This window comes from Spea bombifrons, chromosome 8 (genome assembly GCF_027358695.1).
Source record: "Spea bombifrons isolate aSpeBom1 chromosome 8, aSpeBom1.2.pri, whole genome shotgun sequence".
Lineage (NCBI taxonomy): Eukaryota > Metazoa > Chordata > Amphibia > Anura > Pelobatidae > Spea > Spea bombifrons.
In genome coordinates, this window is record NC_071094.1 from 45067084 (window position 1) to 45206619 (window position 139536).

At 49.9% G+C, this 139536-nt stretch overlaps 10 protein-coding genes across 13 annotated transcripts in view; 6 read left to right on the forward strand and 4 right to left on the reverse strand.

Moving 5' to 3' along the window:
- LOC128503944 (latent-transforming growth factor beta-binding protein 2-like) overlaps positions 1-5601 on the reverse strand; it is a 10409-nt gene extending 4808 nt beyond the window's left edge. The window contains exon 1 of the mRNA XM_053474139.1: positions 5342-5601. Within this exon, the coding sequence (XP_053330114.1) occupies positions 5342-5598 (257 nt within the window). The 5' untranslated portion in view covers positions 5599-5601. The remainder of the gene's footprint in view (positions 1-5341) is intronic.
- A 19350-nt stretch (positions 5602-24951) lies between these two features.
- On the reverse strand, positions 24952-31189 carry PLD3 (phospholipase D family member 3). Its single transcript, XM_053473176.1, has 12 exons — positions 31149-31189; positions 29162-29235; positions 28745-28813; positions 28214-28368; positions 27903-28086; positions 27622-27742; positions 27239-27366; positions 26558-26758; positions 26299-26438; positions 25926-26091; positions 25377-25476; positions 24952-25203 (listed from the first exon to the last, which is right to left on the reverse strand). The coding sequence occupies exons 2-12, from the start codon at positions 29186-29188 to the stop codon at positions 25001-25003; spliced, it is 1494 nt and encodes a 497-aa protein (XP_053329151.1). The 5' UTR covers positions 29189-29235; positions 31149-31189; the 3' UTR covers positions 24952-25000.
- A 1673-nt stretch (positions 31190-32862) lies between these two features.
- C8H19orf47 (chromosome 8 C19orf47 homolog) lies at positions 32863-38094 on the forward strand. Its single transcript, XM_053472952.1, has 9 exons — positions 32863-32989; positions 34183-34219; positions 34332-34419; positions 34768-34882; positions 35483-35558; positions 35835-35969; positions 36084-36230; positions 36318-36388; positions 37140-38094. Exons 2-9 carry the CDS (start codon positions 34201-34203, stop codon positions 37674-37676), a joined length of 1188 nt encoding a protein of 395 aa, XP_053328927.1. The 5' UTR covers positions 32863-32989; positions 34183-34200; the 3' UTR covers positions 37677-38094.
- Positions 38095-42046: 3952 nt separating this feature from the next.
- Positions 42047-56101, forward strand: LOC128503162 (estrogen-related receptor gamma-like). 3 transcript variants are annotated; one of them, XM_053473190.1, is made up of 7 exons: positions 42047-42321; positions 45576-45949; positions 48039-48155; positions 48638-48757; positions 48953-49114; positions 52204-52473; positions 55857-56101. In XM_053473190.1, the coding sequence occupies exons 1-7, from the start codon at positions 42122-42124 to the stop codon at positions 56099-56101; spliced, it is 1488 nt and encodes a 495-aa protein (XP_053329165.1). In that variant the 5' UTR covers positions 42047-42121. The 3 variants fall into 3 exon arrangements, with proteins under 3 accessions (XP_053329165.1, XP_053329166.1, XP_053329167.1); XM_053473191.1 differs by lacking the exon at positions 42047-42321 and having other exon boundaries at positions 45608-45949; positions 48638-48774; positions 48961-49114; XM_053473192.1 differs by lacking the exon at positions 42047-42321 and having other exon boundaries at positions 45608-45949; positions 48638-48698; positions 48906-49114.
- A 6099-nt stretch (positions 56102-62200) lies between these two features.
- Positions 62201-70263, reverse strand: SHKBP1 (SH3KBP1 binding protein 1). The gene is made up of 18 exons (XM_053473021.1): positions 70133-70263; positions 69685-69738; positions 69124-69169; positions 68773-68846; positions 68485-68543; positions 68324-68404; positions 67360-67533; positions 66533-66623; positions 65705-65895; positions 65370-65485; positions 65060-65147; positions 64669-64785; positions 64412-64582; positions 64149-64304; positions 63709-63805; positions 63428-63612; positions 63065-63197; positions 62201-62984 (listed from the first exon to the last, which is right to left on the reverse strand). The coding sequence occupies exons 1-18, from the start codon at positions 70189-70191 to the stop codon at positions 62426-62428; spliced, it is 2451 nt and encodes an 816-aa protein (XP_053328996.1). The 5' UTR covers positions 70192-70263; the 3' UTR covers positions 62201-62425.
- Positions 70264-71968: 1705 nt separating this feature from the next.
- Positions 71969-82465, forward strand: LOC128503431 (G-protein coupled receptor 4-like). Of its 2 annotated transcripts, none has more exons than XM_053473513.1 (2): positions 71969-72035; positions 81061-82465. In XM_053473513.1, the coding sequence occupies exon 2, from the start codon at positions 81094-81096 to the stop codon at positions 82129-82131; it is 1038 nt and encodes a 345-aa protein (XP_053329488.1). In that variant the 5' UTR covers positions 71969-72035; positions 81061-81093; the 3' UTR covers positions 82132-82465. The 2 variants fall into 2 exon arrangements, with proteins under 2 accessions (XP_053329488.1, XP_053329489.1); XM_053473514.1 differs by lacking the exon at positions 71969-72035 and adding an exon at positions 79764-79964.
- A 2689-nt stretch (positions 82466-85154) lies between these two features.
- LOC128503482 (G-protein coupled receptor 4-like) lies at positions 85155-86233 on the forward strand. Its single transcript, XM_053473579.1, has one exon. It carries the CDS (start codon positions 85155-85157, stop codon positions 86196-86198), a length of 1044 nt encoding a protein of 347 aa, XP_053329554.1. The 3' UTR covers positions 86199-86233.
- Positions 86234-88150: 1917 nt separating this feature from the next.
- On the reverse strand, positions 88151-114644 carry SPTBN4 (spectrin beta, non-erythrocytic 4). The gene is made up of 36 exons (XM_053473427.1): positions 114507-114644; positions 114036-114187; positions 113059-113232; positions 112561-112652; positions 112390-112470; positions 111911-112026; positions 111296-111408; positions 110610-110797; positions 110217-110334; positions 109715-109873; positions 109290-109592; positions 108898-109048; positions 108342-108655; positions 107504-108063; positions 106899-107036; positions 105138-105894; positions 104813-105015; positions 104338-104428; positions 100637-100783; positions 97728-97994; positions 95759-95983; positions 95332-95421; positions 94833-95111; positions 94465-94595; positions 93836-94040; positions 93336-93713; positions 92597-92841; positions 92369-92507; positions 91861-91945; positions 91183-91379; positions 90466-91103; positions 89878-89944; positions 89269-89546; positions 88980-89153; positions 88753-88795; positions 88151-88344 (listed from the first exon to the last, which is right to left on the reverse strand). Exons 1-36 carry the CDS (start codon positions 114622-114624, stop codon positions 88183-88185), a joined length of 7578 nt encoding a protein of 2525 aa, XP_053329402.1. The 5' UTR covers positions 114625-114644; the 3' UTR covers positions 88151-88182.
- A 2795-nt stretch (positions 114645-117439) lies between these two features.
- Positions 117440-124753, forward strand: BLVRB (biliverdin reductase B). Its single transcript, XM_053472848.1, has 5 exons — positions 117440-117586; positions 119596-119757; positions 123352-123441; positions 123659-123790; positions 124139-124753. The coding sequence occupies exons 1-5, from the start codon at positions 117508-117510 to the stop codon at positions 124291-124293; spliced, it is 618 nt and encodes a 205-aa protein (XP_053328823.1). The 5' UTR covers positions 117440-117507; the 3' UTR covers positions 124294-124753.
- Positions 124754-133222: 8469 nt separating this feature from the next.
- Positions 133223-136240, forward strand: LOC128503665 (SERTA domain-containing protein 2-like). The gene is made up of 2 exons (XM_053473835.1): positions 133223-133275; positions 135076-136240. The coding sequence occupies exon 2, from the start codon at positions 135082-135084 to the stop codon at positions 136162-136164; it is 1083 nt and encodes a 360-aa protein (XP_053329810.1). The 5' UTR covers positions 133223-133275; positions 135076-135081; the 3' UTR covers positions 136165-136240.
- Positions 136241-139536: the final 3296 nt, after the last annotated feature.

Genomic DNA, 139536 nt, shown 5'->3' on the forward strand with positions numbered 1-139536 from the left:
CGTAAAGTGACCTAATGGCAGCGACGTGTTTAATGGGTTAAAGAGACAGTCCCGTGTAAAGAGACCTAATGACAGCGACGTGTTTAATGGGTTAAAGAGACAGTCCCGTGTAAAGTGACCTAATGACAGCGACGTGTTTAATGGGTTAAAGAGACCGTCCTGTGTAAAGTGACCTAATGACAGCTACGTGTTTAATGGGTTAAAGAGACAGTCCCGTGTAAAGTGACCTAATGACAGCGACGTGTTTAATGGGTTAAAGAGACAGTCCCGTGTAAAGTGACCTAATGACAGCGACGTGTTTAATGGGTTAAAGAGACCGTCCTGTGTAAAGTGACCTAATGACAGCGAGGTGTTTAATGGGTTAAAGAGACAGTCCCGTGTAAAGTGACCTAATGACAGCGACGTGTTTAATGGGTTAAAGAGACAGTCCCGTGTAAAGTGACCTAATGACAGCGACGTGTTTAATGGGTTAAAGAGACAGTCCCGTGTAAGGTGACCTAATGACAGCGAGGTGTTTAATGGGTTAAAGAGACCGTCCCGTGTCGTCTGGCAGTGATATGATTGGAGGTTGGAATGGAAGACGCCTCGTTGAGAGCCGCGTGGTAAATCGATAAGGCGGACGGTAACTCCGGGGTTTGGCGAGTGCCGGCTCGTCCCTCCGCTGCCAGAACTCACTAATGAGCAAAAAAAAAACCCCCATTGTGCGCGATCTGCCCCCCTCCACCCCACGCGGCTCAGGTGCTTCCGCTTATACCCTCCCCGGGGGCCGCAGATGAGAAAAGCATACGGAGAATAAGGGGGGGGGCGTGGATCGCACCTCCTGCCGAAAGCCGTAATGAGTTCAGAGAGGGTTTAGCGCGGGAAGCAACGATCAAATTCTATTAACGCGGAAATCCAAGATTTTCCCAATAAAAAGGCAATAAAACAGGTTTTTTGCACCAGAGCCGAGAAGTTTTTGGGATTATTGGGTCGTCTCCTCCGCCAACGTTTGGGGAAAACCGGAGCAACTCTGTGCTAAAAATGTTACGTATTAAAAATATCTATTTAGGTGGAAATAGCAGCTTTACATTTTAATCTCAGATTATGAATTTTTGGGGTTTTTTTGTAAATAAAGGCGGCCCTGAATATTTCCCCTGCCGCCTCTGTCCGGGGGTCCTGCGGATTGACACAAAGTAACAGCATCGTCGTGAAACGAGAGGATCTCACAAAACCTTCACAATCGTCCACAACGTGAAAAAACGGTATAAAAAAACGGTATAAAAAATCCTTTCTTTTCATGATTGTAACAATTTGTGTTGCTTTTGTTGATTGTGGGGTTTGTGGCCCCAAAATCTGTGGGAATCCACGAAAGGTTCTCAGATCTACCAGAGTCCAACCAGGCGGCTTCATATAAAATAACCCCAGCGGGAAGCTGCAGCTTTTCTGCACGCTGTCTGGTAACGCGATTATCCTTCCCTTACCGGCAATCGTAAAACAGCGAGGATCCCGCGGGATTTATTACATCATCAGAGAAAATCCGGGATATAACGGAATATTTAGGAAAAACTTATCCTTAGAAATACTTCAATGACTGCAAAGACCCCAAAACTCTATATAACCCCTCCTATTACTCCATACACCCCTCTCTATAACCCCTCCTATTACTCCATACACCCCTCTCTATAACCCCTCCTATTACTCCATACACCCCTCTCTATAACCCCTCCTATTACTCCATACACCCCTCTCTATAACCCCTCCTATTACTCCATATACCCCTCCCTATCACCCCTCCTATTACTCCATATACCCCTCTCTATACCCCCTATTACTCCATATACCCCTCACTGCACCCCCCCATTACTCCATATACCCCTCTCTGTACCCCCCCTATTACTCCATATACCCCTCTCTATAACCCCTCCTATTACTCCATATACCCCTCCCTATCACCCCTCCTATTACTCCATATACCCCTCTCTATAACCCCTCCCATTACTCCATATACCACTCTATAACCCCTCCCATTATTACATATTCCCCTCCATATACCCCTCCTGTAACCCCTCCCATTACTCCATATTCCCCTCCCTATAACCCCTCCCATTACTCCATATAACCCCTCCTATCAGCTGCGTTATATATGATGATTATTAAGACAATCTCCCGTGATGTTTCATTTCTTGCCCAGACATCACTTGGGCTCCCCGAGGATTACTGCCCCGTGTGACGGCAGGGTATCACTGGCTGGGGGCCGCCCAGGGGCCGGGGTATTAAGCCGTGTTAATTAAACCGCGAGTCAACTTAACAAATCGCTCTGAAGACCCCTCAGTTCCTTCTGGCAGCTTCCGTGCGCATGTTACTGCTCCTCGCGTTTAACTGTTTGAGTGCTGGAGGGTTTCTACATAAGACATCGCAGGGGTCACCCGGTGGGGTTGGGGGGCAGACATTTGGGGTCTCCCCCCTTTTACCTGACCCTAGGGACAGGTAGATGATGTTGGCAGAGCATCTTGTATCGGCTCTGTGATGGAATCAGAATTAAATGCTGGAGTTTTTTAAGCTGCTGTTCCTCCTCCTCTGCGGAATCTGACATCAGAAACATCATTTTCAGTCCTTTCCCTGAAATACTTCTTTATTTGCGTAATTTTTGTGATCATTTTTGCCGAGCGCAGGTAATCGTCATGTGACGGACGCCGGCAGCGCCTCAAATAGCCGCGCTGTTTATAACGTGAAGAATAAGATGACGGCTGTGACAGGGAGTTTATTTTATTAACAGTGTGGAGAGTGCGGTGTATAAGTGGAACAGCAGCTTTAAACCCAGCAGGGCCCACCTACTGAACATGAAGTGTGTGGTGCGAGAGTGAGTGCTACAGTGAGTGTGTGCTACAGTGAGTGTTAGAGTTAATAGCTGTTAGAGTGAGTTGGTGTGTGTTAGAGTGAGTGTTACAGTGAGTGTGTGTTACAGTGAGTGTTACAGTGAGTGTTACAGTGAGTGTGTGTTACAGTGAGTGTGTGTTACAGTGAGTGTTAGAGTTAATAGCTGTTAGAGTGAGTTGGTGTGTGTTAGAGTGAGTGTTACAGTGAGTGTGTGTTACAGTGAGTGTGTGTTACAGTGAGTGTGTGTTACAGTGAGTGTTAGAGTTAATAGGTGTTAGAGTGAGTTGGTGTGTGTCTGAGTGTGTGTTAGAGTGAGTGTTACAGTGAGTGTGTGTTAGAGTGAGTTGGTGTAACTGGATGGCTTTATAGTACATTGTAGCGTGCATGTTTTAGTGTGTAGTGTTAGCATGTGCGTTCATGTTACTGTAGCATGTTAGTGTGTGGATGTGTATAATGATAGAGTGAGTGTGTGTATGTGTGTATGTGAGTGTGTGTATGTGAGTGCGTGTATGTGAGTGCGTGTATGTGAGTGCGTGTATGTGAGTGCGTGTATGTGAGTGCGTGTATGTGAGTGTGTGTATGTGAGTGCGTGTATGAGAGTGCGTGTATGTGAGTGCGTGTATGTGAGTGTGTGTATGTGAGTGCGTGTATGTGAGTGCGTGTATGTGAGTGTGTGTATGTGAGTGCGTGTATGTGAGTGCGTGTATGTGAGTGCGTGTATGTGAGTGTGTGTATGTGAGTGCGTGTATGTGAGTGTGTATGGTGTTAGAGTGTCCAAGAGTTAGCATATAGCATTAGCATGTGTGTGAGTATACGGTGTTAGAATACGTGTGAGATGTATGGTGTTAGCACGACACTCGTCCACCGTGTGTCAGGGCAGTTTTGTGGGGTAACAGAACCTGCCGGCAGATCGGCCCCATCCGGCCCCCGTCTAGTTGCCGTTTCTCCTGCTGTAACGACTCAAACCTTAATCAGTCGTTGGTGTCGTCTTAGATTCAGGAGCCGTATGTCTATCCCATGCATGTTTAATCCCCTCACTGTATTACCCTCTACCACCTCTGCTGGGAGGCTGCTCCACTTATCTACTACCTTCTCAGTAAAGTAAAACTCCCTTACATTAAAGCAGCCCAATCAGTCACTTTATGCTCCTTTCCACCTCAGCCGAGACATCTGGGTTTCCAGTTTCTAAATCGGTGCCCAAAATAGATTCCTCGTCCTGAGCGTTCATATAAACTGTTACCGCGATGGAGCGTTAGAGCGACGCTGCCTCTATAAACAGACACTCCGGAGCTGTATACAGAGTGCCTCTCACCCCTCCTAATACACAGACACCGGGACCCTCACCCCTCCTAATACACAGACACCGGGACCCTCACCCCTCCCAATACACAGACACCGGGACCCTCACCCTTCCTAATACACAGACACCGGGACCCTCACCCCTCCTAATACACAGACACCGGGACCCTCACCCTTCCTAATACACAGACACCGGGACCCTCACCCCTCCTAATACACAGACACCGGGACCCTCACCCCTCCTAATACACAGACCCCGGGACCCTCACCCCTCCTAATACACAGACACCGGGACCCTCACCCCTCCTAATACACAGACACCGGGAGCCTCACCCCTCCTAATACACAGACACCGGGAGCCTCACCCCTCCTAATACACAGACACCGGGACCCTCACCCCTCCTAATACACAGACACCGGGACCCTCACCCCTCCTAATACACAGACACCGGGACCCTCACCCTTCCTAATACACAGACACCGGGACCCTCACCCCTCCTAATACACAGACACCGGGACCCTCACCCCTCCTAATACACAGACACCGGGACCCTCACCCCTCCTAATACACAGACACCGGGAGCCTCACCCCTCCTAATACACAGACACCGGGAGCCTCACCCCTCCTAATACACAGACACCGGGACCCTCACCCCTCCTAATACACAGACACCGGGACCCTCACCCCTCCTAATACACAGACACCGGGACCCTCACCCTTCCTAATACACAGACACCGGGACCCTCACCCCTCCTAATACACAGACACCGGGACCCTCACCCCTCCTAATACACAGACACCGGGACCCTCACCCCTCCTAATACACAGACACCGGGACCCTCACCCTCCTAATACACAGACACCGGGACCCTCACCCCCTCCTAATACACAGACACCGGGACCCTCACCCCTCCTAATACACAGACACCGGGAGCCTCACCCCTCCTAATACACAGACACCGGGAGCCTCACCCCTCCTAATACACAGACACCGGGACCCTCACCCCTCCTAATACACAGACACCGGGACCCTCACCCCTCCTAATACACAGACACCGGGACCCTCACCCCTCCTAATACACAGACACCGGGAGCCTCACCCCTCCTAATACACAGACACCGGGAGCCTCACCCCTCCTAATACACAGACACCGGGACCCTCACCCCTAATTCACCTTAACTTACCTCATTTTATGTACTTTCCTTCCCTTCTCCAATTTTTTGGGTTGGATCTTCCGTTCCGGGGCTCGGGGGCTGTCCGCGGGGGCCTGTCTGATACCAGGGCTGCCAGTTTGCCAGTTTCTGGTTCTCTGCTGTACACCGGGGGCTGTGACCGGATTTTTTGCCCCCAGTTTGCCAGCTTCGCCGGGGGCCACGGGCTGAGACCCCCCCATATTCACAGCCCCAACGACACACAGCAGCAGACTGACGGGGACCAACATCACCGGGAGAGGCTGTGAAACTCAAGGGAGTGCGAGTGGGGTCAAAAACCGAGTCCAGTGGGGCAGATGTGAGGGTGAGTGGCCTCCAGCACTGGGATGAGAGAGAAGTGAGAGATTGTATCTGGTCTGCGAGTGTCTGCCTTCCTCTGCCCCGTCCACTCAGCCCTTCACTCGCCCACCAATAGCGGGACAGCCCCCCTCTCAGCTCTCTTCCCTTCCACCCCTGTCTGCCGGGTGGGGGAGCAGAATTACAGGTGCTTGAGGTGGGGAGTGGGGGCAGCAGGGGTATTTATGTTGAATAGAGTGGGGTCTGAGTGGATGTTTATCAGGATCATGCCCCACGACGGGGGATATCATTAAAAAGTCATCCCTCTGGCCGTGGTTCATGCTTAACGCCGTGTGGGCCAGAACGGGGCCGTTACAAATTTTGCCCACTGAAAGGGTTAAAGCACATGTTACACCCAGCGGGGGCTAGTGGTGGGTTTTTGGATACGAGCCCCCCCGGACGGCTTCGTTCCACACTTTGGGGGTCTTGTGTATTCTGGACTGCGTGGCATCCCCGACGGCTCATAAAACCGTTTAGTAGCCGGGGGCCTCTGGGAAATTCTTGTACCATCGCCATGCCAACGGTGCCGCTTTTACCCTTGGTACCCTGCCAGGCGGTGCCATGCCCGGGTTCGGGGGGGGGGCAATTATTTCAATGCTATTTAGAAGGCGGACGTGAAGGCAGACGATGGTTTTACCGGCAGAAGCCCACAAAGGGGTCGCTGGAATGAGAGCCCCCCCGAGTCTTTCAGCCGCGCCGCATTCAAACAAAAGGCTGAGAGAGGGGGCGAGCTGGGAGGGGGGGGAGCGGGCGGGAGGGGGGTAAAGGCCGGAATTTACCCCAAAACCTTAAAGCACGTCTTACCGAGAAGAAGCGAGGCGCCCCTCTGAGTCTCGGACAGATTCTCAGGGCTTTCACCCCCCTTTTGAGGGTCTCGGGGGGGGGTAAGTGGGCAGATTCTCAGGGTTTTTACCCCAGTCTCGGGGTAAATGGGCAGATTCTGGGGCCACGCTGTCCGGAGCCGGCTCCTTCGTGTTCTCCTCTGATGTAATTGGTTCTTTTCTCCCTGCTATATCAGAGCTGCAATCCCTGCTTGAATTCAGGTGACTACATCCAGACAAGTCCCAGTTTCAATAACGACCGTTATTAGAACCGTTTGGCTGACGCGAGTGGCTCCTATAGGGTGTAGGTGACAGGCTATCAAAGGGTTAATATTTAAAGAGTCATTTTTGATGATCGATACTGATGTTTTAATGATAAAAGTAATTAATTACTAATAATTGATGCCGTTCCCCTTCCATATCCTCGGAGGGGACCTCTTACGCCAGCGGGGGGCCCCAGCCGCTTCATCCGCTTGCATGATAGGGCCAGATCCGGCCCCAGCTGCCAGCAGGACTCTGCGATCATCCGCTTATTCCACGCGCTGCCACCCAGCAGAGGCCATGCGCTGCTCCGCGGTATATGGCGCTCTCACTCGGACAGGATTATTGAGTTAATGAGATTAATCACGCAGGAGGCTAATTGGATCCCGGCTGGGTTTAATGAATTAATTCCCCGATTTTTGGCAGCTCAGGATCTCCACCTACGGCCCTCGTGGGCCGACGTGAGGGATTAATAAACGTTCTCCGCGCGCCGCCGCTTTAAAGGTGACAAAGCCTTCGTTTCTTATAACTTATTTCATTATATATCGCCATCATATACCACAGCGCTGTGCGATGGGATAGCCTTACATTTAAATCTATAGAGGGATTTAACACAGGTGTCCTGCTAGGGACAGATAACCCGGACAACGGGTGTTCGCTGAGACAGCCGACAGCCAGGCTTACGGGACTGTCACAGAAAACTCGAGACTTTTGGCAGACCCCCCCCGGCATTAAAGCTGACAGACGAGGGGGTTAATATCTACAATACAGAGACCCCTAAGGGTGCAAAAGAGAAATACTGTATTATTATTATTATTATTATTAATATTATTATTAATATTATTACCATCATTACTGTTTATATAGCGCCGCCATATTCCACAGCGCTGTACTCATGTGAAGTAGAATGCATCGGCTGTCACTGTCAATAATATATTACATCAATGTGTTACATTATTTTTTAATCCATTTTATTTATTTTTCCACTTATTTTTCGGGGAGGACTAATCAATACTGACTACTGACATTAAAAAAAGATATCAGAACAAAATGTTTGGAAATTCTCTACACCCCCCCAATAAAATTATTATTATTATTATTGTTATTATTATTATTATTATTGTTATTATTATTATTGTTATTATTATTATTATTGTTGTTGTTGTTATTTTTATCTTTTATTTGTACTGTATATACGTATTTTCGGTGAAATTCTCCAGACAACGAGCAGAATGCCCAGCAGGGTAAGAAAAAAACGTAAAGCAGAGAATGATCCCAACATCAGACTGTATATTTAATGCATTCCATAGGTGAAAAAGCTGCATTATTCCTGCTCAGCCACCAGGGGGCAGAATTCTCCAGGTTTAGAGGGAAAACCAAACCAAACCAAACTCCTTTATTCTTTCAATTAGATTAAAAATATGTTTTCTGGAATATTTTACTGTTTTCTTTTTTTTTACCCCAGTTGTAGTTTTTGCCCCATAATATAATCTTTTCAGCCGTTTGTATGATTCTCGCTCTGTTATCTGATCCCCGATCTACTAAACCCCCCGACTCCTCATCATACTGCCTGTGGGGGGCAAAAGAATGGCTCGGTTGTTATTACTGTATACAGCGCTGGGGGGTTATATTACTGTATACAGCGCTGGGGGTTATATTACTGTATACAGTGCTGGGGGGTTATATTACTGTATACAGCGCTGGGGGGTTATATTACTGTATACAGCGCTGGGGGGTATATTACTGTATACAGTGCTGGGGGTTATATTACTGTATACAGCGCTGGGGGTTATATTACTGTATACAGCGCTGGGAGTTATATTACTGTATACAGCGCTGGGGGTTATATTACTGTATACAGCGCTGGGGGTTATATTACTGAATACAGCGCTGGTGGGTTATATTACTGTATACAGCACTGGGGGGGTTATATTACTGTATACAGCGCTGGGGGTTATATTACTGTATACAGTGCTGGGGGGTTATATTACTGTATACAGCGCTGGGGGTTATATTACTGTATACAGCGCTGGGGGTTATATTACTGTATACAGCGCTGGGGGTTATATTACTGTATACAACACTGGGGGTTATATTACTGTATACAGCGCTGGGGGTTATATTACTGTATACAGCGCTGGGGGGTTATATTACTGTATACAGTGCTGGGGGGTTATATTACTGTATACAGCGCTGGGGGGTTATATTACTGTATACAGTGCTGGGGGTTATATTACTGTATACAGTGCTGGGGGGTTATATTACTGTATACAGCGCTGGGGGTTATATTACTGTATACAGCGCTGGGGGTTATATTACTGTATACAGCGCTGGGGGGTTATATTACTGTATACAGCGCTGGGGGTTATATTACTGTATACAGTGCTGGGGGGTTATATTACTGTATACAGTGCTGGGGGTTATATTACTGTATACAGTGCTGGGGGTTATATTACTGTATACAGCGCTGGGGGGGTTATATTACTGTATACAGCGCTGGGGGTTATATTACTGTATACAGCGCTGGGGGTTATATTACTGTATACAGTGCTGGGGGGTTATATTACTGTATACAGCGCTGGGGGTTATATTACTGTATACAGCGCTGGGGGTTATATTACTGTATACAGCGGTGGGGGTTATATTACTGTATACAACACTGGGGGTTATATTACTGTATACAGCGCTGGGGGTTATATTACTGTATACAGTGCTGGGGGTTATATTACTGTATACAGCGCTGGGGGTTATATTACTGTATACAGCGCTGGGGGTTATATTACTGTATACAGTGCTGGGGGGTATATTACTGTATACAGCGCTGGGGGGTTATATTACTGTATACAGCACTGGGGGGTTATATTACTGTATACAGTGCTGGGGGTTATTAATGTATACAAACCTAAAGACAAGGCTCACGGTCTCACCCCATGCTCACAATGGGGTCACCAGAATCTAAAGCATACAATGGGCCCCTAGGCCCCCATGTCTTTAAAGGGACCACCAGGGTGCATCTGGGCCCCAAAGCCAAAGAGAAGTGGGAAGCAGGGGCCATTGAGGGGGATCATCACTGATGAGGGGGGCCCCTATAAATGGGTGCTGGTTGAGCCCCCCCTGCGCTGGGTAGTAAGACCCCCTCCTCCTCTTGGCTTTTCCAGTAAAAATCAATGTTTTCCGCTTTCTCCGAAGTAAAAAGCCCCCCCCCCCCGCTGGGATGTGACGGATCTGCGTGTCGGCTGTGAGTGATGGAGGGGATCGCAGCTCCGGCTCCATTCGCCTGATGTAAAGGGGTCGGAGCGCGTAACGCGGCGATGGATGACTGAGCTGCATCGATCACCTATCGCATTTATTATATTAACCCTTCCCACCCCTCTTCTATCCAACCGCATTACAAAACATCCCAATACAGCATAGAACCCGCCGGCAGGTCGGCCCCATCCGGCCCCCGTCTCAAACCTTAGTCAGTCTTTGGTCTCATCTTCGATTCAGGAGCCGTATGTCTATCCCATGCATGTTTAATCCCCTCACTGTATTACCCTCTACCACCTCTGCTGGGAGACTGTTCCACTTATCTATCACACTCTCAGTAAAGTCAAACTTCCCTCCGTTCCATCTCAGCCTCAGACTAGTGATTCGTCCGGAATCCTTCCGGGAAACCTGCGTCCCATTACTGAAACTTTCAACAAATCCACATTCTTATGCATAAAATTCATGGGAAATCCCATATGTTCCACGTGTCACGGATAAGCGTGTTCAGCGGCGTCCACGGCGTCCACGACTGCAGCGTTTAACGGGACTCCATCCGATTCTGTGAGCACGTTACAGCTGATGTATTCAGCACGATGTGTATATATATATATTATATATATATATATATAGCATTCAGTGTTATTATATATATTATCATTTATTGTTTTATATAGCGCCATCAAATTCTGTAGCGCTGTACAGACAATAGCATAATGTCTGTGTGCATATATACTGTATATATATATATATATATATATATGTGTGTGTGTATATAATAGATATATAATCTATGTATATAATCTATATAGTGTATATATATATATATATATATATATAAACATTCAGCATGATGTGTGTATATATGCTGTATATATATATATATATATGTGTGTGTATATATAATAGATATATAATCTATGTAAAGGTATATAATCTTTGTATATATTATATATATAGTATATGTGTGTATATATGCTGTATATACTGTGTATATATGTATATATATATATATAAAACACAAATATGTCGCATGTACTATTTTTCTGTTAATTTGGCGTTTTAGGATCCACATTTCAGCAAAGACTAAAACTTTTCATAAATAGTTTAGATTTTTAAACATTGAACCCCATACAATATTTTACCTCCTTACATTTTTTAAAAAAATATTTGTTTCTTGAGGGAATTTTATGCAGCAAAAAAGGGGGAAAAAAAGAAACGCATTTTAGGTATAAACCATGAAATTTCCAGTAGCGTTATATCGGAGCCTTTTGTGACTCGTGGCGGAGCAGCGTGTGGGGATTCCGCGGCGGAGCAGCTGGGAGGCGGAGCAGCTGGGAGGCGGAGCCTTCTGGAGGCAAAATGTCTGCCTGCGCGCGTGGATAAAAGGTCAGAAATAATTACGTTGACATTTATATAAAAAAAAACTGCCATAAAAGTGAGGTTTTAGTAAATTTACGGAGATCTACGGCATTTTAACATCTTGTTGGTTCCCTAATAATAATCACAGCGCCTGCTGCATGGCGCATTCATCCCAATGTTATCATTATTTATGTCCCTTAACATCTGTAGGAGCGCGCGTCACATCGGTCTCTAATTCACATGAAATAAAGCCCTGTTTAAGAGAACTTCTCCCCAGCTTCTCATCAAATAATCTTTTTATGGCTTTTTTCAATTTTTTTTTAAAAACATTTTCCTGAAATTCATGATTGTGATTTATTCTTCCGGGTCCTGATCATTCTATCTGTCCTGACGTCATGTCACATGGCTCTCATGCTGGCAGCTCATTGGACCGTAGCTCGCACTCAGAACTCAGCACTCCCATTTTATGATATTAAGATTTATATTATATTTGAAACTGCGTGGAACCCAGCACTATTAAGCTAATATACCGGTGCTTGCAGTGCAATCGCCATAGCAACCAAGAGGACATACCTGTAATAGGTAAAACCGGCACTGATTATCAGGACTGCTCGGACACCTACACGCTCACTCTAACACAACCGCACTCACACTAACACACACTCACACATACACATTCGTGCTAACACACACTCACACATACACACTCGTGCTAACACACATACGACACACATGCATAACTACTCCCATCATCTCACTTTCTTACCCCTCCACGTAAACGTTCATCACATCTGTATCAATGTCTTGGGGCGTCTTCACCAACCATAGATAAAAGTTTGGAGTCGGAGGCCGGCGACGAGAGGATCTAGAACGCTACTTGGTGAACGCGTCCCATTTTTTTTATTTTGTGGTAAATTTATAACAATATTTTATTATTAAAAGAAAAAAAAAAAAGAGAGCCGTTACCGGGCAGTTACCGGGCACGGGATTTATTCCACAAAATCGTCCTTAAAAAATCCTGCTTTGTAGATTCCGAGTAACCAGAAAATAAATTCCCAGCAAAGCGCTTTCTTTCCCCACTTTTAGAACTAAACGCGTGGAGCGGCCAATTCTCTGAATGGAGTCCTTTCACCGCCTCTGCGCAGGTTACCGATATAATATACTTTATGCTGCATCATCAGAACGCTGAAGGTGCCAGGGTATGACCTCATAGCCCACAATGTCATCTCTCCATTTCTTTTAGGTCCTGAATATAATATATTGTATTCTTCGTGGAATGTTTTAAGACCAAGGAACACTAACCTCCTTTCTTTAACAAGGACACCCTGAAAAGCAACCCCTTCCTACCACGTACCATCTGAGAACGCGCAGGTACGGCAGTGCCCGCTGACTTTCGCGGGGTTAATGTCGCAAGATAGAAAAACCGAGCTTAAGAAATAAGACGAGTATCGTCGGGCAGTTACGAGGGGTTAATGTCCTCCCTTTAGCGCTGGCAGTAATTTCCGCTGGTGAATGACCGGTATTCACAATAACCCCCCCAAAATGACACCGGGGTCCCTCTTACCCCTCCCTGGCCTGCAGCATCTCAAGCACTTTCTTGCTTTTGAGAATATACAGAGGGTAGAGTTTGGGGAGGAAAAACACAGACCGTCCGGGAAGAGCCGGTGCTCGGTCGGTTGGCCAGTTCCTACAGCCGAGTGTCGCCGGTTTATGCCAGGAGAACGTGTTGGCCGGCGGTGACGGTCGGACCCCGAGGTGATCCCCCAGAGCCATCATCACTCCCTGCCCTGCTTGTGCTTCATTACCTCATCGATACATCATAAGTCTCGCTCCAGCTTAAGAAACGTTTAGAAGTTCTCAGCGATATGATTAGGCGACGGGCCGCACGATTTCCACAAGCCACGCGACTTAAAAGTCCTAGCCATCCCAATCTGCCGGCGGGTTCGGCCATTTGTAGCTAATATCCGGAACCTTCCGCTTGTCCTAAGTCCGGAATGACCGGTATGGAAGCTCCAGGTCCTCATATAGTTGTGTAAATGTAGACAAAGATGATGACCAGAAGGTTCAAGACGGTCCCGATGATCCCTAGCATGGCCAGAATCCGTTCTTCTCGGTCTTCCTTGGACTCCACAGGGGGTCCGGCATCCATGCCTTCTCTCCGACCTCCCGGAATCATCTTTATGCCAATTCGCTATTCACGTAGCGTCGCGCGTACCTGCTGGGGGGCAATAAAGAAAAAAGGAGACAATGAAAATCCAAGTCATTACCTCCCGACGCGTAAATATTTCACGCGCTCCCTAAACACTAAACCGCGGTCGTAAATACAGGCGTGTGAATGAGGTTCATTCTTCTTCTATGCGAACGCGACGAGCAATCAATAGGTCACAAAGTCACGTGGAAAGATCAATCACCGTGGCGCAGGGCCCCTGACTCTGCCCCAAGGTGCCAGCGGGTAGACTTCACGTCCCAAGCAGGACCGGACTGGCCCTTTAAGGCCAGCAGCCGCCTGATGATGTAATGGCAGCCGACGGCTGGATACGCAAAGCCTCGCACTATGTTTTAATGCATTTCCTGGTGTGCCAGTCCGGGCCTGTCCCAGTTTAGATAGGCCAGTCCTCCTTTGGGCCCCAAACACCTGATGCCCCTCTCTCCTCCCCTGATGCCCCTCTTTTCTAGGATGTTTGCTGGGTATGAGGGCATCGCAAGGTTCTACAGCCCTAAAAACCCCCATTTTAATTTTACATGGCGTCCGTTACCTTCCACCCCGCAAGCATCCACCACCGGCAACTTCTATTCCTTTGGTTACCGACGACTTCCAGTTCCATAACGCTCAGCCAGTCATATTAAGTGAATGATTGTAAATTTGCCATCCTAGCTTAGAAAGGGTTAATATAATGGTGCCATTGCCATGGACAAGATTTGTTTAAAAAAAAAAAACCTGAACTTTGGGAGCATATATAATTAGATGAAATGTTTTACTTTACTGAGAGAGTGGTAGATACGTGGAATGGCTTCCCAGCAGAGGTGGTAGAGGGTAATACAGCGAGGGTATTAAACATGCATGGGATAGACATACGGCTCCTGAATCTAATAAGTGACCAACGACTGGTTAAGGTTTTACCATGGGAACAATGGGTAGAGTAGATGGGCCGAATGGGGCCGATCTCCCGGCAGGGTCTAGGTTTCTAAATGCACTGATTAATAGCCGTACGTTGGTCACGCGTAGCCATGGAGTCCTGGAGAACTGACAATGCCACCTACCAAATTCTGGGAAGAGATTCCATGGGAGCAGCTGGTCCCGTCTCCGGCATATCCCTCCCCACCTCTACTACTACTTTAATAAGATCTGCTCGGTGACACAGAATCCCTTAACTTCCCAAATCCTCTTTCTTTTGTTTCAAAACGTAATCCCCTGATACTAGGAAACATCTGGAGCGGACTGGACGCATTCAGGATCTGAAAATGGGGTCTCTTGAAATTACCACCCCCCCCTCCCCACCCCATCATCTACTGTCCAGGGATCTCTAGATGAAAAGAAAGTTCTATTGATGAGGAATTGATTCTGCGGACGCGCTCTTCCCCAGAGAAAAGTTAAGCGATCCCCCGATAGACCGGGCGCGAGACAGGAATGGTCACCGGAACGCAGGTGTCGGGGGCCCTGGATGTGAAGCTGAAGCAAGAATAGAATCCGATCGCAAAAAAAGTTTAAATGTATCGAGAAATCGGTGACAAAAAAGGACTCCTACCTTTTGGCTTTTGGAGAATAGACTTCTCTTCCCCGTGGAGCAGGAGCTCCAGAAGCTTCAAGAGGAGCGCAGCCCTTGTGTGGACATAAAGGAGAAGTGATGGAGAACCCGGCTTCTCCAAAGATTCGGGAAGAGGCGGAATTCCCAGAAACACTCAGATCCGGGCAGGAAAAGTCTCAGATTCCGAGAGACAAGTTATGGAATCCCAGAGCAGACCCCAGCCAGTGACCAGGGCCCCCCGGAACATGGAGATCAGGAGGACACATCCATGTGCATACAGAAATCAGGAGGCGGAATCATAGTGATCGCAGAAATCAGGAGGCGGAATCATAGTGATCGCAGAAATCAGGAGGCGGAATCATAGTGATCCCAGAAATCAGGGGGCGGAATCATAGTGATCGCAGAAATCCGGAGGCGGAATCATAGTGATCCCAGAAATCAGGAGGCGGAATCATAGTGATCGCAGAAATCAGAAGGTGGAATCATAGCGATCACAGAAATCAGGAGGCGGAATCATAGTGATCGCAGAAATCAGGAGGCGGAATCATAGTGATTGCAGAAATCAGGAGGCGGAATCATAGTGATTGCAGAAATCAGGAGGATGAATTAGAATATCCGCAGAAATCAGGAGGCTGGAATATAGTGTTCCTAGAAATCAGGGAGATCGGAAGGGCTGCTGGGCTTTGGTACAGGTGGTTGGAGGAATGGCAGCGACGTCGAGCTGTCGGTGAGTGCTGTCTCCTGCTGCATGGACGGAGCAGAGAAGCGGGGAGTCTTACCGGGGGGCTCCTCTCAATCAGCGACCCCGGTCTCTGCCTTCTCCCGCTTTCCTATCATTTCTCTTTTTATCCGTTTCTCTCTCTCTGCCCTCCACTCGCCTTCCTCGGTTCCCTCTCTCCCTTTATATCCTGTTTTTTTTGTTGCTTTCTAACCCCCCCAATACGTCTTCCTCCGCACTCTCACCCACTCTCTCTCCAGCTCTTTCCTTAAATGTCTCGTTTTCTCACATTCCACTCACCCCTCTCTCCCTTTCCCCAGATCTCTTCTTCCTCCTCCTCATCCTCTCCTTTTTTTCATCTATCTCTCGCTTTCGTTCCTTGCAACCTGTTCTTACCCCTCCTTTCCCAGTATCATCTCCCCTCTCCCCTCCTCCTCCTCTCTCCCATCCTCTCGTCTCGCCGCTCTCCTACCTTCTAATACTACAAATTATTTTTTGCCTTTAAAGATTTTTTTTCACCGATTTCTCCTATTAGATCCCCGACCTCCTTTCTCTCTCCAAAAGGAAAAAGACTCCTTTACCCTCCATCTTCCAGGAACCATTAACCTTTCCACTGCCGTGCGGCCCCAGGGAGCACAGATTTTAATAAGAAAAAAATATATCTTTTATTTTCCTGTTTTTGACCAACCCTTGTTTGATCGGATCCTGCAGTTCGTTCGTCCCGGGTAATTGCCGTAAAAATAGCCAAACGCGTCGGTATTTGTCACCATACCCTGGCATCCGGTACGGCGCGCCCGGTACCGGTCCTTAGTGTCGGAAGTCCCGCTGGAAAGGCGACATCAGCTGCAGAAATTAGTGTAATGTACGAAGGTTTTACTTTACTGAGAGGGTGGTGGAAAAGTGGAACCACCTCCCAGCAGAGGTGGTAGAGGGTAATACAGTGAGGGTACTAAACATGCATGGGATAGACATACGGCTCCTGAATCTAAGACGAGACCAATGACTCTCCCCGATCCCCGTCTCTCCAGTCGCGGGTTTTCCTCACCCCCTGTCATACATTTATAGCGGGTCAGAGGTTCGGCAAAGCTTTCCTCTCACCCCCACTCACATCACTCACAACAGGGACAGCCGCCCACCATAAAGCAACGGCAAGACCACAATAAATAAACCATAAAGAAGGGGTCTGGCTGAGGATGATGGGAGTAGCCATACAATATCAGCTAGAAGTTTCCTGAGGCCGTGTCAGAGAGCCAAAAACACGAAAACGGCCTCCAAAATGTGGCCAAAGGAGAGGAAATTATACGTTAGAATTCTGGAAGAAATAGGGGAACCCTCACAAAAATGTAACCCTGCGGAGGCGGCCATTTTGTAGAAGCGGTGGCTTTGCACCCCGGCCGTGTACGGGTTCGGAGCCGGCGCCAGCCCGTTCTTTCTAGGAATGGGGAAGGGGGAGAGCGGTTTTTGGGCAGACAAATTTATGAAGCTGCCGGAGCGTGGAGAATCCTGGGATTCCCTCCTGCTGCAGGATACCCCCCCCCCGACTCGCGCCCCCCCTCCCCACATCCATGTCAGTTTATGTGATGAGGGGACCTTGTTGCTAAGCAACCTCCTCCTGGGAACTATGGTCTGAATCTCAACTAGGCCTCAGCAAATGCATCCATCCACCAGCACACGCAAAAAGCTACATGCCGATTCCACACGCGTGTGGAGACGAGTTACGTGTGCAGTCACTTACAGATGCGAGACAAGAGTTTAAAGGGACAGCACAGATACTAGAGATGAGACCCATAAATGCCACATGTCCCTGTTAAGTTTGGGCAGTCCTTCTCCCAAACCACGGAAGCCACTTTCTGCCCCGGATGCCTCTATTTCCTCTCTTACTGTAATTCTTTCCTCCTCTTTTCTTTTTTTACTGTGCTTGATGCTCCTCTTTCCTCTCTGCTGCCCCTCTGTGTCCCCCTGATGCCCCTCTCTCCTTCCCCCCTGATGCCCCTCTCTCCCCCCCTGATGCCCCTCTTTTCTAGGAGGTCAGAATGTTTGCTGGGTATGAGGGGATCGCAGGGTTCTGCAGCCCTAAAAGCCCCGATAATGTGTATAGAAACAGCAGGAGACGGCTTTATTAATTACACAGGATAAATAAACCCCATTATTCTTCTTCTAAATGCCCCCCCTCAGTTACACAAATACCCCTGCCCCAGCCACGCCTCTAACCCCAGACCCTAAAACAAAAGCGCCCCTTAAAAGCAGCTGTGCCCCGTTCCCCATTTATAGACGACCGATAAATCTGCAGGACTTTCCTGTCCTGTCGGGGAATGAACGCCGCCGAGCGGACATATAATTAACCCTTTCTTTTCAAAGACATTGAAAAGCTTCACGGCAACAGACACGTCTTCGGCTGCAAGGGGTTAACAGCGAATGCAGAAATTCTCCCCGCTAATCCATCACACAATGTATCGATGAACGTTTCGGGCTGATAATCAATAACCTCTTGTTTTCTAACGAGATTGAGGAGAAATCAAGTGAAATATTCCATCTTTATGACCGGGGAATTTATGGATAAATAAATATCATCGCTAGAATTTACAGCCGTCCGGAAAGCGATGTACGGATCTCCAATCCGACGATAAAACAGAAATTGGCTCTGAATGATGGGAGATGAAGTCAAAGCGTGCCTATGCCGTGTCTATATTAACCCTTTAATAGCCCATCACACAGAACCTATCGCAGCGACTCGCTAATAAGGGTCCACGACTTCTCAGGATATATTTTGAACGGAGTCACCTGTATGCAAGCAGGGATTCCAGGAGAAAAGCACCAATCAGGACGTTCAGATATCATCAAATCAGAGGAGGAAATGAAGGTAGGCTCCGGGAACCAAAATTTGCCCCTTTAAATTTCGCGAAGACCCCTGAAATATTCCAGAGTTTCCTGCACACACACACCCCCCCCAGCCTTGGCACTCGAAGGGTTAAAAAGTCAGCACTTTACTCAATCTCCAGGAAAAAAAAAAAAACCTATCAATAATTTTCCCATTTCAGTGATAGGTTTGGAACACGTCGAGTTTAATAAATGATCCGTTTCCCAGAGACTTATTAGTGGCCGCGGCGCCTCGGGGGTCGCACGCGTAGCCGGCAGCCATCTTTATCCTTTTAGCTGAAATTGGGGTCAGGGCAGGGGCCCCAGGAGACTGCGAAGGAAGTAGTGAGCGATATATATGAAAACCCAAATATATATATCTGATAAGTGAGAATTTAAATTTTACCAAAATTTGCCAATTTATGTCAATTCATACAAATGTCCTACAAACAAGGAGGGGCCCCCAACCTGTTTATGGCGATACTGGCATAGTGATAAAGGTTTCTAATAAAATCTAAAAAAAAGTTACTGAAGTTAGGGAAATTTTAGAATACGGCTTTACACTTCCACAACCATACAAGCAATTCTGTGACCGATGGGGGAGGCGTGATGGGAGTGGGCAATCCTTCCATAGGTCACCATCCCCTATAGGATAACATGCAGAGAGTAGGCCCTCGTCCTATTGGTCACCCTACCCCTGGAGAGAGGAAGCAAATCTCCCACGGTCCAGCCTTATCCTCACCCCAAGGATGTGCCACAATCTTATTGGTTGTTTTTTTGTGTTGGCCCCTCTGTTTATTGGTTAATGCGTTCGGAAGCCTAATTTAAATCGTTATCCGTTGTTTAATCGACTCCCTGTTTTTCCGTTGCGTATAAAGTTCCTTCTTTTGCCCCTAATAAAGGTGCGTCTGTTCCTGTGAATTTGTTTTATTTCGTGGATTGTTTAAAGAATCCCCTTTGATTCATATCCAATGCCAGACTGCTGATTTGGTCAGGAGCGGCTGCCCCCTGGCTGGGTCCCCTGGGTCCCACAACAAGTACACTTATCCTGTTACAAAATTCCGGGGCAAAATACCTAGCTCATTTCATAAAATGCCTGTACTGCAGCTTTTTAGAGCACACGCTAGTCGAGCTCCATCCATTGCTCAGGTTCAACCCAAAACATTCTTCTTATCATAAACGGTAACAGCTAATTTTAGTCAATAGAATAAAAAACAGAGACAAAGAGAAATTTAATAAGAGTGCATTTTATTTAATATTAATTTTAATATAAAGGCTGGATAGTCCAACTAATTGTGCCTCAGAGCTGGTCATGTGATGGCTACCTCTGAACTCACGAAGAGTCACCCTTCAGCACTCAGGAGAGGAAAAACCCCCTTTGGGGGAAACCTCTGGGGAACCGTGGCTTGAAGGATTGTCCTTCCCTCTGGACTCTAAGAGGTTAACTCTGTATTTCTACCTGTAGAGAAGACAAACAAAAGCTGAACATGGTAACACAAAGCTTTGGTGCATGATTGCCCCCCACCCAAGCTGATTCCCTTGCCTTGTCTACCCTTTGTTTATTCCTTTCTTAATTTCTCTCTGTGTCGCCCTCTGTACTTCACACGCTGATCGTGAGGTAGAGAGTGAAACAGAGTTACAGAGCGTTACAGAGCGTTCCAGAGTGCGAATCTTAGTTTTATACTTTGTCATGCTTATTTTTAGTTAAAATTTGTTTTTTTTGGTGCTATTGCTTTGATTTCTCCGATGCTATTGCTTTGATTTCTCCGATGCTATTGCTTTGATTACGTTACACTGCTCGGATTTGTTTTTCTACTTTTGTGGATTTTTTTTATTGTATTAGTTATTGGGTAATTGGTTGGGATCAGTGGGTTAGTTTTAGGTCAGAAGTTATAAAGTTATAAGTTATAAATTATATAGTGTGTTAAAAATGCTGCGTTCATGTAGTATGGAGGGGGCTTACGCAATTCTGGTGTGCAGTTCAGACATCGAACCGATTATCGATTCCTCACAGACAGTTCAGGGGCTGTGCCAAATTTGGCCTTTTAACCCCCAAAACCTACTAATGGGTGGGATCCATGTCTGAGAACTTTCCGCGTCTCTGGAGACACTGCGGGGAAACTCCGTCACAGCAGCAAAGTTGCAGCGCGCCACACACCCCACCATTAATACTAAATTGCACATTATTTATATATTATATAATATATATATTATATATATAATATATATATAATATATATATATATAATGCAAAGAAAGCTCTAACTGTTATTTGAAAAACAAGTGAAAAATTACGTTTAAACAAACTGTCAATAAACGAAGTAATGGATAAAAAAAATTTGCATTTAAACAAACACATGGTTGCTGAACCAGAAAAATGCCTGGTCATGCGCTGATGTCTTATCACATACAGGGAAAATACATGTTTAAAGGCAACATTTTTAGATTTTTAGATTTAAAGAAGGTTTTTTTTTTTTTTTTTTTACCAAACGCTCCTCGAACTCGAGAAAAAGAAAAGATTTTACCCGTTTGTTGCCCAAATCTGGGTGTATGTAGCCCAAAGACGTTGTGGGTGAGGGTTCTCCAGACACGTGAAGCTCTTCCTTTGCATGTCTGCGTGTTCGAGGTGGCGTGTGCGATATTACAAGTGTGGAGAGCTACATGTATGTCGGACTCCATGTATGTCATCCGTGTAGAGGGTTGTGTGTTAGAGGGAGAGAGCTGTGTGTGCACTGAAGGCCTGGACAAGATTTTTGCTGAGACACTCTGTCAGCACTATGACATCATAAGACATCAGTGTTCGCTCTCAGAATAGGGGCAGTTAATGCTGCTGCTGTTTGTTTTTTTAACCCTTTTAACCCTTGCATTTGTTTTATACACCCAAGCTCAGGAAATGATGAATTGTTAATATGGCTCACCTGGGCGGCGGTTCCTGTGCTTCACATCAACAAAAACCAAAGGAATATGCGACCACCCTCCGCCTCGTCAATCACCAATTCCACCTGAAAAAGAGACCTCTGAGGTCTTGAAAGCTTATGTAACATGACATGTTTTTCTGTGTTGTCTCAATAAAGGCTATTGACTAAAGACTCTGCTTTCTCTATACGGTTCTATACGAGCGCGGTTATATGTCTGGGGGCCGGGTGCTGGCACAGGGGGGAGCCGTGATTTGGGGTGTACGACCCCAAATCACGGGGTCGTACACCCCAAATCACGGCTCCGGTTATCTCCGGGGGGCTGGGAAGATGAATTGCCTGTCGAGTCCACGTTATTAAACGGGATCTGCTGAGGCTTCTTCTTTCTTTTTATGGAGATCTCGGGAGAAATCTCAGGATGAGAATGGGGAGCGACAGGGGGGGGGGATTGGGGGGGAGTGGAGAGCAAGGAGGGACGGTGAATGGATTTAAATTCACGGCAGAGGAATGAGAAACTCACTGGTGGATTTGCCCCTTATACCGGTGGCATTGTCTCTATTGCCTCGTCATCAGATGCATAGCGTGTGTCTAATCTGTAATGGGGGCTTTTCAGGCATAAGGGCCCCCCACACGTCTCCTCCACACTGATCAGCCTCAGCCGTTCTCTGCGGCAGGATGAATCGGGTCGCGGCGTCCCATTAACTTCAAGGACTTTCCCACCTAGACGTTCAGAAACAGGAGGTTGAGCCCCCCCCCCAAACTTAATAAGACCCCCTAATGAGAAGACCCCGGGTGGGCCGGTGCAGGGTTGTCTGATTTGGACCCGGGCCGTCACGGCCTGCCCGATAGGACTGCAAGGCGACGGAGTCTTTAGTTGAAGAGGGATACATTGTATCGGACCAACATCAAAAAAAGGGTTTGAGGGCCTCGGCGGTCTCTTCAGAAAAGCCAATCACGCGTGAGCTGGATGAACGCCCGTGTTTTAGATTCCAATAGGACGGCAGCGGCTTCAGATACTCAGAGGGGGAAATAGAGAATGAAAGCGCCCAATACCAGGAAATGTTCCCAACATGCAAATATACTTCTCCATATGCAAATGAACGACAGATCAGCATTATAAGCGCAGAGTCACGGGGAACTCCGCAGCTTCTGCTTTACAAACACGCGTGCTGCACGCACTTAACCCTTTACGTGTACGCAGTGTCTGTAATATGCAGCTCTATACAGGGGTATATACGGGCACCTTCTCCCCCTTTACAATCCATATTTTCAGCCTCATTGCAGTTCTGCAGCAGCTTGGGGGTTAATTAACACAAACATGGATGGTTTAGCACAGGCTGTGGGGGTATCCTTCTTATTCCACTCTGACGGCTGAGGCTAATGCCCCCTTACCTGCTGGAGTCCCTGCCAGTAACTACAGTTTAGGGAAACGTTCGTACAGCGGCAGGTTGTGCCGGCAGAACGCACAGTATGCGGATTTGCCCCTTTTGGTGATGAGAGGCGGTCAGGCAGCCCCCTCTGCTGGCCCTAAAGCAAAATACTCCAACAATACATTCATTGGCCACAAGAAACTTTGTTACCTATGAATTTTCTCGTATTATCACCCCTCCTCAAAGAAAATTAAGCACAAAACACAATTATATCATCTTGTTTGTTTTTAAAGACTGTATCTATGCTGTAGACTGTAAGCTCATGAGCCGAGCCCTCGTTAGTAGCCCTAAAACTAATGGAGGGGTATCTTAGTCTGTCAGACTCTGAATGTAGGGGCTGCATAAATAAAAGATATTACACCCACCTGTACGTTTTAGTGCATAGGGGGCTGCCCCCCCCTCCCTGTAGCATTTTTCTAGGCTGTAAAACCATTTTTTTTAACCAATTATTACTTCAAACAATATCTGCTACTAAATTCCACTAATTACAGAGACTATAGAGATCCCCCCCCCCTCCCCATTCACAAAGAGGGACAGAGTGCTTTCTTTTATTTACTTTAATAGGGGGGGGGGTGAATCCAGCACCATTAGAAAAATGTCAGAAATCGTTATTCCCACAGAGTAAAACGTTTGACTCTTTAGAAAGCTGCTGGCCGAGTTACGCCGACCCCGGTCTCTCCTCCTGGCCTCGTTCTCCGGGGATCTTAGGATTCCAGTGGATCCCGAGGAGCGCGTCGTCATTTGGCGACCGCCGGCTCTCCAGCCCTTATATATAAAGCGCTTTAGAAAGAGGAAGACCAACGCCTGCGATGCCCATTCACGCCGTAAGCCGTAGAGTAGAAAGCAGTTTGTGGTGGGTTCGTGAACGGCGTCCACAGGGAAAACAGAGTCGCGTTAGCTTTGGAGACCTCAGAGGTATCGCCACCTACATGAGAAAGAGACCACCGGGACCTTGAATGATTTTGTGACTCCAAACACGATCTCGTACAAAAAGCATCTCAGACGTCTCCTTTCCCGTTTCGCGCCACTCATTAGAAATCAGAGTTCTTGCAGAGAGCGGCCACACCATCCGGTTTCATGAGGTCGGAAGGAGTCATAAGGAAGTCCTGCCTGCGCTTTGTGCCGCGATCACACAGCAGGGAGATTTATCGCTGTAATACGGGTAACATTAATGCTTTAAATGTTTGGAAAGTTTGGGAAAATCAAGTCTGCGTAACCTTCGTTGCACAAATCACAGAGAACCAGATCTGGGGAATTCTTGATGTTTCATAGCAGGCCACGGCTGAAATCGAGTATTCGGTTATGATGCCAAATCACAGACCGCTTAGCGGCAGAAACAGGAAGTTCTACTTACCGAGAGCTTCTTTTCCCTGCCAATCCCTGGTGACACGGAGGAGTCTATCCTGAGTGTCACCTGGGATGGCAGGGAAAATATATTTTTTAATAGGATGTGGAGAAAGATGGATTTGTTTCTTCCTTAGGATGCTTTTGAAGTCGTGTCTGCTCAGCATCCAGGACCGTACAGGAAGCTGTTTGGAGGGGCATTTAGAAGGCCCAGGCGAGAGACCATTCTGCGCGCCAGAAAAATCACTGAGCGAAGGCTGGTTTTTGTTTGAAACAAAAAGTAACAATTTTCAGGGGTACGGGAATTTCAGCCGCAGGAGAGAGCGAAGCAGAGGGAGAAGCGAAGAGGTTTGCCCGCAGAAAGCGAAGAAAGTCGTACCAAGAAGATTCCCCCAAGGCCTGCGGGCCGCTCCATGCTGTGGATTAGTCCCTTTCAGTGGTCATCTAACTGTCACAAGCAAGAGAAGCTCTTTAACCTCCAGCGAGAGGCAAGTCTTTGACCTTCAGTAAAGTGCATTGGGGTTTTATGACCGCGAGCGGCCGTCGCCTGCCCGGGAAGCTTCGCGCTCCAAACGCTTGGCCGTTTCCGGGATTTCTCTAGAAGTTGCATTTATCGCTCCATGAGCTCGTGGACTCCAAGCCGCGGAGAGGATGGCTGTAATTGGAATTCCAGTCCCGCTCGAACACGTCTAGTAGCCGCTCTTGGACGGTGTTGGTGGCGTTGGCAGAGATCGTTTGGTTTACGATCAGCGCGGAGCCTGCCGTGCGCATGAAATAATCCCCGGACCAGTTAGACGTTCCTGGGAAAAAAGGAAACAAAAAAAAGCCACATTGTTTACTTCTACGGTTATTATAGAAAGTCAGCCGGAACAGACCAGATCTAAAACCCAGCGACTTGAGAGTTTATTGCCTCTCACACGTACATACACACATATATATATATTCGCCTTAAACAGGTATATCTCTCTCTTACCTATATAAGCCACGCGGTCGGTCACCATATACTTGTTGTGGTTCACCCTGGCATAAGGAATCTTTTTCTGTTCCGGAGTTGCTGGGACTACAAAGATTTTCTTAAATGGGGAGAAGCCAAGAAAAAAAAAAAAAAAAAAAAAAAAAAAGGTAAATATAAATAATGGAACATCCAGCTACTACTATAATGATATAATGGTAAGTGAGTTTTATGTTTGTAGAACAGCCTCCCAGCAGAGGTGGTAGAGGGTAATACAGCGAGGGTATTAATCATGCATGGGATAGACATCCGGCTCCTGAATCTAAGACGAGACCAACAACTGATTAAGGTTTGAGTCTTTATGCTAGAGTCATATAGAGCCCTGCTGTAAACAGGATAACTTTACAAGACTCCGCGTCTTCTCAGTAGTGAAGGTCCTGGAGGTCTTAATGATTATGCCCCTCATGACTGAGTATCCTGCAAACATGGGGATTGGGGTCCCTGAAAATCCTCAGCATTTAAGGGGTTGGTGTCACTCTGGAACTACTCCGGTTGAGGCGGCCGACGTACCACTTGAATGTCAAAGTGGGATTTGTTGCTGTGCAGCGCAGCCAGGGACTCCAAGAACGGGAACATGTACGGCTTGGAGTTCTTCCAGCAGCTGATCAGCAGGCGCACCGACACTCGCCTCTCGTACACGGCTTCCCGCAGACGACTGTCAATCGCCGGCCAGTATCTAGAACAGCAGCGAAAGCGTAAAGATATTTAAACAACGGATTCAATTTAACAATAAAGTCATTGCGTAGAAATATATCAGTTATCGCAATCATTTTCAGACGGCCACCGAGTCTCTGCGCAGGTTTGTTTTATGAAAAAGCTACAGGACCGAGCAGCCCATTTACCAAAAGAACGCGTAACGAGTTGCGCATGAGGGTAAAGTCACCTCTTTGGGTAGGCGAACTCCTGCGTGGGGGTATAATCCATGACAGAGATGTACACAAACTTCTTGGCATCGTCTATCACGCTCAGGAGGGCCTGGATGTCGTCTGTTCTGCCTTTCGCAGATAGAGGGGGTGGAGAGCTCTGGAGAGATGGACGAACACATTTAGGCTGAGCTTTCTGTTCCCATACCCTACAGCCTTTGTACAGCACTGCAGAATATGATGGCGCTACATAAATCAACGAGGAATAATAACACTTACAGACAGGTAGACGTGGGACGGGGTGTCGTTCAGAGCCACTTCCAGAGGAGTGCGCAGGTTGTAGGCAGTGGAATAGTTATCTGGCCACGGGGAAGGGATGGTGGAATTAGGCAGGCCCAGGGCCCAATAAACTTGGAAGATCTTCTCCAGGTCTTGGGCCAGGCAGCTGCAGTTGTAGACGGAGGATCCAAGCTCCTTTACCTGTCATCGAAAGGTTAATACAGCACCGTATACACTAATGTCAGTCTGCATTGACAAAAAACCCTGCTTTTATCTCATTTTATCCTAATAAAGTCCCGTTATCTGCAGATGCTTTATGGCAATGCTAATGAAGTCCGTTCCTCCATAGACTTTCGTTAGTCAGAGAGTCCAGCTGGGTGACTATGACCGAGCCATTCTATTCTCTCCCACAGGCGGTATGATAAGGAGTCGGGGGGGGGGGGGTTAGTAGATTGGGGCTAAGATAACAGAGGGAGAATCATACAAATGGCTGAAAACGTATTATGGGGCAATAACTACAACAGACTTAAAAGGGGAAACCGAGCAATATTTTGAAAAACTTAGATACTAAGAATAAATAAATAAAATAAGTGGTGGAAAAGCCCCTTTAAGCAGAGGCCATAGGTCATGTGCCCAGTCTGCAGGGACGTGGGCACATTGCTTTGGTTAAGATCGCATTACCTGTGTGAGGGCCCGCCAGTCCATGTTGGCGCTGCCGATGTACATGTGCTTATTATCAACAACCCAGAACTTCGTGTGCAGAACCCCATCTGTGAGTCGCGGCAGATCCACCACACGCACCTCAGCTCCTTAAATGATGGGGGAAATTTAAAGGGGGGTCAGAACACATACCCGCTACGCGAACCAAGGGGCAATCATCATTAATCCGGGGACGAAGACAAATATATAAAAACATCATACATTGGGCCAAATAGAACAGACTTGGTGGAATATGTAAAAAACGTTACTGAGAGGGTAGTAGATAAGGGGAACAGCCCGCCAGCAGCAGTGAATACAGTAACTATGGCTACTGTTCTATAAAGCTGCGCATGTCACTGCCTTACCACTGTCCTTCAGAGCATTAATGTCCTTGTCCTTGGTGGGAGAGTTAGTGGGGCTAACAGCGACCCGAAGAGTTACCCCCCTCTGTTTCAGTTTCACGAGTTCTTGAAGGATTAATTCTCCCTGAAATTAGAAAAAAAAGATATTTATATTAACAGACATTTCCAAGCAGCAACTTCCCTACCAACGAGCGGCCAAAGCGAGTATTCTGGTCAAGGGCAGCAGAAGCCCGGTGAAGAGAAAACATGGAGGGGAATATTGCCCGACAATCCGCCCCCTTTACCTCATTGGCTGAAGGCTGCTGTGTATGAGTGTCTTCGTTGGTCATCGACCAATAAAAGGATGCAATGTCCACGCTGGTTTGCGCCTCCGCGAGGAGGTTCATCCACGACTGGAACGTCGAGGGGTTGCTTGTAGCGTTGGAGTCGTAGACCAGCCCTTCGGGGATACTCTCCACCAGCACAAACCTAGCAGGACAGACACACGGACAGGTTGTCGGGTCTAGAACCAGAACATTTGCCCTACGAACGTCACAAAGACATACAAGACGTCTCCCCATTAAAGGTGTTAAAGCCACTTTGGTCTCCATCTTACTTGCACGGATCGTCGCAGCTGTTGTCCTGGTTCAGGAGGACCGTCTCTGTCTTCACTTGAGATGTCGAGAAGCAGAAAGGAAAGAACATCTGAGAAGCCAGGATGCAGAACAGCACGGTAACGGCAACGGCAGCGGTGACGGCACACAGGTACAGCTGCGCGGAGAGAAAGAGCGCGTCGGAGGTAACAAAAAGCCTTAACGCGATGTAACGATCCCCAAAATCTACATTCCACAGCCCTGGAACCCGTACGACCCGGTTTACAACATATTTATAACGGCCCCCCACCCTACACACCCTTTATATGTATACTATGGGAGCAGCCATCACAACTCCATGGTCTCATGATCTGCATGATTATTCCTCCCCATGACGTTATTTCTCCCTTATGTGTAAATTGATGATTCTTGCTGATTTGTCAAGGGTGGGGAGAGAACGGGAAATGGATTACATAATGCTAGTCGTGCCATAAGTTCCAGCTTCTCTGGGGTAAGTAAATCCCTGCTCTGCGGGCATCACGGGCCGGACTTACCCTGCGGGCCGTCTCATCCCGATGGCCGAACCGGATACCGGCAACCCCTTGTTCCTCCTGCGTCCCTATCTGGTATGAAGAAGCATTCAGTGAAGACCCTTTTTATTACGCTGTAATTATTAATTTTATTAAAAAGATATATTTTTAAAATTAAGTATAAGACAAAACCAGGGCCACGTAATGAGCATTAACAATATCGTTACACATTTTAACTTCACATCTGGCACCTGAGGAGTTGCTTAAAACCCACTATAACTTTATGATCAATAGACACCCACACAAACATATGATGAGTTGTGGATGCACGGAACAGTTTTCCGGCATAGGTGGTAGGATGGATGGGGTAAAGATAGAAAAAATAAATACTTTCTACAAATGAATAAGTTCGGTAGACCTAATACATAAAAATACACGCACCTTTTTGTACAATACAGGGGGCTTCATTGCGTTGGCCAATCAGCTTCACCTAGTAAGACGGCCGCGCAGGGACTCTGAAACGCAGAGCGGAGAGCAGGATTACGGCTCGTGGGGCAGGAACTGGTTTATGATAAACTGGATTTGTGCGATTCCAGCAAGTTTCACCAGTTAAAAAAAACTGAACTGGAAGATCATGTGACCCATCGCTCTACTTCTAAAGAACAAAGACATTTTTAACCAAGAAAACCAAGACTAGCAGATCCCGGGTTTAATTCCCCAGGAAACGTCTAACATCCAATTCATTTTACACGGAAGAATCTGTAACGAGATGCAGGGCATGGATGTAAAATCTCGCCGCGCCGACATGAAATTATTTATTTAACAGTTCGTTCTACTTCCCGGGAGACGGAAAAAAATGCACAGATTCCTGCTGCGGGCGAAACCCGTCTACCTGATAATAAATGCGGATTAGGTTTGGATTCGGCATAAATTAATAACCGGTTCCGTGGGTCTGTGGGGCGGCCCCGGCACATCGTATCATTATAATTATAACGTTTTATTTATAGAACGACGAGGAAGAAACCAAAAGTAACAATATTCCAGTAAAACACACAAAACGCAGCAGCTCTCTGATCACCGCGTCGGACGCCGCAGTTACGTTTATTCACATAGCGCAAGCAGATACCGTAGCGCTGCATCAGAAACTAATACACAGGAGTAAAAAGTCAGTGGTTTATACATACCCGTCACCTGCCCCGGAGTTATAGGTACAGTCCTGAGTTTAGAATCTATTATACAATAAGCCACTTGCCCTATACTCTGAAAGATTAACGGGCTGCGATCTTCCCAACGGGAGACGCGGCGGGGCAGATCCCAGGAGCCGCGGGTTCCCACGTTCCACGGCTGAGGAAATTTGTATCGGCACCGTCATATTCCAGGGCGCTGTACAAAAGGACACAGCCGGCAGCGCATCACATAACTTGGACTACCTCTATACGGTTAGAGCCATTACTACCTTGCTTCCTTTTGATTAGCTAGTCTTTTGGGGTGTTTGCCACCACCGCTGGAAGGCTATTCCTTGAGTCAACCCCACTGCACACAGAGCCATAACATAACAGAGCCAGTCATAGTGGGAATTCTTCATGTCCAGAGACTGGCCTCATTTTCTCAGAAAGAAGACAATTACTTCCTTTAAGAAAAGAACATAAAAAACCCCAACAACTTTACATTTTTAAGACAGCCCTCTCGGTGGACGGCGACGCGTGACGCGGATCACAGACGGTAAGCACCGGGGAAGGTTACCGGTAATTTTGGATCTTGAGGAAGTTGATCGAGAGGAATAGCTGAAGATAAAAGATTCACGTGCCATTAACAGCAGATTGGGGCCAATTCCAGGGCCACATCTCCAGCAAGAAGTTTTGGAGGTCCTCCTTCACCGCTGTGCTCCGTACTATACCCCCCCCCGATCGCTTACGCAGGGGAGCGAGTTTACCCTCAGGGGTAATAACTACTCCACTTGGGGTCATGTGAAATTAACCCTTTTAAAAGGTTAATAGAATATAAACAGCCGTGGAACAAAAACGCCCACAGAGGGCGAGCGACGAGAAGTAAACCCGGGAACTTTCTTAACTAGACTCTTAAAATATTAACCCCGTCAAGACTCCAATACCCGTCATCATGGAAACCTTGTCTTGTCATTTAAAGATACATGTAATGGAGTCACCTGCATTCAAGCAGGGATCTCAATCATAACATACTGGGGGCAAAAGCACCAACTGGGACTCATATAATCCCAGCGGAAATCCAGATTGTGTGACCCCCAGAATCTGCCCCGTCCCCCTGAGACTGGGGCAAAAACCCTGAGCCTCAGGGGGCAAAACCTCAAAGTTCCCAGGAATACCGAGATATAGATATAGATATATAGATAGATATATAAAGCCGTGTCTGTGCGTCCTACTTAATCTTCCCCCAGATCTTGTGCACAAACCTTTCCGTGGAGCAGAGATGTTTGGGGTAAAGAAGTTGCATGCAAGCAGCCAGCGGACAACAAGCGTCTCCGGGTAAGTGCCGTGTACACCCGGGGAGGGAGTTAATAAAAGCCCCTGCTAGGGGAGGGGTAATAGTTTGTCCGGCCAGCCCTATAGATCAGTCTTTAACATACATGTAAAGTCACGTGTGTGATAACAAATACAGTCACATGATTCTCTGGTACTCACAGCATCAGAGCGGGACAGGAAGCGGTGCAGCCAATGAAATGAGCCCATCGTTTAACGCTTTCAGAGCCGGATTAACCAGCAACCATGGCAACCGTGTCGGCCATTCTTCCAGTCCATGTATACAAAGCAGGGGCCACGCAGCATGTGGGGTGTATAACTGCATACCTGCAAAGTGGCCCCCTTTGGCTTCTCCCTCTTGGCCCCAAGCCCCTGATGCCCCTCTCTCCCCCCGATGCCCCTCTCTCCTCCCCTGATGCCGCTCTTTTCTAGGAGGTGAGAATGTTTGCTGGGTATGAGGGGATCGCAGGGTTCTACGGCCCTAAAAGCCCCGATAATGTGTATAGAAACAGCAGGGAACGGCTTTATAAATTAAACGGGGTAAATAAACCCCATTATTCTTCTTCTAAATGCCCCCCTCAGTTGCAAAGTGACCTAAAAAACCCCACCCAGGGTGTAGAAACACAGGGGGCCACAAACAGCGGACTCTCTGAAGTCTCTAAGGGACAAGAGACCGGAATCTACCGCCAGAGGGTCAGACACTGAGATGGAATGGAAGGAGGTTTAACTTCACTGAAAAGGTGGTAGATAAGTGGAACAGCCTCCCAGCAGATGTGGTAGAGGGTAATACAGTGAGGGGATTTAAACATGCACAGGACAGACATACGGCTCCACAAGACCAAGTTGGAAAAACAAACAGGCAGACTAGATGGACTGAATGGGGCTAATCTGGCAGTAAAACATGAAACACTTCTGCTGGGAGGCTGTTCCACTTATCTCCTACCCTCACAGTGAGGTGAAAGATCCTAACATTACATCTAAGCCTCTGACCCTCTAGTTTTAGATTACGGCCCGTTTGATTATAATTTATGCATTTTTTCTGAACAAAACGTTAATAAAGTTATTTATTCAGTGATTACTCGGCGCTGCATGCAATAGCAACACAGCCTTTTAGGCTGCACATCTGCCATGTATACAGCATCATTGTTTATTGATTAATATAGCACCATCGTGCTCCAGAGCGTCGTACAACGGGCTAGAATTACTGAACTGAGGTAGGGATCCGGTGTTTAAAAACGCCAATATAATCACTAAAGTAGGAAACTTGAAAATAATATTTACTGCGTCCGAACTTACAATAACTAACCCGCCTCAGCTGCTGTCTGACAGAAAAGCAAAATGGCCACCTCCGCAGCGTTCAACATTTAATCACAGGCTACAGCTCGCCGTCAGCTGATAGTGTTTATAAACAGGTAGCAGGACCCGCCCCCCGGTGGGAGGGGTCAAGATCTGCGCGGGCACCTAATGAAAATGGCGCCGCAACACAAAGCAGTTTTTCCTCATGCTGGGATGACGTCAGCACGTAAACACAAATCCTGTAGACGGGTTATACTACAGTTCCCGGCGTCCCTCGCGGGCCTTACAGGATCTGGCCGCCAATCGCCTGCTCGAATACCAAAAGCTGTAGCAGCTGGTTGGTCGGCTGGCGAGGCCGGTGAGGGGCGATAGGAAGTGGATAGAGCGAGTTGAGAAGCAAGCAAAGGGGGTGAGGTCGGCGAGCGGCGAGAGGTGAGACCGTGGACCGGGGCTGATTACGGCTGTATTTTTCTCACGGGTGGGTGCGTGGGGTACTTTTTTCCACTTTTTCCCCCCACAGGCGCGTTCCGGAATGGCGGCCGCCCGCTGTATATCCGGGACACGACGCATATTTCACTGAGTGGGCCGCCGGTAATGGTTGTAAATGTAATGTAACACGGGGCAGCAAGCAAACTGTACCGGGTGATATAGTACCATAGAACATGTACCCGGTGCATATAGATCGTGTGTGTGAGGTATAATATACAGTCTAGGGTATGCATAGTGCTTATAGATAATCTCATACATACTGAGCAATATGATTCTGTATCTAATCACTATATATATACATATATATACATATATATATATATACACATATAACGTACAGGGTGCCTATATTATATACATGTATTTGTTATTCCCTTCTCTTTAGTGCTTTTCTCGGTTTCTGCTATAATTTAGTGTTGCCGTATTGGGTTGTTCTGAGACAATAATATTTGAGATCATTGAGAGTGTCATACAGAGTGTAAGCTCTTTGGGGCAGGGCCACCCCCCCTAATGTAATCATAAGTATCGTTCCCTGTTCAAAATGGCTGCTATACTTACTCAACTGTGATGAGTACTTCGTACGTAATACCAATGCCGGGGTAACACCAATGCCGGGGGACGCTGGGGTAACACCAATGCCGGGGGACGCTGGGGTAACACCAATGCCGGGGGACGCTGGGGTAACACCAATGCCGAGGTCAAACCCTTTGCATGTTAATTATTCTTCAGTCGGGGGGAATAGAAATAATTGTGTATAAAGAGAACTATCGCGCCCCGCGCATTACTTTACATCGGCATGTACCCCCCGTGTTATATACATGTTATATACGTGTAATGTATATATGTATAGTAAATCTGTGTGAGGGGGGTGCTGGCGGGGCGCTTGCCTCCACTCCTTGCCATAAATAGCCGGCCTCCCGGGGCAGATCGGCCTCCATCAGAGGCTATTTTGGGAGCCGGCAGCTGTCGTGTCGCTGATTGCCTTTCCACGACATTTGTTGCCTGATAAACACAGAGGTTTCCTCTGCCGCCGAGTAATAATGATAAAGCGCGACACCTGGCTGAAGGTGTTGGGAGTTGCTGGCAAACAGCTGCTGGGTCGGTGAAGTGTTTGGGGGGGGGGTCATCAATCTATTGAAAGATCCCAACGAATATTCTAACCCCGCCGTTCTTTGGTTTCAGCGGCGCGAGGTTCCCGTCATGGCGTCGGTCACTTTAGGTAAGACATTTTCTTCTCATTGCCTTTCTGTGTAATTTTACCCAACCCGCGTTAAATAACACCGCCCCCCCCGGACCAGATGTGAATCTTGGATTTCTTTTTACTTTTCTAGCCACCTCGGAATGGATTAGTTTCTTCAAGGAAGCCGGAATCCCCACCGGGCCGGCTGTTAACTATGCGGTGACGTTTGTGGATAACAGGTGAGGGCATGCGGCGTCCCTCCGAGACTAAACACCGGGCTCGGGGCGAGCGGGATCCTCGTAGGGGTTCCTGAACCGAAGTCATTGTGAATGTCGTGTGTTCTGTTTATATAATGTACACGTGCTACATATATATATATATTCATAATATAATATATACGTATATGTATAATATATAAAAATCTACGGCCATGTTTTAAGAGGCACCGGAGCAGAAGCTGTACCGGAGTATACTTCATGTAAGAATCGTTTAAGCCAAATAAGTAAAAGTAGATAATTTTCGCTCGGCTTTACGTTTGGGATTTAGCTCTTTTTGTGTTTTTGGGACTCGATCCGCTGTTTCCGCAGGATCCAGAAGAACATGCTGATGGATCTGACCAAGGAAATCATTAACGAGTTGGGGATAACGGCCGTGGGCGACGTCATTGCCATCCTGAAACACGCCAAGATCGTCCACAGACAGGTACGGGAGCGCGCGGCGTCCGGCCCCAAACGCAGACTCGGGAGCAAGGTGTGTGTGTGTCCCAAAGCCAACAACCCCTCCGCCCCCCCCCCCCCGGTTCCAAATCCGGCAACGTCCCTGATTTTCTCCGTTTTACTTAATTCCCCTAAAATTTCCCCTCACTAACACAATCTGTTCATTTATTAGATTAGCTGGTACAGTGTTATTATGCAAATAAACACAATAAACATGCTCAGGCCCTTAATGTACGTATTATAGATCGTAGAACCGCCGGCAGATCGGCCCCATCCGGCCCCCGTCTATTCTGCCTGTTTCTCCTCCTGTAAAGACTCAAACCTTAATCAGTCGTTGGTCTCGTCTTAGATTCAGGAGCCGTATGTCTACCCCATGCATGTTTAATACCCTCCCTGTATTACCCTCTACCACTTCTGCTGGGAGGCTGTTCCACTTATCTAGCACACTTTCAGAGCCTCATAGGAGTTGTAGTTACTCAGAGCAACTCAAGCTAACACTGATGATCTTTCAGCAGGAGTGTGAGTGCGGCAGTCGGGACACGCGGAGCAGGCGGCTTTCTGTAATCTGTTCCTCTTTCTCTTGTAGGATATCTGTAAAGCCATGACGGAAACTCCGAGTCAGAACAGCATGCAGGCAGAACTGCGCCGCAGCGCCAACAGCCGTAAGTAACTGCCCCAGCGGGAGCGTCGATGGCGGGTACGATGTATCGGGCGGAAGTCAATGCTCGGTCAGACCGGGCTCCATGGAATAGTCTTGCTCAGCGCGTTGAGCGTCGGGGGCATTTAATCCATCGCTCTCGCGCTGTTTAGTTGATAAGGGTTAGAGGCTACGTGGATTGTTTCAGCGTCTATGTTCTGGTTGGTTTCTTTATGTTTTTCCGTGCACGCTGTATCGACGGAGCGAACGCTCTTTTTTCTCTTCTCTTCTCTTCCTGCAGCCGCCACGAGAATGATCGCTAATAGCTTGAGCCGGGACTCTCCGCCATCGACGCCGGTCCGCAGACCGGACACCAACACATCCAAGATCTCCGTCACGGTGTCTAACAAGGTGGCTTTGAAGAACGCGCCTGCAGGTAACGCCGGCTTGTCCGAAAGTCTATTCGGCTGTTTAACTACAACTCCCATGATCCTCAGTTACGTCCTGCCATTCGTGTTCTTATTCCTCCCCGTTCTCTCTTGTGTTTCAGTGTTGTCGCCCCCGTCTGATGACGGTCCTGATGGGGCAGTAAAACGCAGGAGAGTGACGGCGGAGATGGAAGGGAAGTACGTTATTAACATGCCTAAAGGCACCACGCCGAGGACCAAGAAAATCCTCGAGGAGCAGGCAGCCAGAGGTAAGCGCCGGCTCCTCCTAGGGCCACAGCATCGTTTGAATTTCCCTGACTGAAGTATGTAACGGCGGTCGTGTTTGTGCATCGCAGGCGGGGCGAGGACGTCCGTTTTCGACAGACTGGGAGCTGAAAGTAAAGCCGACGCGACTTCATCCAGTAAAGTGAGTGGAGATTTATTCCCCTTTTAGGCTACAGTTTGAATCCGTGTTTCACACCCGATTCCCAATCTACATACTGTATACCCCCCCCAGCGCTGTATACTGTGATATAACCCCCCCCTAGCGCTGTATACTGTGATATAACCAACCCCCCCAGCGCTATATACTGTGATATAACCCACCCCCCAGCGCTGTATACTGTGATATAACCCACCCCCCAGCGCTGTATACTGTGATATAACCCACCCCCCAGCGCTGTATACTGTGATATAACCCACCCCCCAGCGCTGTATACTGTGATATAACCCACCCCCAGCGCTGTATACTGTGATATAACCCACCCCCCGGCGCTGTATACTGTGATATAACCCACCCCCCGGCGCTGTATACGGTAATATAACCCCCTAACCTGGTTTTATCATTTTTCCCCAATAACCCCCCTTTATCTGCAGAGCTGGAGCCGGCGTTGCTGTCAGTCATGTGATATTTTGGGTGACTTTCCCGGCTCAAACACCGCACTGAGCTGATGCTTTATGGCGATGCTAATGAAGTCCGTTCCTCCATAGACTTCCATTAGTCAGAGAGTCTGGCTGGGTTATTAAGACTGAGACATTCTTTTGTTCCCCTCAGGCAGTATGATAAGGAGTTGGGGTGTTTAGTAGATCGGGGATCAGATAACAGAGTGAGAACTCGTTATATTATGGGGCACGCACTGTAATAATTGTGTTCATCACAGATCCTTTCTCCCCCTCAGCCCACCGGCGTCTTCAGCCGTTTAGGAGAGGCACGCCAGGAAGAGCCTCCGGCTGAGAGTGATGAGGATGGCAGCGTCCTGCAGTACGCGGGAGTCCTGAAGCGGAAGCCGGCTTCCAGAGAGAAGATCGTTCCCGGCGTGACGATCAAGGCCAGAGCCACCAGCTCCGAACCCAAGCCCGCCATCACCACGATGAGACGCCTGGCCATCAAACCGCCGGCTACCGCGCCGGCTAAACTCTCCACAACCAAAAGCAGCATGGCTCACCGGCTGGGCGCCGCGCCGCTGCCGGATCTGGACGCCGAGAAGGGGAAAAAGCCCAAGGTAACGCCGCTAGCCCACCGTCTGGGGAAGCAGCCGACGGCCGCTCAGGATAGCAAAGTCACCAGCACCAAGCCGCCGCCGTTCAGAGTCACCATCAAGAGGACTATTGGGAACGGCAAGGTGAGCAGCACCTGCGACAGCAGCAGCAACGCGCAGATGGACAACGCCAACAACGTCAGCGTCTTCAAGCGGCTGGGGAGGAAATCGGTATGAGGGCCGTTTAAAGAGCTTTTAGAGACTGTCTCGCTCGTAGCGGGGGGCTGACACGGGGCGCCCCGATCTCTCGCCTGTCCGGCGCCCCCGCAGCTGAGGTTTACTTGCCATGTAGTTTTTAAGGCCCCCGGATCTTTCGCAAACGAAGCGGAGTGACTTTTCCGACACCCTATTTATTACGCCGATAAAAATAGGTTCTAGGAAGGTTTCTGCAGCCTTTTTTTATTAAATATTTTGCTAGAACGTTACACGTGTTTGGCGTGTTTTTCCCAGCGCTCGGTTTTGTCGGTCAGGGGCCTGATTACGGCGGCTGAGGGCCGGTTGTTTGGGGCCAAACTGTGCCGATGACCGTTCTCCCTCTATATATATCGTATAAGCTGGGAAGCCTGACCTGGATACTCCTCGCCTGATATAAACCCTCCTGATCCTTTGCACCCTGTTAACCGGATCCTTTATGTAATCCGCTGTGATCCGCCTGCGTGTTCTGACGCCTGGGGTATATATTGGGTAGAGGGGGATCCCGTCCCCTGCGTAACGGATACATCACCACCTCCCTGCCCCCCCCCCTGTGTCCTGAACGCTCAGCCATTATACATCAAATATCTATGTAAAGTATGGAATCTGCCTGTTTAACCCTTCGCTGCTGCATTAATTAAAGGTACATAACCTTTTAAAAAGCTGATTGGTTTGAATTCCTTAGCTGACTTCTGATTGGCTCCCAAATGCTTCCGGCCACTCCGAATACAGTTAAAATTCAGACCAATCGCAGGCGAGCGCTGTAAAAATAGAGCGTTCTTGTAGCCCAAAAAGGCCTGTTTTTTTGTAGTAGGTGGTAAGCTGTGTTCTGGGGGGGGGGATCCTCGCTTTTTTGGAGCTGGTTAATTGGTCACAATAGGAATTTCCTAACGTGATAACCCAACCGCGGTGGTGCAGCATCGGTGTCGTTTCAGGGCACAGAGGGTGGCGCATGTCCCGCGGCGTTGCGGTTTATTGCCCGCTTGCTGGGGCGTCATTGCATTTTAATTGAGCGGCTGGAAGGGAGATAGGTGTGCGAGCCTCAGGTGTTTCCTTAAAATGAGGCTAGTAGGCCAGCAATGCCCCTCCTGCCAGTGGGGTTGGTCTAACGCTCGGCTGTCACATTATGCGATCACCGGTACACCCCGGATTTGAACGTTACCGTATGTCTCTCTGCCGGCCCCCAATGGGTTTCAGAGCTCGGGGGGCCGATGGGTCCAGGCTGGCGGAATTCACTGAAATCGCGTCTTTTCACTCCCAATCCCATCACGGGCCTGGACCCCGCAGCTAACGCTTTATTAACCCTCTGTGTTCCCCGGTGCGGCCCGATCAGCTGTCTCAGCAGAAAGCCCCAGAGGAGGAATCTCTAATCCCCGGGATTATCTCTTCTCGCATTAACACCCAGCGCCACTGACCTGATCCGCAATCCCATTTGCCGCGAGTGAACGTCTCTTGCGGACTTTCTCCCGCGGCCGGGGTCCTCGCCGGTCTCTGCCGGTGCCCCCCGTCTCTCTACGCAGAGAGATCTCACTTATATTACTGTTGCTTCCTTATTATTGAAGGAGGGGGGGGTCCTCGCTACACACAGCGCTCGCCCCCTTAATGGTCTTTTTATTGCATGTGGCAGAAAGAATATAGCCTAGTTGTTTTCTGGATCAGCTTCCCAGCAGAGTAGGTATCACAATACACTGGAAGCAATTGTTTCCATAAACTTCCTAGTTGTCACTAATTTTATTATGTTTTATTAAATATCTCAGAGCCGGAGTTTGGGGCTGGGGTGATGGGAGTTGCAGTATCCGCGCGTTTAATCTTTATATTCAGGTCCGCGAGTTTCTGCACGCAGCGCAGCCGACCGTTCCTCGCTTTCTGCCGGGACGTGGCGGTTTAATTGGATTATCTCTCTCCTCCCGGCCGTAGCCCGGTCCCGCTCTCTGCTGAGCGCCGTGTGCCGGCAGAGCTGTCAGACCCCGCGGCTCTGAGGACCCGGGACCATGTAAGTGCTGTTACTGCGGGCGCATTATACCTTTGGCTAACCGAATTCCATTAGATTGCAAGCTTTTGGGACTATTAGGGCTCTTCTTTTAGGCATATTATCGCCAGGAAGTGAATAAAGTGTAGAATGAACCTCAGAGGTCCCTTTATTACACCTTAAGAGGAGACTTATGAGATCTTTAAAGCTAAATCTGTCTGGTTGCTCGACACTACTCTCTGCAGTTGAGGTTAATAGATTCTCTCATTTTAAAATGTAGACGAGCATTGAGTTTCTATGGTTACTGCATTATTTCAGAGAAAAAAAAGGTTATTTGGACATTGAAAGCGTATATAATACGGTGCCATTTGTACAAAATAAGCTTTTATCTCTAATGAAGGCCTGATTGCAATTTAATCAGACGAATGTACGTACCTAGAATTCTGCACGCGCGGAAGAGTTTGACCATTACTTGTGGGTAGCATAACTGGAACAGCCTCCCAGCAGAGGTGGTAGAGGGTAATACAGTGAGGGTATTAAACATGCATGGGATAGACATACGGCTCCTGAATCTAAGACGAGACCAACGACTGATTAAGGTTTGAGTCGTTACAGCAGGAGAAATGGGCGACTAGACGGGGGCCTGATGGGGCCGATCTGCCGGGGGGTTCTATATTTATTTATTTATACAAAACAGATCTTCCCTTAGTAACGCATAAGATGTTATATGAAGTTCTTCTTTTGGGCCACAAGAGGGCAGAGCGGCTTCGCGGCGTGAGGGGTGGGAGAGTCAGGGTGTAAATCGGTGCCAGCTGCGGAGGAATTTATATTCTAAGCTTGGTTCAAACTTTGGGCATTTTCATGAAATCATTTGGGATAAATTTACCTGTAAGACACAACTCCCAAAATTTCAAAGGACCGGGGGGATTACTTTTTTCTTAGGGGGTGTGGTTAGAGGCACGGGGTATTCGTGTAACTGAGGGGGGCATTTAGAAGAAGAATAATGGGGTTTATTTCCCCCGTTTAATTTATAAAGCCGTTCCTGCTGTTTCTATACACATTATCGGGGTTTTTAGGGCTGTAGAACCCTGCGATCCCCTCATACCCAGCAAACATTCTCACCTCCTAGAAAAGAGGGGCATCAGGGGGGAGAGAGAGGGGCATCGGGGGGAGAGAGGGGCATCAGGGGGGAGAGAGGTTTTGGGGGACAAAGAGAGAATAGACTAAGCAGGGTGACTTTATAACTCTTAGAGCTGGACGCGTTGCAGGTAGGGTGCGGGGAGTCTGTTTTATCAACCACTGATTGTTTCAGGGTGAAATATAATCCCTGCCAGCAGATCGGCCCACATTCGGCCCCCGTCTGCTCATTATTCCTCCTGTAACGACTCAAACCTTAGTCAGTTGTTGGTCTCGTCTTAGATTCAGGAGCCGTATGTCAATCCCATGCATGTTTAATCCCCTCACTGTATTACCCTGTACCACCTCTGCTGGGAGGCTGCTCCACTTATCCACCACCCTCTCAGTAAAGTAAAACTTCCTTCCATTTCATCTGACCCTCTAGTGTTTAGATTCGGGTCTCTTGTTGAAATTTCCCCCCCCGTCCTTTTATCCCTTTATGTATTTAAACGTCTCTCTCCCCGCGGCCGCGCCGGAGCTTGGCACAAAATCCGATCATTCGCTGCTGACCCTGATCTGGGAGATGAAGCCGGCTGGGGGTTCTTAATTCCCCTGAGGTCAGGCTCAGGTGAGATGGGCACGATGCCCACTCGTCCTCATGAGATGCCATCGCCATAACAACGGCCGGGAATACATTATTTCCGAGCTCCTGGCATCCCGTGGTACGGCTCGGCGGAATATGATGGCGCTATATATATATAAATGAGTACTGGACCACCTGGGGGGCAACCAATGCCTTTCCTCCACTTCTGCCCCCCCCGTCACCCCCAAACTGTTACCCTCAACAAATTCTAATTATTTAGCGAAATCTATTTTTATTTATTTTTTTTACCCCAAAATCAAGTGATAAAGGGGCTTCGGCGATGCGGTTGCCGCGTCCCCCCGGGGAGAGTCCTCCGTCCCTAAATAATTGCTAAAAGCGGAATTTCCGTGCTAAGAAATTGTAACTATTTTGACGTAATCGTTAAAAACAGGAAACCGGGCTCTGGTGCTAAAATCTGCGTTATTTGCGGAATAGAATTTCCAACAAAATTCAGATTTTTTTTTATTTTTTACAGAATAAAAATGTTTAGAAGCGGCGAGGCGTCAGAAATCATCGATCGGCTTAATAAAGAAGCCATTCGTTTACTCCGTTAATTAGAAGGCGGGGGTAATTATCCTTATTAATTAGGGCCGGCCCGTTAAATTGTCAGCCTGAGACCTCGTTGGTTAATTATTCCCCTGGAGACCCCCGTGTGGCCGTGACGAGCCGCCAAATCCGTGCCCCCCCCCCCGAGTACGCCCTATGCAAATCCCGGGCAGGGGGGAGGCTGGGGCAGGAGGGATCTTCCTGACTGCGCTCGATGCTCAAGGGGTAAAAGCCTCTGCTGCTGGGCGTCCGGCAAGTCCAAGGAGGAATCTACCGGCCGCCGAATCTATGGAATATTTAGAATTATCCTGGCAGGGAATGCCGGTCACCGAGAGCGACGCGGCCCCTCCGGCCCCGTAAGTAACCCTGCAAGGACATTGGGGTTTTTGGGGGCTTTGTTTTTTTATTTTTTTTTAACCTTACGTGCTTTCGGATCTTGGGTCAAACACCCTGTCAAACTGTACCGCATCTGCCTCGAACACCCGCCGTGTATCCACCACTCTTTTTGATTATCCTGAATTTAAAGAGGGTTTTTTGAGCTCAAATTTGCTCCTTTTTTAATTTCTTTATTTTTAGAATTTTTTTTATTTTGTTTTTTTAGCCGGTGACGGCTGCTGAGAATGCCCAAAGCTGGAAAAGTTGTGTTTTTTGGGGTGAAATTAATAATAATAAATATATATATAGTGGGGTAAATTATAATAATAAGACGTACGATTACATTGCATTATTTATATAGCACCAGCAGATGCAGTAGCGCCGTAATATATATATTTATATCATCTCCCTCCTGAATTTAGACATTTTTCTTAATATTCTTCTGTTTAGAGATTTTTCTTTGGAGTTTAAAGAGGAATTTGAGCGATTCTTTCAGGTACGGATTACATAGAAGCGCAAGCCAGCGGAGGTGGTAATTTCAATGACACCAAAAACCCTTATTCCTCGTTCCAGACGCCTCGTTACATCCGCGGAACATCGTAAAAGACGTCGATTTAATGCATTTCTAATAGATTATCGTCGATTAGCCGAGAAGTTTGAAATAAAACTCTGTTTTTTTTTATAAGTTTTATTACATTTTTTGCATTTGACCCATTGTACAGCGCTACGGAATATGATGGCGCTATAAAAAAATAATATTACAAAATGTAATTATAATGCAGTAATAATAATAATATCACGATGGGGCAGCTTCTCATAAAATTGCACCTAAAATACCCCAAAAATATTCAAGTAAATCCCTCTCTCCTTAATCGTGTGAGTGCAAGCTCTTGGGCCCACACCGCAATCTGGTTATTTGGTTAAACCGTCTAATAAAATTCTGATTTATAGAATTTTGCCAAAGAACGTTCTGTCGTCTGGAATTCTACAAGAAGAGCGCATTAACCCCTTCCGTGCCGGCGGGCTGTGCGGTTTCTCTGCAGGGTATTTCACGCCGCGACGCAAAGGGACGGAAAAAAATAGAATAAAAAAATGTATTTCCGTAAATGGCCTTTTTTAACAGAATTTTTTTTTATTTTAATTGTTTTTATGAGTCTTTAATCCACTCAAACGTGGGATCTGTTTTATTTGTATTCTTTTTTTATTGAATTTCTCTAATTTTCTATATAATTAAAGTATTAGTATTTATTCTGATGTAATATTATGATTTATTGATTTATATAGCGCCGTCCTATTCCGCAGCGCTGTACAATGTGTGATTACAGTATTTTAACGGAATCTATTGTTTGATCGGGGTTTTTAATGCCGCGGCGCGCAGGTTACGGGGAAAGGAATGTTTGTATGATGACCGCTATCGGGAAGCCGTTTCCAGGGACGATTTGCCTCCAGCCAATCACATCGTTGTATCTATAGATAGAATATACTGTATATACGTCAGCGGACAATATCATGTAACACATATCATGTAACAGATCACCCCAAAAATGTGATAGAAATACAAATTTCAGGAACGACTAGACGAGAGAGAGACTGAGAGACTGACTCCCAGCAGAGGTGGTAGAGGGTAATACAGTGAGGGTATTAAACATGCATGGGATAGACATACGGCTCCTGAATCTAAGACGAGACCAATGATTAAGGTTTGAGTCTTTACAGCAGGAGAAACGGGCGACTAGACGGGGGCCGGATGGGGCCGATCTGCCGGGGGGTTCTGTTTCTATCCTCTGATCTTCTTTTGGAAGAATCGCATGATCTTTGTGTATCCTGGAGCGTGACATTGGATGGGGGGGGTTATGTAATCGGAGGGCTAATTGTAAGCTCTTCAGGCAAACATCCCCATTTGATGTCGGGAAGGCAGGTTGTGTGTTTAAGGATGTAATAATATCCTGTGTTTGCCCCAAACCTTGGGCAGGAGGGTTTGGGGGTCCGGGGATGGGGGTAGGCAGAGGTTTGGGGGTCCGGGGATGGGGGTAGGCAGGGGTTTGGGGGTCCGGGGGTAGGGGTAGGCAGAGGTTTGGGGGTCCGGGGATGGGGGTAGGCAGGGGTTTGGGGGTCCGGGGATGGGGGTAGGCAGGGGTTTGGGGGTCCGGGGATGGGGGTAGGCAGAGGTTTGGGGTGTATGACGAGGGGTTTGGGGTCGCGGAAGGTCATGACCTGCGAATTCCGCGGACTTGCGTTCTAAGCCTTGCAGTAAAGGGTTAATGTTAATCTTTGGGGGGTAGCAGCGGGGAGAGTGATTTGCCTCCCGGGGGGGGTCGGGGGGGTCAGACAGAATCTATGTTAAGCATCTCTTTCAAAGCCCATCGAGCCGCATTGATCGGGACGTCAGGGGAAGAGACGCGTCCGGCTTTCACGTCAAACTCAATAATAGCCCCTAATCTCCGTCTCATCGCCCGACCTGCGGCCCCCACTCCCACTCCCACTCCATACACACGGCCCGCTCCGGGACACGCCGAGTAACGCCACGGACGTCCCCTTCGGGGCGAGGGACTGAAGTAAAAGGAATAATCACGGGAGGGGGGGGTTGTTAGAAAAAAGAACCTGCCGGCAGATCGGCCCCCATCCGGCCCCCGTCTAGTCGCCCATTTCTCCTGCTGTAAAGACTCAAACCTTAATCAGTCGTTGGTCTCGTCTTAGATTCAGGAGCCGTATGTCTATCCCATGCATGTTTAATACCCTCACTGTATTACCCTCTACCACCTCTGCTGGGAGGCTGTTCTACTCGTTGGAATCTTTATATAAAAGAGTTTAAAGGTTGCTATATGATAATGAAACGTGCCGTACTGGAGATCTCCTCTATGGGGGGATCTTACCGGCGTTTATAGAGTGGGGTCCCTGACAGCAAAACCCCAGCGCTCTCATTTTGCCCCAATCTGCAGACCCGGAGGCCGCCATGACAGTCATGTGATATTTTGGGGGCGTTTCCCACCGCACTGAGCTGATGCTTTACGGCGATGCTAATAAAGTCTGTTCCTCCATAGACTTTCATTAGTCAAAGAGTCCCGCTGGGCATTAAGACCGAGGCATTCTATTGTGAAGGATGGAGAACTGCTATGTAATTGATATGAGTCGGGGGGTGATTGTATCGGGGGGTGAACGGGGGGTTTGTATTTTAAATGTTGGAAGAAAAATGCTGTTTTCTTCTCGTTTTTGACCCGAAATTGTGTTCTCGCAGGTTCCTCTGCGGCGTTCCTCACAGCCTCGGCCTCCATATTAAAGCAGAGCCGCCGAGTCCGGCCTCGCAGATGGACACCGCCGGATATTACAGCCCCGGGGGGCTCTCTGACACCAGCAGCAGCTACAGACTGTCCATCGGGGGCCAGTCCCAGGGCCTGGAGTCTCCCGCCGCCCTGCTGGGGTTCTCGGACTCCGGGGAGAAGCTCTTTGCGGACAGCCCCCCGTCTCTCGGAGAGGAGACCGCCGTGCACTGCGTCCTCCGCTCTGTCCCCAAACGCCTCTGCCTGGTCTGCGGGGACACGGCGTCCGGATACCACTACGGCGTGGCGTCGTGCGAAGCCTGCAAGGCCTTCTTCAAACGGACCATACAAGGTGAGGACCTGCCGGTGGCATCTCGCTGACCCCATCAACCCGAATTCAAGTAAACCCGCTAAAAAATCCCACCTGCTTTCAAGTATCGCGTATCGCCGGCCCCTCCGTAACTATAAATCAAAATGGAAACTTTGTATCCGAACATCGGTGTCTGTAACCAATCACCAACAAGCAGGGCAGGGGCTCGTCCTCTCATTGGCTGTTCGCCATCCTGCCTGCTTCCCTTTAATCTCAATCACCCCGTTTTCCCCCAAATCCCTTCTTTCCAGTAAGGTGGGGGGGAAATCCCTACCTGTACACAAGAGAATCAGGTGCAAAGCCTTGCTGTCTACCTGTTTTCAAGCAGGGATCTGTAAAATCTCTGGGAGATCTGGTCTAAGAATGACGTGGCCCTTAAACCTGTCCCTGTCATTATTACCCGGGGGCCCTAGGAGGGGCCGGCCCCTAAACATGTCCCTGTCATTATTACCCGGGGGCCCTAGGAGGGGCCGGCCCCTAAACACGTCGCTGTCATTATTACCCGGGTATTGAAAGTATGTAAAGACATGAATATTAAGCGGTTATTGAGTAACGAGGCACGTTGTCTGTGGAAGCGTCGGACGGGGCCGGTGACGCCCCCCCCGGGGCCCGATGGCCACCCCCCCCCCCCGGGGCCCGACGTAACGCGCTGTGACAGCCGGTGATGGAGGAGATCGCGGGTTAAGAAAACATAATTAAATCTTTATTGATTAATCGTCATCGCATGCGGCGCGGGGGGATTTCGGGGGCTTCTCTCCCCTGTACCCCACCTTGGTGATAACGACGTTTCACGCTTACCTTCTTCACGGGGCGGACGCCCTTTTTTTTTTTACAGTCTGTTTGCCCCCGGACCCCCTGGGCGGGGGCAGTTTGTGGATTTGCTCGTTGAGGCATGGGGTAGGTCTCCAGATCGGTTGAAATACCCCCATTGATCTGCGAGTGAACGCTCAGAGTGTCAGCTCCCCGCCAGCTGTCCGTCAGGTGTTAACCCCGAGCGCGGGGGGGTCTTGGTAACAGCCATGGTCACCAAGACTCGCTTGTGTTTGGATGCATTGTTGCTCTTTACTGAGAGGGTGGTAGATAAGTGGAGCAGCCTCCCAGCAGAGGTGGTAGAGGGTAATACAGTGAGGGGATTAAACATGCATGGGATAGACATACGGCTCCTGAATCTAAGACGAGACCAACGACTGATTAAGGTTTGGGTTTTTACAGCAGGAGAAATGGGCGACTAGACGGGGGCCGGATGGGGCCGACCTGCCTGGGGGGGTTCTGGGTGAATTTTTTGTGTCACTAACGGCTCAGTCAGTCCCACAAACGGTTTCGTTACTAGTAAAGCTCCTGTGCGCTGGATAAACTGCAACTCCCAAGACCCTCTGCCAGCACCCGGCGAGGACAGCCTGTCCGGCCCGGGCCGAAGCCGTTTCTCCGCCTGCCAAGCCTGCTTTTGTGTTTAGCGGTTTGATCCGAATGAACCCAAATCATACAAATCGTGGCCAGCCGCAGCGGGGTCATTCGTGAGCAAAGATGGCGTTTAACCCGTCGAATGCCGCGCCGTAGGCAGTACGGACCGGAGACGGTGACGAGAAGCGCCCCCCCCCGTCCCTGTGACCGGAGGAGGAATCCATCAGGCAGAAGAGAGGACTCAATATTCATTAGAGTGCGCGTGGATAGAGTGCCAGAGAAGCCATGCATGTCCCGGAGCGCCAAGCCCCCCCGGGGGCCGCTCGGCAGAGATACGCCGGCTCTGCCCCCCCCGCCCCCTCCATCTTCGTTTATTTCTCATTTCTAATTAAAAAAGCAGCACATCGCCCAAAGGAACGAGGGGGGGGATGGGGGTATCAGGGGGGTAACATGTTCGCCCACCTTCTGCCATCTTTTAATATACGGCATTATTATTATCATTATTAATAGTTGGTTGCTATAGAGATAAGACCACTTTTAGAACGTTGCACCAGAATAGGAGACCCTATAGAAGTCTGCGTGGCCTCTCCGTATGGCCCTTCCCTGCGGCCCCCGTTTACCCCCTGAGAGGGCCGGTATTTTATACCCCTCTCTGCTTTGCCCCGTCCAGGTAACATCGAATACAGCTGCCCCGTGCTGAATGACTGCGAAATAACCAAGCGGCGGAGGAAGTCCTGCCAAGCCTGCCGCTTCCGCAAGTGCCTGACGGTCGGGATGATGAAGGAAGGTACGCTGCCGCCAATACTAGAAATATACCTGACAAGTGGCCCTGTTTAGTTTAGTGAGTCCCTCTTTTGGTCCTAAAATGCATGTACGCTTCTTTCCACCCCTGTACCCCTCTTTTCTCCCTGATACCCCTTTTCCCTCCCTGCATCCCTCCCTTCTGATACCCCACTGATGCCCCCTCTCTCCTCCCCTGTTGCCCCTCTTTTCTAGGAGGTCAGAATGTTTGCTGGGTATGAGGGGATCGCAGGGTTCTATAGCCCTAAAAGCCCGGATAATGTGTATAGAAACAGCAGGGAACGGCTTTAGAAATTAAACGGGGTAAATAAACCCCATTATTCTTCTAATAAATACCCCCACTCAGTTACACAAATACCCAGTGAAGTCCCATAAAGAGTCTGAGTGAAGCCCCGGTGCCTCTCTGGCGATTTGGGATTCCAGGTAGACCCCCGCGCACTCGGGTCACATGTCATTGTTTTATTGCAGGCGTGCGGCTGGACCGGGTGCGAGGGGGGAGACAGAAGTACAGACGCCCGGTGGAGGTGGAGGCTCCGGACCCCTGCTCATATCTGTCTTCCCACCACGTGTTCTCAGGGAAGAAGACCAGTAAGTACTGGGGGGGGGTAATCGGCATGGCAGCCGTGTGGTGGCGTGTTCCCATATACATGCGCATGATCTGTATTCTGCATGCTAACGACACGCCTTGTCACCGTGCACACACGTGTCTTCCGGCTGGGCTGCGTTTCCGATATATCCAACAATCCGTTCTCTGTCTCCCTCTCCTTAATCCCCCCCCCGCAGCAAACAAGGTGGTCTCGCACTTGATCCTAGTGGAGCCCGGAGAGGTTTTCGCGACCCCCGACCCCAGCCTGCCGGATAGCGACCTCCGCACGCTGACCACGCTGTGTGAGCTCATCAACCGCGAACTTCTGATGACCATTGGTTGGGCAAAACATGTCCCAGGTAAATATTAGTAACGTGATGTCCGTTCTCCACCACCGCCTGGTCACTAATGTCCCAGTAACTCCTGCGTGACACATAGAAGGTATATCCACGTTCCGTGACCTTCTGGCCCGCGCACTTCCAGCTTGAGTAGGGCAACGTCCCATTGACCACCAGCCAAACCCATAGCACAGGAGACATCGTTCCATCAACCACCTGGACCATGAGATGGTCCTGACTCATGGAGGTCATAACACCATTCCAGTAGCCAACAGCAGGACCGCACTCATCCTCAGATATAATACTTATGTTCCATCGGGGTAAAGTGGGCCAGCCATGTTTCAGACGTGGTATCGTCCCATAGTGGCCTGTGGCCCTCATGGGCTTAGTTTCAGGCCGTGGATATGAGAAATGTTATGTTATGCGTGGAATCGCTCCGGGCCGAGGTGGTGAATGCGGTTTGCTGTCCACGTCAGGATAAAATTCCGTGGAGATAATTGATGGTTCGATTTATTGATTGCCCTCATTTTAAAAGCTTCGGAAATTCACACGCTTTCGATCTGCGTGTCCGCTTAAAAATAGAAAGCTCCACGTGACTGAGTATCTGGGCCAGAAGTCCCCTGGGGGGTCATTTGGGGTAAAATCTCAGAGGGGGGGGGCTTGTGTTCCATGGACAACTTGCTAACGTCCCTCAGAGGCTCCTCGGAGACTGAAAACATCTGGTGGTGTCCACGTTGGTCTGAGAACGTGACTGTTTGTAGTCCATGAAGTTCTTCACGTTATATGGAGTACAGGGGGCAGAAGAAGAGGCTAGAGAGAGGCCGGTGGTATTAGAGACGCTGGTAGGGCATCCGTCTAGTGCTGGATAAAGATTGTTGGCCTTTAGACCATAGTATTGTGACCAAGCAGCAAAGGTCATCTTACTTGAGCTCCTCGTGGTCCCACCACCACTTGTTTCTTCTCTCCATCTCCCCATGATCATATCTTCCCTATCCAATGAGAGGCAGAGTTCATAGTAATCATGGGAACAACCACATGGAAGCCTGGACTACTGCCCTAGGCCACCGCTGAGGTCCTGGCGATGGACCACAGCTTCTACTATGGAGCCAAATGTTCTGAGAACCCCCTACTACAAGATGAAGGAAGGTGAAGGTATGGGGGCTCCAAACTGCTACCCTGACAGAGGCCAACTGCAGAGCTTCATCTGCCATAGCTGGTGGGTCATTAGGACAAGCCATATTGAGTCAACACAACGGGTCCGGCAGGTGTCCTGGGCCAATAATAACCCCTAAGAACTTAAATAAAATATAGCCCTCCATGGCCCATTCTCTTCTACCAGCGCAGGACTCTAGTAGCCCAGCTATCAGGCAGTTGGGGTAGCAGAACCTTACAAAGGCTGTAAAAATGGTGGCTTCTTCTGAGTCGAAGTCTAAGCCCGACGCGGCCCATAGGCATCCAAACACAGATTCGTTTTGGCCGTCTCGGTGAGCAGAGACTACGGTCTCTTTCCAGACGTCGGTGTCACGATGCGAGAGGAAAGGGTTCTTCATGATTCCCCTCCAGGTCTCTGCGTTATCGGTCCGGCCATCCACCGAGGCGCTGAGAGAGGATGGAGATTCCCATCTCCCAATTACTGTCATTCAGGGTCTTCTCTGTGCAGGGAATGAGACACAGAGACCCCGTTAACGAGGACGCCGATCCCGTGATAACGATCTCCGATATTTCCAAATTAAGTGAACCACTCAATAAAAAAAACAGAGGAAACAATGGTATGGAAAGGGCCTGAAAGGGCCGGGTAATGGCCGCGGACATCACAAAGAGGAGGTAATTGGAAAAAATGACAGGCGGCGGCCCTGAGATGGCCGAAGCGATAGAGAGAAAAACGGCGGAGAAACGAAGGTTATTTCATCCACCGAAGGAGGAAATTCTTAGATCGAAAAAATACTGAAATGTGTAATGCACCCCTCGGACTCCATATACCCCCAATAACCCTCTTATTACCCCATATAACCCTCCCAATAACCTTATATTACTCCATATACCCCCTAACCCCTCCTATTACCCCATATAACCCTCCTTATAACCTAATACTACTCCATATACCCCCAATAACCCCTCCTATTGCCCCATATAACCCTCCTTATAACCTTATATTACTCCATATACCCCCAATACCCCTCCTATTACCCCATATAACCCTCCTTATAACCTTATATTACTCCATATACCCCCAATAACCCCTCCTATTACCCCATATAACCCTCCTTATAACCTAATACTACTCCATATACCCCCAATACCCCTCCTATTACCCCATATAACCCTCCTTATAACCTTATATTACTCCATATAACACCAATACCCCTCCTATTACCCCATATAACCCTCCTTATAACCTTATATTATCCCATATACCCCCAATAACCCCTCCTATTACCCCATATAACCCTCCTTATAACCTTATATTACTCCATATACCCCCTCTTATTACCCCATATAACCCTCCTTATAACCTTATATTACTCCATATACCCCCAATAACCCTAATACCCCCATACATCCTTTCTATAACCTAATATTACCCCATATAACCCCTCTTAAACCCCTATTACTCCATATACCCCTTCCTATAACCCCTACCATTACTCCCTATAACCCCTCCTATTACTCATATACCCCTCCCTATCACCCCTCCTATTACTCATATACCCCTCTCTATCACCCCTCCTATTACTCATATACCCCTCTCTATCACCCCTCCTATTACTCATATACCCCTCTCTATCACCCCTCCTATTACTCCATATACCCCTCTCTATAACCCCTCCTATTACTCATATACCCCTCTCTATAACCCCTCCTATTACTCATATACCCCTCTCTATAACCCCACCTATTACTCATATACCCCCCTCTATAACCCCTCCTATTACTCATATACCCCTCTCTATAACCCCTCCTATTACTCCATATACCCCTCTCTATACCCCCCTATTACTCCATATACCCCTCTCTATAACCCCACCTATTACTCATATACCCCCCTCTATAACCCCTCCTATTACTCATATACCCCTGTCTATAAGCTGCTCTCTGTCCCTTTGCTTCAGGTTTCTCGGCCCTGTCCCTCGTCGATCAGATGGCGTTGCTGCAGAGCGCGTGGATGGAGGTCCTGGTCCTGGGCATGGCGTACCGCTCTCTGGCCCTGAGCGACGAGCTGGCCGTAGGGGGTAACTTGGCGCTGTGCCGGGAGCAGTGCCGCCGCTCGGGGCTCCTCCACCTCCACGCCGCGCTCCTCCAGCTCATCGGGAAATTCCGCAAGGCGAAGCTGGACAGGGAGGAGTTCGTCGTCATGAAAGCCATGGCGCTCGCCAACTCAGGTATTCACTAAGCCCAGAGCCCCAGGGGAGCGGCCGCCCCAACTCCGCGTACTCGGTCCTGCGGGTCGCTGATTGTTGCTGATTGGTTCAGGCAGAAAAGGGGAGGGAACCTCGGGACAGGAAACTGATCAGATCACGCTGGCTCTGCCACCGGCTGCCGCCTCCCCGCGGGTGATACGGTCAAAGCGGAAGTTGTAGGAAGTTTTAGTAAAAAAAATGACATATTTTTATATATTATTGGCTCCCAGTAATTCCTCTCCCCGGGTTGTATTTAGCTTTCCGCTCCGGCACTTTATCGTATTTCCCTTTACAGAAATACTGTTTTTTTTTTATTAACCCTCCCACTTTAAATATCTGATTCCTAAAAAAAATTAAAAGAAAAAATAAACCGTGCTCAGTAACTGGCGCTGGACTCCAGACCGCCGTAGAACGTGACGTATAGGGCGTTATCTGTGATTTATTGAGGGGTATTTTTTGGGTGATTATCCCGGCGTCTGGCGATCATCGAGGGTCTTTGGTTTCCTGAGACCCCGGCTGTCTCCAGCTGTCATGTCTCTTGTTTAGCCCGGAGTTATCGACGGCTGTCTCTCGCAGTCTGACGCAGCCGATCAATAACGTCCTCGGGAGTTTTGTGTGTTGATGGATCGGCACAAAGGGGGTGTTGGGGGGCGGAAGCCGAGCGAGGAAAGGCTTTGAAGCCTCAAACGATCCGTATTCCGAAGGGACTCGCCGGATTTAGATCTGGGGGCCAAGAATTCCGGGATAAAAAGCCGGAATCTGATCCCATCATACAAACCCAGAGCCTGCCGGCCCCATCCGGCCCCCCGTCTAGACTCAAACCTTAATCAGTCGTTGGTCTCGTCTTAGATTCAGGAGCCGAATGTCTATCCCATGCATGTTTAATACCCTCACTGTATTACCCTCTACCACCTCTGCTGGGAGGCTGTTCCACTTATCTACCACCGTCTGAGCCCTTATAACTAAATACTCTAAATACTCTCTATTATTATTATTAATTATATGATATTTCTGCTATTCTTACTTATTTTACGGCTCCCACATTCCTCAATCCAGAGCTGGAGCATTGCATGAAATTCCCCCCATTTCCCATCATCCCTCAGTGCAGACGGCGTCGGAATCCCATTGGTCGGCCTGAGCAGGAAGTTGGAATCCGCTTCCTGTTCTCTCCCCGCGTTGTTTTAGCGGACGGCGCGCGAGTCTCTAGCACTAGAGATCGTTTCCAGCCGCGCAGCTCCCTCCGTAACGCTATTATCACAGATATCTCAGGGCGACGGGCGATTTAACCCCGCGATGGGGCAGCAAGATGGTTACAGCGCAATGGGGGGTAACAGAGGGGGGTTTAATATTAAAACTAAAAGAAAAGATGAAAAATATGTTTATTGTAAAAATTAGCATTTAATATAATTAATTAAAATTGACATTTATTTTGTTGAGTTCTAAATGATTTACCAAGCAATAAATTCAGGATAATTTAAATTAAAATATAGATTTTTGATATCTTTAGTAATATTCTCTGGTGGAAAATAATAATAATATTTTTTATTTTTTTTAGATAACAAAAAAACTATAAAAAAATTGCAAACTTTTATCAGAAAGTAAGCATACAACAAAAATTTAAACTTCTGTCCTTTTTATGGCACGTGAAAAACGTACAATTTCTTACTCTATTATAAAAAAAATTCTCATCCAAACTGCAGCAGCAAATTAACTCCTAAAAAATAAAATTAAAAATATCTATTTTTTGGGGTTCTTTAATCAGGAAGGTCCCTTAATCTTTTAAGGCTCTTTTAATGCAATGGTATTGTTAAACGATTTGGGGTAAATTGCGGGACTTTTGTGCTAATTTGCACCTCGTGGGGTTTGGCGTTTGTGACTTCTGTGTCTTAACGAAGAAGTGATTAGCGCTCTGCGATTAGAAGACGGATTCCCTCGTAATTAAATAATCCATCAGCCGTATTGATTGGCGAACGTCCGATGGTTTCTTCTTTAAGTCAGCAGAACCCCCCTTCTTAACCCTTCCTCCTCCACAAGGGCGCGCGACTTAATAGTGAATATCCCTCTGGAACTGAAAAGGTTAAAAGGCGAACCGAATAAATCAATTAAAATATTAAATGTTAAAAATGATGAATTCAAATAAATCCGAGGATAATTAATAAATAAAGGGGTTTTGGGATAAAAAGAATGCATTTAAAGAGAAAGAGGCAGGAATAAGAGATTCGGGGCAGGAGGGGCAATAGAATCGTAATAGTAAGAAACAGGAGGGATCAGAAGATCAAAAAGGGATCCGGTCCGGGTTCAGGAAAAATGTCAGGAAAATGTATGGCATATTTTATCCAAATCACTAAATCAGTCAAAGGAAGCTTCCAGAATTATTCTGCTGTTTTGTTTTTTTTACCCCATAAAATATTTTTTCAGCCGTTTGTATGATTCTCGCTCTGTTATCTGACCCCCGATCCACTAAACCCCCCGACTCCTTATCATACTGCCTGCGGGGAGCGATAGAATGGCTCAGTCTTAATCACCCAGCCGGACTCTCTGACTAATGAAAGTCTATGGATGGACGGACTTCATTAGCATCGCCATAAAGCATCAGCTCAGTGTGGTGTTTGAGCCGGGAAAGTCACCCAAAATATCACATGACTGACAGCGACGGCGGCTCCAGCTCTGCAGATAAAGGGAGTTTATTGGGACAAAATGAGATAAAACCAGACATTACTGTATACAGCGCGGGGCGGTTATTATTGTATACAGCGCTGGGGGGGTTATTATTGTATACAGCGCGGGGCGGTTATTATTGTATACAGCGCGGGGCGGTTATTATTATATACAGTGCGGGGCGGTTATTATTATATACAGCGCGGGGCGGTTATTATTATATACAGCGCGGGGCGGTTATTATTATATACAGCGCGGGGCGGTTATTATTGTATACAGCGCGGGGCGGTTATTATTGTATACAGCGCGGGGCGGTTATTATTGTATACAGCGCGGGGCGGTTATTATTATATACAGCGCGGGGCGGTTATTATTGTATACAGCGCGGGGCGGTTATTATTGTATACAGCGCGGGGCGGTTATTATTATATACAGCGCTGGGGGGTTATATTATTATATACAGCGCGGGGCGGTTATTATTGTATACAGCGCGGGGCGGTTATTATTATATACAGCGCGGGGCGGTTATTATTGTATACAGCGCGGGGCGGTTATTATTATATACAGCGCGGGGCGGTTATTATTATATACAGCGCTGGGCGGTTATTATTATATACAGCGCTGGGCGGTTATTATTATATACAGCGCTGGGGTGTAGAGATGGAACAGGGGCGTCTGTAACATTTGCTGTCCCTTTTGACCACCAGATTCCACGCACATCGAGAACACGGAGGCCGTTTTAAGCTTACAGGACCGTCTGCACGAGGCGTTGCAGGACTATGAGAGCGAGCACCACGCCGAAGACCCCCACCGATCCGGCAAGCTGCTGATGACCCTGCCCCTGCTGCGGCAGACGGCCAACGAGGCGGTCCGCACCTTCTGCCAGATCCGGCTGGAGGGCAGGATCCCCATGCACAAACTCTTCCTGGAAATGCTGGAGGCAAAGATTTGACTCGGGGGGGGGCATCAGCCACGTACCCTCATTATCAGCTTAAACACGAGGACGCCTACCAGCCATGGAGAGATCCTCCGTGGTCAACGTAGACCGGAATCAGACTCCACCGAGATGTCACTCGGTCTGCGGGGGAGATGTCACTCGGTCTGCGGGGGAGAAGTCACTCAGTCTGCCGGGGAGATGTCACTCCTTAGCTAGGTCAACGATGAAGATGAGGCTTACAACAAAGCTTCCTGGGAATCTCCACAAACGGACTCGGCTTGTAAATAGATTTTTTTTTGCCAAGAAAACGATAAGTTTGACAGCTTTAGTTAGCGTTGAGGTTCAGCATCTCTCGCTCCGTTATCCGTTATCCGTCTCTGCGCTGCTCAACGCTCATCCGTAGTCTATGCTCGGAGGCGACCGACCCAACCGGTCCCACCGCCAAACTCCTAACATTGATACATTGTTAATAAATTCACACGGCTGGAGGCGACCGACCCACCAGGTCACACTTGGAAAACCATTAAAAACATTTTTTTTAATTAATATTTATCTATGGTTAATAAATTAATATAGTTGGAGGCGACCGACGCAGCGGGCTATACTTGGAAAGCCTTTTAAAATTCCGATCCTTCATTAATATATATTATAAATAATTAATATGTTGCTAATTAATTAACATAGTTGGAGGTGAACAAACTAGCGGGTCAAACTTGGAAAACTCTTAAATTTAAAATTAAATTAAATTAAATTTTAAGAAAATTGGCCCCTAATTATATCGAGATCTAAAAGAAGATCCTTAAAAATGTTTTTAAATTTTTGATCCTTAACTAATATCGATTTATATTGTTGATTAATTAATACGGTTGGAGGCGACCAACCCAACAGTTTAAATTCGAAAAAACCCTTTAAAAAAATGTATTCCTAATTAATATTAATATATTGTCAATAAAACAGGTCAAACTTGGAAAACTCTTACATTTTTTTAAACATTTTTATCCTTCACTATTGTTGATAAATTGTTATTATATTAATCTCGCTGGAGGCGACCGACCCAGCAGGTCAGAGCTGGAAAAAGAGCTTCGCCGAGAGAAATAACTTACTTTGGGGAAAGCGGTTTAACCAAAATCCAAGATTTTAAAAGTTGGTTTTACAAAGAAAAAAAGTTATTCGCAAATCGTCCGTGGAAAGGTTTTCGGAAATTTGGACGCGTTTCGGTGAATTCGCTTCGTCCCCTCTCCGTTCTGTGCCCCCCCCTCCTCAATCTCTTCATTGTCAAAAATAATCGTTTTAAAAAAAATAAAGGGAAAATGTTTTTAGGTTTTTGGGTATTTTTTCCTCCGTTACCCAGCCGAGTGACGCGAGCCGCTGGAATCTCTAGGAATATCATTTTTATAATTAATATAATTCATATTCTGATATTTTGAAGCTAAGGGGAAAGAAATCGAGGATTAAAGATGCGGTTCCACTTAAACTAAACATTAATTGCATGAATAATAATAATAATTAATAATAATAATTAATAATAATAATTAATAATATATGTTATGGAAATAACCCTGAACGGGTCCGTCGTTTAATTCTTTCCTCTTAAGGTTTAATCATACAAGAAACTTCCAAGTTTCCATGGCAACAATGTATCCGCTTTTACATATTATATTATAACATATAATATTATAACATATTATATGATTAGAGGGTTATTTGTGTGGCTTTATCGTAAGCTGCCGAGAACCGGTCCTGTTTTGGGTTGATATCTGATGTGCAGAGAAGTTCTAACGCGCCTGGGCATTCTAATTGTTTGCCCCACTGGAGGGGCAGAATCTGTGGGCGGAGGGCAAATTGTCCTGATCTCGTTAATAGGTCATTTCTCAGGTTCCGTAGGGGGAGAAGCTGAATATTCTCGGGCGAATGGGCAGATTCTCAAGATTTTGGGGGTAAATGGGGCATTGTTAGGGTGAGAATCTGGGCTGATTCCGTACACGGATTTAATTAATTTCCCAATTGTTTCATTTTTATTACTGTCACAAAAAAAATCCTTCCTTGAATACAGGTGACCCACCTGAAGATATTCCTAAAGGTTAATAACATTCTATTTTAGAACACTTTTTGCAAAATTTTAATTCATACTTATTTCAATTTTTTTTCACATTTATTATTATAACATTATTATTATTATTATTATTATTATTATTATTATTATTATTATTATTATTATTTTACCAAAGCAAAAACTGAGTTGCTTTGGTAAATAATAATTTATTATTGTTATTTTACAAAAAAAATAAATAAAAAAAAAATACTCAGAACGCCCCCAGGGTAGCAGTGAAAGGGTTACTAATCAGTGGGATAACTGATAGGAAATCAAAGCCCCCAAAGTAAGATGATGCGTTTGTTAATTAGCAGAGATCGTTAGGCTCCGGCGTTAACGATTACTGGACCAGACCCAGATTGGACGCTCCAGCGCGTGATAAAGGATTCCTTTCCAGCCCGAGCCGAGCGGCTTTTAATGAATAAATTTAAATTCAAACCAAATATCCCTCGGGACGCAGTCCGGCCGGGGGCCATCAGCGTGAAACCTGTGACACGGGAGGGCCGCACGCCGGCTGAGGATACTGGGAGTTATAATTCAACTGCAACTAGTAAACCACAAGAGCCAAAATCAACAAGAGGACAGGTCATACAAACATAGAAACTGGCGGAAGATCGGCCCCCATCCGGCCCCCGTCTAGTCGCTCGTTTCTCCTGCTGTAAAGACTCAAACCTTAATCAGTCGTTGGTCTCGTCTTAGATTCAGGAGCCGTATGTCTATCCCATGCATGTTTAATCCCCTCACTGTATTACCCTCTACCATTTCTGCTGGGAGGCTGTTCCACATATCTACCACTCTCTCAGTAAAGTAAAGCTTCCTTATATTGCAAATTGATCAATGGATGATGTGCAAAACAAGATTAAATCTGGCCCTTGATGGACAGACCCCCAGGTGGCAGTAAGATAACCAGATTTTTAAACACAATTTGAGGGGTGGATAAGTGGAACAGCCTCCCAGCAGAAGTGGTACAGGGTAATACAGTGAGGGTATTAAACATGCATGGGATAGACATACGGCTCCTGAATCTAAGACGAGACCAACGACTAAATCTTTACAGCAGGATAGACGAGGGCCGAATGGGGCCGATCTTATTCTATGTCTCTGTATCAAAGATGAGTCGCCTGTAACAATGTTTCTTCTTTTGTTCTGCCCTCCGGGTTCTATTATCAGGGTTCTGAATATTCTTCTAATCTTATTGATGTAGAGAATGCGATCAGCCCCGGAACATCTGGACGGATTTAACAAACTAAACCCTGTCGGCCACCTGCGCTGAGAGACCAACTTTCCACCGGGGAGTCTCTGCAGCGAGACAGCTCTGCTGTAACCCGAGAGCGCTTTAATACCTATACGTTACTGTCCTGTATACAGTAATATACCCCCCCAGCGCTGTATACAGTAATATACCCCCCCAGCGCTGTATACAGTAATATAACCCCAGCACTGTATACAGTAATATAACCCCCAGCGCTGTATACAGTAATATAACTCCCCAGCGCTGTATACAGTAATATAACCCCCCCAGCGCTGTATACAGTAATATAACCCCCAGCGCTGTATACAGTAATATAACCCCCAGCACTGTATACAGTAATATAACCCCCAGCGCTGTATACAGTAATATAACCCCCCAGCGCTCTATACAGTAATATAACCCCCAGCGCTGTATACAGTAATATAACCCACCAGCGCTGTATACAGTAATATAACCCCCCAGCGCTGTATACAGTAATATAACCCCTCCCCAGCGCTGTATACAGTGATATAACCCCCCCCAGCGCTGTATACAGTAATATAACCCCCCAGCGCTGTATACAGTAATATACCCCCCCAGCGCTGTATACAGTAATATAACCCCCAGCACTGTATACAGTAATAACCCCCCCAGCGCTGTATACAGTAATATAACCCCCAGCGCTGTATACAGTAATATAACCCCCAGCGCTGTATACAGTAATATAACCCCCAGCGCTCTATACAGTAATATAACCCCCAGCGCTGTATACAGTAATATAACCCCCAGCGCTGTATACAGTAATATAACCCACCAGCGCTGTATACAGTAATATAACCCCCCAGCGCTGTATACAGTAATATAACCCCCCAGCGCTGTATACAGTAATATAACCCCTCCCCAGCGCTGTATACAGTGATATAACCCCCCCCAGCGCTGTATACAGTAATATAACCCCCCAGCGCTGTATACAGTAATATACCCCCCCAGCGCTGTATACAGTAATATAACCCCCAGCACTGTATACAGTAATAACCCCCCCAGCGCTGTATACAGTAATATAACCCCCAGCGCTGTATACAGTAATATAACCCCCAGCGCTGTATACAGTAATATAACCCCCCAGCGCTCTATACAGTAATATAACCCCCAGCGCTGTATACAGTAATATAACCCCCAGCGCTGTATACAGTAATATAACCCACCAGCGCTGTATACAGTAATATAACCCCCCAGCGCTGTATACAGTAATATAACCCCCAGCGCTGTATACAGTAATATAACCCCCCAGCACTGTATACAGTAATATAACCCACCAGCGCTGTATACAGTAATATAACCCCCCCAGCGCTGTATACAGTAATATACCCCCCCAGCGCTGTATACAGTAATATACCCCCCCAGCGCTGTATACAGTAATATAACCCCCAGCGCTGTATACAGTAATATAACCCCCAGCGCTGTATACAGTAATATAACCCCCAGCTCTGTATACAGTAATATAACCCCCCAGCGCTGTATACAGTAATATAACCCCCAGCGCTGTATACAGTAATATAACCCCCCCAGCGCTGTATACAGTAATATAACCCCCCAGCACTGTATACAGTAATATAACCCCCCAGCGCTGTATACAGTAATATAACCCCCCCCAGCGCTGTATACAGTAATATAACCCCCAGCTCTGTATACAGTAATATAACCCCCAGCACTGTATACAGTAATATAACCCCCAGCGCTGTATACAGTAATATAACCCCCAGCGCTGTATACAGTAATATAACCCCCAGCGCTGTATACAGTAATATAACCCCCAGCGCTGTATACAGTAATATAACCCCCAGCGCTGTATACAGTAATATAACCCCCAGCGCTGTATACAGTAATATAACCCCCCAGCGCTGTATACAGTAATATAACCCCCCAGCGCTGTATACAGTAATATAACCCCCAGCGCTGTATACAGTAATATAACCCCCAGCACTGTATACAGTAATATAACCCCCAGCGCTGTATACAGTAATGAAGAAAGTTTATTTTTAATCTGGTATTGATGTATTACTGCCACTGTTAGCGATTAACCCCTTCTTGTTCAGTAATTTAAAGGGCAGGTTTGTGATTAAGAGATTAATTATTGGCAGAGACACAAATTCCCAGCATCCTCCTCGCAAATAACCACAAGTCACACTTCCAGCTAATATAAAAAAAAAGCATTTATTGCTACCAAAAAGTGAAAATGTGCCAGTTTGAAGCAAAAGAAACCATAAAAAGAGCTCTACGGCGGTAACACTGAGAAGTCGTATTTAATGCACTTAGTAGACCGGGCACCGAGCTGCGCCTCTCGTAACGTCGCTCCAGAGGTAACGAAAACTTCCACCGCTCTGACATCATCAAACATCACAGATTGCTGGATGCCAGTTACGGGGCTGGAATATAAAGCAGCCGGCATCGCAGTCGCGGGTCTCCGCCGCTTGGGGTGGATTCTGTGTCTCTTTAGAACGCCGTGAAGCAGCCGGCGCGGGGCAAACGGAGCATAAAATATAAAACTATCACCAAGTACATTAAAGGGCGGAGGAGGATTCCGTATCAGAGATTCCTGAGGTCTACGAGGCGCTCAGATTTAACAGAAACACCTCCGATCTGCCGCTGGGCAGAGGTGGCACAGTAATGACGGTAAGGAAGCTATTCCTAGACCCCGGGATCTTAACTTTGGCCCAAATGACATTGAAATGAGGCAGAGCTCTATCCCAGAAGGCACTTGGCTTCCGTGTTCAATTCTTTGTAACATGCTTTATACCTGGTGCTATACACAGGAGGAGCAAATAATTGCCCCCAATGCCCCGGGTATAATAATGTTTTGCCGCTTTAAGGCGACGTCCGCCGTGACGGGAGATAAGCGACAGCGTCACAGTTACACGCCGCCCTCTGACTGTAGAAATAAAAACGAACGGCGTGCCTTTCTGCCCCTCGGGGTTTAGGACTCTTCCGCCTCCGGCCCGGACCCCAGAAAGGATCTTCAGAAGGAGGTCTCGTTGAGTCTTGGCTTCTGTGGGAGTTTTGGGGGAACCGGGGGGTCGCCGGGTGCCTCTCCCGGGGCAGCGGAGGGAGAAGACGGAGCCGGGAAGGGGGCAACGCAGAGCAGAGGCGGCTGAGAAGGGGCTGGGGAGGCCGGACGTCTCGCTGGCGCTGACCCCCGCGGACTTTTAATTCGGGTCGGAGCCCCCTCGCCACCGGACCAGCGTGGCTCGGGATGCTGGGATTCTGAGCAGCGAGCAAGCTCCTGGCAGCGCTCCACAAAACTGCCGCTGCCGCGAGGCGGATCCAGCGCAGCGCCGCTCCCGCGGACGTCAGGACGGGATTGGGCGCTCGGAGCTCTGGCCGCTTTTGCGCAGGAACGCGGCAGCGAGTCCCACTTCTGCAAGGAGCCTAAGCTGCCGTGGAGCTGAGGCTGCAGACTGCACAGAGAAGCCCACCCTTCAGCCAGACGACCAGAAGCCAGCTGGGGGCGGCCGGAGGAGGAAGGTCCGGACCTGGAGATCCTCTCTCGGGGACCCTCACTCAGGTGGGACTGGAGACTGCAAGACAAAAAGCTCGGTGGGTACAAGTATCTCACCCCTTCCCCTCCCCCGCCGACCGGACCCCCAGAGGATTTTACCTTGTGATGGAGGCGCGCGGGTTGCTCCATTGCGAGTAGGAGGCAGCCGGGCTGAGCTCAGGGGTCCGGGTGAGGGCCAGGTCGCACTGCTCCAACTGCTCCAGCAGCTCGTCCTGCGTCAGACCCCCCAGCTCTGTAACCGAGTGAAAAGAGGCAGATTTCAGACCGTAAACGGAACTTCACTTATTAAAGTTACTTCGTTACGAGGGGCTCCTCCACTGTCCCAAGGAGCTGACAATTAAAATGTTTGCACCGATGCATTAAAGACGTGGCCTGCCCGGAAAAAAGTAATGAGCGAAGACCTTGGGGGGGGGGGTGATTTCCAAATGAAACTTCAGCTGCTGCTGCTGCTGCTGCTCTCACCTCGGCTCTCCCCTTTGCTCGCCACTTCCATGGCGGTGGTCAGGTCCCACATCTGGAGGCAGCCGCTGGCGTGGCCGGTAAACAGATAGCGCCGGGGCCGGGAGCCGATGCGGCTGGAGCCGTCACACTCGTGCACGGTGAACGACGTGATGGGCGAGCCGTCCACCGAGCGGACTTCGCAGATCCTAGAGGGACGGCGACAAAGTGCTGAGCGGGCGCTGCGTACGGATCGCGACGCCGATAAATAATAATAATAAATGAATAAAATCTGCAGGACCCACCTTTTCCCCGTAGAGGACAGACGGACGTAGACCACGTTGGAATCGGGGACCACTCGCTGTATAAAGACCTGCTGGTCGTCTCTTTCTCCGAATGGCCCTAAACGTACGAGCAAAACGCTTAATTTCTACACAACGGGAGAAATCGCTACCATATTCTGACACTTTCTGTAATAAAAATCTCACATTGCGACAGAGCCTCAGTTTAAATACCCTGTTGGTGAGCAATTTGCCCCAATTACAGCCACACGGTAGCCGATGTCTCGGGTAATAGGGCACTTTTTACCCTTGTTGGATCTGCCCGGCCCCCACACGCCTTTTAAACCCACTTGTAAAGATATAGGAATCGCTAAGCGAGTGCCAGCCTTTGGGCCCAATGCCCCCCCGATGATAATAGATTTATCCGGAAGGAGCGCCCCTCGCTCCTCTGCCCTCCTATTTACCGATGTCGTTCCCTGAGCTGCAGCCGGCGTGTCCGTCGATGTCTTCCAAGGACAAGATTTTGAAAGAGGCGAGCGGCGTGGATCCGGGCTGAGTGGAGATCATGCCACGGAAGCGGGTGACGGTCCACGTGCGGACGTGGTTATTATCCGCGCAGACTGCGCAAAGGAATACAACAAGCGGAGTGTGAATAACAAGCGGAGCCGGGCTGAGTCTCGTAAGACTTGGGGTTACATTGAGGATCGGGGAGGAAATACTCTGTTACCCGATATAAGGTGCCTCTCCGACAGCATGATCTTGGTGACGGGGCTGCGGTGGACGGTGAAAGTCTGGAAGAGTTGGGGTCCCGATCCTACGGTCTCCGGATGCTGCACGATGACCCTCACCACGCCGGAGCTGGTGCCGTAGGCGATCTCTATCCAGTTCCCGCTGTCACCTGCCGCAGGGATATGAGAGAGAGACGTGATTCAGGGGTCTCGGGAAGAACGGGGTGTTAGTGACGGGTTACGAGCGCCCACTTACTTGTCTTGGGCGTGAGGTAGACGCTGAGAGCAGTGATCGCGTCCTCCGAAGGGTCCCGGTAAAGCTCCGTGACGAGCAGGTCGTTGTCTTTCATGCGCAGCGGGAACTTCTGAACATCTGCCCAAGATCAGAACAGAATGACGGAAAAAGAAAGAGAGAAAATGGGTGAGAACAAGAGTATTTGGAAACGGAAACAGAAATAAAAATAAAAAAGAAAACCGGAAAGAGGAGAGAAAGGAAGGCGTTCGCCGGCCCGACAGATGAGTTAAAGGAGTAGAAGCTGCCGGTAACGGAAACGGATACAGATATAGAAGAGAGAAAATCCGTGTCGGCAGCGTGGGATCCGCTCGCACCCGCCGATAACCCCGAGGACGCCCGGAGAGATCCTCACCTACATAGTAGACGGATCCGTTGTTGCATCCCAACAGGAGGAAGGAGCCGGCCGTGTCGTAGCTGTTTATCGGCACCACGTCCTGGATCTGCAAGAGAGACGATCAGGGGTTTGGAGCGAGAGGAACCGAGAATACACGACAGGCCGGGAGACGGGCGATGCATCCACGATACGGCCCAGAAACAAGAAGAGCTTCCGGGAAAGATCCCAGCGCTGCTTAGTAAATAAACCCCCTTTAGCCTCAGAGCCCCCCAAACTCATAATGAATTCCTCCAGGGTAGGAGCGAGGGGTCCGGCGCGGCGCCCTCACCTGCCAGTGCTTGGTCACCGCGTTCCACACCCCGATCTTCCCCGTGTGACTTGTGGCTATTAACTGGTTCGTGACAAAGAACAGAGCTTCTACGGGAACGCCGAGGCTGAAAACACCTAAAACGTGACAAAAATAAGATGATTCTCGCCAAAAAACACACATGCTCTCATACATCACTGACTAAAAATACCCAAAATGCCTCTCGGTCTTTTGGGTTGGTTTCTGGGTGGGAGGAGGGGGCTGCTGGGCAGGGCTGGAATAATGGCGGCGAATGCCCTCAATAAGATTTGGGGGGAGGGGGGTTAAAGGCGACCCATCGTTTGGCCGCCGCTCACCGATTTCACTTCCGCTGCTGTCCCCACTGATGGACCACAGGATTATCTCGCTGTAGGAGGACACGGCCAGCATCTTGTCCGACTCCCCGAGGGTCCCGCCGACGGCCTTGGCGTTCAAAGCCACTCGCTCGATTACCCAGTCCAGGCAGGGGCTCGAGAAAATCAGCTGCCAGCCGGACGTCTCCTTCATTCTGGGGAAAGACACGACTGTTTTTATAATTACACGTCCAGAAGGGATCTCAATGCGTACGGCGAGGAGGAGAGAAGAGAGGGGATGGGAGAGGAGAGGAGAGGAGGGATGGGAGAGGAGAGAAGAGAGGGGATGGGAGAGGAGAGAAGAGAGGGGATGGGAGAGGAGAGGAGAGGAGAGAAGAGAGGGGATGGGAGAGGAGAGAAGAGAGGGGATGGGAGAGGAGAGAAGAGAGGGGATGGGAGAGGAGAGAAGGAGAGGGGATGGGATGGGAGAAAGAGAGAGAAAGGGAAATACATGAAGGGATGAAGGACAGGAGGGAATTTATATCAAAGGAAGAGAAAAGTAACAAGAGATCGGAATCTAACACTAGAGTTGATGGGAGTTCCATGTTACTGAAAAGGTGGTAGATGAGTGGAACAGACTCCCAGCAGAAGTGGTGGAGGGGATCTAAACCTAAGACGAGACCAATGACTGATTAAAGTTTGAGTCGTTACAGCAGGAGAAACGGGCGACTAGACGGGGCTATCAGAGAAAAAGCAGCTTGTACCGGAAAAGAGCTCTAAGCCGCAGAGGAACTTTCCGTTACACGGACCGGAACCGGGGGGGGGGGCGCACGAGGCAAACCGTTTCCTCACCTGTAACACACGATGAACTGGGCGTACGCCACGGCGATCCAGTTGTGATGCCCGCAGATAATCCGGACCATGCCGGGGTCGCTGGGGGTCCCTAGAACAGCAGGAGGGCCGGCTGGAGATTAAAAACGCTGCACGTACCATTTTATAATACGGGGGGGGGTAAAAGAAGATAACCTATGGTTCACTTAAGAATGAATAAACCCCCTCTGCTTGCCTGCCGCTGCTCGCTTCCTTCGGTTCACTCCAGAAGCCGCTCCCCAGCAGTACAGGAAGCAGTAGTCTATACATTGCTGCGACTGCCCAGTTAGGATCCGCCAGCACTTTAGGCACAAAGCCTTTCAGAGACCGGCTTCTAGAGCCAACAGCAAAGAGAGGGAGCGAGGAAGATGTGGGCACCGCCTGCTAAGGGGCTTCATTGCGGATAACCGGCCCGTCTTACCCCGGAGCACGGAAGCAACGCGTACAATTCTTACAAATAAACTGGGAATTCCGCCAGCGGCAAAACCACCGGAAACAACGTATCCCGGAGACAAACGTACTCAACGGGGTACGGACTCCCGGGGGGAGGAGGTTCACGGTGAGACCCCACCTTAAATATATATATATATAGAGGTGGGTCTGTCAGATACACCGGATGCCTCCAAAGGGGGTAAAAGCAGAACATGCAGGGGTATAAATGACGGAAGAAACAGTCCGAGGAGGAATCCGATCGCCTTTTGGAGTCTAGAAGGAATTTTCCCCCAAAGTGCCAAAATCACCCCAAACAAACGTATTGTTTTTTTTTGCCTTCTTTTTGATCAGTTTGAGGATTTGATGCCGGTACAGACCTCCTCCGCTCCCGAAGCACCTGTCCTCCAGCAGGCGGCCCAGGATACCGGCCCCCCCGAGGTTGGGCGGCATGGTGTTGCTCCTCCGGACCGGAACGCGTTCATTATGAGAACTTCTGGAGCCGATCTGCAAACCCGAAACGCTGTGCCGGTTCCTTCTTTTAGCTGGAAATACTGCAAGACGAACAATATATACATTATACAGGGGGCCGGTCACTGATTTATCTATACATTATACAGGGGGCCGGTCACTGATTTATCTATACATTATACAGGGGCCGGCCCGCTGATTTATCTATACATTATACAGGGGGCCGGTCACTGATATATCTATACATTATACAGGGGGCTGGTCACTGATTTATCTATACATTATACAGGGGGCCGGTCACTGATTTATCTATACAGGGGGCCGGTCACTGATTTATCTATACATTATACAGGGGCCGGTCACTGATTTATCTATACATTATACAGGGGCCGGCCCGCTGATTTATCTATACATTATACAGGGGGCCGGTCACTGATTTATCTATACATTATACAGGGGGCCGGCTCGCTGATTTATCTATACATTATACAGGGGGCCGGTCGCTGATTTATCTATACATTATACAGGGGGACGGTCGCTGATTTATCTATACATTATACAGGGGCCGGCTCGCTGATTTATCTATACATTATACAGGGGGCCGGCTCGCTGATTTATCTATACATTATACAGGGGGCCGGCTCGCTGATTTATCTATACATTATACAGGGGGCCGGCTCGCTGATTTATCTATACATTATACAGGGGGCCGGTCACTGATTTATCTATACATTATACAGGGGGCCGGTCACTGATTTATCTATACATTATACAGGGGGCCGGTCACTGATTTATCTATACATTATACAGGGGGCCGGTCACTGATTTATCTATACATTATACAGGGGGCCGGTCACTGATCTAAGCAATTACCCGGAGGGGGCAGGGAGCCATTGAACAGGACGCTCCCGCAGGACGATCGGTCCAGATCCTCGCACAGCTGCAGACGGCGGACTGAAAGAAAGGAGGGCAGTTAAAGGCGGCTGTTCCAGGCCTGACACGCGGGGCAAAGGAGGGTAAATGGGTATCTTTACCTAGTGGGGTGATCCCATAAAACTCTGCCTCGTGCAGCAAGACGGAGCAATTTACACCCCTGCGAGAGACAAAAAAAACAAAGGTTAACGGAGGGACTGGATGAGAGAAGCGGGGCGCAGCGCATGATCCGCACGCAGAGGATAAAGGTAAGAGAGACCGGTTCAAAGGACTGGGGCTCCGGGGCCCAAAAACTTCCACGGGACACTTTCAGAACTAGCTGACTTTAACCAAATCACATGACTCTGAAGACCCGGTAGCTCCGCCCACTGCGCCGCGCAGACACCTACCTCGCGTCAAGCTCTTTGGTCCGCAGGAAGTTAAGAATCGGCGCAAATACCTCGGGGTCTCTGTCTATGAAGATCTGCAACGGCACAAGTGATGTCATTTCTTCAACCCATTCATCTGAATTACGCTAACCTTTGGATTGTAAGCTCACGAGCCGAGCCGCCTCTACCTAATGCATCGAGCCGTCTTTCAGTTCTAGTTTTGTCAGACCCTTTGAATGTAGGGACTGTAATTAGCGCTGCGGGAATAGCTGGCGCTATAGAAATATTATTAAGTACATTGCGTGCCCCCCAGCCTTCTATATGAAGCCATTGAAAAGGATTTCCATAAGTCCCAACACCCCCGATACTCACTGCTCCAGTCTCATCCTTCAAGGTGGAGATCCGGCCACTAAGCAGGCTGCAAACAAACAGAGACGTAATAATGTAAATAATGCGGGACGCTTAAATCCGACGCCAACGCATGTGACAGCTGAGAGGTCCCTTTAAATTGACATGGCGTCCCCTGCATGTTGGGGGGTCTGCAAATGGGGGGTCTAATAATTTGTGCGCATGTGTGGAGAGCGCTCTTTTTGAACGCACCTTCACGCCACGCAGAAAAAAAGTGACACACGGGGGTCGCTTTATGGCCCCCAAAATCTAAGTCGTACATCGTGTGGCCCACGCCGGCCAGACTACGTTCAGGTATAACGTGTGATCCATACGGGCGCGTTCGGTGTAACGCGGAGCGGACCCCACGAGCCTCCGGGTCTCACAGCCCCTACGCCTCCCTTTTAATGAGACCTTATTACCCGGCCCCCCGGTAGGAGAAACGCGTCTGGATGTTCAGAGATATTACAGTAAATAATGTTTAGTAAATAATGCCCTAGGAGGCCCGATCGGCCCCTTCTGGAATATAGATCGCTTCACACTGACCTGGAGAAGAAGGTGTCGGACGCCCACGTCAGGGTCTGTCTGGAGGTGCTGAATCTGTGGGCGGAATAGATCGTGATCAGACTGGAGGACTCTCCGGGGACTTCACTCAGCCTCCACTCACACTCCCCGACAGCTTCCACTCACACTCAATGTCAGCCTCCATCCCCCTCTTAACTTTTCTACATCCTGCACCCTCTTAGCTTCACCGCTGCCTCTCTCTCCCAGTCTCCCACTCTGTGGTTCTGTGGTTCTCTCTCTCTCTCTCTCTCTCGGCGGTTCTGTCTCTCTCTCTCAGACTCTGTCTGTCTGTGTCTCTCTCAGACTCTGTGGCTCTGTCTGTCTTTCAGACTCTGTGGCTCTGTCTGTCTTTCAGACTCTGTGGCTCTGTCTGTCTGTCCCTCTCTCTCAGCTTCCCCGTCACTCCCATTCAGTCTCCCCGGCCGCTCACCTCTTTCCCCCCACATTGAGGTGTATGACCTCCCCGCTGCGGCCCCCCAGCCCTGCCATGCCCGGCTCTCCCTCCTCTTCAGTCAGCCGCCATGCTTCCGGCAACACCGGACTTCTGAGTACAATACAAGCCCCAGCCCATTGGCTGCCACACGCGTCCCTCACAGTCCTAACCCCGCCCCCATCCGCTCGCACAGTGTTTTGCTACTGACCACGCCCATCCGCAGTAGCCTAGTTACTCAGCAAAAGCCGATTGAAACCTTCCTTCATTCCATTGGCTGAGCTCCACATCACTCAGCCTAGATCCCCTCCCACCCTGACTGACAGCTTCCGGAAGTAAAGGGGGAGGTGAGCGGCAGTCAGTAGGGTGTTACCAGGGTGTGCCTCCGGTTCGTACCGCCTCCACTGGGAGGCGGGAGTCTGTATCCGCTGTGAATTCTTTCTATTGAGCCAACATATAAAATGATGTAAAATCACACGAGCTTTTAAAACCTCAGAGGTCTCTTCTTCAGATGGAAAACATAAGAGCGATCTATCTGAGGGTATCTATCCAGCCCAGCATGGGAAATGCCCAAATAAGGAGATGTTTGGTTTAGTGGGTGTGGTTAGAGGTGTGGCATTAATGAGCTTTTCCATGTGACTTTATGATATATTTGTAGAATTTTACGCAGTTTTATTATTTATCATTATTTCATCCGGATCCTAAACTTTACTTTTTTACATGAAAACTGAGTGGAGAATTTTCATTAATTATATGAATTTCAGTGAAATTTTATTTTTATCTAATTTTGCTTCAATAAACCCCCTTTATCAGCAGACCCGGAGCCGCCGTTGCTGTCAGTCATGTGATATTTTGCTCAAACACCACACTGAGCTGATGCTTTATGGCGCTGCTAATGAAGTCCGATCCTCCATAGACTTTCATTAGTCAGAGAGTCCAGCTGGGTGATTAAGACCGAGCCATTCTATTGTTTCTCACAGGCAGTATGATAAAGAGTCAGGGGGGTTGTTTGGTATATTGGGGTCACCGTTTGCTGCTGTCTGGTTGCATGGGGATCCTCGTATTATTAACCCTATGAAGTGATTTATATACAGCATATATATATATTCCTGCTATATACAATTTATACGCAATACGGAGTGAGAAATCTGAGAATATTTTAAACAATATCGCCGGTTTTAAATGATTGGGCGGTGCTGTCACTTTCAGCATTTCCTGAGCAGGAAGCTGTGCGCTGAGCACAGGAAGTGGAGCGCGCACCCAGAAACTGCTTCCCCCAGCTTAACATTAATAATAACAGCAGCGATTAAATAACAATAAATTCATAAATGAATGAGTAAATCTCTGCATGCCCTTCTTGCTCCTGGGGCAAATAATACCCTCTTTCCCCCTTTCATTTTGGGGAGAAAAAATAGATTCCACTGTTAGAATTTTCACAATAAATTGAGACATAAAAGGCTGCAAGAATCAAACAAAACTGAAATATTTCTAAATTATTTAATGTAAAAAATAATAAAAATTTATATAATCACTTAAAAACTAAACCGTGCCGCTTTAAAATTAATATTTTTATTTATTTACATTTTTTTACGTATTAATTTTTTCTTCTATTTGTTTTTTTCTCTATTTTTTATTTTTTTTTCTTTTATCCAGAACCGGTTCTGCGGTAGAAATGTCACAGACGCCATCCTATTGCAATCCGCGGTGAAAGTGACGCCGGTGTCTGAAAGGGTTAAACATGTCAGAAGTTGCAAAACAGCTTCCTGGAGAGGGGGGGGCAGGCGTTACATGCCCGGGGAGGGGGTAATTGTCAGGGTTTGGTTCGGTGCAGAGTGATGGGTGTCGTGTTACCGGCTGCGGACTGAGCGCTTTCTCCGGTGGGTGACGGCGGCTTCCTGCGCAGGTAGGATCACCCCAAACCCCTATACCTGGGGGCAATTCCTAATCCCCCCGTCAGAGAGGCACTTAGAGGGGCAACAAGAGAGCAAGCTCTTTGCCCCAGGATCTGGGAGCGATGGTCACGACGATCGCTGTAACGACTCAAACCTTAATCAGTCGTCGGTCTCGGCTTAGATTCAGGAGCCGTATGTCTATCCCATGCATGTTTAATCCCCTCACTGTATTACCCTCTACCACCTCTGCTGGGAGGCTGTTCCACGTATCTACCACCCACTCAGTAAAGTAACACCTACTTAGTGTCGATGAGACGTTACACTGAGTCGGGGCGCTCGCCGGGTCTGGCTGTAATCAGTCTCATCTGGTGTTATTTGATTGCAAGCTCTTGGGTCAAGATTTTCATTTTCTGCTAACGTTCTGTCAGATTTGTATTTATGTTACTAATAGATTGCAAGCTTTGGTCACAATCACTGTATTGGCCTCTACCACTTTTGCTGGGAGGCTGTTCCACGTATCCACCCCCCCTCCGGATTTTCGGGATTGTTTTGGGTGGTTTCACGCGGAATGTGCGATATTTCGTTGTTAGAGATTTTGGGGGAATTTGACGGATTTGGCAGATTCCTTCGATTCCATGCTGGTTTTCCAGGCTCCGGAGACGGGGGTCACTGGTTTGGGGCGGAGTTAGTTACTGGAATGCGCAGTAAATGCGGGTCCTGCAGGATGACGACACGTTGGGGGATTATTTACAACGTGAAAAGATTCTAAATTGTCCTGTCACCATAGCAACTGATGGAATGCCCCAACCAGCCCGAGGGTCTAAGTGTTTGACTCCAAGGTCCTCTGTCCTGTTACCCCGGATCAGGAGGGGGCTCTCTATCGGGGGTCTCTTTCTGTCTATCGGGGGTCTCTATCAGTCTATCTGTCTTTCGGGGGTCTCTTTCTGTCTATCGGGGGTCTCTTTTTTGGATACTTTGTGTCCTGCTGCATTTCTGTGAGGATTCCGCGCCTCTCTCTTAGGTTTCCCTCTATGTCTGATGACGGGGCCCTGTGGACCGTCAGGGGCCCCGTGGACCGTCAGGGGCCCTGTAATTCCTCCACATCAGGGGGTGGTGGGCAATCTTTTGGTCTTTTTACTCGTTTTTGGACAAGCGGAGACGCGTCGCCCCCTCAACGGGCAACATAACCTCCCAGGCATGCGTACACAGCCCCCCCAAGACACCGCGAGCCGCCACAGCCCGGATACCAAAGACATCTGACCGGACCCTGGAGCCGTAAGCCTCTCCCGTGCATCCTCTACCACTTCTGCTGGGAGGCTGTTCCACGTATTCCACCACCCACTCCGTGAAGTAACATTCCTTTCATTCCATGTCAGCCTCTAGTTTTAGATTTCTTCTCTTTAGTGTTTTTTATTCTTTACCCCGTATTTGGAAATCGCGTTGGCCTCTGGCTTCATTTAAGGCGTAAATTTATAATAAATCGCATCCTTTCTTTACTTCCATTTGGAATTTTTTTCCGTGGATAATTATGAATAATATAATTTTTAAGAATTTTTTATGTGTAATTGAATAATAGAAAAACCACCTGCCATTCCCATCCTCACCAGCAGAGGTCGCCGGAACCCCCCCTCTCTCTCTTTAGTATAAACCTTAAAATAATAAGAGTTTTTTATGGGTTTTTTATTATTCAATTTTCCTTTTTTTCCCCCCTCTTTCTTTGTTCAAAATTTTACATATTTTGGTCATATTTTAAACAAAAAACACGCTATGTGGAAAATGCAAATAAAAAAAAAAAACCGTATTAGAAACTAATACATTTTGACATAACATTTAAGCAGAATTTATTTATTTGTATTTTTTTACACTCGGGATTAGCAGTACGAGAAAACCTTTTCTTTTTTTTTTTTTTTTTTTTTTTACGAAAATCAGGATCAGAAACCAGAAAGAACAATAGAAGTTTCTGGTGTTTTTTAAACAAATTGATCAGATTTTTATCCTCTTAACCCCTTAATGACAAAGCCCGTACATGTACGGGCGCAAAATGCATTGTTTTCAATGGGTTTTGGGACCGCCCATTGTCCTTAGGGGTTAAATGTGGCCTAATTTGTAAAAAAACAATGCAGCAAGATAAAGCCGTGATGGCGTTATCACCGAAAGCAGTGGCGGCTGTGAAGTATCCGGGAGAAGCCCCTCGGCCCTCGCGCTAATCACCCAAATAAACATCACAGCCCCCCTTTGTACAGCGCTGCGGAGTATGACGGCGCCATACAAACCAATGGATAATAAGATGGAATTGCTGCAGTCACAGGGTCTGTGTGCTGGGCTATAAAGGGTTAATGTCGAAAGGGTATTGGGGCAGAGGATTGGGAATGTTGCCCCTCGGTAATGCTCGGGCCGGGAATTCCCGGAATTCTATTGGTTGAATGGATGTGATTGACGGCTCAGTCAGAGGAGACAAAAGCGGCCCAAAAACCTCGGAAGGCTCTTTTTCGGATCACTGAGTGTTTGTCAGCAGCTAAAGGAAACCAGGAAGGGGTTTCAAGGAATCAACGACATCAAATCGTTCGTTATTTCCACGTCTTTATAATTTCTGGAATCCGATTCAAAATCACTTATCAGGAATATTTACTTTTTTTACCCCAGTTGTAGTTTTTGCCCCATAATATGTTTTCAGCCGTTTGTGTGATTCTCGCTCTGTTATCCAACCCCCGATCTACTAAACACCGCGACTCCTCAGCATACTGCCTGCGGGGAACAATAGAATGCCTCAGTCTTAATCACCCAGCCAGACTCTCTGACTAATGAAAGTCTATAGTTGTTAATACTGTATACAGCGCTGGGGGTTATATTACTGTATACAGTGCTGGGGGTTATATTACTGTATACAGCGCTGGGGGGTTATATTACTGTATACAGCGCTGGGGGTTATATTACTGTATACAGCGCCGGGGGTTATATTACTGTATACAGCGCTGGGGGGTTATTACTGTATACAGCACTGGGGGGTTATATTACTGTATACAGCGCTGGGGGTTATATTACTGTATACAGCGCTGGGAGGTTATATTACTGTATACAGCGCTGGGGGTTATATTACTGTATACAGCGCTGGGGGTTATATTACTGTATACAGCGCTGGGGGGGTTATATTACTGTATACAGCGCTGGGGGGTTATATTACTGTATACAGCGCTGGGGGTTATATTACTGTATACAGCGCTGGGGGGTTATATTACTGTATACAGCGCTGGGGGTTATATTACTGTATACAGCGCTGGGGGGTTATATTACTGTATACAGCGCTGGGGGTTATATTACTGTATACAGCGCTGGGGGTTATATTACTGTATACAGCGCTGGGGGTTATATTACTGTATACAGCGCTGGGGGGTTATATTACTGTATACAGCGCTGGGGGTTATATTACTGTATACAGCGCTGGGGGTTATATTACTGTATACAGCGCTGGGGGTTATATTACTGTATACAGCGCTGGGGGGTTATATTACTGTATACAGTGCTGGGGGTTATATTACTGTATACAGCGCTGGGGGTTATATTACTGTATACAGCGCTGGAGGTTATATTACTGTATACAGCGCTGGGGGTTATATTACTGTATACAGCGCTGGGGGGGTATATTACTGTATACAGCGTTGGGGGGTTATATTACTGTATACAGCGCTGGGGGGGTATATTACTGTATACAGCGTTGGGGGGTTATATTACTGTATACAGCGCTGGGGCGGGTTATATTACTGTATACAGCGCTGGGGGTTATATTACTGTATACAGCACTGGGGGGTTATATTACTGTATACAGCGCTGGGGGGGTATATTACTGTATACAGCGTTGGGGGGTTATATTACTGCATACAGCGCTGGGGGTTATATTACTGTATACAGCGCTGGGGGTTATATTACTGTATACAGCGCTGGGGGGTTATATCACTGTATACAGCGCTGGGGGGTTATATTACTGTATACAGCGCTGGGGGGTTATATTACTGTATACAGCGCTGGGGGTTATATTACTGTATACAGCGCTGGGGGTTATATTACTGTATACAGCGCTGGGGGTTATATTACTGTATACAGCGCTGGGGGTTATGTTACTGTATACAGCGCTGGGGGTTATATTACTGTATACAGCGCTGGGGGGTTATATTACTGTATACAGCGCTGGGGGGTTATATTACTGTATACAGCGCTGGGGGTTATATTACTGTATACAGCGCTGGGGGGTTATATTACTGTATACAGCGCTGGGGGTTATATTACTGTATACAGCGCTGGGGGGTTATATTACTGTATACAGCGCTGGGGGTTATATTACTGTATACAGCGCTGGGGGTTATATTACTGTATACAGCGCTGGGGGGTTATATTACTGTATACAGCGCTGGGGGTTATATTACTGTATACAGCGCTGGGGGTTATATTACTGTATACAGCGCTGGGGGTTATATTACTGTATACAGCGCTGGGGGGTTATATTACTGTATACAGCGCTGGGGGGTTATATTACTGTATACAGCGCTGGGGGTTATATTACTGTATACAGCGCTGGGGGGTTATATTACTGTATACAGCGCTGGGGGGTTATATTACTGTATACAGCGCTGGGGGGTTATATTACTGTATACAGCGCTGGGGGTTATATTACTGTATACAGCGCTGGGGGGTTATATTACTGTATACAGCGCTGGGGGTTATATTACTGTATACAGCGCTGGGGGGTTATATTACTGTATACAGCGCTGGGGGGTTATATTACTGTATACAGTGCTGGGGGTTATATTACTGTATACAGCGCTGGGGGTTATATTACTGTATACAGCGCTGGGGGTTATATTACTGTATACAGCGCTGGGGGGTTATATTACTGTATACAGCGCTGGGGGTTATATTACTGTATACAGCGCTGGGGGGTTATATTACTGTATACAGCGCTGGGGGGTTATATTACTGTATACAGCGCTGGGGGTTATATTACTGTATACAGCGCTGGGGGTTATATTACTGTATACAGCGCTGGGGGTTATATTACTGTATACAGCGTTGGGGGGTTATATTACTGTATACAGCGCTGGGGGGTTATATTACTGTATACAGCGCTGGGGGGTTATATTACTGTATACAGCGCTGGGGGGTTATATTACTGTATACAGCGCTGGGGGGTTATATTACTGTATACAGCGCTGGGGGTTATATTACTGTATACAGCGCTGGGGGTTATATTACTGTATACAGCGCTGGGGGGTTATATTACTGTATACAGCGCTGGGGGGGTTATATTACTGTATACAGCGCTGGGGGTTATATTACTGTATACAGCGCTGGGGGGGTTATATTACTGTATACAGCGCTGGGGGTTATATTACTGTATACAGTGCTGGGGGGTTATATTACTGTATACAGTGCTGGGGGTTATATTACTGTATACAGCGCTGGGGGGGTTATATTACTGTATACAGCGCTGGGGGGTATATTACTGTATACAGCGCTGGGGGGTTATATTACTGTATACAGCGCTGGGGGTTATATTACTGTATACAGTGTCGGGGGTTATATTACTGTATACAGCGCTGGGGGTTATATTACTGTATACAGTGTGGGGGGTTATATTACTGTATACAGCGCTGGGGGGTTATATTACTGTATACAGTGCTGGGGGGGTATATTACTGTATACAGTGCTGGGGGGTTATATTACTGTATACAGTGCTGGGGGGTTATATTACTGTATACAGCGCTGGGGGTTATATTACTGTATACAGTGCTGGGGGGTTATATTACTGTATACAGCGCTGGGGGGTATATTACTGTATACAGCGCTGGGGGGGTTATATTACTGTATACAGCGCTGGGGGGTATATTACTGTATACAGCGCTGGGGGGGTTATATTACTGTATACAGCGCTGGGGGTTATATTACTGTATACAGTGCTGGGGGTTTTATTACTGTATACAGCGCTGGGGGGTTATATTACTGTATACAGCGCTGGGGGGGTTATATTACTGTATACAGCGCTGGGGGTTATATTACTGTATACAGCGCTGGGGGTTATATTACTGTATACAGCGCTGGGGGTTATATTACTGTATACAGCGCTGGGGGGTTATATTACTGTATACAGCGCTGGGGGGGTTATATTACTGTATACAGCGCTGGGGGTTATATTACTGTATACAGCGCTGGGGGTTATATTACTGTATACAGCGATATGGAATCTGCAGGCGCTATTAAACTGCCCCCCCCCGGTCTTTCTTTGGAGGTAAATTTGTGGCCCGGGGGTCTCGTTGGCACCGCGGTGAGAATAAGCATTGTTATCGGGGGTCGGGGAGGAACAATGAGCAGAATAGCGAGACCCCAAAGTGTGAAAGGCGGATAATCACACCGTCCCGTCGCCTCGTCAGCGCACAATGGAGAGCCGTCACCTCGTTAATCTAATTAGTTCTCTCGCTCTTTAGGAGCCGCGGCCGACAATCGCTCGATGGCACGTAAAGAGTTAATTTCCTCCTCTTTATTCACGCTCCGAAGAAGACACCTGGTGGAAATTATTAACCTAATCAGTGCCGGAGGACCGAGACGCTCCAGAGGGTCAGAGGCTTAAATGTAATGATAGGAAGTTTTATTCTACTGATAAGGTACTAGATAAGTGGAACAGCCTCCCAGCAGAGGTGGTAGAGGGTAATACAGTGAGGGTATTAAACATGCATGGGATAGACATACGGCTCCTGAATCTAAAACGAGACCGACGACTGATTAACGTTGAGTCTTTACAGCGGGAGTCTAGGTGGGCCGAATGAGGGCCGATCTGCCGGCAGGTTCTTAAATTTCATTAATTCATAGAATTTTGGATTATTATTCTTTTAACCCCGTGATCACAAACTGCGGGACATGTGGAGCTTTTACTCGGTTTCCCATGCCCCAGGGAAGGGTTAATGGCTTAATAGGGGGTAATAATTATATCACCTAAATGAGGCTAAATCACCCCCCCAGGAGGTCGTTAGCCGCGTCCGCTGCGAATCTCCGCCTCCCTCCTAAATGGGTGAAAAAATTCATTTTACGGGAACCTGTTTGGGTTAACGGCTCTTCCAGTAAATACTCAGCAAAGGGAGGCGAGGCAGGAAGTATTCGCTGATACATAGTAGTGCATACGTGGGATGGCCTTCCGTCAGACACCAGCAAAGCGGCAGCTCCAGATATTCTGAGACGTTTATATTGAAATTCTATGATTTGGTTTAGAAACCCAGAACCAGCCAGCAGATCGGCCCCATCCGGCCCCCGTCTAGTCGCCCGTTTCTCCTGCTGTAGCGACTCGAACCTTAATCAGCCGTTGGTCTCGTCTTAGATTCAGGAGCCGTATGTCTATCCCATGCATGTTTAATACCCTCACTGTATTTACCCTCTACCACCTCTGCTGGGAAGCTGTTCCACTTACCTACCACCCTCTCAGTAAAGCGGAGAAGAGACTTTGTAACTTTTGAGGTGTTGCCGGGGGATTTGCCGAGTTATTTCAGGTTGAATAATGAGGATTTTGGCTTCTTTGTGTTCCTCGCCTGTTTTGTTTGATTAATGAGATTTTTGTTAACGCTTCGAGTGCCGGAAACAAAAGCTGCAGCGCGACGTCCGCCAATGAAGAGCCCAGAAAATGTAATACCCCCGGGGGGGCAGATAACAGCCGGAACGGAACGAGATTCTGAAAGAAAATGAGATTAAGCCGGTGATTGAGATCTCGGCTCTTTGTGGGAAGGAAGAGGTTAATAGAGAACAAAGGCTTTGGAGGCTGATGATGCCCCCCTGCCCTGCCCCCCCGGGGCTGTTTGCAGGAGCTGGGAGGGCGTCAGACGCCTTAAAAGATCCAGAGACCGAGGAGGATCCTGACGCTGAGAAGACTCCCGGCCGCCGAGGACGGATCTGCCCCGGAATCACAGGTAAGACGCGCTCCGGGGGGACTCTGCCCCAGTGTCAGGGCGACGGGGCAGATTCTGGGGGGCACACAATCCGACTCCTTCGTATTCCCCCCGCTCTGATCATATAGAAGACCCCCAGTATGTTATGGCTGATATTCCTGCTTGAATGCAGGTGACTCCGTTAAGTGTATCTTTAAATAATGATTTATCTATACATTATACAGGGGGCCGGTCACTGATTTATCTATACATTATACAGGGGGCCGGTCACTGATTTATCTATACATTATACAGGGGGCCTGTCACTGATTTATCTATACATTATACAGGGGGCCGGTCACTGATTTATCTATACATTATACAGGGGGCCGGTCACTGATTTATCTATACATTATACAGGGGGCCGGTCACTGATTTATCTATACATTATACAGGGGGCCGGCTCACTGATTTATCTATACATTATACAGGGGGCCGGTCACTGATTTATCTATACATTATACAGGGGGCCGGCTCACTGATTTATCTATACATTATACAGGGGGCCGGTCACTGATTTATCTATACATTATACAGGGGGCCGGCTCACTGATTTATCTATACATTATACAGGGGGCCGGTCACTGATTTATCTATACATTATACAGGGGGCCGGCTCACTGATTTATCTATACATTATACAGGGGGCCGGTCACTGATTTATCTATACATTATACAGGGGGCCGGCTCACTGATTTATCTATACATTATACAGGGGGCCGGTCGCTGATTTATCTATACATTATACAGGGGGCCGGTCACTGATTTATCTATACATTATACAGGGGCCGGTCGCTGATTTATCTATACATTATACAGGGGCCGGGCTCTGATTTATCTATACATTATACAGGGGCCGGTCATTGATTTAACTATACATTATACAGGGGGCCGGTCACTGATTTATCTATACATTATACAGGGGCCGGTCACTGATTTATCTATACATTATACAGGGGGCCGGTCACTGATTTATCTATACATTATACAGGGGCCGGTCACTGATTTATATATATATATATTTTTATTTGTTGTGTGTTTTTTATTAATGTGTTGTGGCTTTTCGCTCTGGTTTCAGGCGCCCGTTGAAGCGAGAGCGCCCCCTTCTGCCATGGCTTGTGAACAGACCTGCAATTACACCGGCCGCTTCGAGGCGACGCTCTTCCCCATTACCTACTCGGTGGTTTTTATCGTCGGCCTCTTCGGGAACTTGGCCGCCGTCGGCGTGATCGTCCAGCACGTGAAGCGAGGCAATGTGCTCGGCGTCTACCTGGCCAACCTGTGCGCCTCCGACCTCATGTACATCTTCACCCTCCCCGTCTGGATCGCCTACACGGCCAAGGAGGACTGGCTGTTCGGTGCCCTGACCTGCAAGATCGTGGGCTTCTTCTTCAACGCCAACCTCTACACCACCATAGCGTTCCTGAGCTGCATCGCCGCCGACCGCTTCGTAGCCACGGCCTTCCCGTTGCGCTCCAGGGGGATCAGGAGCATGAAGGGCGCTGGCGTGGTTTGCGGGGCCGTCTGGTTGGCCATCTTGGGTTCCCATTCCTACTTCCTGAGCCGGGATGACCTGTTTACCTCCAGTCAGAACGTGGAGCTCTGCTACGAGAGGTACCCCATGGAGAGGTGGATGGCCCACCTCAATTATTTCCGAATATTCGTGGTCTTCCTGATCCCGCTGGTTCTTCTGGTGTTTTCTTATTGTTCCATCATCAGAGTCATCCATCGGACGTTTGGACTGGACACGGAGCAGAAAAGGAGGATCACCGGCCTTCTGATTTCCATGACCGCCATCTTTGTGCTTTGCTACCTTCCCTACCACGTGGTCCTCTTCATCCGCTCGTACGTGAGCGACAGCGGTTACTGCAGCTGCGACATCGAGAAGAAGGTCCGCCCGGCCTATCGAGTCACTTTCGCTCTCACCAGCCTCAGCAGCGCCCTCGACCCTTTCCTCAACATCTTCGTCAGCGACGGGGTGATCCAGGACCTCCTGGTGGAGCTCAAAGCCATCGGCCTTTATCTAAGGTTTCGGGGGAGAAGTAAGAAGAACGTGTTGAGCTGTGTCAATGCCGTGTGTAGTGGGGTGACGCAGAGAGACAACGGGCTTCTGTGCACACAGGAGAACGGAGCGCAAACAAGGCTTTAGTCAACGCAAGACAACCGCCGAGTGGTTCAATAAACAATGAACAATGGGGCCTTGTAATTCCACCTGAAGGATAACGGTCAACTCTGAGTCATCGCAATGATTTTTCAAAGCTCCTCGCTGCTGCTAGAAGTCTAGGACGGGATCTCATCTCAGAAGCTTTGAGGAACCATCTATTTAAGGCCAAATGGACGCCGAAAGCCTGGCATGGATCATCCAATGCCACCCAAAGGATAATGGTCAAGCCGGTCGTCTCCATGACTCTGGAGACCTCCTCGATGCTTCAGCATGTAAACTCATCTCAGGATCTTTGAGGGACCTTCGCATTTCTACTCAACTAGGAGAAACGGTCCATTCAAGGCTGAATGGACACCGAAAGATTGGCCTGGATCACCCAATGCCACCTGAGGGTTAATGGCCAGGCTGGAGTCTTCTCGATGAAACGTCCAGCATGCAACCTCAGCTGCGTTGGGTCTTTGAGGGACCTCCATATTCCTTCTCAAATAGGAGAGACGGCCCGTCCAAGGCCCAAGGGACAGCGCCAGCTTGGCTCGGACCACCCAACAGCCCTGTCTCCACCAGACAAAACGATACAGTGTTATGTAAATTATTGTACATTTTTAAAGTTGCCTTAAAAAGACTAAATATTAACCAAAAAGTGATTATAAGATTTACGATTTATTGTCTCCGGCGCGCTGTTCATTGAATCCGCAGAAACGCCGTTGTTCCGTATTTTACATTCCCGTTCGTGTCGGGGCAGATCTGTGCTCGTTTTTTTGTTTTTTTTTTGCACTGCAATTTTTTTTTTTTTTTTTAATATTTTTAGTAATTTTACTTTTTTAATTTTTTTTAGCATTAACCCTTTAGTTGCACGGGTGGGATTCTGTACAATAGTCTTGCGTTATCTTATAATTAAACTCCGAAAAAGACTGGTTGTGCGACTTTCGAGGTCACGGAAGGTCATTAAAGAGACGCCGAGGAGTGTTGCCAAAAAAACCTTTTTCTCACGACGCTCCTTTTATGTATTAAAGAAAAAAAAAATCGATAAAACAAAAATATATTTCAAATCTACTTCATGGAAAATCAGGGATCTAAAACATTCTATGTAGTTTAATAGCATCCAATTTTTGTTGTTGTTGTTTTTATTTCTTTTGGAGGGGTTTTGTTTTTTTCCCTCCCTTTCATTGAAGGCTGTCGCCAGCCACCCGGCTTTCTTACAGGACGGGTAATCGGCGCGTTCTCGATCGGCTCTCGGGGGCTTCCATTATCCCTGGAACTTGGTCCGGCGGAGCGGGTGGGGGGGGGTCTCGCCATCAGGACGGACGGCCTCTATTAATTCAGGAAGTTTTGGGGACGTTCTGTGGCTTCTGTAGAGAGGGCCGTTCTGGAGGATCTCTCTAAAACCACCGGCCTCTTCAAAAAAAAATAAAAAAATAAAAAAATGAAAGAAATAAATCCTAAAAAGCTCGAGAAACATTCCGAAAAGTCTTATTAATGTTGAGAAAAATGTCTGAATTATAACTTAAAAACACTTTGGCAGTATTTTTGTACTTTTCTGTCAAAGTTCTATTATTAAAAAAAAAACAAAAAAAAACCTCTATTTTAGTTTATTTCTTAAAAAGTCTGACTGCAACCATAAAATGCTCCGTGTAATATATATATCATTTTTTATTATTATTTTATTTTATGGTTTTTTTTTATGGGTGCAAAGTTGCGCGACTTCCTGCGAGCAGCAGAACTCCTGATTCTTCTTCACGCGGCTGGAGCGTTTTTTGTGTTTTTGTTGAATTTTTATTATATTTTATTATATATGATGAATGGACAGGACTCGGTGGTCTCTTGGCCGTGTTTTGTCGATGCAGAACGTTCTTCCGCGCGGCGTTTAGTAGAGTTAATAATACTAATACATTTTTTTTTCTATTATTAACCCCAAAATGAGCTTAAACAAACCGCCTGGATACTTTGTATCGGCTCCGTCCCCCCGGGAAGCTCTTGGCTTTGATCTCCTTTTATTATTTTCCGCCGCGGCGGTTAAAGGGTCTCCGGCTCCGGCTCCTTTTTTGTGGCGTTTCCTGTGAAATCCCAGGCGCGGCAGGGCGAGTTTTGGCGTGTAACGCTCGGAATGTCTGCCGCGTCGTAAAGGGGCGATTAAACGCGGAAGGGACGGAACTGACGCCCGAAAAGGGGGTAACGATTGTACCCCAAACATCTGCGACGTTCCCGGCCGTAACCCTAACATTATCGGGGGTCGGTTCCTGGGGGCCCATCCCCCGCACTTTCCTGTAAGACTTAATAATGGAGTAGAGATTTTTTTTTATTATTTATTACCCAGAGTTTAAGAGTTAATTCTCAGAACACCGCCATCAAAAATGTGTAAATGTTTTTAATATAATCCGTCCTAGCGGTAAATCGTGGAGGTTTTTTTTTCTTAGTTTTTTGTATTAGATTCCAGAATATTTTATGTAATGTTGTCGGAGTGGAACCTGCAGCTTTAATGCTCTATAAATGTAATGCTTTTTTACTAAAAACTTTTCTGTGATGCATAGCAAAAAAACTAGAAACACAAAAAAAACTAAAAACACTTTGGCGCCCCCTAGTGTGAGAAGGACGTCTCTACAATAGAAACAGAATTAAATATCTGAGCCGCTCTGAAATGTTCACTTTGCTGAGTGGGTAGTAGGTAAGTGGAACAGCCTCCCAGTAGAAGTAGTAGATGAGACCAGCAGGCTGGATGGGCCGGATAGGGGCCGATCTGCTGGCAGGTTCTATCTTTTGATGTCCGCACCCGAAACCTTCCTCTGACCCGCGGTGGGGGTGGGGGGGATAACGATTGACTGTTTGGTACGTCGGAGAATTCAGCTCCTTAAATGCGTTGTTTGTAGAATTTGCATTTTTTTATTGCGTAGATTTTGTAAAGAACGGTTTAAGTCTATATATTTGTATTTGTTGTGTGTTTTTTATTAATGTGTTGTGGCTTTTCGCTCTGGTTTCAGGCGCCCGTTGAAGCGAGAGCGCCCCCTTGTGCCATGGCTTGTGAACAGACCTGCAATTACACCGGCCGCTTCGAGGCGACGCTCTTCCCCATTACCTACTCGGTGGTTTTTATCGTCGGCCTCTTCGGGAACTTGGCCGCCGTCGGCGTGATCGTCCAGCACGTGAAGCGAGGCAATGTGCTCGGCGTCTACCTGGCCAACCTGTGCGCCTCCGACCTCATGTACATCTTCACCCTCCCCGTCTGGATCGCCTACACGGCCAAGGAGGACTGGCTGTTCGGTGCCCTGACCTGCAAGATCGTGGGCTTCTTCTTCAACGCCAACCTCTACACCACCATAGCGTTCCTGAGCTGCATCGCCGCCGACCGCTTCGTAGCCACCGTCTACCCCTTCCGGGCCGTGTCCTTGAGGACTATGAAAGGCGCCATGTTCATCTGTGCCGTGGTTTGGCTCGTCATCCTGGGCTATCACTCCATCTTCCTCAGTCGGGATGAGTTGTTCAACTCGAGCCAGAACGTGAAGCTCTGCTATGAGAAGTACCCGATGGACCAGTGGGTGGCCCGGGTCAACTACTTCCGCATCTTCGTGGTCTTCTTAATACCGTTGGTGCTTCTCGTGGTCTCCTACTGCTCCATCGTACGCGTCGTCCACCGGAGCCCCAGCTTGGAGAAGGATCAGAAACGCAAGATCATCGGTCTTCTCATGACGATGACCGCCATCTTTGTCGTGTGCTTCCTGCCCTACCACATCGTCCTCTTCATCCGCTCCTACATCAGCGACCGGGATCTGTGCACCTGCGCCATCGAGGACGCGGTCCGACCCGCCTACCGGATCTGCTTCTCCTTGACCAGCCTCAGCAGCGCCTTGGACCCCTTCATCAACATCTTCGTCAGCGAAAGCATCAAGAAGGATTTGCTGAAGGAGCTCCGGGCCGTGTGGGCCGGTTTCCGGATCTTGCGGCACCCGCGGGACTCCTTCAGACGCTCCGCGAAGACGGCCGTTTACGACACGGCGTCCCATCCCGTGGAGAACGACCGCCTCTTGGTGGACCAGAAGAAAGAAGAGACCGCGTTGTGACCGAGGGCCGGAGTTCGCATTCCATAAATTTTACTCACTGACTTTTTTTTGTATTTTATTGAACTTTCGGGCCTTTTTTTTATTGAAGACTCGGAACTCGGCTACAAATGTATCAAGAAAAGAGAGAGAGAGAGACAGAGAGATCGAGAGACTGTACAACGCCTGCCTTTATTCTCTATAAAGTTAGACATTTCACGTAGACCCCGTGGTCTTCATTTTTTAATTTTTTTATATATATTTTTTATTTTATTATAACTTGTTTTGTTTTTTTTGAATCCAAATGCACGTTTGATATATTTTATTATATTTTGCTTCTTCATCTCTTCATTTTCTTTACAATAAAATGACATTTTGTATCTGCGTAGAAAACTTCTGACGGTGGGGGGATCATTACCCGGCGGGGGAGGGGGCACCTAGTCATGCGCAAACGTACCTTTTTTTATTATTATTATTTTCCCGTGTTTTGACTAATTACATGCAATTTCACCTGCTTTTTTTAGGACGTGGAGTTAAGGCCTCTAGGGGAAGTAATAAGCGTCGGCGTCCCGCCGGTGGACCCCCTAATCGGACTTCTGTCTGTTTAAAGACCCCCGTTGGCCGGGTCCGTAGAGAATCCCCCCCTCCCGTAACGTTATTACCGCCCGCAGCCTCCTCCTCGCGTGGGACGCTTACGATGTAACGGGGGGTTTATCGGCTTCTCGCCGGTTCCTCATAGACTTAGCAGGAAGAGATTACGAGACGGCCGCTCGGAGATAACGACCGCAGGAAGAGACCGCGGCGCCTCGGCTTCTGCCACATTCACTAAACGAGAATTAACTTCCCAGCGACTTCCTTCCGTCACGGAAACGGGGCATTATCTATGCTTTTAGAACGCGCGAGCTGCTTCGATATTCTGGGAGGGAAGCCGATGGGGTCTTATTGTCTAAGGAAGGAGAGGATCGTTTCCGTTAGGATCGAGTACCCCCCCTTATTCCTGCCCCCCTTTCACTATTACCCCCCCTTCACCATTATGTTTTTTGTAACGTTTTCCAATCAAGACCCTTAAAAAAAAAAAATAATTTTGGGGCGTAATATTTACTATTATTAAATGCGGGCGTTATGGTGAAAAGTTATTGGGAGGAGGATCGCTGGGGCGCGTAACGCGCTTAACCCCTGCAGTCCCAACTCATAAATTAACTTTATGGCCAATGAAAGCAGGGATCCGGTACCGGTGGAACGGATGGAATGCAGCGTGACGCCAGCGGCTCTGATTACTGCGAGCTTTGGGACCCGTGCATCGCGTGTTTGGGCGATAAATGGAGGGGGTGATAAATGGAGGGGGGTAAATGGGGGATGGGCTTTTGGGAGCGTTTTCTATGGATGTTAATGCCCCGTTTACCCCGGCCCTGTCCTCAGACGCAAGCAGGCCGCGGTCTGTCCGAGTCTTACAGGGAACCGGCGTTAACCCGACGCGCCCCGAGTGTCTCTGTAACCCCGAACCTCCCGCTGGACGCACCAAGAAATGCCTTTTCTATATATTTTTGTACATCTTTTATTTTGCCGGCTTTTTCCTCCCCGGGAGTGAGGTCCCCACTGGGTTTCCTCTCCGCGCTCAGACTACGCTATCGCGTCGCGGCTTCCTAAAGTTTTTTTTTATTTAAATAAATACATTTCGGGCCCCCGGGACCTGAGACGCTCTCCCGACCCCCAGCGCTGAAAGCCGACGAGGGGCCCGCCGGCTGCCGTTAAATAACGTCTTTATCCGACCCCCGGGGTTAGATTGAGAGATCTCGCCCCCGCCGGGAAGCCGATCCGGGGGAATCGGGACGGAAGATTCAGGATGAACAAGGAGCGGCCGATCCCGTCGGGGGATGAAGGGCCGCGTCCCGGGTAATGCATAGACCATAACATGGCAGGAGGCAGAGTCCTCTGGTTCCGCCGGTGGGGGCCGCGGCCGGAGGACGGAGCGGCAGGACGGACGGACGGAGCGGCAGGACGGCCGGGTTTACTTCTTCCTGCCGCCGGCGCTGGATCTGCGCTCGCTCTCCCGCTTGGCGGTCCCTTCGTCGGTGGACGAGGTGGTGAGGAGGCTCTGGCTCCAGCGGGCGATCTCGTTGTGTTCGGAGACCGCCGTGGTTATCGCCGCCATCCAGTTCTTCATCTCTTCCTGCAAACAGAGCCACAGAACCGTTACCCGAGACCCGGCGGCGTTCTTCCTCCCCGGCGTCCGCTTTACTCTACGGGGGCATGCGCAGACCTCTCGGGGGGCTTCCTACCTGCCCTGGGGTAGTGGGGTTGGGGGGACCTATCAGCTGCCCATTGATGGCGCTATATAAAACAATAAATAATAACTGCCCTCCACCAACTACGCCGGGGGTATTGGCAGGGGATTGTGGGAGTTGTAGTCCCAGCTCACTAGTTGCTCTTTAATAATATGTGCCCCCCCTGCGCCACAGGAGCCCCAAATATAACAAGGTAGAGCAGCTCCTGCGGGCTCCCGGGGGCCAGGCCTCACGAGACGCGCGTTCCGGCCGGCGCCGTGGCAACTGACGTTATGATGCAATCACGGAATTACCTCATCTTTGGCTTGGAAGAGAAATTCCCGTCCATCCGCCGACCTGAGAGAGGAAAGAGACGCTTGGTATCGATATCCGGCTTCCCTCGCCCCCCAATACCCTCCTGCCCCCCCACATCCTCTCACCCCCCAACTTTCTCTCACATCCTGCCCCCCGGGTCACCGGCCCCGAACCCCCCCCCCCGGGTCACCGGCCCCGACCTCTCCTCGCCCCGCGGGTCACTCACCTGAGCTTAAACACAAACTTCTTCTTCTTGTAGTCACTGGCCACCTCACAGGACGCCCCGTGCAGGTTTAGCAGGGGCTCCCCGCCGTGCGTGGCCCCCGAGCCCTGGCTCTTCGCGTCTTTGTAGACCCCCAGGTCCCCTTTATTCAGCACGCAGTACAGGTTCACCCAGGATCTGGCGGGGGGGGGAGAGATTGGTGAGCAGAGGGACAAACGAGGGGTTATTGTGCAATCACCCCCCCCCGTCTGCCCCGGAGGAAGGCCTGCTTCGGCCCCCGGGGGCCACACACCTGTTGGAGGCTTTCTTGCTGGGCCCGTCCAGTTCGTGTTTCCGGAAGAGATGCCCCTCCTGCTGAACCGAGTGGGTGGGGGGCGGCGGGGGAGGGGCGCTGCTCTGTGCCGGGGCAGATCGAGACCTCCGCGCCTCCCCCGGGGGCTGGTTGGGGTCCCGCGGACGAGGTCTCCTCCGGGGCTTCGGCCTGTCTCGGGCTCTGGGGCGGTCGGGCCGTGGAGTCCGTTCCGGAAGCTTCTCCAACCCGTTGGACAAACGCGCCACAGAATCCTTACCCTTCAAATACAAAAGAGACATAAACACCCTCCGCGCGCCAACATCGAAAAAGTCACATGATCTTTGAGCGCCTCGGAGGTCTCTTCTTCAGATGGAATCAGTAATAAGCTGAGTTCTAGCTGCCTGCTCACATTTACCTCCATCCCCGAGTCTCTCGCCGGTTACTCGGCGCGTCTCTTTAATAAAATATAATGAGTCTCAAAGCAGCCGATAATGTCACCCCGATTTAACCCCGCGTGAGCTGCGAGCCGGCGATGTGTTTATCACTCTGTGGGGTCTCTGCGGGGTCACCGTGTGAGCGGCGGGGGGCCGCACCGCGTCTGATACCCACCCTGGGGCTGTTCTGCGAGGCCTCCTTCTCCTGCAGCTGCTCCACGATGTCCGCCAGAGTCGTCTTCCTACAAACAGAGGAGCCAAACGTGACGCGATACAACCCCCTAATACACAACCCTCTCCCTCCTAATACACAACCTGCCCTCCTAATACACAACCCCCCCAATACACAACCCTCTCCCCCTAATACACAACCTGCCCTCCTAATACACAACCCTCTCCCCCCTAATACACAACCCGCCCTCCTAATACACAACCCTATCCCCCCTAATACACAACCTGCCCTCCTAATACACAACCCTCTCCCCCCTAATACACAACCTGCCCTCCTAATACACAACCCTCTCCCCCCTAATACACAACCCGCCCTCCTAATACACAACCCTCTTCCCCCCTAATACACAAAATGCCCTCCCATGCACCTCTCACCCCTCCTAATACACATACAACGGGACCCTCACCCCTCCTAATACACAGACACCGGGACCCTCACCCCTCCTAATACACAGACACCGGGACCCTCACCCCTCCTAATACACAGACACCGGACACGTGGCCCCTGTATACATGTGGCTGCCCTTCTTACCCTGTGTGTTTCTCGGGCTCAGTTCTCGGGGTCTCGTGGTCGCTGGATTCCTGTCTCTCCGTCCTCCTCTCCTGCCTTTCTCTCCTCCTCTCCTCCTGCTCGCTCGATCCCTGCCTGTCCAGCCTCCTTTCGTGGCGGTCTCGCCTGCGTTCCGGCTGCTCTTGTTTGGGGGTCTCCTGCTCGCTGGACTCCTGGCGCTCCAGCCGCCTCTCGTGCCGCTCCCTCCTCCTCTCGGGGTGCCGGCTGCCCCTGCCCTCCGCTCTCTCCACCGTCAGCGTGGCCATCCCCTGCGCGGCTTTGGCGTCTGACCGCTCCGTCCTGTGCCCCTCCTGAGCGGACGGCGGCCGCTCGGACATTTTGGGGTCTACGTGGTCTATCTTCGGCTGCAATCGCTCGGGTTTCGTCTCCTGCCGCACGTACCCCACCCTGGGCTCCCCGGCGCGGGTTCTGTGGCCCTCTGGCCGGGTCCCGTCGGGCACGGAGAGCGTCTCTTTTGGCTCCGGCTCGGGCCTCTCGTGGCCGGGGGGACGCGCGGACGCCGGCGGGCGGCTGGAGAAGTCGGCTGAGTCGGGGAAGACCTTTCGGCCGAGAAGCGGGGTCGGCGGCTGCTTGTTCTGCTCGGCTTTGAGCTTCTCCAGCTGGGAACGGAGAAGAGACGTGACGCTCGGCACGCGTGTGCGTTTGGGACACGTGAATCGGTACACGGACAGTTCTTACCGTGGTCAGGCGGCGCAGCGAGCTGAAGCGCTCCTCCCAGGCGGCGGCCGTTTTCCGGAAGGCCTCGTGGCGGCGGATGAGCTGCTCCACCTCGTCCACGCTGTTACCCAGCTCGGGGCTCTTCACGATGGGCTCCTGGGCCGTTAACCAGGCGTCTGCCACGCCGGCCTCCTGGGCAAACTGGTGAACCTCCAGCACTGCGCGGGCAGAGATGGCGTTAGTCATCGGGGGTCCCGAAGAGCAGAGACAAACGGCAGCCCCCCGAAGCCTCACCGCCTGTTAAACTCCCCCCTATTCCTCGTTTAAGGGGCTGGGGGTAATGGGAGTTGGGTCCGCAACACGCATAATACCAGCATTTTAATCCAATTGGGGTTCGTTGGGGGATTTGTGACGCCTGTAACGCCGGGATGCCCCCCTTTAACCTGTTAGAAGACCCTGGGCCGGTACCTGCTCTTGGCCAGGACGGGGTTAAAGAGCACTGCTGCGGTTCTGTTTTTGGTACAGATTTCTCCCCCGCGTTCATCAGGGGGGCGCCCGGCAGCAGTTTGTGTGGGCGCTATTTAGGTTTCCATGGCGACCCTAATTAGCCCCTAATTACATGTTGGGGGGCTGCCCACACCTCCTCTGCCTTTCTTTGGCTCTCTTGGGGTCTGCGCTCTCTTGTCCCCCCTCACTCACTCTGCTGCAGCCATTCCCAGCGCCGCTCCCACTTCTCCAACATTTCCTTCTTCTTGGCCGTCAGCCGCTCCAAACCCTGCTGAATCTGGGAAAAAATACAAATGAAACGCAGGGGTCAGGGCCGTGGGGTCGGGGCCGTGGGCTCGGGGCGGTGGGGTCAGGGCAGTGGGGTCGGGGCGGTGGGGTCGGGGCGGTGGGGTCGGGGCGGTGGGGTCGGGGCGGTGGGGTCGGGGCGGTGGGGTCGGGGCCGTGGGGTCGGGGCCGTGGGGTCGGGGCCGTGGGGTCGGGGCCGTGGGGTCGGGGCCGTGGGGTCAGGGCGGTGGGGTCCACTACCAGCTTAAAATATACAGGTCCCTCGTAGGAGAAGATGGACCTTCTGAGGTAATGTTAGCAGTAAGCGGCGGAGGAGAGACGGACGGACAGACAGACGGACAGACGGACGGACGGACAGACAGACGGACGGACGGACGGACGGACGGCGCGTCGCTGGATGGTCCTGCGGAATTACCTCCTCCGAAGCCGGCCGTTTGGAGAGGAGCAGAGACTTGCCCAGCTCCACGCAGTCCACAATCCTTTTATTCCGCGTCTCAATTTCGCTCTTTAACCCCTGATGGTAACTCATCAGACCTTCCACCGCAGACACGTCTCTGACGGAGAGACAGCAGATACCCCGTGAAACGAGAGACCCCCGGAAAGGGGACGAAACTACACATTTTTAAAACTCTTATTCTCATACCTTGGCTTCTCGTCGGTACTGATCTGGCAGATAATGCTCTCCATCCACGACACGAGGTCCCTCACCAGACCCAGGAACTTCATGCGGTCGGTGGTGGTGGTGATCTGCAGACGGCAGTCTTCACAGGAGGTGAGCAGCTCCTTCCACGAGCGCATCACTTCCTGCTCGCTCGTCACTATGGCGGCCGCGTTTTCGCCGGCGTAGACGGTGCGCAGCTGGGCGGCGTTCTCCTGGAGCTGGCGTACCTGTCCGACGGGGAAAACGGGTCAAAAACCACAACGGAATTTTCACTTAAATAAGGAAATTTATGAGAACACAAAAATCTAATCACTGACTTTTTTAAAAAATTTTATATTATATATATTTATTAATTTATTTATACACACATATATATATATATTACTAATTTAGCTATATATATTATTTATTAATTTATATATTATTTATTAATATATATATATATTATTTATTAATATTAATATATTATTTATTAATTTATATATATTTATTAATTTATCTATACATATATATATAATTAATTTAGCTATATATATTATTTATTAATTTATATATTATTTATTAATATATATTTATATATATATAGATATATTATTTATTAATATTAATATATTATTTATTAATTTATATATATTTATTAATTTATTTATACATATAATTAATTTAGCTATATATATTATTTATTAATTTATATATTATTTAATTATTTACAGCAGCTCACCTGAGTAACGAGGACCTGTATGTCGTGTTCAAAAGAGCTTAATATCCGTTGTAGGGATCCAGCCGACAGTTTGCCCTCTTGGGCCTTTAACTCGGGGAGCCTCTGCTTCTTCTCCTCCACCTGGGACAGGAGGTCTTTGCAGTCGTTGAAGAATTTGTGGAGCTCGTGGGAGGCGGAGAGCAGCTGCGATCGCGTCTCCATCAGCTCCAACAGGTCGGCCCAAGCCTCGTTGACCCCGTCCTTCCACTCTGCGATGGTGGCGGCGTCCGCGTGGCCGTAGTCGATGAGTTCGTCCACCATCTGGTTGACGGCGGAAATCCGTTCATGGCCGATGCTGCCCGTCTCGCTGGCGAACTCCGTGAACTTCTCCTGGAGAAGCTGCAAGAGGGGAGAAACCGATAAACGTCCTCGTCCTTCTCCGTAGACGCCGTTCCGCGTTCCTTCCAGGGTCCGGCAGTCGCCTACCGCCATAGCCCGCCACGACCCGTTGCCCGACTCACCGTGACGTGTTCATAGTCCTGGCCAAGCTCCGGAGATCCGGCCACCACCTCCTTCTCTGCGATCCACTGCTCCAGCTCATCTACCTCTCGGCTTAGCTGGAAGAGCCAATACTGCTGCTCCAGACGCGCCTTCCGCTCCTCCACCAGGTCCTTCAGAGACACGTAGAGCCGATCAATCTGAGACTGACGCCTACTTATCTGCTCGCTATGCAAGGACAGTAGTCAGTGCATTAGTCAGGCGCTCGGTGCATGGGAGACGCGCAAACAGCAACCTCGATGCAAGCTAGCAACGCCGCGCAACATTATTATCGGAGCCTCTGAAGGCCGTTATTCAGTTGGGTCGCCGCCCCCCCCCCCCCAGGACAGCTGGGAGTCCCCGGACACGCCGGGTTACGCTACCTACAGCTGCCGTGACCAGACGCATTTGAGTGCACGCTCGGCGGATATCACATCTGGCCCAAATGGCTGTTTAGGGAATATACGCCCCAGTGTTTTACCGTAACGGGGCCGTTCGGAATTAAATCGGGCAATAAAAAAAATATAACATAGATTAAAAAAAAAGGCGTGAAACGCGTCGGTCCGCGCAGGCGATGCAGGTTTAGCACCGATGTGGGATTTCTCCTTCTCACCTGTCTGGGTGGCCTAGGTCTAGTAGCGTGCGGCACTGCCTGGACAGCTGGCCGATGGTCTCCTCGTAGTTCTCGATGGTCTGTTCTAACATCAGGTGCTTCTTTAGGAGCTGGAGGGTGCTTTGCTCGTCCTGATATAACGGGGGACAAAAATTTGATGACAAACGAGCCGCTTGCCCGATCTCATCTAAACCCAACGTGGTCCTTGTAATAAATTTGGTGGTTGTCATGGGTGAAGCTCTCCTTAATTATTAAAGCAGTACAAGCTGGAGTTTCTCCCGTAATCCCACAGGTTTGAGGGGGAAGAAGGGCGAGCGGCTACTTAAAGGTGTAATCGAGGTGCCGCCGTCCGGATTTCGGCTTCTCACCTTTCCCTTTTCGTCGTTCATCATCAGAAGCTCCTGTTCGCTCAGCCACGTCTCCACCTCTCCTACGTCGAAGTAGTACTGATGGACCTGGTAGCTGATATCCAGCAGCTGCTGCCTCCGATCCGTCTCCTCGCGCAGCGCGTCCCAAACCTCCCGCAGGTTCTCGTGCCCCATCCGAACGCCCTCCGCCTCGGGACTCCTGATGCTGGCGATGGCCCCGGACCGTTCCAGAAGGTCGTCCACTCGAGGAGAATGAACCTGGATTTCCCGACGCAGGTTCTGATGGGAAAAAACCAATAAACAGAACGCTATGAACCTGGAGAAACCCCTCGCTGAGCCGTACCCAACCAGACAGCCGGCACAAACCACTTAACTCTTCATTACCCTCCTCTAAACAATATATATTAACCTAAAGTCACCCAAGATGACAGATTTCCAGCCCCGTCTAGATTTACATCTATGGCCAGCTGGCCGAGGGACTTCATGCCAGAGTCTTCACCTGGTTCTTCTTGATAAGCTGCTGAACCGTCTGCAAGTTGCTTCCGTGCTCCTTAGAGGTGGCGAGAGGGAGCCGCTCCTGGACCCAGGACTGCCACAAATCACAGAAAATCCGACCAATTAGACAGACCCTGAGCACCAATCACACGACAGCCGTCAAACGATCACAATGTAATCCAGCGGGTCCTCTCAATAATGGTTTAGCCTCCATGACATTGCTTTTGAGGCTTCTTTATAGTGAGTGGGGTCTCCTCTACAATAAATGCTTGGCCCTGTTGGGTTTGGAGGGGTCTCCTCTACAATAAATGCTTGGCCCTGTTGGGTTTGGAGGGGTCTCCTCTACAATAAAGGTTGGGTCTACCTGACGTTGGGTGGGACGCCATCTACACGAGATGTTTTTACTTCCACGACATTTGTTCCGTACTCACAATTTCGTCCTCTAGTTCCCGGCTCACTTGATGGACCTCCTTGGAAGCCAGGAGAATCCGTCTCCTCTCCTTCAGAGGCTCGATGAGCCGCACGATCCTGGTGCCGACCTCGTTCTGCTTCTCTTCCACGGCCTCCTTGCTGGCCGGGTCCAGGGGGAACGAGGCTATCTGGGCTTCTAGCATCCCCACCTCTCTGTACCATTCCTCCATCTGGGATTCCATCGTCTGCACCGAGGGGAACAAACCCAGACCTAAGCCATTAAGGTGTCAGGCCCTGGGCCGTTCCACGCCTAATATACTGAAGCTACAGGTCGGGACACCAAATATCCAAAGGGTAATGACCTAAAACCCGTAATCTCTCCCCAAATCACTCTCAGCCAGCGGCCTCTTGGTAAGGGTGGTGGGGTTTGTTTTTCTGGTGGGCACAATATGGAAGGACAAAAAAAAAACGACATTTTGAGGACTTTGTGGAAATATTAGATGCCCGGTTTGACGAGAACCAGTCCGTTTCTCTGACGACGGCAAGCTTTCCAAACATCGAGGAGTACGAGACGCGAAGAATTCATTTAAATTTGTTTACGTCTGTAACGGGGTACGTGGGGCCGGCGAGCGGCGCGAAGATGGCGCTCGCCAGTGACATGTTAAGGTGATCTTGCCCCAGTTATTTAAACCAGCTACGTCGGCAAAGACTCGTGGAAGTTTAGACCACTGGCGCCCCGTACGGTTCTGAAGAAGGACTGGACGGGGTAAACAGAGGGGCCACTCATCACCGAGGCTTCACTTACTTTTAAGAAGCCCCCCAAGTCATTATCGGCTTTAAATGCACTTCTACGGTTGGGGGGGGTGAAGCTTTAGGCCTCGAGCTCGTTAATGCAGGTAATGCCATAGATAATGACATCATAGAATTTTAAGACCAAGATAAGACCCCATCCTGCATACCGTGGCCAATAAAAGACCCCCCCACAAGCAAAAAGCTTCTTACATTCAATTTTTGTTTCCCCAAAATGACTTTAGTGGTGGGGGATAAGTAATTGGGTGAGATATATAATATATATTAACGTAAACAAGGTTTAAATACCCCCCCCGGAGAGACGGAACGAGACGCACAGCCGAGGAGACGAGCGACAGAACGGCGGGAAGGAGGAACGTGGAAATGAAAGACACACAGAGAGGAACTACTGTACCCGTGCGCAGGCAAGCAGTTTGGGCTGTGATACAAACTGCTGAGTGATGTTGGGATGGATGCTCGGGCGCGAGCGGCGTCATGCTGTTAAAAGGGGAGAACGGATCATTGTCGGGTGACGAAGCACAGAGGAGTCATACAGCTGTACCGAGTACCCCCTGCCCGCCCCCCCCTTTCCCCGGGTGAACGGGGTGCAGGTAATGTATGGAAAGGGAGCCCCCCCGAACGGGACGGGTGCCCGACCGTCGATATCTAACGTGGACCCCCGGGGCTGTCCCGAGTACCCTCAGCCAGCACCTGGACAGTGATTTTAACCAATGATAACAGGTAATGATGAACCCCACCGCTAACCACTGAAGATAAAGTTACCCCACGGGGGACGTCTACACGACAATGGCTGAACATGCGCACCATGACCACCAGATGTATCTAGGACCTGCCACCTAAGATACATCTCACCTAACTCTAATGGGGAGGAATAATCATGCAGACACCGAGAACAGGGAGTTAAGCTGGCTGCTCCCGTCGTATACATATCGGGTGGGTATATAACAGTATTGATTAGAGAGAGAACAGCATTGATTAACGGCATTTTTTCTCGAGAGAGGTCCACTTTACACATCGGCCGGTGGGAGACGCACCGAGACAGGAGAGATGTCACTTACAGAGACAGCTTCTGCGAAGTACATTGATACGAGAGCCCAATGGAGCAGGAGGGCAACAGCTTAACGATGACAAGACCCAACCGAGACAACGATAAGGGAAGCGAGGACCACCGCGACCCACCTCAAGCTTTTTCAGCTGCGTGTTGACGGTGGAGACGCTGGGGACCGGCTGTTCCACCGGCTGTAGCTGCTCCTCTAGTTTGAAGAGCCTCTTGCCCAGCTCGGAGTAGTTCTGAACCACCTGGTCCGCTTTGTTAGCCTGGAAGAGCTGCTGGGCCTTGGCTTGCGTGCTGGACTCCAGTTCCATCCACACGTGGCGGATCTCCTCCAGCTTCTTCGTCACCACTCCCGCCAGCTCGGGTTTCTCCTGGATCAGCTGGTGGCCTTCCTGGAAAAAAAGCAAACACCTAGAAGCTTGCCCCCGAGATCCGCGCGTCACTAGAACGCTGCCCACTGCTCGGCACAAGGAGACCCGTCCACTAATTACCCACAGAGTGGAATGGACATGACCCTGACGGTCCCAGAGAAGGTCTCTGATGACGTTTGTGATTCTTTCTAATGGCCGGTCTTCGTAGGAGAAGATGTAGAGGAACCAAAGCTTTTTTTGGACCTCGGAGGTTCCTAAATCTGAAGAGGGGACACCTGAGGTGGCGAGAGTGCAGGTCGCTCTACATCTTACTCTACGAACGTTTGCTGCTACAACGTATCAAGCCCTTCATTCCTCAAATATTACATCAGCGTAATAGTAGTGAAGGTGGACCGTTGGGAAGAGCGTGTTTAGTGTCCTCTCCTGTCCTCTGGAGTATTATTCCTCGGTGGGATGGTCACTGGGGGACCTCTGGCCATTGGGCAGACTCTTGGAAGTAATAAAGTATTTGGAGATCAAGATGGCCTCCAGGAACTCGTTGGGTTTTGCTGTAGAGTCCGTTCCTAACTCTGGGTCACTCGCTGGATACATTGTATCCAAGAGGGACATCTTCAAGATATCTTCTTTACCTTTTTATTATTCTTTTTTTGTGTTACAGGACCCCCCTCCATTATCTGGGTCCTCACTGACACCCCACGTCTCCCACTCAGTGATTCCCTGCACGACGTTCCCACCTAACACGGTTACTCGCCTCCAGCTCGATTTAAAAGAGAAAGAGCTCATTCTGGTGAGTCTCCCGCAGCCATCTTTGACCCTGTTATTTTTTCTGACGAGAAAATGGATGAATTAATAGGATTTCATGCAAATTACAGCGTTGGCCGCTGGAAGCTGAGATAAGCCGGTTCATGCTATGCCTGCGAGCCCAAACTACGGGTCGGAGCTAATATCTGAATTACTGATATATATACCAGTGACAGGAGGCTCCCAGTCTATACCAGTGACAGGGGGCTCCCAGTCTATGCCAGTGACAGGAGGCTCCCAGTCTATCCCAGTGACAGGAGGCTCCCAGTCTATCCCAGTGACAGGGGGCTCCCAGTCTATACCAGTGACAGGGGGCTCCCAGTCTATACCAGTGACAGGAGGCTCCCAGTCTACCCCAGTGACAGGAGGCTCCCAGTCTATCCCAGTGACAGGAGGCTCCCAGTCTATGCCAGTGACAGGAGGCTCCCAGTCTATGCCAGTGACAGGAGGCTCCCAGTCTATACCAGTGACAGGAGGCTCCCAGTCTATGCCAGTGACAGGAGGCTCCCAGTCTATACCAGTGACAGGAGGCTCCCAGTCTATGCCAGTGACAGGAGGCTCCCAGTCTATACCAGTGACAGGAGGCTCCCAGTCTATGCCAGTGACAGGAGGCTCCCAGTCTATACCAGTGACAGGAGGCTCCCAGTCTATGCCAGTGACAGGAGGCTCCCAGTCTATGCCAGTGACAGGAGGCTCCCAGTCTATACCAGTGACAGGAGGCTCCCAGTCTATCCCAGTGACAGGAGGCTCCCAGTCTCTACCAGTGACAGGAGGCTCCCAGTCTATGCCAGTGACAGGAGGCTCCCAGTCTATACCAGTGACAGGAGGCTCCCAGTTTGTCGCAGAGGCTCGCAGTCTAACATAGTAATGGGAGGCCTCCAATCAATAACGTGAGGATCTCAGACTACCCCAATGATGGGAGGCTCCAAAGTCTAACCCAGTGATAGAGGGCTCCCAGTTTATCCCAATGATGGAGACTCCCAGTGTACCCCGATAATGACAGGCTCCCATTCCTGCCCTGGAATGTAATCATCACTTGCCCCTGCCTTAATCCATTACTGGTTCCATTTTGTGCTCCTCTCCTCGTCTCCAGGAAATAATGACAAGGCTGTCTCACCGGCCAACACCGCGAGGGCACGGGGTCGCTTTCCCGTTTTATTAACCCTCCACCTCGCTGCACGCTAGAAGGGCACTCCAGCACTCACAGGGTTAACAGTGATTTTAAGTGGGACCCGGGGTAATCCCCAGCCACGTTTCCCAACGTAAATGTAAATGTTCTGACCCGGGGGGGGGGTCCCTTTTGCAGCAGCGACCGGTAACTCTCCTGAAAAGCTGACACTTCAATTTGCAATAACGAGCTCTGCGGCTCCTTCCGGCTGACGCTGCAAACCGAGAGCGGGGAGCGGGGATCGAAGCGCTGCGGGGAGCGGGGATCGAAGCGCTGCGGGGAGCGGGGATCGAAGCGCTGCGGGGAGCGGGGGTCGAAACGCTGCGGGGAGCGGGGATCGAAACGCTGCGGGGAGCGGGGGTCGAAACGCTGCGGCGAGCGGGGGTCGAAACGCTGCGGGGAGCGGGGATCGAAACGCTGCGGGGAGCGGGGGTCGAAACGCTGCAGGGACCGGGGATCGAAACGCTGCGGGGAGCGGGGATCGAAATGCTGCGGGGAGCGGTGATCTGCGGGGAGCGGGGATCGAAGCGCTGCGGGGAGCGGGGATCTCCCTAATGTCAGCCCCTGCAGAGCATCGAGGCTGCGCAACCTTCTCACTTCCATCTGTCCCCCCCCCCCTTTCTATCTAGAGTGCCAGCTTAGCGGGCGAGGCCCTGCCCCGTTGGTATATAATAACGTGACGCGTCTGTCTCACCTTCTCGATCTTCTCCAGCCAGCTCTTGTTCTGGGAAAGTTCAGCCATAAACTCCTGATGCTTCAGCCATTTTTTGTGCGGTCGCTGGGCCAGGTCCCGGGAGTTCTCCCGCGCCATCAGCGTCTTCTCGTGGATCCAAACATCCAGCTGCGGGGGGCACAGACCAAAGTGAGACACGGGATGCCCATCGTTAGGGGGACCGAGGGGGCCGGGGCAACTTGGGCTGAGTCCGCGGTGGGAGGGGGGGTACGAGGTGGAGAGGCGTCCTTAATTCACCTGATGTCAGAGAGGCCTCACGGAAGCAAACTATACCCGGGGACGGAGAGTGACAGACGGACAGACATGGAGAGAGGGACGGACAGACGGAGCGTGGCTCGGGACGGTGAATCTAAAGAGAGATGTACAGAGATGGGGAGAGAGAAGGAGAGGAGAAGAGGAGACAGAGATGGGGAGAGAGAGAAGGAATAAGAGAGAAGGAGAGGAGGAGAGAGAGATGGAAGGATGAGGGGTGCAGGAGAGGAGCGTGAGGCTGGGGAGTGGGGAAGGACGGATGCAGCAGGGAGGGCAGCGCGGTGCAGGCGGATGGCGCGTGGCTGCCTCTCCTCCCCGTCACTGCTGCATGTTTGGTGCAGTGAGATAGCGAATCCCCTCGGGAGAGAAGGGCTGCCTGATCCTTCCACGCGGACCCCTCAGCCGGCCCGGGTAACGAGGCCGGGGGGCCGGCAACGCTGACTGTCTGCAGGCACTTTCCCCACCGCTGCACACCGAGGAGGAATTATCCCACTGCAGTGAATGGCGAGAGGGGGGAGTGGAGCTCTGCGTCACCTCCCCTCCCTCCCTCCCTCCCTTCTCCTCTCTCATTATTTCTCTGTATCCTCCCTCTCATTATAGCGCTCCATCCCCTCTCTCACCATATCTCTCCATCCCCTCTCTCACCATATCTCTCCATCCCCTCTCTCACCATATCTCTCCATCCCCTCTCTCACCATCTCTCCATCCCCTCTCTGAACACATCTCTCCATCCCTCTCTCACCATCTCTCCATCCCCTCTCTCACCATATCTCTCCATCCCCTCTCTCACCATATCTCTCCATCCCCTCTCTCACCATATCTCTCCATCCCTCTCTGAACACATCTCTCCATCCCTCTCTCACCATATCTCTCCATCCCCTCTCTCACCACATCTCTCCATCCCTCTCTCACCATATCTCTCCATCCCCTCTCTCACCATCTCTCCATCCCCTCTCTCACCATATCTCTCCATCTCCTCTCTCACCATATCTCTCCATCCCCTTTCTCACCATATCTCTCCATCCCTCTCTCACCATATCTCTCCATCCCCTCTCTCACCATATCTCTCCATCCCTCTCTCACCATATCTCCCCATCCCCTCTCTCACCATATCTCTCCATCCCCTCTCTCACCATATCTCTCCATCCCTCTCTCACCATATCTCTCCATCCCCTCTCTCACCATATCTCTCCATCCCTCTCTCACCATATCTCTCCATCCCCTTTCTCACCATATCTCTCCATCCCTCTCTCACCACATCTCTCCATCCCCTTTCTCACCATATCTCTCCATCCCTCTCTCACCATATCTCTCCATCCCTCTCTCACCACATCTCTCCATCCCCTCTCTCACCATATCTCTCCATCCCCTCTCTCACCATATCTCTCCATCCCTCTCTCACCACATCTCTCCATCCCCTTTCTCACCATATCTCTCCATCCCTCTCTCACCATATCTCTCCATCCCTCTCTCACCATATCTCTCCATCCCTCTCTCACCACATCTCTCCATCCCCTCTCTCACCATATCTCTCCATCCCCTCTCTCACCATATCTCTCCATCCCCTCTCTCACCATATCTCTCCATCCCCTCTCTCACCATATCTCTCCATCCCCTCTCTCACCATATCTCTCCATCCCCTCTCTCACCATATCTCTCCATCCCCTCTCTCTCCATCCCTCTCTCTCCATCCCCTCTCTCACCATATCTCTCCATCCCCTCTCTCACCATATCTCTCCATCCCTCTCTCACCATATCTCTCCATCCCCTCTCTCACCATATCTCTCCATCCCCTCTCTCACCATATCTCTCCATCCCCTCTCTCACCATATCTCTCCATCCCCTCTCTCACCATCTCTCCATCCCTCTCTCACCACATCTCTCCATCCCCTCTCTCACCACATCTCTCCATCCCTCTCTCACCATATCTCTCCATCCCCTCTCTCACCATATCTCTCCATCCCCTCTCTCACCATATCTCTCCATCCCCTCTCTCACCATATCTCTCCATCCCCTCTCTCTCCATCCCTCTCTCTCCATCCCCTCTCTCACCATATCTCTCCATCCCCTCTCTCACCATATCTCTCCATCCCTCTCTCACCATATCTCTCCATCCCCTCTCTCACCATATCTCTCCATCCCTAGCCCACTCTTGTTATATTTCTCTTCCCCCCGCTCATTACGTCTTCCCTCTCACAGTATCTCTACTCCTCCCTCTCCATCTTGTAAACCCCCGGGTAACATGTATATCCTAAAGAACCAAGTAGCCACACGAGGCTCCCCATGGTCCAGCCTACAGCATTCAAACATTGCATCAGAATCACTGGTAAATTCATTTAGCACGATATACTCTACACGTGCATCGACGCGGACAGATTGTGACGAGGGGGGAGTCAGGGAGCCCTTATGGTCGCACGGGAGCCCCCCCACACCGTATCCGGCCCGGGGAGGGAAGGAAGGAGCCGCATATCCCCTCGGGGAGCGTGGGCGCCCCTGATGAAAAGACGACGGGGATCTGGTTGCACCGGGGCCCTTAATGGACCCATCTGACACTTTTTCGCCCCCAGAAGTCGTTAAAACCGTTACAAAAAAACCACAAAAAATACAAAAAAACTATTAAAATGTAAAAAAAACCTGACAAAGTAACAATCGGCGGAGGATCGGCGTTTATAGACGGAGGCGCGGATCGGGCCCCCGCAGCGCTAATCCGGTATTTATACTCCCACGGCATGCTTTCCATTCATACGCAGCAGTAACCCTTTCCATGCTGCATCTCTTAACAGAGCCACTGCCAAGAACAAGCATTCGAGCCTAAACTGGATCCTTGGTGGGGTCCACTCAATAGCATCCTTCCATCTGCCAATGGGTGAAGAGAGGGGTAGATGTGACCTGCCGGGGTACTCATGACACCCACCTCCCCAACCGGCAGGGGGATCTTGATTTGTGTCGAGGACTCCTTTTTTTTCCTATCCAAGCATGGGGTTTCCCTATTGCCAGGTCAGGGGCAGCGCATATTTGCAGAGATATGGGGATTGGCCTCCCAGCCGAGGCGGAACGTGTATGAATAATGGGGACTGAAGCATTCCCGGTGACGTGGGAAGGGGCTGAGCGGCGGATCGGTGGGGTTCTGTGGTTTATTAGCCCCTTCTGTCTCCTTGTCACGAAGCGTACATCAGACCGACGCGGAGACGGCGAACAGATTGCGTTCTCAGCTGTTACAGGGAGCGGAACCCGCAGCCTCCCAAACCTCAGCGACATCCAAAATCTGCTCGCGGGGGAGGAAAAAAACCCCAAACCCGCAGCCGCCGTCCCTCCAAGATCCGGCGTTAACGGGGAGCCCCGGAGCCCCCCTGAGAGATTCTGATTGGCGGCAGGGAAACGCGTGCCGGGGGGGGGGCTGGTGGTCTCACCTCGTTGCAGTCCTGCAGTAGGTGTTGCAGCTGCAGATGATCTCTCAGGCGCTGCTGCCACTTCTGTGCCAACGCCGCGTTCCGCTGGCTCCTGGCAGGACGGACAACAGAGGGACTTATTCCCCGTCTAACCTACAAGCATGCGATAAACTCCCCCCCCGCCGGGTCACTTTACCCTTCGTATGCGATAATAAGACATCTATATCATCATTACATTATATTAATTACCCCTATAGGCCAAACTACAGACCCGCCTGTTACAGAAGATTTTGGGGGGTCTTTACTGGGGGTAGTAGATAAATGGAACAGCTTCCCAGCAGAGGTGGTAGAGGGTAATAAACATGCATGGGATAGACGGGGGCCGGATTTTCCTAAAACCTGCCTGAAGGGGGAGTGTGGAGTCATGGGGGTGAGAACAGTGACAGGGGGTGGTTGGGATGCCGGGGCAGATAGATTATCTCCCCGTCACTCTCACCTCTTCTGTATGGAGCCGATCCGTTCCTGGACGCGGTCGGCAAACACGTTCCCGAGTCGTATTAAGCTTTCTCCGGCTTCTACGGCCGTCACGATCTTCTGAGACGTCAGCTCCATGGTGGTGAGGAAATCCCGGTGTTTCTTTATGGCCAGCTCCACGCCTTCCACGGTGTTGGGCAACTCGACGTGGGCCAACGTGGACTCCTACGGATGGGACACGGACAATATCGTTATCTCCGGGGCAAATCCCTCGGGGTTATAAAAGCCACGCGGACGCCAAAACGTACCCCCCGCCTTTCACAAGCCAAGAAGAAGGTTGGACTCACCTGGTTGTTCAGACAGGCCTCGGCTTGCTTGACGTCCCTCAGAAACAGGTGGAAAATATGGGACTGCACGAGGACCTCTCTGCGACTCTCCCACATCTGCAGAAGTTTGTTCCACCCCACCTCCAGCTTCTGCAACCACTGCTGGAGCGACAGGTAGGGGAGGTCGGCTTCCTCCAGGCTCAGGAGGTCGCTGACGGCCTGAATCTTGTTGTAGTCCTCTTCGTAGCGGCTGATCTCTTCTTTGAGGGCCGCGTGGACGCCCAGCAGTCTCTCGGCCTCGGCCAGGTTGGACGGCAGCTCTTCCACGGCCACCGCCGTCTGCGCCTTGACCAACCAGGTGAGAAAATTGTCCAGGTCTTGGATAAACTGCTGCAGCTTGCTGGCGACGGTCAGGGAATCCTCGCAGCCCTGAAGAGTCCTCTTCAGAGCTTCCCACTCTCCGCTGATCTCCTCGAAGTGCACCAGCACCTCCATGGCCTGGGTCGGGTGGCACATGGCCAGAGTCTCGGCGTCTTGCTGAAGCTGGACCAGCTTGGGTTCGAGGGCCAGCAGAGCGGCCTCCATGCTGGAGAGCTTTCTCTGTAGGGCCAACACGCCGCCCAGCTCCCCCGTCCCCGACTGGGTGCTCTCCATGGATTTCCTCTTCTCCCGGATCTGGGATTTCACCTCGTTGCACTCGAGGAAGTAGTTCTGCAGGCGGAGGATGGCGCTCAGCTGCTCCTTTCTCTGCTCCACCAGTTCCACGATCCGGTTCCACCTGAAGATCACATCTTTTTAATACAACAATGCGCCCAATGCCAGTCAGCAGCCGCAAAGGCCAATAAGATATCGTCCTCTATAAAGAGGGGTATTAATTCCCGGGGGGGGGGTCATCTGCCTCGTTACAAATTAATGGTGAGACCTCCCCTTGAATATATATTCTGGGCACCGGTCCGTAAACAGTATATTATGGAACAAGAAAAGGGGCAAAGGAGGGCAAGAAAATGGATAAAGGGATTGGAAGTTGCATCTAAAAACGTCATGTTAGTGGGGGTATTATAACGAATAAATATGTGCGGGGCCGATATAAATAGCTCTCCGATGACCCGTTCATTAACAGAAATGTGCAAAGAACGAGAGGTCGCCCTCTGAGACGGGAAGAGCAGAGATTTCATCCACGACACAGGAAGAGATTCTTTACAGCGAGGGCAGTAAAGGAACGGAATCCACCGCCGAGAGAGGGGTCTATCAGATACACCGGATGCCTCCAGAGGGGGTAAAAGCAGAACATGCAGGGGTATAAACGACGGAATAAACAGTCCGAGGAGGAATCCGATCGCCTTTTAGAGTCTAGAAGGAATTATTTTAACCCAAAGTGTCAAAATCCAATAATAGCTTAATTGGGTTTTTTTGCCTTCTTTTGGATCAAAAGCAGGAAAGATCGGCACAAGGGGGGGGGATTTGAGGGTCTTTATTTTAAGCTAAATGACTGTGTTAAGGAAGGGTTAATACTATTGGAAGAGACAGCTTTTTGGCCAAGGGCACCATAAATGTATTATTATTATTATTATTATTATCCTTTAAATAATTGAATAATCAGAAGTCGGACCCTCTAACCGGCTCTTCCTCTCCATTAATAACCATCGGCCCACCGAAACGCACCACGACTCCCCCCAGATTCCCCCAAGGGTATCGCTTGATGCCCAACAGACAGAATCAGTGCAGGCTCCGGAATTCTTCGACACGTCTACTAAACCCGCCGGCCCCTCTGCGCGCACGTACCGGCTGTTCAGGTGATCCTGGCAGGCTTGAACCTCGGACGAGCTGGGGTGTCCGCTTTCCAAAAGCTGCTGCACCATTTGGTTGACGTCGAGAACGCGGCCCATCAGGCTGTTCATTTCCTGGTCTAAGCTCTCGAACCTACAAAAATACCCCAAAAAAGTTATTATTCATATTTACTAAGAATTAATGCCACTCATATTCAGAACGTCTACTATTTTCCGGGGTGACAAGCTGGCACGAGGTAAGGGTCTCATAAAATATATATATATATATAGGGGCCGGGTCACAGAGCTTACACTCTAAAAGGGAATGAGACAAGTGAGGGAAAACTGTGAGCCTCTCCATAAGCCTGGACCTTGATAAAAAATAATTCATTTTATATTAATAACTGTAATAAGAAGGGATTTTTCATATTTTCTGTAATTAAGCGATGTGTATTTTGTGGTTTCCGTGGTAATTGGAATTTCTGCTATTTATTTATTATTTATTTTGCCGTTACTTGATTTTTACATTCTGCTAAATAAAGCAGGCAAGACTTTTTCTTGCTGCACTGGTTGGTATAACGCTAGGGCCACTCTACAAAGGGGACCCTGGGTCCTCCTCACCTGTGCTGGACCACCTCCACGTCTTCGAGTCTCTGCGGGATCTCCATCTTCACCAACCACTGCTCCTTCTCGTCGATCCACACCTCGCAGGAGTTAACCTCCCCAAACATCTTGTAGACGTCCAAGGCGTCCTGAAGCCACTGGCTCCGTAGGGAAGCCACCTCCGCCACCTCCCCGTAGAGCTGCTCCACCTCCACGATGCTGATCTGCGCATCCACCTGGTCCCGGTAGTCGGCGCCCAGCTCCGACAGCTGCTTCCTCAGGCCCTGCACGGCCGGCCGGTGTTTCTCTATCTCCTCCGTGGCTTCCCGGTGTTTTTTGACCAGGGTTTGCGTGGAGTACTCGTCGTGGCCGAAGTCGTCGCTGGAGACCAGGCGGTAGGTGTCCTGCAGCCAGCCTGCGAGCTCGGCCGTGTCGGCGTTGAACTGGTGGAAGTTGGAGGCCTCCAGGAGCTTCTGCTGGTGAGCAACCGAGGCCTTCTCCAGGCTTTCCCACTTGCGTTTCACGTCTTCCATTCTTTGGCGAAGCCCCGACGTCCCTTTACGTCTCTTTTTTAGAACCTTGGATGAAAGACATATTGGTCTGTCAATACCTAGGGCCACCGGGTACTAATGACAGCGACATGTTTAAGGGCCGGCTCCTCCTAGGGCCACTGGGTACTAATGACAGGGACATGTTTAAGGGCCGGTCCCTCCTAGGGCCACTGGGTACTAATGACAGGCACATGTTTAAGGGCCGGTCCCTCCTAGGGCCACTGGGTACTAATGACAGGCACATGTTTGAGGGCCGGTCCCTCCTAAGACCCCCTTTCCATCGCGCTGAACGTGGCGGGTCTCACCTGCTCCCCCTGCTGGAGGGTCTGCTGAAGCATGGCGCGTCTGCCTTTCAGCTCCCCTGCCAGGATCTTGTGTTTGCTGAGGAGTCTCAGGACGCCGCTGAGGTCCTTCCCGTAGCTCTGCGGGGCGGACAGGATCTGCTCCTTGTCCCGGATCCAGCCCTCGGCCTCCTCCACCTCCTGCAGGAAGCACCACAGACGGCGGGACTCCTCCAGCTCTCCCCGACGCGTCTCGGCCAGCTGGCGCAGAGCCTCCAGGCAGCTCTTCACGTGGTTCACGCGGTTGCAAATGACCTGGGGGTCGCAGGGCTGGTAATCTGAGGGGCAGAAGGGATCGGATTGTGAGACCTGGGCCACAAGGTTTCCTCTATTACAGGAACAGCAAATAAAATAGAACACCGGCGGATTCATTGTAGCAGCGAAGCATGTCTGTGACAATTCCGTGTACCCTCACCTGCAAAAGGAACTCGCTCTGCAGCCTGCACTCACCCCAGGAGAGCTTATTTACTCAGAAAGAGCCCCCCCCCCGGATACACCGTGTCCACTCGCACTCACGTACCGCCGATGTTGGTGAACCTGAGCGCAGCCTGGTTCAGGGAATGGACTCTCTCTGTCTGGGCCGCAATGTCGGCTTCCAGGAGGCTGTGCTTCTGCAGCAGGTCCTCCACCTCGAGCAGGTGCTTTCCAAAGTCTTTGGAAGTCAGCGGAACCTGTAGAGACAGGGCCCCCCAATTACACTACCGACAGAATAGGGACCCCCACGCAGCAGCCTGGGTCGTGGCTAAACCTGGGAGGTCGCCAAAAACACCATCAAGGAGGTCAAGCCCAACAAAGAATAACGTGGAGCCCCAACCCCCCGAAGAAACAAAACACCCACTGGTCACGTTTAGTTAAGTCGGTTCCTGGCCCATGTTTGGCCCCTGCCCTGTATCACTGACCCCCCCGGGTTACCTGCATCTCATCCATCCAGTTGATCATGTAGACCATCTCTTGAAATATTCTCTGCAGAGCCAGGTTCTGCTCCAGCCTCCCTCGCCGGCCCCGGAGCAGGTCTTTCAGCAGCTCCCACTGCCGTAGGATGTTGTCCTTCTGGGCTGAAATCCGGCAGACATCGTAGTAGCCCTCGGACTCCATCTCCTGGGCCAGGTCGGCGACCACCTGGATCCGCTCTTCATAGGAGGATATGTCGGCCTCGATGGCTTCGTGCTTCTTCATGGCGGCCTCTACGGCTGGCAGGTCGTAGCCGAAATTGTCCTTTAGGGAGAAGGTCAGCCATTAGTGATTGGACAGCATCGCTGGGTCTGGTGGAACCAGCTCTGGAAGTGATACAATCCACAGTACGGCGCTGTAACTGTATTTAGTAAATAAGGCACTACCTGGGAAACCAGCCGCTGGTTCTCGCTAAGCCACGCTTCCCTCATGGCAGCCTTCTGGTCAAAGCGTTGGGACAGGAGCTCCAGCTTCTCCTGGCGGATGAGCTCATTGCGCAGCGCCACCTCGCGCTCGTGTTCTGCCTTCTCCAGCCGGGTCCAGGCCTGAAACACATGTACCTGGGCACTGAGCTCGCTGACCTCCCCGCCTCGCTCTCCCCGGCTCCCAGCCTCACTCTCCCCGGCTCTCACCCTCCGAGCCCCCCCCCCCGGCTCTCACCCTCCCAGCCTCGCTCTCCCCCTCCCCGCCTCGCTCTCCCCGGCTCTCACCCTCCCAGCCTCTCCTTGTACTTTCACCTCTCCTAGCCTCTCATCCTTATCCTCCGCGGCTCTCCCTCTCCCAACCCCTCACCCTAACATCCTTTCACTCTTCTTCTCCTAAACTCTCCCCCCACGACTCCCCCTCTCTCGCCCTCCCCAGGTCTCTCATTCAGCCTCCCAATCCTACCTTGTTGATATCAGATATGGTTTTGCCATCGCTTGGCACGTAGAGTTTGTATTTTTCTTCTCTCATTTTGCTTTGAATGGTAAAGAGCAGGACCTCTAAATTCCCTTTCTCCTGGAATCTACCGCAAAAAAAAGAAACAAAAACTCAGCAGCAGACGGAGGTTGCCAATGGCTGACGAGCCTCCCTCTGGCCATAACCACCGCCATAGCTCTCCATTGCCCTTTGGGCTCATCTGCCCCCATTGCTTGGTCAATCTGTCTCCCACCCATCAAGATCCCACCGCTGATCCTACCCCAAAGCCCGGCTGTGGCACCCTACCACCAGGGGGCGGTTGCCATGAACAATAAGGCTAGTCCAATGCTAGATGCCCCCGTTACGACGAGGCTGACTCACTTGCAGGGCTTCTCGGTGGTGCAGTAGGTGGTGAAAGCCTGGAGCTGCTGCTGGACGCCAAGCAGGGAGTTGGCAAACTTCTGGTTGGTGATGACCTCTATGGTCTTCTCGATCCAGCCGAGGAGGTCGGACGCCAGAGCCTCGTAGCGCTTAATGTCTCGCTCTATCTCGATGGCCTTGTCCAGCACCTGGATGGATTAATAATTAGAGGCATCTCACCAAATACGCCAGGGGACCGCAGGGATCGCCAGATTTAATTTAATGGGGGAAAAAAAAAACTGATCCTGAAAGGGGGCGGGGAAGAAATTCCCCACCAATCAGCTGGGAGTATGAGTGAAACAGTTTGTGTGAATGAGCTTCACAATCCCGCGTTAAAGGTTAAAGGACACACCGGGGTCCCGTGCAGCCCCCCCCATTTATTGTACTTTACAATAAATCACTTACCTTCAATGGAAGCTGCAGCTCCAGAGCTGTAGCGCCCCACCCCCTGCAAGTCGCTGTTTTACACATCACCGTTGGCTGCTTGAAGCAGCCAATAAGCAGGAGGGAAGCGCTCCCATTTCAATCAACGCGTGTCGGGGGGTCTCATTAAACCCCCTGGAACTTTCGTGCTGGGGCTGGCATGTACCAAGTCCCACCAGCGGCGCGTCTCTGTCCCGCGCATGCACGACTGCGCTCAAAATCACCTTTCCGATGCGCTTGCCCTCCACGGCCAAGGCTTTCATCTTTGAGAAGTAGTGGTAGAAAGACACCACATACGTGATGATGGATTTTTCGTCCGGGTTGTCCATGTTGACATCTGTGAACGGACAAGAAGGGCCTGTCACCGCGGGGTAAACGAGAGAGAAGCGTGTAACGCAACGGGTAAACATGCGTGTATACATCCGACTTCACAGAATACATGCGATACTCCGCAGTCATCTCTCGCTCCTGATTGGCTGCTCAGTTTTGTATCTCTCTGTTATCTGCTGTGTAACTGGCGCAGGACTCGGCAGAGGAGAGGTATCACGATTGCTTCCATGACAGGTAGGGGGACATCAGTGACAGATCCACGTTAACCCCCGCTTTGCTGCCAGTGGCTTCTGGGGTAATGAGTTTCTGTGTGGTTTCCATAGATACTGGACACTAATCATTACTCCCAATTGCCCCTGAATATTAAAGTTGGGGGCAGGGCTGTAGAATTCCTCATATACAGTATATATATATATGTGTGTGATCGTCTCCACCAGCGACAGAGAGAGACAGCCACGCGGCTGCTCCACGGGTGTGTGACGGCGTCTGTCCGCGGGGGCCGGGCTCACCTTCCGGATCCAGCAGTTTGATGAGGCCGAGCTGCTGCTCCGCCGTGTTGAACGCGTGCTGGAGGTTGTACGCCGCGTTAGATTTGGTCAGTTTGGTGAAATCGATGATATCCGGTCTGCAGACATAAAGAACGCAAAGAAATAAAGAAGAAATCTTTGATTTACCAACTTGATCCCTAAAACAATGGAACGGCAACCCCCCCCCCAGAGATCACTCCGGAGATCTCCCCTAGATCACACACACACATACAGTTAATATATACCCCTAAGGGGAATCACCGGGGCAAACAATAAGTGCGATTTCAGAGTTCTGAACCCTTCAGCATTTCAGGCTGCCGGGGGGTTAGGCTGTCGGGGGGGTCAGGCTGTCGGGGGGGGGTTCAGGCTGTCGGGGGGGGTCGGTCAGGCTGTCGGGGGGTCGGTCAGGCTGTCGGTCAGGCTGTGCCCAGTCTTGCGTCCCCACGGGGGCCGCTCGGTACCTGTGTCTGTGAATGAGAGCGCTGAACGCCAGTCCATCCCTCCAGCTGGTGGTAAAGTTCTGGATGTTCACCGCGGGGTACCTGGAGAGATGTAATGAACAGCAGTCCAGCTTGTTGCCCCCGGTGACACCCCCCGTTAGATGGAATTACCCCCGAAGCCTGGACACTCACCCCGCAGTTTTCATCTGGCACCACAGGAGGAGGGCATCCTTGGCGGACCGCGTCTCGTGATTGTCTTCGGTTTCTATCTTTATCACCTGGATCTGGAGAGGTGAGAGTTACTGGCACCCGAGGGCCACGAGAGCTCTGAGCTGTCTCAGCTGAGTCAAACTGTGCTAAGTGCATTCACTCTCGCACTCTCATTCACTCTCTCGCACTCTCATTCACTCTCTGAATGTCTCCCTACATTCCCACCCAACCAATCAGGGGAGAGGGTGTGCACAGAGGCTCCGCCCTTTTGCAGAAGTGCTCCAGGAGTCCTGGTTAACGGAGCGGATGGCGGGGAGGAACGGACGATGAAAAAAGACAGAAGAAAAATGGACGAGAAGAGGCAAAGGAAGAAGCGGAGCTGCAGAAAAGGACACTGAGACATGGAAGTGGAGACAATGAGAGTGAGTGTGAGAGTGAGAGTGAGAGAGCACGGGGGGGGGAGCCCAGGGAGGGACTGACCTGGAAGCGCAGAATGATGGTCCAGATGAGGCCGAGCGTCAGGCGGTGATTCCCGTCGACGATATCGTGGGAGCCGACGTTCTCCAGATGGACTCTCTGCTCCTTCAGGAACTGCAGCGCTTTATCCACGTTCTCCAGAGAGTGAATCCGCATCCGGCCGCGCGTCGGCTTGGGCTGGAGGGAGAGAGCGGCGTCACCCCAAAACACGCTGTGCACCGCAAACACCACTACACCGTGACACACGCGCAGCTACACCGCGGCACCCACCCGGCTACACCGCGACACCACGACACACGCACAGCTACACACGCTACTACTCCGCGGCACACGTACACTCATACACAGTGGCACATGCATACACTACTACTCCGCGGCACACGCAGACGCATACACGGCGGCACACGCAGCACACTCTGCACACACACACTGATACACGGCGGCACACGCAGCACACGCACACTGATACACGGCGGCACACGCAGCACACTCTGTACACGCACAGTGATACACAGCGGCACACGCAGCACACTCTGCACACGCACACTGATACGCGGCGGCAGTTTGGTGTTAAAGGGAAATCCAGCGTGTGCCGGAGACTCTGTCCAAGGTGCTAAACGTAGTAAAAAAAACTACTGGTAACATATCGCCACCTAGTGGGTGAGAGCAGCACAGCAGCCACTAACCTGGGCATCAGACACACTGTATATCCCGGCCCCATCCGGCCCCCAGTCTCAAACCTTAATCAGTCGTTGGTCTCGTCTTAGATTCAGGAGCCGTATGTCTATCCCATGCATGTTTAATCCCCTCATTGTATTACCCTCTACCACCTCTGCTGGGAAGCTGTTCAACTCATCAACCATCCTCTCAGTAAAGTAAAACTCCATTCCGTTCCATCTCAGTCTCTGACCCTCTAGTGTTGGATTCCAGTCTCTTGTTGTAACTTTTCGTCTCCCGGCCCCCGCGGCCCCCGCACTCACCAGCTGCTCCCCAGACAGCGCTTCCAGCAGCTTGGTGATGATGTAGCCGTCGCGGAGGTCGGTGTAAAGGTCGTTCACGCGGCACGGCACTTTGGACAGGTGAGAATTCATCCATTTGGTGAACGTCTTTTTCTGGACGGCGTCGCGTTCGTCTGCGGGGGGGGACACGGAGCGGGGGGTATTTTGTTTTCAATCGCCCTGGGGTGGGGGGACGGTCGCCCTGGGGTGGGGGGGACGGTCGCCCTGGGGTGGGGGGGACGGGCGCCCTCTAGTGGGGGGATGGTCGCCCTGGGGTGGGGGGTCCGGAAACCCTCTAGTGGGGGGATGGTCGCCTTGGGGTGGGGGGGACGGTCGCCCTCGGGTGGAGGGGGGGCGGTCACTCCTGGGGGGGGGCGGTCGCAGTTGCGACATCTGCGTCCATGATTGTTACGCCGTGGTTTGGGGGTCTGTGACCCCTTCGGGAATATTTACCAGCCAGAGCCTTAATCCGCGAACATTCGAACAGCTTCCCCGCGGCCACCGGCTCATCCCAGGGGTGCTCTCCGGGACCCCACCGGCTGTTGTTATTGGGGGGCGTCTGCACCTCCATGACGTCCAATTCAATCAACTTTATCTAAACGCAATGAGAAACGAAGCCAGTGAGCAGAAACACCCAGCGGGGGAGGGGAAGATCCGACAGAGCGGAGTACAGAGCGGGGATCGGGGTACGGAGCGGGGTACGGAGCGGGGTATGGAGCGGGGAGCAGGGTACGGAGCGGGGAGCGGGGTGGGGACGGGGAGCGGGGTACGGGTCGGGGTAACTCTTTAACGTAAACACTTGAGACGTGTTGGGTGCCGTCGGTATACCTGACACTAATGTTTGATCCGCCGACCGGCATCGTCCTGCGTCTTCCCTGCAGAGAGAAACAACACGAAACCAGCGTGGCGTGTGAGAGACGCGGGGGGGGCAGTGTACCCCCGCTGTACAATCAGATATACAGCCAGCAGTGTACCCCGGCTGTACAATCAGATATACAGCCAGCAGTGTACCCCAGCTGTACAATCAGATATACGCTGCAGCATATAACGGCGCTGTATATGTATAAATAATGGCATACGGATGGCAGTGTACCCTCGCTGTGCGGTTTCAATAACCCCCCGGCCACCAGGGACAGGCGGCCTCCCTGGGGACTCTAGACTGTCCCGTTAACTTTCTGACTGTCCTGTTCTCAGGATCTGCATGATTATTCCTCCCCAGTAGGTTATCTCGCGCCTATTGTTAAATTACTGAATGCTGATTGGTTCAGGCGGCCGGCGTGAGGGCAGGAGACGCAGATTATTACAGAAATTACCCCCCCTGCATTATTAATACCACTGATACCCCCACCCTGCATTATTAACATCACTGATACCCCACCCTGCATTATTAATACCACTGATACCCCCACCCTGCATTATTAATATCACTGATACCCCCACCCTGCATTATTAATACCACTGATACCCCCACCCTGTATTATTAATACCACTGATACCCCCACCCTGTATTATTAATATCACTAATAGCCCCACCCTGTATTATTAATACCACTGATACCCCCACCCTGCATTATTAATACCACTGATACCCCCACCCTGCATTATTAATATCACTGATACCCCCACCCTGTATAATTAATATCACTAATACCCCCACCCTGTATTATTATTATCACTGATACCCCCACCCTGCATTGTCTCCTGCCCCCCAGGCCCCACACTGCACCCCATGACAGGGGCAGGACGCCAGCAGGTTAGGCCGGGCGCTGCCAGCCCCTCACCCCCCAGCTCTGCACGGAGAGGTCGCACCGTGTGACACCAGAACCCCCCCTCCCCCACCGACCGCTTACCCGGCTCCGCGCCCGAAATCCTGGCGGTAGAATTAATGAAGCCGATTAACGGGGAGAGGATGCTGCATCCCCTTCACTGCATCCCATGGACCATCCGGCTGCGCATGCGCACTGCGCCCTGGGCCCACCACCAGAGGGCGCTCGGAATACTGGTCAGAGACAATGGCGCATGTGAGCACAAAACACTAGAGACAAAATACAAAGTGACTTTTTAATTTATTTATGTTTTTCGCCAAGCAGGTGGAGCAATCGGCGAAAATTTTCAAGGATAACAACGTGTATTTATACACAATAGAGAAAGACATGAATATGGACTCTGAAGCGAACACAGACTTCTGAAGCTGGGTTACATCTTATGTGTTTAGAGCTCAGAACATTGGCCATTCGCAAGCGCAGAAGTCCTGGCAGTAGGGCACGCATTGGCACCTTGGCAGGGGCAACTTGGCAGGGGAAATGATCAGGGTGATTATCCTATCAAAATCAGACCTTAATTCTATTATGGTCAAGTTAGAGTTAATTTTGCACAGTAACAATTATTATTATTATTATTATTATTATTATTTATTGCAAATTTTCATATTTCTGGTCCCACAAATGCCCCAATTCCACCTGCCCCAGGCGTAAAAGGCCATTAAGTGCATCGCTCTTAATTATAAAGGAATTTGGTAACAAAAAATATCTCATTAACATCAATGCCAGCCTTATTATCAATATAAACTACTTTTCATATATATATATTATTATTGGTTATTAATTCATAAATATAAATTTTAATTTATGTAGCGTCATCATATTCCGCGGCGCTGTACAATGGATAAACAGGAAATAACAAGTAGAGCATGTCGTTATGCCTTTTTTAAACCGTTTTACTCGTATCGGCCACCGCGCTACACGGCCACACGGTGAGCATCGCCCTCTGTCCGCTTATAAACACGCAATAGCGGGGTATCCGTAAAACACGTTTATGTGCTTTTAATAACATTTTAACTATTTACGTGTATATCATTGATATAAGGTTGCATGTCGTTCCCCCCGGGGTATCCCCCCTAGGGGGTTTTCCCCTCCTGAGTGCTGAAGGGTGACCCTTCGTGAGCCCAGAGGTAGCCGTCACCCTGACCAGCTCGGACTCGGAGACCCAATTAGTTGGACTCTCCGTCTTTTACGTTATAATTAATATTAAGTAAAATGCACCCTAATGAAACGTCTCTTTCTCACTGTTGTGGTTTTTGTTTCTATTAGAAGTAGAATGAATTCACGCCTCGGCCAGCGCGTTCTGTAAAGAGCAGCAGGACGGGGATTTTATGAAACGAGCCGGATATTTTAGCCCCGGGTCCTGAAAAAGCACCGGTCTAGTTGTTATGGGAACCGGGCGACCGGATCAAGGGGGGCAGCCGGTCCGGCGAGGCAGATTCACAGGACCAGACGCACCCAGGTGCCACTGAAAGGGTTAATTCTGAGGCAGGGGCAGCCAGACTGTATTATCTGGAGACAGGCAGGCAGGGGTTAATGTGCTCCCGGGGCCCGCCTAGTTTTGGGGAGGAGTCGTGTTAACTGGCGTGAAATAGACACTCGGGGCAGAAAGCGCTTCACTCCGCGCAGGCACCATGTCCCCCAAAAACATTGTTATCTTCGGGGCCACTGGCATGACCGGCCAGGCCACCCTGGCACAAGCTCTGGACGCAGGTACCGGGTTGGAATGGGTGGCCAGGAGGGGGGTACAGTCACGTTATGAAAGGGTTAACGGTGTAGAACTGGGGGAAACTCCGAATTAGGAAACGTGGGGTAAATCGAGACAGTTTCCCAAAGAGCTTACAATCTAGTGGTGGAACTGGAAGGCATTCTGTGGCAGCTGCCCCATGTGGGGTAACTGGGCTGGTCACAGGGGTCATCTACTCAGTGGGCAGCCTTGACCCGGGGCACCTAGCCGGATTATCTGCCCCATTGGCGCGGGGCGGGTGCTGCCCCATCGGCCTGAATATAGAGGTAATCTAATTTATTGTGATTACGGTAACCGGGATATCGCCGCCCAACAGCGGGGGATTCGGGGGGCCGCGTCTCCTGTCTGGGTGCAGAGACCTCCGTGAAAACTGTATCCGTATAACCCCTCCCATTACGCCGTATAACCCCTCCCATTACGCCCTATAACCCCTCCCATTACGCCGTATAACCCCTCCCATTATGCCGTATAACCCCTCCCATTATGCCGTATAACCCCTCCTATTGCCCCTCTTATTACCCCCTATAACCCTCTCCATCTGAAGCCTTTTGCGTTGGTTTACTTTCCATGTCTTTGACGGGGTGTCTGGAGTAACATGACCTTTATACAGCGTTTCCCCCCCTGCCTGGATCCTTGCAGCAGATCCAATGCTTTTACTGAGCGCCCATGGGCTGCCCAGGTGCGAAGCTCTTCAGTTACTGACGCCTGCCTTTCTTCACCTGCTATAGGTGGGGTATCTTGGGGGGAGAATGTTGCCAGCCCCCTCTTTTGTGGATAAACACCCCCCCCCCCGAGGGGTAAGAAGTGGCCGCCGCTCAGATCTGGCCAGAATCTGTCTGCCGAGTCATGCCCTCCCGGGTGCAGCGCTGAGATAAAGCTTCACCTCTCCACCCTCCGCGGGGTAATGATTAACCCCACTGGGCATTAATACCCCAACCACGCAAATCAAGGCACCCAGAGGGGGTTTAAATGACCCCCCCCCCCATTAGGGGGTCTTCCTGTACCCCCCTCTCCTTTTTGTATCAAGCGACAAATTTTTTGGGTTTCTCAAAGATTTTTTGTAAGTTGGGAACCTGCAGGGGCAACCGCAAGTTCCATAACCACCCCGGCCATTCATAGCTGCCAACAATCCCAGATTTTCTTGGACAGTCCCTTTCTTTCTGCTTATCGTAACCCTGTAGTTGCGGAGTAAGCGTTTTTTGACCATTCCAAGTTGCTCTGTTTGCGAATCTTATCTCCGCAGCCATCGCTGTCGCTCTTATCCTCGCTGGCCGGCTGTGAAAGTAAAACCCCCAGCCCCGGACCCCCTCCACGCCACCCCATGCATGACACAGCATCCCCATACCTGCCAGGGGTCCCTGTTTAGCTTGCCCAGTCCCTCTGATGCCCCTCTCTCTCGGAGACAGGGGGGTCAATTGCCAGGCAGGAAGAAAGGAGAGGGAGGATGGCATGGAGAGCGTGAGGGATGGAGTGAGCATGTATGTATGTATGTATGTATGTATGTATGTGTGGGTGTGTTAGCATGTGTGTTGGTGTGTTTGTGCGCAGCATGAGTTTGTTTAGTGCAAGAGTGTGTGTGTTGGGTACAAGGGGGGGTAAAGGGGCCGCTTGGCTTCACCTGCCCATTGGCCAGAGGGTACCAGCTCTCCTTTACCCGATGCCCCCCTCTCTCCTCCCCCTGATGCCCCCTCTCTCCTCCCCCTGATGCCCCTCTCTCCCCCCCGATGCCCCTCTTTTCTCGGAGGTGAGAATGTTTGCTGGGTATGAGGGGATCGCAGGGTTCTACAGCCCTAAAAGCCCCGATAATGTGTATAGAAACAGCAGGGAACGGCTTTATAAACTAAACGGGGGAAATAAACCCCATTATTCTTCTACTAAATGCCCCCCTCAGTTACACTGATACCCCGCGAGGGGGCACATAGCCCCGGCGTGAGGTGTTGGGCGGTGGGCATTGAAACGTTTGTTCTTGTTGCAGGGTATAACGTCACCGTCCTGGTCAGAGACCCGTCTCGTCTCCCTTCGGACCGGAAGCCGGCGAGAGTGGTTGTCGGGGACGTGCTGAACAAGCAGGACGTCGGGAAGGCGGTGGAGGGGCAGGACGCGGCGCTCATCATCCTCGGGACCCGCAATGATCTTGGTGACTAAACCCACGGCTCCTGCCCCCTCCCTATTCTTATTAACCCCCCCCGGTCTAATTACCCCCCATATTGCGTTGGGCATTTATATAGATCCTTCTTTATTTGTGTAGCACAATGTACAGATCAAATAGTCTTCATCTCCATAGCAACAGTGGGAATGGCTGTTGGTTGCTAGGGTGATAAGATAACTTTTAAAAGTTTGCGACCAGAGGGTTGCGCCGTCACCCAATCCACATCCATACTCGGAGGTGACTGAGAGAAGGAGCTTAAAACGGATCACGCATCACCTCCCATATCAGATTAAAAATACCTTTTCAACAATATCACTGTTTGCTTTTTTGCCCCCATAATATAATGTCTTCAGCCGTTTGTTCTCCCTCTATTATCTGATCTCCAACACCCCGACTCCTTATCATACTGCCTGCAGGGAGCAATAGAATGACAGTCACTTGTCACATGACTTAATCACATGACTGACCGCAATAGTAGCCTCTAGGTCTGCAGATAAAGGAAGTTAAAACCAGGGGGGTTATATTACTGTATACAGCGCTGGGGGTTATATTACTGTATACAGCGCTGGGGGGTTATATTACTGTATACAGCGCTGGGGGTTATATTACTGTATACAGCGCTGGGGAGTTATATTACTGTATACAGCGCTGGGGAGTTATATTACTGTATACAGCGCTGGGGGTTATATTACTGTATACAGTGCTGGGGGTTATATTACTGTATACAGCGCTGGGGGTTATATTACTGTATAGAGCGCTGGGGCTTATATTACTGTATACAGCGCTGGGGGGTTATATTACTGTATACAGTGCTAGGGGTTATATTACTGTATACAGCGCTGGGGGGTTATATTACTGTATACAGCGCTGGGGGGTTATATTACTGTATACAGTGCTGGGGGTTATATTACTGTATACAGCGCTGGGGGTTATATTACTGTATACAGCGCTGGGGGTTATATTACTGTATACAGCGCTGGGGGTTATATTACTGTATACAGCGCTGGGGGTTATATTACTGTATACAGCGCTGGGGGGTTATATTACTGTATACAGCGCTGGGGGTTATATTACTGTATACAGTGCTAGGGGTTACATTACTGTATACAGCGCTGGGGGTTATATTACTGTATACAGCGCTGGGGGGTTATATTACTGTATACAGTGCTAGGGGTTATATTACTGTATACAGCGCTGGGGGGTTATATTACTGTATACAGCGCTGGGGGGTTATATTACTGTATACAGCGCTGGGGGTTATATTACTGTATACAGTTCTGGGGGGTTATATTACTGTATACAGCGCTGGGGGGTTATATTACGGTATACAGCGCTGGGGGTTATATTACTGTATACAGCGCTGGGGGGTTATATTACTGTATACAGCGCTGGTGGTTATATTACTGTATACAGCGCTGGGGGTTATATTACTGTATACAGCGCTGGGGGTTATATTACTGTATACAGCGCTGGGGGTTATATTACTGTATACAGCGCTGGGGGTTATATTACTGTATACAGTGCTGGGGGGTTATATTACTGTATACAGTGCTGGGGGTTATATTACTGTATACAGCGCTGGGGGTTATATCACTGTATACAGTGCTGGGGGTTATATTACTGTATACAGTGCTGGGGGTTATATTACTGTATACAGCGCTGGGGGGGTTATATTACTGTATACAGTGCTGGGGGTTATATTACTGTATACAGCGCTGGGGGTTATATTACTGTATACAGCGCTGGGGGTTATATTACTGTATACAGCGCTGGGGGTTATATTACTGTATACAGCGCTGGGGGGTTATATTACTGTATACAGCGCTGGGGGTTATATTGTATACAGCGCTGGGGGGTTATATTACTGTATACAGCGCTGGGGGGTTATATTACTGTATACAGCGCTGGGGGTTATATTGTATACATCGCTGGGGGGGTTATATTACTGTATACAGCGCTGGGGGGTATATTACTGTATACAGCGCTGGGGGTTATATTACTGTATACAGTGCTGGGGGGTTATATTACTGTATACAGCGCTGGGGGGTTATATTATTGTATACAGTGTCGGGGGTTATATTACTGTATACAGCGCTGGGGGGTTATATTACTGTATACAGTGCTGGGGTTATATTACTGTATACAGCGTTGGGGGGTATTACTGTATACAGCGCTGGGGGGTTATATTACTGTATACAGTGCTGGGGGGGTATATTACTGTATACAGCGCTGGGGGTTATATTACTGTATACAGCGCTGGGGGGTGATATTACTGTATACAGCACTGGGGGTTATATTACTGTATACAGCGCTGGGGGTTATATTACTGTATACAGCGCTGGGGGGTTATATTACTGTATACAGCGCTGGGGGTTATATTACTGTATACAGCGCTGGGGGTTATATTACTGTATACAGCGCTGGGGGTTATATTACTGTATACAGCGCTGGGGGGTTATATTACTGTATACAGTGCTGGGGGTTATATTACTGTATACAGCGCTGGGGGTTATATTACTGTATACAGCGCTGGGGGTTATATTACTGTATACAGCGCTGGGGGGTTATATTACTGTATACAGTGCTGGGGGTTATATTACTGTATACAGCGCTGGGGGGTTATATTACTGTATACAACGCTGGGGGTTATATTACTGTATACAGCGCTAGGGGTTATATTACTGTATACAGCGCTGGGGGGGTGATATTACTGTATACAGCGCTGGGGGGGTTATATTACTGTATACAGCGCGGGGGGTTATATTACTGTATACAGTGCTGGGGGGTTATATTACTGTATACAGCGCTGGGGGTTATTACTGTATACAGCGCTGTGGGGTTATATTACTGTATACAGCGCTGGGGGTTATATTACTGTATACAGCGCTGGGGGGTTATATTACTGTATACAGTGCTGGGGGTTATATTACTGTATACAGCGCTGGGGGTTATATTACTGTATACAGCGCTGGGGGTTATATTACTGTATACAGTGCTGGGGGTTATATTACTGTATACAGCGCTGGGGGTTATATTACTGTATACAGCGCTGGGGGTTATATTACTGTATACAGCGCTGGGGGTTATATTACTGTATACAGCGCTGGGGGTTATATTACTGTATACAGCGCTGGGGGTTATATTACTGTATACAGCGCTGGGGGTTATATTACTGTATACAGCGCTGGGGGTTATATTACTGTATACAGCGCTGGGGGTTATATTACTGTATACAGCGCTGGGGGTTATATTACTGTATACAGCGCTGGGGGGTTATATTACTGTATACAGCGCTGGGGGTTATATTACTGTATACAGTGCTGGGGGTTATATTAATGTATACAGCGCTGGGGGTTATATTACTGTATACAGTGCTGGGGGTTATATTATTGTATACAGCGCTGGGGGTTATATTACTGTATACAGCGCTGGGGGTTATATTACTGTATACAGCGCCGGGGGGGGTGATATTACTGTAACACAAGGTGTATTTATTGGACTTGGCACTCAGAACTGTCCTTTGTAGGATCCATCTACTCTCAGCATTGCATTAACATGATTTCGGTCTCTTTTTGTTTGAAGCGCCCACGACTATGATGTCAGAAGGAACGCGGAACATCGTGGAGGCCATGAAGGGCCAGGGGATCCGCAAGGTGGTGGCCTGCATGTCGTGTGAGTACGCGGGGGCCGGCCGGTCTTTATCGCGGGTTCAGATAACCATGTGACCTCGGAGGGCAGTTTTCTGGCGCTGCTGCACTGTGCTCGTTATAAATAAAGGGGCATTATCGTTTAAATAATGACATCACATGCGTATTATCTGCCCCGGTGATATGCCCCCCTCACGTGTTTGTAATTCATAGGTTTTTGCTTTTTTTCCTCCCCGTCGCAGCCTTCCTGTTTTGGGACTTCTCGAAGATTCCTCCCCCGATGCGGTCGGTCACCGAGGACCACATACGGATGCAGCAGGTTCTAAAGGAGTCCGGCCTGGACTACGTGGCTGTACTTCCTCCCCACATCGATGGTGAGCCTCATGAGTTAATACCCCCCCCCATACTGCAAGGGGCAGCAATATGTAAAATATACAGGTTCCGGGGGGAAAAATGGCCGGCGGTGGGCATTGGGTGCGAAGAAGGCCGGTGCCACGTGAGAAAGGGCTCGGTGGACTAAGTCACTGAGGAACCGTGACGGGGGCCATACTAGTAAAGGCAGGGGGGGGGCAGAAGATTGGGGGCATTAGCGGATATTTCTTTTTCTTGTAGTTCCAGGTCTGACCTTCGGGGGGCGACAGAGATCCGCGGCTGGATTATTTATTTTATGGCATTTTTGTACATTTTACCAGATTCTCGGGTTTTGTTCTCGTTTTTCGCAGCCGGCAAACCCTTCACTGGTGACTACACGGTGAGCGTGGAAAGCCGGGGAGGAAAAATGATCTCCGTCCACGACCTCGGCCACTTCTTCCTGCGCTGCCTTTCCACCGACGACTACGACGGGAAGAACGTGACCGTGTCTCGGGATTACGCCTAGCGGGGGGTTTAAATCCGCCAAATTACCAAAAAATTACATTTAAAAAGTGGGCTTAAAAGTGGACCTTTCGCCCCAAAACAGCAAAAACTTCTAGCATAGCTTCCAGATAACCCGATTTAGTCAGGACTGCCTAGAGAGCAAATTCAGGATCCCATTAGCTGTCCTGATTGGTTGCGGGGGCCCCTGGGATGTGAGACGGGGGGCTGGGGGGGGCCCTGGGACACATTATTGCACCTGATCTCTATTAGTTGATATGTGGGGTTTAATAACTGGTGCAGGACTCCGAAGAGTCCCAATAGCAAAAAAACCCATCAGCTGGGTGTAGCGGCTGCCCTCCTTCGTGTTTAGTGAATAGGGTTGTTTGGGGGGGATGGGTCCACTTTTGGTGTCCATTAAAAGCTCCCGGGATCGGAGACTTCATTTCATTTCCAATAAAGTTATTTGTAGGATAAAAAAAAAACATTTTATCGTTAGCCGTGATTTCGCTTTCACCTGCCGGTGCCCTCCTCTTTCTACCCCAACGCCCCCCCTCGTCCCCCCTCAATACCCAGAGCAAGGGGCAATTTCTGTCCAGCCTCGGCCCCCCTTGCCGCTGGAAGATGGCGATTCCCTCGCCGCGGCTCGGGGTCAGGCGGGAATTCTGCCGTCTCGGTGCTTTACGTGACTTGCAGCTCGTTCAGATCGCGTCTCGTAAAGAGACTTATGTTCCAGCCCTGCCCGGGGGGGCGACGCAGGGCACGGCCGCCCAGTAGAGATGTCAGAGCGGAGACCAAGCTCTGGATGTGGTTTACCGTGTTTATATTATATTTATTACCCTATATATGTTTATTATATGCGTGTAACACGCGCTGGGATGTATTCTGCTTCTTCTGCCGCGGGCCGGATCCGTGTTAGTAACAGATTAACCTCCTTGGAGCGGGAGGGGGGCCGGGTGAGCGATGTCTCTCGCTCCTCCCTCTCTCCTGCTGTCTCACTCGCTTGCTGTCTATGTGTCTCGCTCTCCTGCTCCTGTTGTCTGTCTCTCTCTCTCCCTCCCTCTCTCTATATCTCTCTCTCCTGCTGTCTCGGACTCTCCCTCTCTCTACGTCTCTCTCTCCCTCTCTCCTGCTGTCTCTCTCCCTCTCTCCTGCTGTCTCTCTCTCCCTCTCTCCTGCTGTCTCTCTCTCCCTCTCTCCTGCTGTCTCTCTCCCTCTCTCCTGCTGTCTCTCTCTCCCTCTCTCCTGCTGTCTCTCTCTCCCTCTCTCCTGCTGTCTCTCTCTCCCTCTCTCCTGCTGTCTCTCTCTCCCCTGCTGTCTCTCTCTCCCTCTCTCCTGCTGTCTCTCTCTCTTCTCCAGCCCCCATGCTCACCTCCCCCACCCCTGTGGGCTTGTCGTGCGTCCCCTCCGACTCCCCGGCTGCCCACCGGCGTCCCAGACGTTGTGAGTCACGCGGTCCCCGCTATCACGAGGCCGAGCACGGTGACGATAATACATACATCGCACATACCGTGTGTATCCCAGGGGCGCCGGGAACACGCGTGTTAAACCAGACTGCAGATTAGGTAACATTGTAACAGCATATTAACACGGAACAGTGGGAGGGGTTTATAGGGAGCAGTGGGAGGGTTATAGGGAGGAGTTATAAGAAGGGTTATATGAGGTCATGTATTGTGTAACTGAGGGGGGCATTTAGAAGAAGAATAATGGGGTTTATTTCCCCCGTTTAGTTTATAAAGCCGTTTCCTGCTGTTTCTATACACATTATCGGGGCTTTTAGGGCTGTAGAACCCTGCGATCCCCTCATACCCAGCAAACATTCTGACCTCCTAGAAAAGAGGGGCATCAGGGGAGGAGAGAGGGGGCATCAGGGGAGGAGAGAGGGGGGATTAGGGGAGAGAGGGGCATCGGGGGAGGAGAGAGGGGCATCGGGGGGGGGAGAGGGGCAGCAGGGGAGGAGAGAGGGGGGATCAGGGGGGGAGAGAGGGGCAGAGCACACGTCTCAGCTGTCTTGCTTTGGACGGGACAGTCACGATGATGCCACGCTGTGATGCCAGTTCGCGTGACGCTCTGTCTTGCTCCGTAAAAGTTGGCGGGATGGCCCAGCGGAGGAGCGAGGAAGAAACAGGAGAGATAGAAGGAGAGAGAAATGGAAGAAACGAGATAAAGAAAAAGAGTCATGAGAATTAGGGGATGTATGTATATGTATGTATATGTATGTGTGTATGTATATGTATGTATGTATGTATATGTATGTATGTATATGTATGTATGTGTGTATGTATATATATGTATGTATGTGTGTATGTATATATATGTATGTATGTGTGTATGTATATATATGTATGTGTGTATGTATGTATGTATGTGTGTATGTATGTATGTATATATATGTATGTATGTGTGTATTGCTGGAGACGTCACTGCACACGGGGTGATACCGAGTCGGTCCCTGGAATCTTCTGACATTCTTAAGCTACTTTTCTCAGGTCACATGCGGCTCCTGCTCACGAGACGCGCCCCCCCCCCCGGCCGTATCCTTTCTCGGCGAGGGTTAAAGTAGACTCCGAGCTGCCTCCGTGGCAGGGTTAGGGTTAATCAGACATTGAGGGCAAAAGCAGCAAAACAGGATTTTCCGGTTTGTTTTTTTGCTGTTCACCGTTTGAAATTCTTTCATTAACCCCGTAGTGGCTGCAGATGAACAAACACCCGTCCGCCGGGGTACTTTCTGTCCCCGTAGCCTTTTATTACACCCCCACCTGCAATGTGCTTCTCCCCAAAGAAACTATCGTTATTAACCCCCCCCCGCCAAAGAAAACATCCAGTAGATTGTAAGCTCACAAGAACAGGAACCTGAAGTTACCAAAACGATGCATTATGATGATTATTGCTTTTTTCCCCTTGAAATCCCGTTTACGGCGATGTACAGCGTCTCCGGACCCCCCCCCCGGACCCCCGCATCCCCCCCCGGACCCCCGCATATAACCTCACACCTTTAACCTGCCCCGCTTTTTCACACCTCCAGCGTCACAGGACGTCTTTTGTGAAGCAGAAGGGGGACTCTATAGCCCCCCGCGGGCTGACGGAGCGCAGTAAACATGTATAAACGGATATATTTACACAACAAACACTGATCCGGAGGACGGGGAGGAATAACGGACCTGCTTTATTAATACTTCACATAAAGCCCCCATTAGTCTCCCAAAGAAAATCTTTATTTGCCACTAATACCCCTATCAGGCTTACATACAAAATACACGCCAGGACTACACTCATACTCAGCCTCTACTCACTCATCTCTAACTACACTCATACTCAGCCTCTCCTCACTCATCTCTAACTACACTCATACTCGGCCTCTCCTCACTCATCTCTAACTACACTCATACCTATACTAGCGCGGCACTTTAACCTCTTGTGTAACACATCCCAACTCTCTCTAGATTGTAAGCTCCTGAAACCAGGACCCTCCTCACCTGTTGTTATACACTACTTGTTATGCCCATTGTACAGCACTGCGGAATATGATGGCGATATAAAAAACAATAAATAATAATCGCGCTGCCTGATTGGTTCTCTGTTCGTAGGGTGCGCCCCCCCCCCCGTTCTCAATATGCACAGAATGAGGCAGAATTCTGAATCTGGGGGTTATTATTAATGTATGTTTTTTATATGACCCCGGAAGGAATGGTCTCCTGACTGCTAGTGGCCACGCAGCATATCACATAATCTATGAGTGGATCCAGGCATGGTGGATTACGCAGCCAGTTTACATTGAAGCTAGACTTAGAGTCCCACATCACATTCCTACACAATCAGATTAACCCTTCTCATGCTGAAATCGGCCATACCATCTCTAGCAGGTAGCAAATTCATGTATGCACTACACAAATTAGCGTGACATGGGTCGCCGTGGGGTAACCACTGGGGTTGCCGTTTTTTTCCAGGACACGTCCAGTTATCACATGTTGTTGATCCCCACCAATAACGCCGCCCTGTAGTATGTGGAATGTATAACCTCAAATAGGGGAATCAGTTATACAACCGGTTGATACATAAAGCCGGAGGGACCTTATAGGTGGTAGTTAGCGACCTGGAAAAAATGCTGATATGGCAACCCTAGTGACATCATCCCTTTTTTCTAGGACTCACATTTCTTTTGTTGCTGACCGGCACAAGTTAGTTGGATTATGCATTAGGCGAGTGCCTAGGAGCCACCAAGATCTGGGGGGCCCTGAGGCTCTAATGATAAATCTACTGCTCATATCCAGTGGACACGTAACAGATGCTGCACTCTGCCATTTACTCTGCAGAACAGCCTCCCAGCAGAGGTGGTAGAGGGTAATACAGTGAGGGGATTAAACATGCATGGGATAGACATACGGCTCCTGAATCTAAGACGAGACCAACGACTGATTAAGGTTTGAGTCGTTACAGCAGGGGGAACGGGCGACTAGACGGGGGCCGGATGGGGCCGATCTGCCATCTTTTTGGGACGCGGTGACGTCTTGCAGTCAGGGGCAGGTGTGGATTGAAGCCAATCGCGCCCCGTCTGTCTCTGCCCCATTTCCACGCATGGGAACGATAAACCAATCAGTCGCCATCGTCTCTCTATTCATACAATGTCGCAACCAATAGAGCGACTGCGCAAACACACTTCCTACATCCAGCCCAACCCCCGCTGCTGCTCCCCGGACCCCCGCCGCTCCCCGGACCCCCGCCGCTCATTATAACACATAAGGAAAATCCCTCCGTGACCCACGCGGCTCTGATATGTTGCGTGATACATTGTATCGGAATCACCCGCCCTGCCACTGAAACGGCCTGCGAGGCGCAACTACTCCTATTGGCCACACGTTATTCGGGGAATATATAACGGGCGCAGCCAGATCCAGCAGAGCTGGATCCATTTCAGGATCCCTATTGTCACGAACGCACCCTACCCCGAGCGTGCGCGTGACTTGGTTCTGGTGGTAAAAGGGTTAAAATTCACTGTCTGCCCTAGACCAAAAATAGAGATAAAAATATCCACCCTTAATACCCCCCCCACAATGAACTAATATTATAACGCTGCCCCCACCAGGACAATTTATAAATGGGGGTCCTCGGCCCCCCCCAGCGAACACAAAAATTCTGTGATTTCAAATAACCGATAAAACGGTCTAATCAGGGAACGCGAGTCTTTACCAGAAAACACAGAACTTAATAACAAAAAATAGCCGCAGTGCATCCAAAAAACAGATTATTTACCCCAAACAGATCAAATAAAAAGGAGAAATCACAGAAACCCCAACTCCTCGCTCGGAGGGTGAAGTGACGTCGTTTCTGTCAGTTGGGCTCCGGCGAGGAAAGATGAGATCTTGGCCCCCAAAATAAGCCCCCCGACCGATTTCCCCTCATTAGATTTTATACTTTTTCCCGTTCCTGGGGCGTTTGCGGCCGGCCCCCGAGGGGTATAAGCGGAGGGAGGGGGTACCTACAGCAACCACAAGTCGCTCCCCATTTCAGCCAAAAGAACTCATTTTTTATTCTCCCTCCTGCGTCGCCACGGCGATAATTCTGGCATTGATGAATTTCTTGTAGATAATGATGTCATAGATATGTCACGCTCGCTGCTTATGACGGAATATCACGGACTCCACGATTTCTTCCGTCGCCCCCATGTTTGTTTTGTTTCTGTAGGGGGGGCTTTCCCCGTTCTGGATGCACGGAGGGAGGGGTGAATCCGTGGGGTATTATTGCATGCGGCTAGTGATCACTCCGCATATCAGCAGAATCCACCATCTATGAAGGGATCCAGGCATGGTGTAACATTTCACACGTTGTGGAGGGCCGGGGCCGGAGTCCCAGCTTCAAAAGACAAATTCATCTTATAAGACATTTTACAACCACATGCCTATACAATGAAATTAACCCCTCTCATGCTGAAATTGGCCATACCATCTCTACCAAGTCCATGTATGCACTACACAAGTTGGCGTGACAGCAGCGAAGGCCACTCAGTGAGATTCAGCAGAGCTGGATCCATTTCAGGATCCCCATTATCTGGCTGCAGGGCCCAGGCCCCTAGGGATACCGTCCAGGGCCAGCGGCCCCTCGATGCACAGATCTTTCTGATAGTTTTCAGGAAACATCCTACAGAAACCAGAGGAAGCGAGACGCGCGGAACGGCAAATAAATGGCAGCCGCGGGGCGAGGGCTTACACTCCAATGTATCTGTGTATTAGGGGGGTGAGGGTCCCGGTGTCTGTGTATTAGGAGGGGTGAGGGTCCCGGTGTCTGTGTATTAGGAGGGGTGAGGGTCCCAGTGTCTGTGTATTAGGGGGGCTGAGGGTCCCGTGTCTGTGTATTAGGGGGGCTGAGGGTCCCGGTGTCTGTGTATTAGGGGGGCTGAGGGTCCCGGTGTCTGTGTATTAGGGGGGCTGAGGGTCCCGGTGTCTGTGTATTAGGAGGGGTGAGTGTCCCGGTGTCTGTGTATTAGGAGGGGTGAGGGTCCCGGTGTCTGTGTATTAGGAGGGCTGAGGGTCCCAGTGTCTGTGTATTAGGAGGGGTGAGGGTCCCGGTGTCTGTGTATTAGGAGGGCTGAGGGTCCCGGTGTCTGTGTATTAGGAGGGGTGAGGGTCCCGGTGTCTGTGTATTAGGAGGGGTGAGGGTCCCGGTGTCTGTGTATTAGGAGGGCTGAGGGTCCCGGTGTCTGTGTATTAGGAGGGGTGAGGGTCCCGGTGTCTGTGTATTAGGAGAGGTGAGGGTCCCGGTATCTGTGTATTAGGGGGGTGAGGGTCCCGGTGTCTGTGTATTAGGAGGGGTGAGGGTCCCGGTGTCTGTGTATTAGGAGGGGTGAGGGTCCCGGTGTCTGTGTATTAGGAGGGGTGAGGGTCCCGGTGTCTGTGTATTAGGAGGGCTGAGGGTCCTGGTGTCTGTGTATTAGGAGGGGTGAGGGTCCCGGTGTCTGTGTATTAGGAGGGCTGAGGGTCCTGGTGTCTGTGTATTAGGGGGGTGGTAGATAGATAGCTGGAGCTGCAGGGAGGTTGTGAATGGGGAGTGAACGGTGCAGGGAATGTGGGGGGAAGGGAATCAGAGGGTGGAGGAGGGGAAGAGCTAATGGCTGCATTATACGCTGTAGTCGGGTACAGAAGGTGCAAACCAGGATTTTGTATAATGTATAGTTATATCAGTAAGCCGGCCCCTGTATAATGTATAGATAACTCAGTGACCGGCCCCCTGTATAATGTATAGATAAATCAGTGAGCCGGCCCCCTGTATAATGTATAGTTAAATCAGTGAGCCGGCCCCTGTATAATGTATAGTTATATCAGTAAGCCGGCCCCTGTATAATGTATAGATAAATCAGTGACCGGCCCCCTGTATAATGTATAGATAAATCAGTAAGCCGGCCCCTGTATAATGTATAGATAAATCAGTGACCGGCCCCCTGTATAATGTATAGATAAATCAGTGAGCCGGCCCCCTGTATAATGTATAGTTAAATCAGTGAGCCGGCCCCTGTATAATGTATAGTTATATCAGTAAGCCGGCCCCTGTATAATGTATAGATAAATCAGTGACCGGCCCCCTGTATAATGTATAGATAAATCAGTGACCGGCCCCTGTATAATGTATAGATAAATCAGTGACCGGCCCCCTGTATAATGTATAGATAAATCAGTGACCGGTCCCCTGTATAATGTATATATAAATCAGTGACCGGCCCCTGTATAATGTATAGATAAATCAGTGAGCAGGCCCCTGTATAATGTATAGATAAATCAGTGACCGGCCCCTGTATAATGTATAGATAAATCAGTGACCGGCCCCTGTATAATGTATAGATCAATCAGTGACCGGCCCCCTGTATAATGTATAGATAAATCAGTGAGCCGGCCCCTGTATAATGTATAGATAAATCAGTGACCGGCCCCTGTATAATGTATAGATAAATCAGTGACCGGCCCCTGTATAATGTATAGATAAATCAGTGACCGGCCCCTGTATAATGTATAGATAAATCAGTGAGCGGCCCCTGTATAATGTATAGATAAATCAGTGACCGGCCCCTGTATAATGTATAGATAAATCAGTGACCGGCCCCTGTATAATGTATAGATAAATCAGTGACCGGCCCCTGTATAATGTATAGATAAATCAGTGGGAAGCTCCCGGTCAGCCTCTGTATCGTTCTGCAGACTGCACTCCTGTCACTGTGAGACACACAGAGCTCGGGGGGGTCCATGACGGCGTGACGGCCCCCGAGACATTATCAATGCTGCGTATTGGTGGCCACGCAGGGACCTATTGGCATCCTGCTTTGACTCAGGTGACAGGATTCCTCTGTCCGGTCCGGTTGCTGTGAGAGCTGCGCGGGGCGAGTGGGGCGAGCGGGGCGAGCGGAGCCCCTCGTGTCAAACAGCTGGATGAGACGGTAGGAGCAGGTCTCAGCAGTCTCAATTCACCCGTCCACCATAACGCTCACCAGCTTGACAACAAATCACATCATCCCCGGCCGGGACATTATTATTATATATTGTTTTATATAGCGCCATCAAATTCCGTAGCGCTGTACAATGGGACATTAATCTTTCCACCTGCGGTGTGCGGATCCATCGCCCATAAGGAACACGCGACACGCACTGGGTTCATGCATCATACATGTTACAGGCAGGTTAATAAACATCATGTATGACACGAAGCGCAAGCAATTAACCCCTTAAGCGCGTGCAGCGCTCCGAGGGTTACGGAGAATGCACAGCGCCGGTTGCAGGCGATGGGGTAGAGTCGCAGGGTGCAGCGCCCCAGCCAATCCCTGTGGGGGCCACGCGGAGCAGCCAATGGCGGCAGCCGAGCATGAGCGGGGCAGGGCATGTTTGTGAGCAGAGAGGGCAGGAGAGGGGGTGTGAGGACATACCCCCGCAGGGCAGTATGCAGCGACACGCAGCCTCTGCCGTGAACACCGCAAAGTGCAGCCCGTCACACGCAGGACAGCGACACGCTACATGCCAAGAAGTATAAGGTAAGGTTAAGGGGGGGTAAACTGGTGCACTTTGGGAAGAGTTGTTCGGAGTTTGCAGCAGGTAATAATTATTCGTATCCCGGGACTTGGGGACCAGTTGTGGCGTGGCGGCAGTAGAGTGCAAGCTCTTTGACTCAGACCCCCGCTGCTGGTTTCCTTGGGTCTGTTCTGTAACGCATCAGCCTGCTTGGGTTATATAGAAAGCATGTATTGGGGCTAATGTGTGGGGGGGGGGATGGGTGATTGATATGTTTGTTTGAGGTGAGTGGGACCCAGTACCCTGCAGACTGCAGCCTGTTACTGACCGTGCGTGTAGTATGTAAATGTATGATGCATGTTTGTATGCATGTAGTATATATGATGCATGTTTTGATACATGTTAAAGGACTTGTTTGTGGGTCTCCTAACACTCGCAGCCCCGGGTTTGGGGTGCTCCCGGTATAATGCCCCCCTGTATATAGGGGTGCAGGCAGCTTTAGGGGGGTTTGCACTTGGTGACCTTCTGCAAATTAAAGGGCTGGGGGGTTGCACTGGGGAAGGTGCCCTGGTACGGGGTGTAGGGCAAGTGCCCATATACACCGGGTCGAGGGGTAGTACAGGCCAGACCGGGGGTTTGGTGGGGTGTTAGGGGGTAACTAGGGTCCTATGCAGTGCTGTTTGCGTTCTCCTCAGTCGGCTAAGGCGCTTTGCGCATGCTCGCGTATTGCCTGCCGGGAGTTGTAGTTCCTGCCGCCTTCCCGCTGATTGGCCGTCGCGCCTCGCGCACTCTGTTTCCCGTGGTGCAACGCGCAGGGGGCGGGGTTAGTTTTTACTCTATGTATTTCGCTTGAATCAGGCGGCGGGAAGGGGAGAGGAGTTTGTTGCCGGTGAGAGCGAGCGCTGCGGATCGGGTCCTACATACTGCGGGGGAGCCTCAGCACACAGGCGTTTGTGGAGGCAGGTCTGGAGCTGATTGCAGGGTACGTTCTGCGCGGAAGCGGGGGTTCAGGTGTATCGGGGCAGCTGCAGTCTCTGCCAGGGGCGGGTGTTGCTGTGTTAGGGGCAGGTACGGTGGCGTTTGGATACCTGTGTTGGGGTGTTACGGGGCGCTTGTTGCACTGGGGTGCGTTCTCCGGGTCTGAGGCCTACATTCGGTGTTTGATGTGAGGTTGCAGAGGGGACAGATCCTTTGGGGACAGGGGTGGTTTTTGTTTTTTTTTCTTGCCCCTTTAGGCTCTTTTTTTGTTTTGTTTTTTCCCCCAATCCGTATATTTATGACGTCACCCAGTGTGTTGCTACATTGTTTGCAGCGTGGGTTTGTCCCCCGTGTTATTTATTTTCCCGCTTGCAATGAAGGTTAGAAACTTGTTTGGCTTTTCCAAGATGGCAGGATGCGCGCCCCCCCCCCCCCCCCCCCCCCCCCCCCCCGCTCCATTGAAGAGGCTGCTGGTCGTTCTGTTGCTCCCAGCTGGGAGGGGGTGGGGCCTGAACTGGGGAGGGGGATGGGGCAGTTTGTGTGAACCTGGCTACTGAAATAGGATCCCCTCCTAATTTCCCAGCACTGCTTGCGGTCGATGCCCTGTTACTGGGGTTACGTCGGCGACTATTTCACCCTAAATGTTTTTTTATTATTTTTATTTTATAGTTTAAAAAAAAAAACCTCACAATTTTAACTTTTTTTTATTTCTGTTGCGTGTGTTACTAGTAACGTTAATCTTGGCTGTCTTAGAAGATGTATTTTTATGTTAAAAATAAATAGCCGCTTTAGTAAAGCTTGGGGCCAACTGATGGCTTTATATCTCTCTGTTTTTTGATTGGCAGGCGGCCATGCCAGTCAGAGGCTTAAAACGAAAGCTTTGCGACTCGGAGGAGATGGGGCTCGAGGGGGACGAGCCGTTTCACCCCGAAAGTTACGCCATAATCAGGCAGACCCTGTTCAACCTGTCTGTGGATAAGTTCAACAAGGGCCGCACCATGGTGGAGCCCAGTCTGCGGAGGTACGTCCTCATCGCCAACACCCTGAGGATCATCCAAGAGGAGATGCGCCGCGACGTCTTCTGCGCCGGCCCGTGGGCCGATGCGGCGTTCTCGGACTCGCAGGGCCCCCCTCCTGGAGACGCCGTGAGCCTCGGTGCAGAGATGGAGAACCGCTTGTCATTTCTCCCCGAAGACTTGGCCAACCTCAACCTGCCTCTGGTGGACGAGGACTTCTCAGTGTCTTCTGCCATCGCCACCATCATGAAGGAGCTTGAAAACGTGTTGAACGAGAGCTGCCCGCAGTTCCAGCAGCGCGTGCTGGGAAGCCAAGATGCGGACGGCAAAGCAGCGTTTACCCCAACGGGTGGCCCTCCGGCCCTGGCCCAGACGCAGCCTCGGGGCGGCTGCACGGACTCGGCGAAGGCGGCCAATTCAAATCCGGCGGCCATTGGTGACGGCAAAGACATCGAGCTGCTTAGTCAACTGGTGCTGGCTGCAAGCTGTACGGGGCCCATTCCTGAACTCCCGGTGGCAACGGAGACCCCGGAGCTGGAGACCCCTGCCGAGACCCGCTCTGACGCTCCGGTCCCGATGGACACCTCTGAAGAACCCGCTGGCCGCAGACAAGCTCCAAGCGCCTCGGTGGGGCCGTCTGAGGGCCTTAAAGCCGCGGAGTCGCTCTTTGGCAGCTTCGAAGTGATGAACTCCACCTACCTCAACGACATCTCCTTCGACGATCTGTTCTCAGACATTGACACCTCTGTGTTCGAGAGAGACTCTCTGCTCGTGAGTAATACCACCACCACCCGGTTACCCGCTCCGGAAGACGTCTGGATCCAGTCCTACTGCAACGCTCCCTCTTACGGTATGGGCAAAGGCCACCGGGAGTCCAACGACCTCGACAGCATCATGGAGATCCTAGTGGGCTCCTGACCGGTCCGTCTTCAACGCGATAAGACTGTCGGCGGCTGACGAGCGGCCGCCGCTCAAATGCTTGTTTTGCACACACGCCGAAAATCCCCCGCTGGCGACTTTCCGGGAACCGTGCCCCCCGCTGCCGGCACCTCGGGGGTATCAATGTTTACAGAAGTAATGCAGAGACTTGTGTCTGACCCCAGGCGGCTCGTTCAGAATCCGAGTATTCCGTTACTCGCTTCTGTAACTTTCTTACAATCCTGTACTGTGGCGGCGAGGGTTAAACCGCTCGCTGTGGGTCGAGCTGCCGTTCTATCTTCCATGAAGATGTCATTTTTAAGTATTTATATAGCTGTTTTTTTAACATGTATTTAAAAAGATATATTTTACAAATTGTTTTTTTTTTTTCTTCATGGGAAAAACTGAATTTTTGGCTGCTATGTGGTCTTGTTTGTGGGCGACGGGCTGCACTCGTGTCTTCCGACCCCCTCTATGCACTAACCGTGCCCCCCACCTGTCACAGAAGCATCCGCCGGACCCTCTTTACCGAAATCTCAAATTATTCTGGACTTGCTGGGACTTCCGCGAGCGCCTCGTTTACTATATGACGTAAAGAACAAACTTGGTAATAAGTGTTTGGCAACCTCTCGGAGACGTATTAATAAGCGGGTGGAATGAAAGGGGCGGACCCCCGAATACAACCCCCCTCTGTATCAAATTGGTTATTTTTAGCAGAAATTTTTTTTTTTTTTTCCTCCAAATTAGACTGAATATTGGGAATTTAAAATGTACTCATCGGTGCTTTCTGTCGCCGACTCAATATATCCCATATAGGGATCTATAGGTTTACTTGCCCTATAGAGCGACATCGATAAGAGCACCAAAAATAGGTTTTTAATCTGTAAAATAATATAGAATTTTTTTATTTGGTATTTGTTTAAAAATCACGCCGGGATGGTTGGTTGAAATACTTCGCGTGCGAGCCGGGAAACAGAATGACCTCAAATGGTATGTTTTGTTTTGTTTTTTTTAGTTGTCAGAAAAAAGTAGCCTTTAAGTTAATTGTACTCTTTACGATACTACGAAATGTTTTAAAATTTCACACAATGTGAAAGAAAATGGTGTTTTTGGGGCAAAACAGGCTTTGGGAGGAACAAAAAAGGAATTAGAGCCTCTTTTTTTTTTTGTTTTTTTTTTACATTAAATGTAATAAATTCAGCAGTTTACAGGAATGTTAAAGCGGAACCTTCCGGATAATATACGAAATGTGCGCGTTATGATGTCATCTTTGAGATTTTACGATTTTCTTGAATTTTTCTTTGTTTTTTTTGTACTGCAAATGCAGTAAAGTAATTTTACCTCCGTTATTTTTATTTTTATGAGCAAATAAAACTCTTTTTTAAGTTCAGATATCATTAAAATCCAGACTTTGGGGAAGTTGGTTTCTATGACTCCATAGCGTTGGATACCCCTTGACAGTAAGTGCCCCTCCGGCCCTCGTCGGGTCCCGGGTTGGTGCTGTGTGATTAAAAGCCGTCGTCGGGGCGGTTGCCGAGGGGCTCCTCTGGTTTTGCACACTTTTCTATCATAGTATTTAATGTTTTATGGATAAATTCTACGCAATATGTACAGATGTTTGAATATTGTCTGTGTGGTTTTTATTTTTCTAATTTAAGTGAAAATAAAATACTGTGAAAGCAAAGCGGCCCCTGTGATTGGATGAAACACGCGGTGACTTCGGGGGGGGGGGGGGTCAAGTTACACAAGTGTAATAGTTGCGCTGCGCTACACCTTCTGTGCTGACTTGTGAAGGCCGGGGACGTCGTGGGCCGGTGTTCTGAACGCTACACGAGACGTCCGGTCTGAATCCCCCATTCTATCGCTCCGCGCAGGCAGTATGATAAGGAGTCGGGGTGTTTAGTAGATCGGGGGTCAGATAACAGAGCGAGAATCATACAAACGGCTGATATGCAGCTGCCTGAAAACTTTATATTATGGGGCAAAAAAAACTACAACTGGGGTAAAAATAAAAATCAATCCTAGGAATAAAAGTGCATCTGATCCGCCTCTCCGGACGTCACCCGGAGGGGGGGGGGGTTTAAGGTTGCGCGCATGGTGTATAGCTAAAGAAACGCTCTTTAACCCTTACAGCTGTAGTGGCAGGCGGCACGTGGTGCTAATTATAGGATGACAGCTGGAAGGAGCTCTATTTACGCTGCGTGGCGGGGAAAGCCCTGATTGGTGCAATAATCTGAGGATTGGGTCAAATTACCCGGGTTTATTGCTATGGTGCATTGAGGGAAAAAAAACGCCCCTTATGAACATCGGGCTGCCTGCGGGAGCCGTCTGTCTATCCCATGCATGTTTAATACCCTCACTGTATTACCCTCTACCACCTCTGCTGGCAGTCCATTCCACTTATCTCCCCCCTCTCAGTAAAGTAAAACTTCCATCTCTCTTGCGTTAGATTCCGCTCTCTTCTCCTTTGGAATGAATTCCCTCCCGTCCTTTATTAACCCCCTTTTATGTATTTCAATGTCTCTCTCTCTCCTCTCCCACCCCGTCTCTTCTTTCCCCCGTCTCTCCTCCCCGTCTCTTTTTTTCCTCCCCGAGCCTGATCTCTCGGCTGTCACACGGTGTCCGCGGCGTCCCTTCAAACGTTCGTTGCTTTAGATGGCGAGAGGCTGCGTGGCGGAGGACGGATCCTCACCCTGCGCACGTTTTCCCGGCCGGCCTGCGCCTTGTTTAGCAGACATGGGAAATTCTCCATCTCTGAGCGAGGGACTGAGGCGTCCGCGGCGGGGAAGTCGTTGCTGTGAGGTTGGCGAGGGGGTGCGTGTGGGAAGGCTGCGTGTGCGTGTTACTCGTCCACCTCTGCAGGCAGTGCCTGACTCATCCGTGTTCTGCAGATCCCAGGAATGTGACCCGTGTGGTTCGTTGCAGACGTGATTAACCCCTTATATCACCTGAAGAAGAGTCCTAAGGAGGGACTGGCCCTCCTACCACATGCCTGTTGTCAGGGCTGCCCACAGCACAACCTCATACGATTATAATAATTATTTCTTGTGTTATATGGCGCCATCGTATTCCACGGCGCTGTACAGGGGCTATGACGTGGGAAGAAGTAATAAGAGGAAGAGGAGCCCATCAGTCATGCCAGGAATCCTGTATGGCAGAGCCGTAAGGCTAGATTGTAAGCTCATGGGCCAAGTGCCCAACTCCTTTTGTATGTGTAAAAGTATCTTTGTATTTGTTCATATATGTAAATTGTACAGCGCTACGGAATATGTTGGTGCCTAAAACATAAAATAAATAGTAATAATAATAAAATGCTTATTTCTCTCTCACATCCGTGTTTTCGCTCCTCTGCGTGTTCTTTCACGTGTCACT

Coding starts and splice junctions, on each gene's coding strand:
- BLVRB (XM_053472848.1), top strand. CDS start 117,508: ATGTCCCCCAAAAACATTGTTATCTTCGGGGCCACTGGCATGACCGGC. Junction 117,587..119,595: donor GGCACAAGCTCTGGACGCAG/GTACCGGGTTGG, acceptor TTCTTGTTGCAG/GGTATAACGTCACCGTCCTG. Junction 123,442..123,658: donor GGTGGTGGCCTGCATGTCGT/GTGAGTACGCGG, acceptor TCCCCGTCGCAG/CCTTCCTGTTTTGGGACTTC.
- SHKBP1 (XM_053473021.1), bottom strand. CDS start 70,191: ATGGCAGGGCTGGGGGGCCGCAGCGGGGAGGTCATACACCTCAATGTG. Junction 68,847..69,123: donor TGAAGGATGAGACTGGAGCA/GTGAGTATCGGG, acceptor GTGCCGTTGCAG/ATCTTCATAGACAGAGACCC. Junction 65,896..66,532: donor CAGTTCATCGTGTGTTACAG/GTGAGGAAACGG, acceptor GTCTTTCCCCAG/AATGAAGGAGACGTCCGGCT.
- LOC128503162 (XM_053473190.1), top strand. CDS start 42,122: ATGCAAATCCCGGGCAGGGGGGAGGCTGGGGCAGGAGGGATCTTCCTG. Junction 48,758..48,952: donor GTTCTCAGGGAAGAAGACCA/GTAAGTACTGGG, acceptor CCCCCCCCGCAG/CAAACAAGGTGGTCTCGCAC. Junction 49,115..52,203: donor TTGGGCAAAACATGTCCCAG/GTAAATATTAGT, acceptor CCTTTGCTTCAG/GTTTCTCGGCCCTGTCCCTC.
- LOC128503482 (XM_053473579.1), top strand. CDS start 85,155: ATGGCTTGTGAACAGACCTGCAATTACACCGGCCGCTTCGAGGCGACG.
- LOC128503431 (XM_053473513.1), top strand. CDS start 81,094: ATGGCTTGTGAACAGACCTGCAATTACACCGGCCGCTTCGAGGCGACG.
- LOC128503665 (XM_053473835.1), top strand. CDS start 135,082: ATGCCAGTCAGAGGCTTAAAACGAAAGCTTTGCGACTCGGAGGAGATG.
- SPTBN4 (XM_053473427.1), bottom strand. CDS start 114,624: ATGGAGGTGCAGACGCCCCCCAATAACAACAGCCGGTGGGGTCCCGGA. Junction 114,188..114,506: donor GCGGATTAAGGCTCTGGCTG/GTAAATATTCCC, acceptor CCCCCCCCGCAG/ACGAACGCGACGCCGTCCAG. Junction 112,471..112,560: donor TGCCAGATGAAAACTGCGGG/GTGAGTGTCCAG, acceptor ACATCTCTCCAG/GTACCCCGCGGTGAACATCC.
- C8H19orf47 (XM_053472952.1), top strand. Junction 35,559..35,834: donor GCGCCGCAGCGCCAACAGCC/GTAAGTAACTGC, acceptor CTCTTCCTGCAG/CCGCCACGAGAATGATCGCT. Junction 35,970..36,083: donor TTTGAAGAACGCGCCTGCAG/GTAACGCCGGCT, acceptor CTTGTGTTTCAG/TGTTGTCGCCCCCGTCTGAT.
- PLD3 (XM_053473176.1), bottom strand. CDS start 29,188: ATGAAGCCCCCTGTATTGTACAAAAAG. Junction 27,743..27,902: donor AGCAGCCTTCAGCCAATGAG/GTAAAGGGGGCG, acceptor TTCTAATTTCAG/GGAGAATTAATCCTTCAAGA. Junction 25,204..25,376: donor CGACCGCGTGGCTTATATAG/GTAAGAGAGAGA, acceptor CTTTTTTCCCAG/GAACGTCTAACTGGTCCGGG.